At 37.4% G+C, this 136,035-nt stretch overlaps 17 protein-coding genes, 3 long non-coding RNA genes and 1 other non-coding gene across 23 annotated transcripts; 10 read left to right on the top strand and 11 right to left on the bottom strand.

Moving 5' to 3' along the window:
• Positions 1 to 2,616: 2,616 nt before the first annotated feature.
• Positions 2,617 to 3,997, top strand: LOC125473641. Its single transcript, XR_007255469.1, has 4 exons — positions 2,617 to 2,755; positions 3,091 to 3,141; positions 3,578 to 3,644; positions 3,755 to 3,997. It is a non-coding gene; the product is annotated as an uncharacterized LOC125473641 (long non-coding RNA).
• A 258-nt stretch (positions 3,998 to 4,255) lies between these two features.
• Positions 4,256 to 5,811, top strand: LOC125473646. The gene is made up of 3 exons (XR_007255470.1): positions 4,256 to 4,984; positions 5,135 to 5,498; positions 5,583 to 5,811. It is a non-coding gene; the product is annotated as an uncharacterized LOC125473646 (long non-coding RNA).
• Positions 5,812 to 7,066: 1,255 nt separating this feature from the next.
• On the top strand, positions 7,067 to 8,770 carry LOC103965368. The gene is made up of 3 exons (XM_048576751.1): positions 7,067 to 7,230; positions 7,434 to 7,497; positions 8,534 to 8,770. Exons 1-3 carry the CDS (start codon positions 7,168 to 7,170, stop codon positions 8,755 to 8,757), a joined length of 351 nt encoding a protein of 116 aa, XP_048432708.1. The 5' UTR covers positions 7,067 to 7,167; the 3' UTR covers positions 8,758 to 8,770.
• Positions 8,771 to 11,185: 2,415 nt separating this feature from the next.
• LOC103965333 (nuclear transcription factor Y subunit B-4) lies at positions 11,186 to 11,939 on the bottom strand. Its single transcript, XM_009378374.3, has one exon. It carries the CDS (start codon positions 11,890 to 11,892, stop codon positions 11,440 to 11,442), a length of 453 nt encoding a protein of 150 aa, XP_009376649.2. The 5' UTR covers positions 11,893 to 11,939; the 3' UTR covers positions 11,186 to 11,439.
• Positions 11,940 to 21,614: 9,675 nt separating this feature from the next.
• LOC103965332 (probable methyltransferase At1g29790) lies at positions 21,615 to 24,224 on the bottom strand. The gene is made up of 2 exons (XM_009378373.3): positions 23,927 to 24,224; positions 21,615 to 23,210 (listed from the first exon to the last, which is right to left on the bottom strand). The coding sequence occupies exon 2, from the start codon at positions 23,131 to 23,133 to the stop codon at positions 21,724 to 21,726; it is 1,410 nt and encodes a 469-aa protein (XP_009376648.2). The 5' UTR covers positions 23,134 to 23,210; positions 23,927 to 24,224; the 3' UTR covers positions 21,615 to 21,723.
• A 5,420-nt stretch (positions 24,225 to 29,644) lies between these two features.
• LOC125473633 lies at positions 29,645 to 34,590 on the top strand. The gene is made up of 4 exons (XM_048576730.1): positions 29,645 to 29,823; positions 29,980 to 30,026; positions 30,692 to 31,528; positions 32,082 to 34,590. The coding sequence occupies exons 2-4, from the start codon at positions 30,021 to 30,023 to the stop codon at positions 34,026 to 34,028; spliced, it is 2,790 nt and encodes a 929-aa protein (XP_048432687.1). The 5' UTR covers positions 29,645 to 29,823; positions 29,980 to 30,020; the 3' UTR covers positions 34,029 to 34,590.
• Positions 34,591 to 44,677: 10,087 nt separating this feature from the next.
• Positions 44,678 to 48,249, top strand: LOC103965328 (zinc finger protein GAI-ASSOCIATED FACTOR 1). Its single transcript, XM_009378370.3, has 3 exons — positions 44,678 to 45,219; positions 46,187 to 46,583; positions 47,149 to 48,249. The coding sequence occupies exons 1-3, from the start codon at positions 44,988 to 44,990 to the stop codon at positions 48,092 to 48,094; spliced, it is 1,575 nt and encodes a 524-aa protein (XP_009376645.2). The 5' UTR covers positions 44,678 to 44,987; the 3' UTR covers positions 48,095 to 48,249.
• A 6,936-nt stretch (positions 48,250 to 55,185) lies between these two features.
• On the bottom strand, positions 55,186 to 62,095 carry LOC125473631 (lysine-specific demethylase JMJ25-like). Its single transcript, XM_048576724.1, is given in 15 exon segments — positions 55,186 to 55,489; positions 56,084 to 56,154; positions 56,323 to 56,442; positions 56,744 to 56,829; positions 57,407 to 57,479; positions 57,586 to 57,731; positions 57,734 to 58,013; positions 58,622 to 58,951; positions 59,122 to 59,809; positions 60,286 to 60,340; positions 60,439 to 60,571; positions 60,652 to 60,751; positions 60,845 to 60,987; positions 61,359 to 61,555; positions 61,558 to 62,095. Coding segments are annotated over 15 exon segments (2,844 nt in total). The 5' UTR covers positions 61,880 to 62,095; the 3' UTR covers positions 55,186 to 55,389.
• Positions 62,096 to 69,827: 7,732 nt separating this feature from the next.
• Positions 69,828 to 75,665, top strand: LOC103965327 (acyl-CoA-binding domain-containing protein 4). Its single transcript, XM_009378369.3, has 18 exons — positions 69,828 to 70,055; positions 70,584 to 70,654; positions 71,225 to 71,288; positions 71,380 to 71,451; positions 71,681 to 71,875; positions 71,955 to 72,032; positions 72,186 to 72,296; positions 72,408 to 72,474; positions 72,760 to 72,821; positions 72,931 to 73,070; positions 73,333 to 73,459; positions 73,539 to 73,653; positions 73,817 to 73,905; positions 74,100 to 74,183; positions 74,263 to 74,442; positions 74,531 to 74,686; positions 74,895 to 74,954; positions 75,105 to 75,665. Exons 1-18 carry the CDS (start codon positions 69,894 to 69,896, stop codon positions 75,288 to 75,290), a joined length of 2,019 nt encoding a protein of 672 aa, XP_009376644.2. The 5' UTR covers positions 69,828 to 69,893; the 3' UTR covers positions 75,291 to 75,665.
• Positions 75,666 to 76,676: 1,011 nt separating this feature from the next.
• Positions 76,677 to 81,538, top strand: LOC103965325 (PWWP domain-containing protein 1). Of its 2 annotated transcripts, XR_670006.3 has the most exons (3): positions 76,677 to 77,983; positions 78,602 to 81,196; positions 81,305 to 81,538. XR_670006.3 is itself a non-coding variant. In XM_009378367.3 (2 exons), the coding sequence occupies exons 1-2, from the start codon at positions 76,951 to 76,953 to the stop codon at positions 81,019 to 81,021; spliced, it is 3,453 nt and encodes a 1,150-aa protein (XP_009376642.2). In that variant the 5' UTR covers positions 76,677 to 76,950; the 3' UTR covers positions 81,022 to 81,283. The 2 variants fall into 2 exon arrangements, 1 of the variants encoding a protein (XP_009376642.2); XM_009378367.3 differs by lacking the exon at positions 81,305 to 81,538 and having other exon boundaries at positions 78,602 to 81,283.
• A 3,156-nt stretch (positions 81,539 to 84,694) lies between these two features.
• Positions 84,695 to 85,750, top strand: LOC125473613 (protein SRC2-like). Its single transcript, XM_048576712.1, has one exon. The coding sequence runs from the start codon at positions 84,712 to 84,714 to the stop codon at positions 85,579 to 85,581; it is 870 nt and encodes a 289-aa protein (XP_048432669.1). The 5' UTR covers positions 84,695 to 84,711; the 3' UTR covers positions 85,582 to 85,750.
• A 12,590-nt stretch (positions 85,751 to 98,340) lies between these two features.
• LOC103959343 lies at positions 98,341 to 102,530 on the bottom strand. 2 transcript variants are annotated; one of them, XR_007255449.1, is made up of 4 exons: positions 101,689 to 101,838; positions 99,027 to 99,071; positions 98,707 to 98,787; positions 98,341 to 98,498 (listed from the first exon to the last, which is right to left on the bottom strand). It is a non-coding gene; the product is annotated as an uncharacterized LOC103959343 (long non-coding RNA). The 2 variants fall into 2 exon arrangements; XR_007255450.1 differs by lacking the exons at positions 99,027 to 99,071; positions 101,689 to 101,838 and adding an exon at positions 102,031 to 102,530.
• A 241-nt stretch (positions 102,531 to 102,771) lies between these two features.
• On the top strand, positions 102,772 to 104,287 carry LOC125473900 (putative cyclin-dependent serine/threonine-protein kinase DDB_G0272797/DDB_G0274007). Its single transcript, XM_048577320.1, has 3 exons — positions 102,772 to 102,911; positions 103,032 to 103,035; positions 103,421 to 104,287. Exons 1-3 carry the CDS (start codon positions 102,772 to 102,774, stop codon positions 104,123 to 104,125), a joined length of 849 nt encoding a protein of 282 aa, XP_048433277.1. The 3' UTR covers positions 104,126 to 104,287.
• An 817-nt stretch (positions 104,288 to 105,104) lies between these two features.
• Positions 105,105 to 106,199, bottom strand: LOC103965319 (pre-mRNA-splicing factor ISY1 homolog). The gene has a single exon (XM_048576705.1). The coding sequence runs from the start codon at positions 106,197 to 106,199 to the stop codon at positions 105,294 to 105,296; it is 906 nt and encodes a 301-aa protein (XP_048432662.1). The 3' UTR covers positions 105,105 to 105,293.
• Positions 106,200 to 106,459: 260 nt separating this feature from the next.
• On the top strand, positions 106,460 to 108,796 carry LOC103965317 (autophagy-related protein 18a). The gene is made up of 4 exons (XM_009378360.3): positions 106,460 to 107,257; positions 107,678 to 107,891; positions 108,236 to 108,377; positions 108,546 to 108,796. The coding sequence occupies exons 1-4, from the start codon at positions 106,460 to 106,462 to the stop codon at positions 108,634 to 108,636; spliced, it is 1,245 nt and encodes a 414-aa protein (XP_009376635.2). The 3' UTR covers positions 108,637 to 108,796.
• Positions 108,797 to 108,922: 126 nt separating this feature from the next.
• Positions 108,923 to 112,059, bottom strand: LOC103965318 (putative protease Do-like 14). Its single transcript, XM_048576692.1, has 10 exons — positions 111,916 to 112,059; positions 111,752 to 111,830; positions 111,228 to 111,482; positions 110,988 to 111,115; positions 110,651 to 110,862; positions 110,404 to 110,485; positions 110,169 to 110,311; positions 109,936 to 110,056; positions 109,584 to 109,676; positions 108,923 to 109,199 (listed from the first exon to the last, which is right to left on the bottom strand). The coding sequence occupies exons 1-10, from the start codon at positions 111,988 to 111,990 to the stop codon at positions 109,083 to 109,085; spliced, it is 1,305 nt and encodes a 434-aa protein (XP_048432649.1). The 5' UTR covers positions 111,991 to 112,059; the 3' UTR covers positions 108,923 to 109,082.
• A 189-nt stretch (positions 112,060 to 112,248) lies between these two features.
• LOC103965316 (histone H2A.1) lies at positions 112,249 to 113,160 on the bottom strand. The gene is made up of 2 exons (XM_009378359.2): positions 112,854 to 113,160; positions 112,249 to 112,755 (listed from the first exon to the last, which is right to left on the bottom strand). The coding sequence occupies exons 1-2, from the start codon at positions 113,055 to 113,057 to the stop codon at positions 112,510 to 112,512; spliced, it is 450 nt and encodes a 149-aa protein (XP_009376634.1). The 5' UTR covers positions 113,058 to 113,160; the 3' UTR covers positions 112,249 to 112,509.
• A 4,275-nt stretch (positions 113,161 to 117,435) lies between these two features.
• Positions 117,436 to 117,506, bottom strand: TRNAG-CCC. Its single transcript has one exon. It is a non-coding gene; the product is annotated as a tRNA-Gly (tRNA).
• A 492-nt stretch (positions 117,507 to 117,998) lies between these two features.
• On the bottom strand, positions 117,999 to 123,512 carry LOC103965315 (ATP-dependent DNA helicase Q-like SIM). The gene is given in 16 exon segments (XM_009378358.3): positions 117,999 to 118,252; positions 118,255 to 118,449; positions 118,569 to 118,661; positions 118,781 to 118,982; positions 119,137 to 119,220; positions 119,314 to 119,413; positions 119,645 to 119,708; positions 119,878 to 119,958; positions 120,278 to 120,334; positions 120,561 to 120,793; positions 120,939 to 121,275; positions 121,438 to 121,627; positions 121,851 to 121,961; positions 122,045 to 122,264; positions 122,354 to 122,950; positions 123,370 to 123,512. Coding segments are annotated over 15 exon segments (2,574 nt in total). The 5' UTR covers positions 122,934 to 122,950; positions 123,370 to 123,512; the 3' UTR covers positions 117,999 to 118,225.
• A 2,145-nt stretch (positions 123,513 to 125,657) lies between these two features.
• LOC103965366 (heat shock 70 kDa protein BIP2) lies at positions 125,658 to 128,661 on the bottom strand. Its single transcript, XM_048577319.1, is given in 11 exon segments — positions 125,658 to 125,841; positions 125,843 to 126,044; positions 126,047 to 126,273; positions 126,392 to 126,465; positions 126,579 to 126,733; positions 126,821 to 127,540; positions 127,676 to 127,887; positions 128,161 to 128,236; positions 128,239 to 128,384; positions 128,386 to 128,506; positions 128,628 to 128,661. Coding segments are annotated over 11 exon segments (2,025 nt in total). The 3' UTR covers positions 125,658 to 125,783.
• Positions 128,662 to 130,057: 1,396 nt separating this feature from the next.
• Positions 130,058 to 133,616, bottom strand: LOC125473606 (formin-like protein 11). The gene is made up of 4 exons (XM_048576681.1): positions 131,634 to 133,616; positions 131,361 to 131,551; positions 131,010 to 131,245; positions 130,058 to 130,870 (listed from the first exon to the last, which is right to left on the bottom strand). The coding sequence occupies exons 1-4, from the start codon at positions 133,286 to 133,288 to the stop codon at positions 130,142 to 130,144; spliced, it is 2,811 nt and encodes a 936-aa protein (XP_048432638.1). The 5' UTR covers positions 133,289 to 133,616; the 3' UTR covers positions 130,058 to 130,141.
• Positions 133,617 to 136,035: the final 2,419 nt, after the last annotated feature.

The raw sequence follows: 136,035 nt of genomic DNA, 5'->3' as shown, positions 1-136,035 counted from the left end.
AAAAAACTTTATTTCTAATGGTAACGACATCTGCGCCCCATCGTTTTTTTGATAATTTCAATAGACAATTCGCATTTTATAGGCACAATTCGTTTACCAAATAAAAAAGGCCAAAAGCTTTATTTCTAACCGTTAAATGCATTTGTGTCCCATTGTTTTTTATAATGTCAATAGGCAATCCATCATTTCAATACGCAACTCGTTTATCAACTAAAAATTGTCAAGAGATAATCTACAGTTTCAACGTGTTAACACTCAAAATTTGGATATCAACAAAGACAATCATGGTCAACCCTTGATGGGCTTGGGATAAAGGCTTTAAGTAATTGACAGCAAGGTTTAAGTGGTTCCCCCTAGAAAATGGGCTACCTCCACTATAATGCTTTATATAAATTGATATGGATTACAAAAAAGGGCTATGTAATTGTGTAACCTTTCTTTTCTTTTCTGTGTCTAACCCCTTGTACAGTGTACTCGTCCATCTTATATAGATCTACAATGAGCCCCGAATGTCCTGGGCTCTCAAGTACTTAACTGCTCTACCATCAAAAGAACTAATCATGTAGACAAAAATTTCCAGCTACCCTTTTGTCCTTTAGTCGACACGTGGAGATGAAGTGACATTCGCTCAGGTTTAGTTGAAAATTTTTTGATCCAACATCTACTCTGCTCGGCCTTGACGGGTCAAAGAAGCACCATCCCAAGCACTTGGTCTAACAACCTTTATATCTCATTGTAGGCCTCTGTCCTGGTTGATGACCAAGACGTGGCTTGGGTTGGTGTTTGAGTAGGCGTGTCTCTGGGCCTTCATGCTGTAAAGTTGTCAATTTGCCACAAGCAATCGAAAAGTACTTTCTTGATTGGTGCTCGGCTTCTTTGCTGATAGTCAATCCAGACCGGTAAACTGTCGTCCATAGAGATCGTGCCTCCTTCCTTTGGCTCTATTGGGCTGGCTTATAAGCCCAATGCCTTGGTCTTCTTTTTCTTTTTTGGGCCTTCTCCAAGCCTATATTATTTTAGAGTCTAAAAGGACCATGCGTTAACACAACACACAACTCGTTTATCAACTAGAATGTGCCAAATTTTTTATATGAATGACTTATCAGTGAAGTCCAAATGAAAAATATAACAACATCGTGTTCAGACGACCAGATTACACGACCTTCCCGCCTAAGAAACAAAACCACCCCAGCCTCCCTTTTATGCCCTATTAAATGTGTCTTCTACCGGATGACCATGTTGTTTCGTCACCCGAACCGAACAATCTCTCCCCTTTAGAGATGCTTTCAACGAGTATATTCCACTCCCTATACCAAACCAACTTTGAATGGTTGGAACTTGTCAAAGCTGGCTGCTGGACAAAGTCATAAGCGCAGCACGAAGCACGGTGCTTCCCCGTAACTCATAAGCTGAAATTGGATAAGCAAAAACATGGAATCAAGCCAGCACGGCAGCACTTGGAGCTCTGTGCATAGAGAGAAATAAGGAAAAAAGTTAAAAGCTCCCTCTCAACTTTTAACTTTTTAACTTTTACCGAACGCAGTGCAAAGACTTGATTGCGTACTGCCTCAGATTGGTCTTTTTTCTTCCGAGTGATTTGGTCTGGTGGGTAGACGACAAGAGAGACCCCCTCTTTCCATATCAAGAGATTCTTACTCTACAAAGATGCTTTTACTTTCTCAGGTTAATGTCACATCGGAAGTAATTAGTGAAGTTAATGGTCGGTTTTTGTTGCATTTTATCAACGGCGTTTACTTACGGGCATGATTAGGCTTAATTAATTCAACATCATATGGTGAGTGCAAAAGGACTTGTAGCTTGTGTGGTTAAAAGTTTTATACGTACAGTCAAGGGGTTGTGTCTTCGAATCATTCTTTTCCAATACCAGTCGGATCACAAAAGTAGAAAGAAAATTGGAAAGTGTGTTTGGTGTCAAGAAAATTTACATGCAATCGGGATACTCAGATAAGGGTATATTCTAAGCTTATAATACGTGGTCAAGTGTCTTAACTTCTTCACATGACATTCAATTCTAAGTTTGAAATTCCGCTAACTTAACTCCTCGGTTATATAGCCAACTTAACATGGGCTTCCCTATAGATTTTTTTTATGCTTTTACATGCAATTCCTTTGTAATATTACACCTACAGGAAAAAACTTCAAACTCAATATTTTACAAGAAAATCCAACTTATTGTGTAACTCCGAAGAAATTTCACAACTAAGAATCAATCAGAGTATGACAAGTGGATATGTCGGGGAATTTGCCTTAAAGTCATATTGGGCTTTTGTTCTTTTGAATGGGCTTATGCCTTAAAGTCATGTTGAGCCGCGGGCTTCGTTGAAGAGGCCTTTTAAAAGACAAATCCGCTCAAAATATAGGCGGGAAAGAGTGAAGCTCCATTTGTACAAGTCCAAAAGAAACGACATATCGTTCGTATATTCCGAACAAGATAAGGATACTTGCCGGATACTTTTTCTGGGATCTAAAGATCCTATCATCGTAATCTCGTATATTGTGCGATCAATTTTCATTAAATACTATTTATATTTAATTTTAAATTTTAAATAATTTCTGACTTACGAGATCTCCAGATCTCGGGAAAAACTCCTCGCCGGATCATTTTCCGAACAGAACACCCTTTTCTCTGTATCTCTTTCCTCTATGTAACTTTCTGCCATCAACTGAGCCAGGGTTTCCGAGTTGCCGTGGCTCGACTCACCGAGCCAGGTGGATCTTCACTCCCGGAGAACTGGTAATTCATCTCCATATTTTCACTCTTCTTTGCACTTCTGATTTTTGTATTCAGCGAGGGCCTGTTTGGCTGCCGAGAAAATGAAGGAAAATTGAGTTTCTAACTTCTAGGTTAATTATTGCCACCGTTGTTTTTGGTTTCGATTGTTCCTGAAAGTGAACTGTTGCTTTTAGTTTCGTGCTGTTGAATTGGTGCCCAACTTATAAATTGGAGCAACTTGGATGAATTTAAATGGAGAAATTTGTTTGAGTTGGGATTTCAATATTTCCAAGGGTTGAAGTTGAATCGAAATGTCGTATGCTTTTTTTTATTTGATTTGATATTCAATGCTATAGGCTGGTAAATACAAGGCTGCTAATCAAGGAGCAATGCAAACATTGGAGAAGGTACGTATGGAGTCTTGCTTTCGTTGGGAGTGTGTTTATAGACCGGTATAAGTCGTTGCAAGTGAGTTTTCGTTTAATCGAAGCGTGTCATTGATATTCTTCATTCGAATGTCGTTTATAGCTGTTTGTTTCACTTATTTGTTGGTATGAGAGCGTATGTACTAATGCATCGAGTGTACCTTATTAGATAGTTCAAGGAGATGTTTACTAGCTCAGGTGACTGGCAGAGGATGTGTTGATTGAAATTAGGGCAATGTCTCAAATTATTGGTTTAAAGATATCATTTTACCTTTCGACTAATGAATTTGTTTTTGTATGTCATTTGTAGTATTTCTTGTCGAAGATGTTCACATTTTGTCCCATAGGAAAAGAGTTATTTTTCTGCAAATTGGCTTGAATTACTTTCAATTTTTCTAACGAATAATTTCTTGTGAAGTATGGAGCAACACTAATGGAAGTAGACGTTGATGGAACATTGTCATACCCTAAACCCCAAGTTAATGGTAATGTTCTTTCAAGGACCCCCTCCCTCCCTCCCTCCCCTCCCCCCGCCTTTAAACACACACAGAGGTGGTTTTCAATGGCTTTACTTTTTTGATGTCTTTAAATACAGCCGATTCCCATCCAAAACCCATTAGCGTTGAAGAGGAGCAATTTATGCGAGTATTTTATGAGAATAAACTTCAAGAAGTTTGTACCAACTTTCACTTTCAGCATACAGTTCAGGCATGTGGTCTCCCCTGTTGACAGAAGAAAAAATAGTAATACTAATTTAGGAAGCATGAAACTAGAAGAATTTATCAATTTTAGCATTATCCATGTCTAATTGGTTTCATCAGCAGGCAACGGCTCTCATATTTCAAGAGGTTTTATCTACAGTGGTCGGTGATGCAACATCATCCAAAAAATATAATGTAAGGATGCCTTATCTCCATCAATTATCAGCATATGTGATTGTGTGAAATTTTGGTTCTTCTAGGTAGAAGTTCACTAAGATGTTGAGACATGTGCAGAGGTTGACCTGTATATATGCAGCTTGTAAAATAGAGGAAAACCACGTATCAACAGAGGAGCTTGGTAAAGGAATCTCACAGGATCATCAAATGATACTCAATAATGAGATAATAATTTATAAGGCATGTTTGTGCTACACATTTCTTTGTTGTTTTTATTTATTTATTTTTATTTTTTCTGTTTTCTTTGTTAAATATAATATCTTTATTTTGCAGACTTTGGAATTTGATCTTCTTGTTTATGCATCATACCGCTCAATTGAAGGATTTGTCAATGATATGGAAGTAAAGTTTCTTATGGTTTTCTCTAGTGCAACTGTAATATATATTTTTTTTCATAATGCACTTTTAAGTTTTCAAGTTCCTTCCACACGCTTGGTGACAATTAGTGTTGATTTCTAGGAATTCTGCGGATTAGAGGATAACCAGCTCCAATATCTGGAAGGTAATTGTTGGCTTTATTTTAATTGTATATATGGCTAAATAGCGTGTTGAGTAACTGTCTATGCACAGACTGAATCTTTAGAAGTCTTTCGTTGTTGAGATGCTGCTATCATTTATGTTTCTTAACCGGCAACGTATATGCTGATGGATGTTTTGTAGAAATTGCAGGAGCAGCAAAGACGGAAGTTGATAAAATCATGCTCACAGATGTACCACTCCTTTTCCCTCCTGGGCAGGTATGAATATGATTTGTCAGTCAAACTTCTTGCTGTTCAAGCTCAGAATTTTGTCATTAATCGTGAAACATGCCCCCTTAATTTGATGCAGTTGCCATTGGCTGCTTTGCGTAGTGCAAATCAGGTTTGCAGAGTTGCCGACTTTGAGAGGTTATCATTTGAACTTTAGGTTTCCTAACATTTTTGTTAAGTTTTTTTTGTTCCTGTATAGTTCTACTTATGCCTCCCCCACACCTTCTGTATTGGGTTTGTTGTTGTACTAACACTAATAAATCTTCTTTCATGTATGCTCATTTTCAGATACCTGAGTAGCATTCTCTCTCGGCAGAGTTCTGCGCATACTATCTCAGAGCTAGTCGAATTCCTTAATGCAATCGATTCTTGGGTATAAATTCATTGCAATCAGCATATATGTGTGTTGCAAACTCCATAGCCTCTTTGATAGCAGCACAAACGTTTGTACAAATTGTATATCATATAGCTATGTTATTAAGTTCAGATTTTTAAGAATTTAATCTGATATTACATAGGAACGCTTCTTTTTGGTTTCATTTTCCAATCTAAGTTTCTTCATGGCTAATGTATGTAGGCAAAAAAATAACAAGGATCTCAAGCACATCAATCGGAAACTGAAGTCTTGTTGGGGTCTGAGTACGCATGACGAGTATGCTCCACATCTAGAAATAATCACGCTTAATCTGTTGCCCTTTTCCTTTTGTATCAATGCCATACATTGACTGCTTTTCAGGAGCAAGAAGCGGGATAAGAAATCAAAGCACAAGTCGAAGGGGGGTTCAAATGAAGCGCAAACTTAAAAGTATGCCTCTTTTCTTTACTGTTGTTTTAACTTAAGTACTACTGCGGGTTTGGCTACGGTTTGGTGGCTTAGTTTTGTAATACCAGCAGTTATTCCATTTTGCTGCATCATGAAATTTGATCTTATCTCGGTTTTCTGGGTAATTTCATGTTCTTGTCCGCCCCTTTGGGTTTGTCACGCACATGTAGTTTGATACACTGCTGCTGCTGGAGTTTAAACAGTTGGAGATACTCAAATATTCGTTTGGCTGTGCTTTTAAAATGACTGAAAGCGCTTTTAGAGAAATTGTTTTTGAATTCCAAAACCACTTGAAGTGCTTTCTATAAGAAGCACCAGTTATGTGCTTCTTTCAGGAAGCACTTTAATTGCTTTTACAAGATTTACTAGCATTTTTACTAAAGATTGTTTCCAAAAATATTTTCACCAAAAGCGTTTTTAATCATATTAAAAGTACATCCAAATGAGCTACTCATTGTGCTTACCCTTCGTCTGGTTTCAGGTTAATTTACCTCGATCGATCCTTCCAAGCAATCATCGATTTATCGAAGAAGAGACATTTTACCCCTGCTCTAACTACCGTAATCTTTTCATTTCTTTGATATTTTCGTTTCTACTTAATCGTCAAATCAATCCAATTTATGACTTGGAGTTTGAATGGGATGAAGAATTTATCTGAGAGACCCATCTTTATTGTACAGTAGTAAAAACCATCTTCCATTATATGTTTTCAGTAAAGATTGCAATTTTTGGTAACGGCCCTTAGGGACTAATGAATTCACAAACTACTCGAATCGGTGGCTAGACTAACGATCTGTTTGATAATCATTTTGTTTTCCGTTTGTTATTTTCATTTTTTTTGAATCTGCAAACTTGTTTGGTAGTTTCTTTTAGTTTTCAGAAAAATGGAAAGTAAAAATTGAAAAACTAAATTTTTGAAAAATAAAAAACGTAGCTTTAGTTGAAAAGAGGAAAGTAGTTATCCAAGAAGGGTTTTTTTTTTTTTTTTTTTTTAAAGGAAGTTTTAACAAAACACTTTCGATACTGTTCACTTTTAATGAAAAACTATATGTTTACCTTTCATTAGTACTATTCACAACACATTTATTTGTCATTTTTTATTAAAACTAAAGCTTTTTTGGACTCTTCATTGAAACAAAAAATGAAATTGAAAACAAAACTGTTATCAAACCGGTTTAGGGTTGAAAGTACTGGATTTAAGAGTTATAGTATACGTACCACTGAGAGAATGAATACGTACACGTGTTGTATCGAAGTTCGTATTTTGGGCTTACAGTTTAGTATGGGCCTCCAAGCATCACCAACCCAATTGAACCGGGTCCAGCATTGAATTGGGTCGGGTCGGGTTTGGGTATGTGGAAGACATTGTTGCTCCTGAGACAGACAACACGACCCCGACAAATAGAAACGACGCCGTCCAACGTTTCATCTCCTTGTTACTGGCCTCTGCTAAACCCTGAGAAGCAGAAAGAAAGAGATTCAAAAGTCGAAAGCTTCAATGGCGTGCCTTGTCTCGACGACCCTCTCTCTCCCTCTCTCTGCTTCCCATAGCTTTGAAAAGGTAAGTCCTCAATCACCCAGCTCTCCTTCTACATAAAAACCCTAGCTTTTGTTCTTCAATTTTCTCTCAACCACCCAAAAATGTTGTCTTTATTTTCTCGGAAACCAAACAGGAAGTAAGAGCTCTCATGCATATATCATTACTGTAAAATGTTGAATGTGGTATTTATTAATGCTTTTTTATTTGTTATTGCAACCAAACAGGGAACAGCTCCAAGAAGATTATCACTTGTGGTCAGACTTTCAAGCCAACCAATTTCAGAAACAGGTTTTATTCTTCAATCTCCTTTCTCAATTTCCGGTTAAGTTATTATCCTGTTTAATTTTCAGTCATATTCGAAATCCGCTTTGAGTTGGATTTCATTCAGAAGAACTCATGGTTGTCCAAAGAAATTTGCTTAAAATTGCGTTAAAATGTTCAACCTGTGTTTTCGTAACCAATTATGCGTGATCACTGATTCGTGCTAGTAATGTATGAAACTTATACCGTGCTTGATCTTTACCTCGTCCAGAAATTTGGTTTGCTAATAGCTGAAACCAGGGCTACCTTGTAATTGTGGTACTAAACCCAATTCGTATGTTTTGAATGAGTTTTTTCATAGTGGAATGAATCAATCAATTCTAGTGTTGGATTCTGGTCACTCGGCGTGTCCACGGTATTTGTTGTCTTATAAATATCAAAAGAAAAAGCTTATTGTGGCATCTTTAGCGGAAGTAATTGTACAACCTTGAGTTTTTATGTTGCTTCAGAGGGTGGAGAGAAGAAAAAGATCATAGAAAGAGATGGACGGAACAAAAAACGTAAAATATATAATTCACTCGTAGACATTTACAAACCAAGGTTTATGCAAGGCAAGAAACCTGATATTCATCAAACTGTTTCCTACATTCTAGAGAGTCTGAAACTTGATATTCTATTGAATCTATTTCTTCATCGAGGGCTTAATGGTCTGTTTTCTAGAGGACGATGAAATACAATGATCTTCATCAGCATTCATCATTATGTTCAAATTGTACATAAGCATGCTGAGTTTTCAGGAAGTTAGTGTTTCGTTTGATAGTATGTTAACTTAATACAACATACTAGGAAAGAAAAGAAAATTATTTAAAAAGGAGAGAGAATGCGGAAAATAAAAAGAAAAAGAAGAAAAGGTTTCTTCTTCGAAACTTCAATGGCGTTCTATTTTGTTCATGCTAAACTGTCAAGCCTATCAAGATGTTAAGCCTTAGGGCATTTGCATTGAACCCTCATACATTATTGTTCCTCGCTCTGTTTAAGCTAACTGTATGAATTACCTTTGCAGCTGCAAAGCCTTCCGCCTCCAGCAGTACAAATAAAGCCATGTCAACTTCGAATCGGAGTTGTCAAGATCATCTTCGGACACCCTCAAAACTTCTTTTTGAAATTATGTCTTGTTATAGGAATGTACACTCTTGTAGCCACACGATCATATTTGGTTATTGGGTTGGACCTGATATTGATGATGGTTGGGGCTATGTGGAAGCTTTTGTTAATCCAATCACTTGAGTACTTTTCGCTATTCCATGTTTTCTCTCATCGTATTCTGGGATATTTCACAGATTCATTCAAGAAACAGTTCTTATGTGTTAGCAACGGCCAAAATGTTGATGAAAACGCGTAAAAATTGTTCGATTTTTCATATGTGAGGCTCAAAAACCAGGAAGGCACATAAGAGCAAATGTTGGCCGGAATCGTGTGGGAAGCTGGTGTAGGCTGCTGCCTCAGAAACAGTCTGATGTTGTTATGCTGTTTCTCAAAACTTGACATTGTATTTTTGGAGTGAATTAACAATGTTTTATGGATCATTCATTAATAGGCAAGCAATGGACCATTGCGGTTTGATTAATCCTAACAACATAAATGCAGCTTTCGAAATGTCTCTTATTTAGGACAGACTGCACGTTAACTCTAATTTGTTCACCTTTTTCTTGCGTAAAATCGAGCAGCTGCAACTCACATGGATAACCCCTAAACCGTTTTATACACGGCCCTCCTCTCGCTTTGCGCTCCTAAACAATCTCAGAGTTGGTGTACACCAAAGAGGAAAGAAGACAAACTAAGAAATGGCCTCAAAACTCATTCATCAGTTAAATCAAGACAAATGAGCACTGGCCCTTTTTGAGATTGAGCTTCGAACAAGGTTACTTGAGTCCACAAATTCATGCAATTGTGAAATGACAACAAATGCATTGAGGACTGATCCTTTTAGAAGTGATTGGGCATCAAACTTCAATGAGAATTCATTGTCGCCAATATGTCTTCTGATATTGTAATTTATTTAGAAGGTTTACGAGTAAAACAATGGCATAGTATGTTGTTACTGGGATTTTTATTCCTTTAATTTACCAAAAGAGTTCATATATGAACTTCTTTAATGATATGGTGAGACAAATGAGAGAGTCTGTGATGGTTGATGAGTGGTCCCCTAGCCATATGACCTCATAACCAGAAACCCTAGGGAGCATGTTGAGCCCTAACTCTGACAGCTTCTAATCTTTTACTGGAAGTTTACCCTAATACATAATTCCAGAAGCATATATTAAATTATATTAAGCATGCTTGAGATTCTATTGGACTACTTTAATTTCACGGTAACTCATGTTATCTAAAGCCACAAAAGATTAGTGGTCCTAATCTAGGGTTAAGAGCAAACCCTGTACCTACTACTGCATAGCTGCATTGTAAATTCAGTATACTTGTATTGGATTCTTAATGACTAATTTGCTATTGTGTATATATGAAAAAAGCTTCACTTTGATATTATTTAGGTTTTGTACCATTTCGTTTTTTGTTTTTGATTTTTGATTTTTTTTGTTTGAGATATAAAGAAAGTATATGCATACGGTGAAAATGAGATAAGAGTGATGGGAGAGAAGAGAAGAAATAGATAAGAAAGTGAAAACAACATACAATAGTTTTTGGTTTTTGGGGTTTTGTTTTCATTTTGTATCTCATTCCTTATCTATTTCTTCTACATCTCTCTCATATATATCATCCTTCTTCATCGTTTAGTTTTATGTATTTCCAAAAGTGAAAATAAAAAACAAAAAACAAATGATTATCAAACAGGCCTTTAGTTTTGTAGATATGTTCGGTTGTGGACATGCTAGTTATTCAGTTCAAGTTCTTGATATCATCAAAACATGCATAATCAGCCTGTAAATATTTGGCATTGTTTACAGACAAGTAAACTGTAATTGCAAATCTCCAAGAACACCTATATATGGTTTAGGAGGAAATTTATAAGATAGATAAGGGCATGAGATCAGTTCAATTTATAATATTAGTTATGGAGGAAATTTACAAGGCTTCATTTGGATGTATAATTCCAAAGAAAGAATTTGGATGACAAAAGATAATTTGATACAAAAACTAGAGAAAACATTAAATTAAATTTGAAAATATATAACTAGATGTAATAAACATTTGAAAGATTTTAAATCATTTGAAATCTACTTTAATTATTCTTTGTTTTTACCGTTCTTTCTTCTGTCAAAATCTATGAATTGTAAGAGTATAAACAAACAATTTTACCTCATAATGCTGTCTAAATCCTTAGATCTGAAGTCATTTTGTCCAAATTAGCACTAACAAATGAATTAAAAGAAAGAGCAGAAATTCTTAATCCCAATCATATACGTACGTACGTATGGCTCAGGTATTTGTTTTTTCTTTTTCAGATTGATAAACAGGTCAGATTTAATGAAGAGAAAATCGAATAGGATTTTTTTTTCAGTACCCTTATGGTTTGACACAGTTTCATCATCTGATTACTTCTTCTGAAACCCTTAATACATAGTTAAACGCAACTCCGTTATATATTTTTTCTCATTATCCAAAACCCACTCTCTCCTTAACTAAGAAAAAAAGGAAAGAAACTAAAACGGAAAACACATGAAGATTGAAGAGATCGAATAGATGAAAGCATGAATATTTGAGTAGAAAGTTACATGACGTTAACTTAATTTACCTCAGAATAGCAAGTAAATTAAGTCAGTAGATACCTAACCTGATAGTCCACTGACAGCAGAAGTGCAGGCATATCGAATGCCGGCCAAACTCAAACTGTCAAACATAGAGAGAGGTATGATGAAAAATCTGACCTAAAAGATCATCTGAAAACTTTTAAGTTTCAGATGAAAATTTATTTGGTTCCAGATCCCATCGTTAATGCATTCTTGATCAAGATCATGGCTTGGTAATAAGGGAGTTGTCACCTTTCTCAAGCACCCGAAACTCCAGATTTGAAGTCTGAGTTTGCTCCCTTACTTGCAGGCCTCCATGACTGGCAATATTTGCTGTGTTTTGGTTGTTGTTAGCAGCAGCTTTGTCTCTTTCAGCTTCCCTATATTTATGCAAGTACCTCATGGCAGCCTGGGCATAGTTATCAAACCCTAGAGCACTCAGAGCCCAACAGATGTCGTCTCCATTGACGGTCTTGCGATTCTCCTTGTGACACTTGTCAGAAGCCTCGCCAGTCACAAAACTTAGGAACTCAGTTGCACATTCTTGCATTGTTTGTTTCGCCTCCTTGGAAATTTTGGCTCTTGGGGGAAGAATTTGCTTCATGATTCGACCCACGTTTGCAATTGGGAGCATCCCATCTTGTTCCTGATCAACCATGTTGATTGATCGATCCATACAATTAGATTTTGGAGGAGTTAATTGATCTCTTCTGACACAGACACGTTGCTCTGTATCAATACGCACACTTATATTTTTATATATAGATGTTTACATATATATATGTGTATGTATATGTACGTATGTGTCGACATCACAAATCATGCTACTAGTATTAATTAACTCTGTAAATGTTTTAGTATTTGATGATACGTGCCCTAGCTATTCTATAAAATAAAAATATTCATTTGTTTTAACTACTTATCAAAATAAATTTTGAAATTTAAGTGAATTGTTACTAACAAATTCCAACTTGTCCAAATATTATGATGGTCAAACTAAAGCTTAAGATGACCTTTAGAGCAATTCCACCAATTCAAAGGGCAAAAGCAAGGGCTTCCCAATTGCCCTTTACCTCAAAAACCACCTCTAGTGGGCAAAAAGGAGGGAAATTGGTGGGACACGCTAAACCCACCCAATTGCCCATGCAATTTAACGTCAGCCATTTATCTCTTTTTTTAGTGTTTGACGCGTGTATTACACGTAGGCCTGACAAACGGGTCGTGTCTGTCGTGTTCGTGTCGTTTTCGTGTAACACATGTTATTTTAACGGGTCGTGTCGTGTCACACCCGTTATGACCCGTTAAGAAAAATATATATTTTTTTACAATTTGCACATACCACACATTGCGACATAAATATTACTTGAAAACATTAAAACATTTCTCGTTCAAGTACTATATCTACACTCGAAAATGAAAGCCTAATAAAAAAAATAATACATACACTACTAATCTATTACAAATATTAAATGTGCAAGGATAAAGAGTTTTTGTTTTTAAGATTGTAAGTCTTTCTTAAAAGTTTACACCTCCATTTATAAAATCTTCAATTTACATCGAACATCATGAAATTCCACTAGTGTAAATATTTTAAATTGAAGATCAAATTCATTCTTTGTATTCATATAGGGTCAATGAGTGTAGCTGTTAAAATTCATCAAAATCGGAGTTAAAATAACCGTTAAATCTTGATTTTTCGTTTATAACCGTCGAAAAGCTTTGTCCCGTTACTTGATCTCTGAATGTTTTTTTTTTTGTGATTTTTTGCTGATGTGATCTCCAAGCATATACAAACAATTTTGACGGTTTGGATCGTTGAAATTAGTTTTGGAGAATTCGTAAAACGATAGATTGACTAACACTTAGAGTTTATTTATACTTTTATTAAGTATAACATAAGATTTTGTGGTATCCACTTGTGTAAATATTTTAAATTGAAGATCGAATTCATTCATTGTATTCATATAGGGTCAAGGAGTGTAGTTATAAAAAATTATCAAAATCGGAGTTAAAATAACCGTTAAATCTTGATTTTTCGTTTATAACCGTCGAAAAGCTTTGTCCCGTTACTTGATCTCTGAATGTTTTTTTTTTTGTGATTTTTTGCTGATGTGATCTCCAAGCATATACAAACAATTTTGACGGTTTGGATCGTTGAAATTAGTTTTGGAGAATTCGTAAAACGATAGATTGACTAACACTTAGAGTTTATTTATACGTTTATTAAGTATAACATAAGATTTTGTGGTATCCACTTGTGTAAATATTTTAAATTGAAGATCGAATTCATTCATTGTATTCATATAGGGTCAATGAGTGTAGTTATAAAAAATCATCAAAATCGGAGTTAAAATAACCGTTAAATCGTGATTTTTCGTTTATAACCGTTGAAAAGCTTTGTCCCGTTACTTGATCTTTGAATGTTTTTTTTTTGTGATTTTTTGCTGATGTGATCTCCAAGAATATACAAACAATTTTGACGGTTTGGATCGTTGAAATTAGTTTTGGAGAATTCGTAAAACGATAGATTGACTAACACTTAGAGTTTATTTATACTTTTATTAAGTATAACATAAGATTTTGTGGTATCCACTTGTGTAAATATTTTAAATTGAAGATCGAATTCATTCATTGTATTCATATAGGGTCAAGGAGTGTAGTTATAAAAAATCATCAAAATCGGAGTTAAAATAACCGTTAAATCGTGATTTTTCGTTTATAACCGTTGAAAAGCTTTGTCCCGTTACTTGATCTTTGAATGTTTTTTTTTTGTGATTTTTTGCTGATGTGATCTCCAAGCATATACAAACAATTTTGACGGTTTGGATCGTTGAAATTAGTTTTGGAGAATTCGTAAAACGATAGATTGACTAACACTTAGAGTTTATTTATACTTTTATTAAGTATAACATAAGATTTTGTGGTATCCACTTGTGTAAATATTTTAAATTGAAGATCGAATTCATTCATTGTATTCATATAGGGTCAAGGAGTGTAGTTATAAAAAATCATCAAAATCGGAGTTAAAATAACCGTTAAATCTTGATTTTTCGTTTATAACCGTTGAAAAGCTTTGTCCCGTTATTTGATCTTTGAATGTTTTTTTTTTGTGATTTTTTGCTGATGTGATCTCCAAGCATATACAAACAATTTTGACGGTTTGGATCTTTGAAATTAGTTTTGGAGAATTCGTAAAACGATAGATTGACTAACACTTAGAGTTTATTTATACTTTTATTAAGTATAACATAAGATTTTGTGGTATCCACTTGTGTAAATATTTTAAATTGAAGATCGAATTCATTCATTGTATTCATATAGGGTCAAGGAGTGTAGTTATAAAAAATCATCAAAATCGGAGTAAAAATAACCGTTAAATCGTGATTTTTCGTTTATAACCGTTGAAAAACTTTGTTCCGTTACTTGACCTCTGAATGTTTTTTTTTTGTGATTTTTTGCTGATGTGATCTCCAAGCATATACAAACAATTTTGACGGTTTGGATCGTTGAAATTAGTTTTGGAGAATTCGTATGCCATCAATCAAGTTCCGTGTGTGTGTGTGTATATATATATATTTATTAAGTAGATTTAAATCTATTTATTTTGTACGTATAAATTATAATTGACTGGTACATGAAATAGTACATACATCACGTGTCACGTGTTCATTATAAAAATAGTGAGATATGTCATGACAGTCGTGTGTGTGATAAAAAGTTAATAACTTAAAAAAAAAAAAAAAAATTTCTCACCACTTCTATTAATTTTCATTTTTCCCTCTCTTTTTTGTTTCCTTTTCAACTTTTTCTTATCATTTTCACTTTTCCCTCCAACATCTTTCCCTAATTCCCTCACTTTTTTGTTTAATTTTCAACTTTTCTTAACATTTTCATTTTCCCTCCATTTTTTTTTTCAAAAAGGGCGGCAAGTTGGCAAATGCATGATCATGCATATTAAATTATTAATTAATATGCATTATAGTTTTTATAAAATTTAATATATATATATATATATAATTAGTATAGATAGACTTAATATTTTGGGGGTATAATTATTATAGTATATATAATTATTATAATTATTATAAATTTTATAGTTAATTTAATATATATATATATATTTATTATAATTTTTAGGGGTATAAAATTGTAAATTAATGTATATAATTATTACAGTATTTTTTTAGGGTTATAAAATTATAAAAATAATATTCTGCTTATCGTGTATCGTGTTTACCCACGTGTATACCCGACCCAACCCGTTATCTTAACAGGTGCTTATCGGGTTACCCGATAAGACCCGATTCGTTATCGTGTCGACCCAAACACCTGTTAATTTCGTGTCGTGTCGTGTCGGGTTATCGGGTCGTGTCAGAAATTGCCAGGCCTAATTACACGTGTAAGGAAGAAGAGTGGTCGACATTATATGTTGTCGTAGGCCCCATTGCAGCAGCTCCAACAAAAGAGCCAAACGACTTTATGACGTGTCGTGATGAGAGCCTGTGGATTTCAACAACTTGTTGATATGGACCGTTGGAAAAAATTCAAAAAATTTATTGGTGTGCCACATGGCATGTTCTGATGCATCTGATTACGAATGAGTAGAGAAATCAACTGCCAAGATTAATCCAATGGTTATAAAATAGAAAGAAAAAAAATAGGGATTTTTTTTATATTCTATAAATACCCAACTATCTTCTTCATTCCCCACACCACACCATACCACAACTCAATATTTATTTTTACTAAAATCTCCTATATTTGTTTTCCACTTTCTAAATCCTCTTTTTCCCAAAAAAAAAAAAAAAAAAAAAAGAATGAGAAGGCAAATTGGTCGATCAAAGAAGACGTTGCTTTGATTGAGTGTTGGGTGCGTGTTACTCATGACCCTGTCATCGATGACAATGTAACAAATGTGGAAAAAAATGTCAAGCATATTCAAGGTACATCCTAGACCGAGCAATCTTTGTCAAGTAGGTTCAAATATCTACATAAAACATTGAACTCTTGGCAAGAAGTCCTAAAAAAAGCAGAAGCAATTTATCGAAGTGGCATAGTCTAGCCAATGAGGTAATAACATATTATTATTAATAAATTTCGAATATAAGTAATTAGTATTAGGACCTTGGTAATTAAAAGCAATCATTTGATTATGTAATTTGTTATGTTGTTTAAGAATTCTTTATTCAGCAACTACAAGAACACATGTTGTGACATCCCACATCGCCTAGGGGAGTGATCCTTAAATGTATATTCTTATCCCTACCTAGCACGAGGCATTTTGGGAGCTCACTGGCTTCGGGTTCCATGGGAACTCCGAAGTTAAGCGAGTAGCGCGCGAGAGCACTTCCAGGATGGGTGACCCATCGGGAAGTTCTCGTGTGAGTTCCCAAAAACAAAACCGTGAGGGCGTGGTCGGGGCCCAAAACGGACAATATCGTGCTACAGTGGTGGAGCGGGCCCGGGAAGTGGTCCGCCCCGGGCCGGGATGTGACAATTTGGTATCAGAGCCTAACCCTGGCCGCGTGTGTGCCGACGAGGACGTCGGGCCCCTAAGGGGGGTGGATTGTGACATCCCACATCGCCCAGGGGAGTGATCCTTATATGTATATTCTCATCCCTACCTAGCACGAGGCCTTTTGGGAGCTCACTGGCTTCGGGTTCCGTAGGAACTCTGAAGTTAAGCGAGAAGGAGGCTAGAGCAATCCCATGATGGGTGACCCACTGGGAAGTTGCTCGTGAGTTCCCAAAAACAAAACCGTGAGGGAATGGTAAGCCCAAAGCGGACAATATCGTGCTACGGTGGTGGAGCGGGCCCGGGAAGTGATCCGTCCCGGGCCAGGATGTGACACATGTGGTTCAATCTTCGAAACAATAATAAATCATTCACAAAGCACGAATGTTGGAACATCATGAAGCATACTCTGAAAAACAAAATTGTGTCATATGTTGGATGCCCTAGCACCATGCATTGGATGCCATAGGTTGTAGGCTACTGAGAATAATATTGTTTCAGTATCATACTAGGTTGTAATGTTATGCTTTGCTTTGTATTTGAAATTAATTTAATGGAGTTAAACAAGAAGTTTTAATTTCAAACAAACTTACAAAGTTCACACTTAAGCACACTTACAAGGCATAAAAGTAAAAACAAATATATTTGTAAATAGTCATCACCCTTACCCAACAAATGAACTTGTACAAAGACAATTACTTTTCAGAAGAACAGTTACATGCCCTTAACCTTATCCTCCTCCGTGGAATTGCTCTAAAGTAAATCAATTGATCTAATTAGCAAGAAAGAGCAATTAATTCTTTACACTATTTCTACAATATTCTAGTAGCATCTGAACTTTGGAGCCGTATGGATTTTGAAAAGGAAGTGGTTTTAAACAAATGTAAACAGTATGTTTATTAAGCCAATCAAAGATATATAGTACAACTATCTTAAAATGATTTATAGTACAACGGTCCCCACAAAACCTCTAACGCTCTCTTACTAATCTAAGATTAATAAATCCCGAAGTGTTCTTGTAATTCGTACCTATCTCAGATTAGTGGATGACGTTTGTGCACGTTTCATGTATAGGGATGGATCCAACCAAAAACTACCTAAAAAGAACTGATTACTAACCTTAATTAGTGTTTGATTAACTCATCCATTGGGTTTAGTTATGAGTTTGTCACTCTATTTGGTGACAAACAGACAATGCATTTCCTTAATTTCATATGTGAATCATGTAAGTATGTTAGGTTTTGGTCAAGTCGATCCTCCAACTCAATTGCTTATGGATAAGGTAATATCATATAAGACCTAATTAGTAACCTAACAACGCCTTATTTACCAGTCTAATTTGGATTTCTATTAATTAGATACCATACTTTGTGAGATAAAACTTCAACCATACAGACATTAAGGCATCTAAAAACATAATAAAAAGGAACTTTAACAAAAAATTCATTTTAATGAAAAATCATATTTTTATACTAAAAAGTCAATTCTGGTACTAGTCACTTTACCTTTCATGTTGTCCTTATCGTTAAAACTCAAAATTTTCAAACTTTTTCATTAGTTTTCTTTTTAAAAAAAAAAAAAAAAAAAAAAAAAAAAAAAAAAAAAACATTAACAGTAAAAGTAAAAAGTAATAAATCCAAAAGGGATAGATCACCCGCATCATCACATTTAAGGAAAAAGTCAAGACATTGTGCGTAAGATCACAATAACGAAAACCCTAAAGTAACTATAACTCTAAACCTAAATTGTCTGTCATCACGAATTGAGGCTACGCTGCCATAAAACTCATCGCACCTCGCCTTAAATCATTATAAATTCTTACATTCTCCATTTCCATATGTATGTTTTAAGCAGTATATGGTCTTGTTTCAAACACAATATATAATATTGCTACTTTAGGTTGCATGTTGGAAGAACTTTTTGTAAGATATAACTAGCTAGTTAAGCAAAGTGAGGTAAGTATAAATAAACATTTTAATTTGTTAAACCTTCCACAAACGTGCTTAATTACTTTTTACATTGTACGATCATCCAAATTATCACTAATGCATACCCAAATTAGAAGTTAAACCGTTCCATAATTCCATTGTTTATTCAGCAATCGAGATATCCGATCTTCATTAGACTGGTTAATAGAAAACTCAATCTTTCCTTATCAAATGAGATGGGATTATGCGTATGGGTAATGCCAGGATGATTAAATTTGAAAACAAAATTTTGAAAATTAAATGACATAGAAGTTGATGATTTGTTGATTACTTAAACGTTGATAAACGTGCTTATTTCTATTGATGACACATCGTTTAGTTTTCAAATTTAGTCTCCTAACGTTACTCTATGCGTATAAAGCATATATGCTTTGAATTAAATATGAACCAAGTTGCATAAAGGTTCCTTAACTTCCATTAAACATATCTAGGCTTTGAAAAAATAATTACTAGGTTATTAATCCTAGTGCACGAACCATATAGTAATAAACAAATGGGGATGGGTGGGCACAACACATGGCACATAAAATAAAACCCATAAATACTTGGAAGTCTTTTGAGAAAATTTTATTTTCATATTTTATACCAGAGATATTTGAAAAGAAAGATATGAATTTGTATTGGGAATAAATTCCACTTTGATGGGGGGATAAATTTTTGTATGTGAGTAATTGGATTATTTTTCATATTGTTAATTAGTTTTATGGTATAATCTCTAACTTTCTTTATTATATTAGATCAGGTTATCCAACATGTGAAGCCTAACGGGTACACGTGTTCCACGCCATCCTGTTGTGTTATCCATGTATTAGATTTGAAAATCCATCACACGTGATGAGGTGTGTTAAGAATGAAATTCACACTGATGAAATGAAAGACCTTACATGCGTTTATAAGTAATTAAACTATTTCTCATATTACTAATTAGTTGTTATAGTAAAGTAAAACCCTACATATTTTCAATTCAAAACTTCAAATGTTAAAAAAAAATAATGCTCTTAACAAATTGCGCTGAGCGAGTTCGAAGAATAAAACACTTTGTGTACCTTCCTTCTTTTTGTAGGGCATAATCCAACTTTGTTTTTATTCTTTTCATCATATTCTTTTTATAGCTTACTATTGATGGGTGGCATCTGACTAAATAAATATTCTCATAGGCAGGAAATGAAGGAGTATTTGTGCACTTAGCTACGCATAGCAAATTGACATCCTATCTAAATTTCTGAGTTTGAGGTGACTTTATTTTAATTTCTACGTCCTTTTTTTGTCTATCTCATTATCCTACTTCACACAAATCTCTTTTTCTCCTCTATGAACAGCCCAAATGTTTGAGTACGACGACTTCGAACTTAAAAATCCCGAGAGAATCTTGATTCCTACCTAGCTAGCAAAAAATAGACATATATACGTGTACTATATATTCTAGCTAGATCAAATATTCCAGCCGACAAGGGACATTTTTATGACATACTTTTGTGATAATGTTCTACTGTTTTTTAACCAGATAGACATATAGATACACATTTTTTCTAAACTACTATGATTTACGAAAATAATAATTTTCAATTGGAGGTTTTTTCCTTTTTAAGTACATACATATATAGCTCGACAAAGAAATTTCTTGGTACTGAAGGAGACTTAATTTCATGGGTATAACTTTCTACTCAATACTCTTACATGATTCATTTAATTCTCTTGATTGTAATTACACTTTGTTGCATTAAAACTCCAGATAGAAGGTCAGAAGTCCCCTTCTAATAGGTCAAGCACCGATATTGTTTTCAATTCAACCGCTTATTAGACCAACTAGTGTGAAATTAGCACAAAAGACTTGGATAAGATTAGAAATAAAACCACTCAGTATAAATTATACTTTATTGTGTCAAATCTTTATGGCACGAAATGTTGATAAGCGAAAATTATACTCTATGATATGGAATGTTGGATGGTAAAGCATCGACATGTACATAAAATGAATGTAGTGGAGATGAGAATGCTTCGTTGGATGTGTGGGCACACGAGAAAGATAAGATTAGGAATGAGGATATCCAAGGTAAAGTAGGAGTAGCCGAAATTGAAAGAAAAATAAGAGAAAATCAGTTACGATGGTTTGGGCATGTGAAACAAAGGCTTACAGACGCTTCGGTTAGAATATGCAATTACGTGACAGAGGTTCATGGCTGAAGAGATAGAAGACCCAAGAAGACTTTGGAAGAGACTCTGAGAAAAAACTTAGAGTACTTGGATCTAACGGAAGACGTGGCACAAAACTGAGCGCAATGACGTTTTAGGATTCATACAGCCAACCATACTTAGTGAAAAAAATGCTTTGTTGTTGTGTCAAATCTTTGACGTAGGACTTTGTGTACTCTTCAACGAGAAGGCCTTCTGTACGTGTGTCGGATTAGGGGGGTTGTGAGTCTAGTGACATAGGATGGAACCAACAGTAGATCATGGTTAGCACGAAAAGTCATGGGGAGTGGGATAGGGGATGTATTTTGTGTTTAGATCAGCATGGGCACGTAGTTCAGTTGCCGTCGGACTCAAAAATTCTCCTCTTCAACATACTGTGCTCGAATGTGGGATTTGGTTTGTTATCAACAAGCCCAAAACGAAGTTAAACATGGGTTGCAAATTTGTTTAGGGATAAAATGGGTTGCAGCTTGGTTTGCAGCCTGGTTTGTACCATTGTCTTTGGGCCTCATTTAGCTTGGGGTCTTAGGAAAAGCAAGGGATTTAGGCACCATATTTATGTATTTCAAACCGAGTATTTTACAATCTTTTGCGATAACAATGGAGTTTAGGAGACTAAAAGCCTCATGGTTTCATGTAAATTGAACTCGAAATCAAAACCTTTGCTGGAGAGAAACATTCTATGCAGTAGAGCTAGCCCAGTTGTCACAAATGAATTCATAACTCATGTTATTAGCCAAAATGTCGATTACGAAAACAAAGACGATCACATTTTAGGGAAAAGCTATTTTTCTTAGTACAAAACATGTAACTATATTGCTCTTGGAGGTTTCTCCAACAGCGCAGAAAAGTAGACCTCATCCTTTGATTTAGGAGAAATAGCCCACTTGTGTTTCTTGTACCTCAGCTGCAGAAACATGTACATGAAATCATCCAAATCCTTTCTAACACAGAAGAACCGGTCAATCCATAACAATCCGCCTGGCCTCAGAATTCGATCCCAATCAAACAGGATAAAATCCAGCAGTTGCAGGTCAATCCAGCCGTCTAGAAATCCACTGGTGTGAATCATGTCCATTGTGTTGTCGAAGAATGGTAGGCGTTGATTCAATGTTACAAACAATGGAATCAAACCTCTCAGTGCAATCATCTCGTTGAAAGGCGCCTTGAGGTTAAGAGCAGTAGAGACTACTGTAATGTTATGTTCTCTCATCCTTGCAGCGAAACTTCCAGTGCCAATGCCAAAGTCGAGACCAATCCTCATCTCCCCGGGCTTAATAGTCAAAACATCACTGATCAGAAAATCAACGGAAAGTGAGCTATTTGTAACCCATTTAAGCTTTTCCTTCTCCATTTCGAAACACCCGACACACTTGAAATAACCCTTCTTGGTGTTGTTTCCCATCAAGCACTTAAAGTTCCTGCACTGATAATTGCTCCACCGCACATTTCTATCATCCGGTAGTTTCCAAAGAGACTCATTGATAGGGTAAGGCTTCTGGTAGACCATTGAGGCCCTTGTCAAGCACCGCCTCCGAGGCAGAGGATCACAACCGTTAAGCATCAGCTTCTGAGCTAAGTTCCAATCATCATTACAATAAGACCCGATATCATAGCTCATGTACTCTTCCAACCCTTTCTTGTATAACACACAAGCATGTCCAATTGTATTGTATATCCTTTCTGTTCCATATATATTAAGCTTCCCGGTTCTACTCTCCTTTGGGGTTATATACTTCCTTATCTCTTCAATCACAAAAGTGTTAATCAAAGGCTCCTCTTTCATCGTTGAGTTGTGAATACCTTCAGCTTTAGGTAACCGAATCAGCCTCAGAGAAATGTGAGCGGCATAAAGAGGCCTGATTACTTCCTCCTCCAGATACTTCTTGTACTCGAATTTTGTAATGTTAGTTGTACGTAAAGTCTCTTTGTCCTTCTCCATTTGCTGGACAGCTGACTCGAGCTTTTCTTGTAAGCTTTCCAATTTATTTAGAACTTCCCCTACTCGATCAGACAAAGCTTTTATGTCAAACCCTTCATATGCATCTTTGACGCCAGTAAATTGTCGGCATATATCTTCATTGTGGAAGAAAAACCCAGCAGAGTAGAACTTCACGAGACTGCATATGCTCAAAATTATAACAAGGCCTCCTAGTAGAATCTGAAGCCAACCCATTGATTTATTACCTAGTCTACATTTCGGATGACACAACCTCGCCATCCTGAATTAAGCACGAAACTTCAACTTTCTTTCTAACCAACCACTAATTCTGTACTTCCTTGTCTCGGATTTTCAACCTAGTAAAAAAACCAAATCACAATGATTACGAAATGATCTGAATGTAAAATGTTCTGCACAAGCCACCATCGAACTTCCACATCTAAAACAACGTATCATTTTACCAAGAAAATATAGGAACAGAGAATGGATTACTAAGCCTCCATATCAAATTTATCATGCTCACGGAAAAAATCCAAGATTCGGTTGTGCGTATATCTCGCAACATGAATCAGATTTTACAGCAATGGATAATTTTCTCTTGCGATCAACAGAAGCATAAACATATGAAATTTCTCCCAAACTTCACAGAGGAGTCAATTGCCGTTACCACCGTGTGAATTAGTTCTAAATATACCATTTCATTCTCAAAAGCCAAAACATCAAACACAAGTTAAAAGACTCAGAATTCCTTTCATTTCCTCGGATTTTCTCAGCATCCAAACATCATCTTACAAAGGAAAGATATAGTCGAAGCTGAAAACAAGCTACGTAAACCATAACTGAAATATATAACCCAAATTTAAACATATCCAGAACCAGAATCTCCAGAAATATGCATCAAATCTAAAGCCAAAACATCAAACACAAGTTAAAAAGACTTAAAAATGTTCCTTTCTTTTCCCTCAGATTTTCCCAGCATCCAAACAACATCTAACAAGAGAAACATAGAAAATGAAGCTGAAAGCAACCCACTTAACCATTAATTAAACAAACCTTCCAAATTTAAACCTACCCAGATAAAGAATCTCCTCCAAACTGAAGCCAAATCAATCTTCCTCTGCACAAACTTGACATATCTTATAAACCCAAAATCTGAAAGATAAAAAGATTGGATCTTGCAGTAATACTTCAAAATTACTCCAAATAATACATTTCCCAATTGAGCATTAAGAGCTGTAAATTAAATATCTTTCAAGCTTACTAAACTCACGAAATCCACAAAATTCGCCACATTTTATGCTCTTTTGAATTATTTAATTAATTTAGCTGCATTTTTCTTACTCAACAGGCTTTGAAGCACGAATCTCCAGAGGAAAAATGCTGATCATACAACAAATTTATATAATTAAATACTAAATCGTTTGCACACTTGTTGTTTAAACATAGAGTAATGTTAAGAAAACTAAATTTATAGATTAAATTTGTAAACTAAATGATGCGTCACTAATAATTCAATTATTAACTTCTATATTATTTAGTTTACAAATTTAATCTCCTAACATTACTCTTAAATATATTAAAACGGTAACCAATTATTTGGACTAAAGTTGACAAACAATGAAACATGATTATTGATGATTGAATTATTACTTAAACGTTGATAATGTAATTATTATGTAAATTTGGTTTTCGAGTCGAATCGAATGAATAAGTTTAAAAAAAATCAATAGACAAAAATGAATAAAACACTACCATAAAAAATTAATATGGTTAAGATTATCTTAAACTAAAGGAGTTACTCTGTAAATATGCTGATCTGGAGCTCAATGAACAGCGTTGACCAGATGATGGCAGTGGGCCGGGTCAACCCGATTAGGGCCGGTTTAATTTCCATGGAAATGGAGAAGGCAAGAGCCCTAAAAAGGCGCGAGAGGAGGGTAGTGTGACGTCGTTTAGTCACATGCACTGCCGTTTACTGAGGTCGGGATATTACTGTAGCTGTCGTGTGACCTAACGGTAAAACGATTAACGAAGTTATCGTGTTAGGGATGATCTTTTCGAATTTGAATTTATTTCTGTTTTCATTTAGGGTTTGCCATTGTGAAAATTGTGATGCTAAAGACCATCTACTTAGAGAGATTTTCTTAGTACTCAAAACCACTAGCGGAGCCACATTGCGGTCATTGAGCTTACATGACCCCAATAACTCAATGTTTTTTCTTTTTTCTTTTTTTTTTGTCTTGACCCCTATCAATTTGGGAAATAAATGGTTTGTAGGTTAGCTTTTTGTTTCTCAACAGTTTCCTCTTTGCTACTGCTGCTTCAATTTTCTTCTTTCTTTCCTCTATCTTCTTCTTTTGTAGTGTATCTTCTTCTTAATTCAGATTTTCTCTATCTCTTACAATGTGCTTAACTCAAATTCTTATTAATTGACCAAAAAAAACTCGTGTTCTAATTTTCACTTATGTTCTTGATTGCATATTTCCTGGATGTATTGACTTCTTGATTCGTGGCTTATTGCAATGTGTGGTGCTTGATGTTTTCTTTGACTTTTTGTTAGTGCTTTACATATAAACAAAAAATACGATATTACTACGTGGACAAATTATAAACAAAAATATGCTTAATTTTACACTTACTTATCATGACCCCATTGTTATATAATCCTGGCTCCGCCACTGCTCAAAACACATATACATACTTTATATGTTATTATACACGTAGAAGGACACTTGGAAAAAAAATTCACTCCGCTTGTGTAATAACTTATAGCAGATCGTCCCGTATTTCGAGCACATTGAAAAATAAAGAATTCAACCATCAACCATTATATTATGTGGTTTACAAAATATGGTCTAAAAAATAGTCTTGCTAACATTTTCCTTGTGAAAATACAAGATAAATTGTCACATCCCCCCCCCCCCCCGAGGCGGATCATTTCCCGGGCCCGCTCCACCACCATAGCACGATATTATCTGCTTTGGACTTACCATTCCCTCACGGTTTTGTTTTTGGGAACTCACGAGCAACTTCCCAGTGGGTCACCCATCATGGGATTGCTCTAACCCCCTTCTCGCTTAACTTCGAAGTTTCAACGGAACCTGAAGCCAGTGAGCTTCCAAAAGGCCTCGTGTTAGGTAGGGATGAGAATATACATTTAAGGATCACTACCCTGGACGATGTAGGATGCCACATAAATGCATACTATGGGTCACATTATATTTTGCACTATCCTGGTTTAAGGTATGAAATATTTTGGTTTTTGTATTTCAAAAATTGATTTTTAATTTTGGGTAAAGTACAAAAAACTACCTTAACTATTGGTATCACAACACTTTCAACCTTATCTTTTAAAATTGACAATGTCATACCTCATCTTACGAATTTGTGCCAATATTATACCTTCCATTAGCCTGCCGTTAATTTGTCAGTTAAATGCTGACGTGACTTGATTCAGGGCCCACTTTCTATTAAAAAAAATTAATAAAATATTATTAAAAACTTAAAAAAAAAATCATTTAATATTTTTTAAATATTAAAATAATTAAACAAAGTGAAAAAAAAAAAAAAAAAACAAAACAAAACCTTTCGTCCCTTTCCCCCTCCCCCATCTACCTGCTACAACCCAGAAAACAAATGAAGAGGGGAAAAAAAAAAAACAAAAAACCTTTCGTCTCTTATTCTTCTTCTTCTCCTAATTCTTTCTTCTTCTTTAGGGGGTTGGGGGTTTGATGGGTTTTCAAATTTTTTTGGTTGAAGATTATGCAAGGGTTGTCACACAAATCCCTAGATTCATAGCATTATGTTGATTCCTGCACATTCCAGCTCCATGGCTAAAGACTTTTCCAGCAGTAGCAGACCTCCACGCCTACTTCCAAAACCCTAGACTCCGCCGATTGCAAATCCAATGGCCTCATCGTCCACACCAAACGCCCCTGCCTCTCCAACAGGACGACTTCTTTTTCTATCGATGCAATCGACATGTCCCGGCTTACCTTAGTTGACGACGACATGACGATCTCTGGCAGACACCATACTAGGAACGGGAGCTTCCAGTTCCGCGAAGAAGCGGCGGCGTCGTGGGTAAAGGTCGGTTTTTGGGAGGAGTAGTGAGCAGAGTGGGACTCGGAGGTGCTGTTCGATTGGGGCTTCGGCGGCGTATGGGACGTGTTCGGATTTTCCGGTGGTGGTGGGGACGGACTCGAGTAGGGAGCTATTTGGGAATGGGGATGCGAATTGGGCGATGAAAGGTTTTGATTTTTGTTTTTTAATTTTCTTTATTATTTTAATAAAAAAAATATTAAATGATTTTTTTTTAGTTTTTAATAATATTTTATTAATTTTTTTAATAGAAAGTGGGCCCTGAATCAAGCCACGTCAGCATTTAACTGACAAATTAACGGCAGGCTAACAGAAGGTATAACATTGACACAAATTCGTAAGATGAGGTATGACATTGTCAATTTTAAAAGATAAGGTATGAAAATGTCGTGACACCAATAATTGAGGTAATTTTTTGTACTTTACCCTTTAATTTTTTACTACAATGCAGTTACAAAGTATTACATTATTAAACATTTTATCCGTTAAATTATCAATTTAGCTGTTATTCTTTTACTTGAAAGTATTTGAAATCAATAAATTTTGACAAAATGTGAAGACTTTAAAAAGACAAATCTTGAAAGTGACGAGTTATGAGCTTCGCTCTCCCACATAATTTTTTTACAAGATCTTTCCTCGTACAAATAATATATGGGAAATAATTTCATACAAATTATTAGGTTATTGGACATTTCATTCGGCCCAAACTCACTTTTAATACATATCATATAAGAGTAATGTTATGAAGATTAAATTTGTATAAAAAAAATTTGCAAACTAAATGATATGTCACTAGTAAGAAATGAGTACGTTATCAACGTTTATGTAATAATTCAATCATCAACTTTTATGTTATTTAATTTAAAAAATTATTTATAAATTTAATTTCCTTAATATTAATCATGCCGTAAATATTTGACAAAATTTACAGTCTCAATGACCACTCTCCAACTTATTCATATCGATAAGCTTCTCCATGTCGTTTTGAAGTGAAGGAACATGATTGATTTATAAGGTAGGTTTTAGGTTTTGCATAATAGCATACATATGATATAGGTTTGTAGTCATGCTTCATACTTGGCAAACAAACGTGTCAACTTTTCAGCATAAAAAAGTATCATGTAATTACCAACACATCATACACTACCATTTCATGATACACATTTTGCATGTAACAGTTCTCTATTTATACACCAACCTTTAAGCATGTATCTTAAGTGCATGTGGTTCAATATCATAATGAATAAGGTGTTGGGTTTTTACTCATGCATTTCGAGTTCAAAACTCTCTCATTCCTTACTGTTGTAATAGTTTCGAACCCTCCCTCTCCCCTTGATAATAATAATTTTAAAAAATAAAATCTTAAACACTTCCAATGATACAAAAATATAGTGACAAAGATGGCTTCAAGGGTTAGTTTAGTGGTGAGAAGAAGTGTGAGGCAATGAGTGAAGAGTGAACACAGAGTTTGAAACCCTCACGTAATAACAAAATATCGATAAATTCATGGTTATGACAAAATTTTCAACATTAATAAACGACAATATTTTCTATTTCGCCAATATTGTTGATATTTTTCTAGCACCTCTATTACTTTTGGTCTTAGTTTTCTATGAAAAATACGAGGAAGACTAAATTTTTAGACAATTTTTTTTATAAACTACATGATGTGACGATTGATTATTGGACTTCTTATTTAACATCATATGGTTTACATGATATATTTTAAAATTTTACTCTCTTTAACATCACCTAATTTTCACTTGCGCTTGCTAAATGGGTATTTCCATAAGATCGACTTGAGGTCGTTTATAATAATTTATACTATGCTTATACCAAACATGTTCTTATGATAGTCGAATATTTATGATGACATGAATAAGTTCTAGTTTGTTTTATTCCAAAGAAAACGTCATAATTTGAGTATTTCAGTTAATTACAAATAGACAACGATGTAATTTCTCATTTCCCATTTACACAAGTTTGTTCGAAGTTTATTCATGTTTTTTTGTTTGTTTAAACTAAACAAATTTACGAGATTTGAACCTAAATATCATTTTGGTTATAATTTCTCCCTTTCACATGTTAAATGAGCATTTTAGTATTGAGTTAAGGTTGTTCAACTAGTCCTTACTTTAACGACGTCTTTCTTCTTAACTTTGTTAGAGGTCACAAGTTTAAATCTCCACTCCTCACTAATAACAAATAAAACATATCTAACGAGATTTGAATATTTATGAGGACACGAAAAAAGTCCTAATTTCTTTTATCTTATAAGGAAAGCTTCATAATTTGAGTATTTCGGTCAAATCAAGAAGAGACAATGTTGTAATTTCTCGTTTGCACTAGTTTGCTCAAATCTTATCGGTTTTTTCCTTTTTCAGGTTAATATGATAAATATTAAACTCAAATCTCCGATTTTTACGCAATGAAAATATCGACGCCACTAAACGAGACAGTCATTGGCGACAACTTAAAGTTTTCACGAGATTCATACTAAGATCTCCTTTTAACTGATAATAAAAATATCGACGTCACGATGCTGAACATTCATTGGCGACAACTTAAAGTGAAGTGTTTTGATTTGTCAATTGTATTTTTGGAGTCTTTATTTTTTATTTTTCATTTTTTTTTCTCTTGAAAAGTTTCTTATGTGATGCCATTTTTCTCTTGTATGGAACTCCTTGTTGACACGAGACAAACATATTCTCTCTTTCTTCTAGCCTATAAAGCCTTCCTTCCTCTGTATGCAAACACCAAACACCACTTTGATTTTTCTGGTTCTCACTTCTCTCCTCTGTCCTTTCCTTCAGCGCTCGTGAATTCATCCCTCTGAACCCATATGAAAGTTCTTCTCTTTTGAACCAGGTACTCTCTCTCTCTCCTCTTTTTTTTTTTCTCTCTCTTAAGGCTGTGTTTGGTTGTTATTTATTTGCTATACTTTTTTTTCGATGTGTTTGATATTATAGTAAAGGTTGAAAATAGATGTGAACCAAAAGTTAACTCGAAAACCCATTTGCGCAGGTCTTGTTTTTCACGTGGGTTCTTGACATTCAAGCTCTTCCATGGAGGTTAGCCACTACTGAATTCTCTCTCTAAATACTCTTTTGCATACTGTTTTTAACGCTTGTGAGACAACTCTTTGCATTGTTGTTATTGTTTGCATTTTCTGGAGTTTTATATGAGCTAAATTTTATGGGTTAATACGAGAATCCGAATCGGGGTTTGGCTATGGAAGTTTAGTCTGAATGCTTTTACTTTTGGCAGTAAATTTGTAATATTTTGGTTGTAATTGCGTAAGTTTCTGTGTTTTTGTCTCAGAGAGTGCTGTACACGTTTGATTTTAGTTATTTATTTGGCTTTTGTTTTCGTGACTCTGCGTTGTGTCGATTGTTTTGACATGCTTGATAGCATTTTTTTGTTGTGTCTTATATCGATATAGATCTAGGTTGGTTATCAGAATCTGGTTTGGTGATCTTGAAATTATCTGCTTTCATGTGTGCTTTTTTTATTCAGGTCGTTTTCTTCTTTGTTCTAGTTATCTTTATCTGGGTTTCATTTTTCGTTAGCATTTGCACTCCGGAGTTTATAATTGATATACCGTGTTGGATTGAGGAGTGATGATGATATATGACAAATGGTACCCAATGCAGTATACTGAAGGTTTCGTGGTGAATGTTTATTGCCTTTTTCCGTTCCTAAGTGTTTATTGTTATGTTTCTATAAACTTTGGCAGGTGGAATCAGATCAGCCAGATGATGTTGGTAATTGCATCGAAGAGACATCTGTTCAGCATTTATTTGATCCAGGTAGTCCTGATGTAAGCAATATGTTCGGAGAGCAGCAGGTGGCTCCCCGAGTTGGTGATGCATACCAAGTGGTAATCCCTTCCATGACTATGGACGCTGAGCAGTATAAGCGTTTGACTAATCCTGTTCATTCAAAAGTTGTTAGTGGTTCCCATTACTTTCTAGTTGGTTTGCCCGTACCAATTGTATATTCTGACGAAGGGAATAGCATTGAAGATCACAGGCTGGAATCTCCAACTAACCCTGGTAATGTGGTTAATGGAAAGAGTTCTAAGGAAGCTAGAAAGAGAAAAAAGGATCCTACTAGACTGAGGAAGAAAAGTTCAAAACTTAAAGTTGAACCCTTGTTATTTGGGTTAGATGAGGGAGAAGAATCAAAAGCAGAAAATGTTGAGCCGATTTTGGTGGAAGAGAATGCAAATCGATCACTTAGAAGCAAGTCCTGTTATCCAGTTCCCGGTTCATCAAGAAGCACATGGAGTGATGCTGAATTGGATGGTTTTCTTCTGGGCTTATACATTTTTGGGAAGAGCTTTTACCAGGTGAAGAGATTCATGGAGCACAAAACCATGGGAGAAATACTGTCATTTTACTATGGGAAGTTTTATAGGTCTGATGCACACCGCATATGGTCAGAGTACCGGAAAAGTAGAAGAAAGAAATGTATCATTGGGGAGAAAATTTTCACAGGGTGGAGGCAACGGGAGCTGTTATCTCGTATAATTCCTCATGTCTCAGAAGAATCTCAAAAATCTTTATCAGAGGTACTTCATAATTCACTGTTTAAGTATATATGTAAGAAATATTTCTGTCCTTGAATATAAATTAATAGGATCAGATTATACCACCATTTATTTTTCCATCTTGCAATGAAGTCAAAAAGGAAACCTTGTTATGATGCTATAGATTCCAGAATAAGTATATTTTGTTTGACAGCACACTTAATGCATGTCGATACCATTTTGTACTCCCATGGCTTCATCACTCCATTCTCCCTTCTTTGTCATTCATTCAGAATCGAGAGTTTGACGCATGCATTGCTGAATTTTATTGGTGGAAGTTTATTTTCCTCAGTTAATGGTTCTCAATAGTGACAATACTAAAATATAATAATGTTGACGTCTGTTGTTACAAGTCAGATGCATAATATTTCATGATTCAGAATAGGTTGATTCTTGTATAACATATAGCTTAGATTTAGAAATGGAATACAAACGCTTCTATGCATGCTGTTGAAGCTTGAGTTACTTTTATCTATTTGAGAGGTAAATGTTTTGATTCTCACTCCCCGTCTCTCATGTGATCTGTTGTTAGCAGGGTTACAAATTATTTGCAGAGGGGACAACGTCTCTAGAAGAATATGTCTCGTTGTTGAAGTCCATTGTTGGCATTCGTGTCCTTGTGGAAGCTATAGGAATCGGGAAAGGGAAAGAAGATCTCACAGGCTTTGCCCTGGAACCTGGAAAGAACAACCAAGAGCTTCTAGCTTGTCCAAAATTACCAGCTGGCAAAGCTTTTAGTTCTCTTAAATTCAGTGAAATAATTAAATATTTGACTGGAGGGGTTCGGTTGAGCAAAGGGCGGTCTAATGATATCTTTTGGGAGGCTGTTTGGCCGCGTTTGCTGGAAAATGGGTGGCATTCTGAGCAACCTACACATTCTCTGGTTTTTCTTACGCCTGGCATAAAGAAGTTCAAAAGAAGAAAATTGACAAGGGGAGAGCAGTATTTTGATTCTGTTAGTGATGTTCTGAACAAAGTGGCATCTGAACCAGAACTTATTCAGCTTCAAGGTGAAGAAGAACTTGTTCCAGAGGCGACATCAGACCAGGATGATCTATCTAATCATCAACGCCATTGCTACCTCAAACCTAGGGTCGCTACTAGCAAACCAAACCGGATGCAGTTCACTGTTGTTGACACCAGTTTGGTCCATGGGGGAAAATCACAAGGCATAGTGGAACTGAGATACTCACCAGTTGAAATCCAAAGTAATCAAAAAACCAATTGTTCAAGAGAAAATGAAGGGGACTCTTGTGAGAATAAATTAAATGAACATGAGAATGATACTGCTGAAATGCAGTTGAACAGTAAACCCAATATGGCCAAGCACCTGAAGCGTAAGAGGTTCACGATTGTTGACACCAGTCTAGTTCATAGAGGAAAATCATCAACAGTTATAGAACTGAGATGCTCACCAACTGTATTTGAAAGTGTTTCTAAGTCAACTGGTCTTTTACGAGAAATTGAAGAAACTTCTTCTGCTGATTTATTGGGCAAGCATAAGCCTGATGCTGCCGATATTTCATTGGATGGTGATGTGAATAACTTCAGCGACAACTGCCATAGGGATACATCGGATATTGGTGGTACAAACCAAATGGAAGTAACAAATAAGGCAGATTCTGCAGAAAAAATAGAGGGCCACCCAGATAAAAAAACTGGCATGTCTGATAACAAGAAGCTGAAGAGGACTACATTACATAAATTTAGTCGGAAAGAAAAATATAAACATTCAAATTCTGTATGTCCTCTCCCCAAACGGCGAAGATTAGCTGCTTGTGCCAAGGCAGAAACAGGTTGCCTCGTCAACATTTGCTCTCAAGGTTTGGAGTCAGAACAAGTGGGACCTCATGGCACCTTGAGTTCTCTAGATGTAGGCGAGCTTGTTGTTTCTCTAGCGGGTCCTCTTGAAAGGGAGCCATCAATTGCTTCTCTTGCTGAAGGTGGTCCAGTAAAGGAGAATACTTCTGAAACTTGTGGTGGGAATTGTTCAGGTGAGCGCATGTCGCATGAGAAGAATGAGAATCATCAAGACCAGGAATCATCCAGGCTCAACCTACGTGATTCGATGGACGGTGAAAACATTGTTGTGGTCAACCTGGAAATAAATGTAGACAGTCCGTGTCTCCCATCAAGTGAAACGCATGTTGTAGACACCTTGAGTACCTCTAACATGATCTCTAGGAGGCAAAGCACAAGAAACCGACCGCTAACACCTAAAGCATTGGAAGCTCTTGCAGACGGGTTATTAGGCGTTAAAAAGAGAAAAAATAACTCAGAAGATGTCCCTGGGGTAAAGCGAGTCTCAAAACCCTCCAGCAAGGCCCGGAGGAGAGTCAAGGTAACATCAAGTCATGCTGATACTGTTAGTGAAGTTGGGGCTTCAGAAGAAAACAAGGTGAATGAAGCTTTGAATGTTAGCAAAGATACAGATAGCAAACCTCTTGATCAAACTGGAGAAAAGTGGCCAACTGGCTGCTAGGAGTGTTTAAAGACTCGTGTCATCTTGAAGTTGTGATATTTGGAAGAATTAATCCTGGTAAGGTGCTAATCTCTCTTTTGATTTGTAAAGTGGTTTCAAAACTGCGACAAGCTGTAACTGTGAAGTCTTCCAGATGGACAAGAAAATTGTCGAAAATTCAATGATAGGAGATTAAACTAGGGGAATTTGACAGCATTTTTTATGGCTACTCATGGTTTTTGAAACGGGGTAACTAGGAAATTTCTCGCCTGAGCTATGGATGACTGTTTCAAGAGGTCACTTGCCGTTCAAGTTTCTTCCAAAACTGTTTAGTTAGTGGGTTTGCATAGATAATATAGTCTGACATGATGAACAGAATTTTACTTTCTTGTTATCTTTTATGAACTTATCATCTTTGTAAGTTAAACATGTATTCGGATAAAGATCCGAGGCTGGTTTCGATGACTTTTTTGTTGGTATTTTCAGCAGGGTTTTAAAGCTTTGTAGGCTCTTTTTTTTGTTGACAGAAAGTTAGTTCTATATCCTATAAAGAATATCTCATAATCTCATTGTTATTTTGTGCGCTATGGTTTCTATTGCCCAGCACACCTGATTCTATACACGGAAAATGCTAAGATCAATCGTTCACGCACAAAACGGTGGATTCAGCCGTTAATGTGTCGTAGGCCTCGCGTGATCAATTGAAAGTAGGGGTTTACATTTGCTTTCCAAACCTATGACTTGTCAATGGTTTCTTTGGGCCTTAATTGTCTAGGGCTTCAAATAGGCTTTTGTATGTTGGGGCTTCAAATATTAGATGGGCTTCCAAACATGGGCCTACTTAGGTTGAAATGCACTTCTTAGTTGAACCATTTGACCATTACTGTAATTTCATTGACCATCCTAATTACATTAATTTAGGACAGGAGAAAGGTTTAAAACTATTACATTAATTTAAGTGAGTGGAAGTTTCGAATCCGAATGCATGAGTAGATTCCCAACAATCTATCTATTAAGATATTGGACCATATCCTTTTTGGCTAAACACAATTTTGTCACGTTAATCGGCAAAATTTATACCTTTTCCTACTCTTACCAAAGAACAGAAAAATAAATTTGGTTTCTCCATACGTGGGTATAGTTACATAATACATTAGCTAAAGCGAATGTGTTCTTCTTATGCATCTGATCGAGTTCGAAACTCTCTTCTCACAGTTTAGTTCAGTTTAAAGTAGAGTATCGTTCGTAAAAAAAATATTTGGTTCGAACCAACTGCCCAATTCCAATTTGCAATTTTGCAGATTGGTTTGTTTAGTTGGACCATGCCTTTTTTTGCCTGGGAACTTTACTGTAATCATGTTACATGTTTTTCTTCTTTTCTCAAAAGGTTGGATTTTGAAAAGGAAAAATGATGCATCTTTCATCATTGGCCACACCTTTTGGCGCTAATGGACATCTTTGGCGCCAAGAAATCAAGAAAATACAATCAACTTAATTCACAGATAGAGAATTTTTCAAATCAAAATTGATAATTTTGATTCAGTATTTCCCGAAACGTCAAAAATTAAGAAAAATTTAATATTTTCTCTAACTAATTACTAAATATCGACATTTCGTCAAAAATTCAAAGAGGAGACGAAAAGAGAGAATGACTCGATCGAGTCGATCGACTATGTCGTAAGTAACTTGAGTACTTAGGGCCCATGCATGTTCCTTACTACTGCAAAATGATAATAACGCGTATTAATGTTAATATATATGTTTGTTTTTGTCAAATATGTCAAAGTTGGTCATCCAAGTTTTCACATCACTGTCCACCTAATAGACTTGTATCTTGTTTCTTACATATCCCAGCTCACCAAGAAAATTTTATATTTTTTAGTTTATTCAATCATTTTCGTCTATAAATTTGAACTTAGAATATCGTCTAACAAAATAGATTTAATTGTAGCAATGATTCTTGAACTTTACCCTAGTTTAATTTTAGTTCATGAACTCTCGTATTAATTTATTTAGTTTTCGAACTTAACAAAGTGTTTTACCATTGATCTTTTTCACTTAGGCTGTTTATTTTTCTGTTAAATTTAGAGGTATACTAAGAATTTCATCCCACATCACTTACAAATTTAAATTTCAAAAATGAGAAAGGAAAAAAAAACATAAAAAAAGCCAGATTATTTTTTTTTGTGTAAGAAAATTGAATATAGAGGATTTTTTTTCTTCCCATAGTTCAATATGTGCTTGTTAGTTGTTTAAGTCCAACCACAGTTCGATTCCCTACCAAATTTGAAATCGCATTGCTTGACATTGACAAGTTGCTTAAGTCCAACCATTTTCAATTTTTGTATTTTTTATAATTTAAATTTCGTTTTCTTTTAAGTTTTAGATATTAATTTATAAATTTTCATTTGTTTCATATTTTTTTTTTTTTTTTTTGGTTTCTTCTATTGTTTTTGAAGTTTTAAGTTGAAAGTATGATGGGGCAGAGCAGTCTCTAGTTCTACGGTTCTACCTACCATTGTAGATGAAAACCTGTTGGCCTTTTGATTCATAATTTGATGATTTGATGATGACACCCCACCCCACTTTCTAATCCATCGCGTTATGAGACAACAAAATCTTGGGTTCTGTTTTGAAAGTAGCTTTCCAACTATTATCTCGATGATCCCAATAACAAAAAAGCCACAAAGTTACATTAATTGTTTTATTTTATTTTTGCTTTTGAAAGGGTTATTCCAAGACCTCATGGATTTTCAATGGCCAATTTACTTGAAACTATATAAGCAATTTTTATTTTTTTTTTGTCAAATATATAAGCAATTAAGTTATGTAAAAGAGAAATAATTTGCCCAGACAATATTTTTTGCTTTATGCATACTTCTATATACAGAAACAAACAAAAATGTGGAACAATCATTTTTCTGTAAAATAGCAAATGTGCATGGTTCGATCTCTACTTAAACCAGTTCATAATCTTCAACTTTTCCTACTTAGTGTTGGAATTTATTAGTTTATTTAGAAAATTAATTAGAGATTTGATTTTGATTTGTATTGGTATATTTTGGTATTTATGCATTAGGTTTCTTAAGTTTATGTCACTATAATTATAAATTGTACTTTAGCTTGAGTAGTAAGTCAATCAAGATGTCCTCAATTTGTAGTCATCTCGGCATTCTTTGTTATAAATAATATTCATAGTTTCGTAATAATTGTTATGCATACTTTGATTTTCAACTAGCTAATTTGACACATCCCGGCCCGGGGCGGATCACTTCCCCAGCCCACTCCACCACCGTAGCACGATATTGTCCGCTTTGGGCTTACCATTCCCTCACAGTTTTGTTTTTGGGAACTCACGAGCAACTTCCCAGTGGGTCACCCATCATGGGAATGCTCTCGCGAGCTACTCGCTTAACTTCGGAGTTCCCATGGAACCCGAAGCCAGTGAGCTCCCAAAAGGCCTCGTGCTAGGTAGAGATGAGAACATACATATAAGGATCATCCCCTGGGCGATGTGGGATGTCACAATCCACCCCCCTTAGGGGCTCGACGTCCTCGTCGGCACACCACGACCAGGGTTAAGCTCTGATACCAAATTGTCACATCCCACTTCCCGGGGCCGCTCCACCACCGTAGCACGATATTGTCTGCTTTGGGCTTACCATTCCCTCACGGTTTTGTTTTTGGGAACTCACGAGCAACTTCCCAATGGGTCACCCATCATAGGATTGCTCTAGCCCCCTTCTCGCGTAACTTCGGAGTTCCTACAGAACCCGAAGCCAGTGAGCTCCCAAAAAGCCTCGTGCTAAGTAGGGATGAGAATATACATATAAGGATCACCCCCTGGGCGATGTGGGATGTCACATAACTTCATTCACTAGCTAGATTAGAAGCTCCTAATTAAGAAAATCCTATCATGATATCAAAAATGTATTTTTTTTCGTTGATAAAGCTTTTGAAAATAAAAGGATAATGTTAGAGAAATTATTTATTTAAATTATATTTTGTAAAACACATGAATAATTGTTGATGATTAAATTATTATTTAAATATTAATTAACATGCTTAAATTATATTGTTGACAAAGCACACAATTTATAGATATGATATTAATAATAATATAGCTTTTAATACATTGGGCCCTTTTATATTATTTATGGGATCGGGAAATTATTCAAATAAAAATGGCGGTGACAATTTCAAAGAGTGCATTTTTGCTCATCATCATTTAGTGTGATGTATGTTCACCACCTTATTTATCACCGTTAGATGAGTTTGAATTTCAAGATTTGTGTCTACTACACAAATCTCGAAATTCAAACTCATTTAACGGTGATAAATAAGGTGGTGAACATACACCACATTAAATGGTGCACAAATCTCGAAATTCAAACTCATCTAACGGTGATAAATAAGGTGGTGAACATACACCACATTAAATGGTGGTGAGCAAAAATGATTTCCAATTTCAAATGATTTTCTCAAGTGTACAACTAAAATGATTAATTAATCACTTTATCTAAGTGGTACGAATGTTAATCATTGTAAATCTAAGGGCTACAAATCTACTCAATTATTTTTACTTTTACTATCCATAATAACCATGAATTAATCATGATTAACAATTCGATGGATCGATCGACCTTTTGCCGTAATGATTGCGGATCAGTATTGACATGGGCGTTGGAAAGTTTAACGGAGGTGAATGCATATATAGGTTTGTATGACATTTAAAATGACTAAAAAAGTTTTGATGAAAATATTTTTGAAATTAATTTTTAATAAAAATGTAAGTAAATTCTGAAAAAGTATTTGAAGTATTTCTTGCAGAAAGCACATAATTAGTGCTTATTGTCAGAAGCACTCAAGTGCTTTTAGAACTCAAAAATATTTTCTCTAAAAGAGTTTTCAGTCATTTTAAAAACACTTTCAAACGAGCATATATGCCTCCACTTATATGGACCAATATTACAAGTTTATTTAGTTATTTATAGTTTTCAATATAACAACATTTGTAAAGTGGTGAGAGATTTACGATAAACCACACAATGATCTGCATGATAAAATAGTATTGAATTCGTTATTTATGGAGTCGATTGAAGAGATTCTAATTCTAAATGAAGATAAATAGGACTCCGGCCATCATAGTATTAGTGTTTTTAACTTTTTTAGGAGGACCTAAGATTTGGGAAAATAGACCCAAGTCTAGCCGTGACAATTATATGTTGTATGTTACTAGATGAATCCGACAAATATAGGTATATTTTAGCATATATATCTAAAGGTGACCTCAATTCAACACTGCTTTGTAAGAGTCAGGGAAAGGAATATCTATTGTATACAACCTTATTTTTAATTTTTAAATAATTTGTTTCCACAACTTGAATTCTTAATCTTTCAGTAAATAAGGAGCAACATTTCTATTGCACTCGCCCTCATTTTAGTGTGTGTGTATGTAACAGTCTAATTATTTATGTGATTGGTTTACGTCATGAATAATAATTGGCGGTGTCCAATCACTTTTTGAATCCTCAGGAGCAAATAATTTAAGGCAATGTGTAAATATTTAAGAGTAGAGGTTGTTCGGCAATAAGACTACAAAATGCATGACGCACGTATAGTATTTGCAATATCTTAATTCTGGAACAATATTTTATACCTCAGCGATGTCTGTCTGTCGTCGCTTCTGTCGTGTTGTATTGCTATTTCTTATCGGTTAGATCTTTAATTTCTTCGCGTTCATTTGGGTTTTTCTGTATCACCATACAACACTGCCGGCATGTAGTTTTGTCATTCATTCGTGTTGTAACATATTCATTAACTGCATTGTATATTATGTTAATGAAATATCAACCATATTAACTATCCCGTCCCCTTGTATATAACGCACGGATTAAAAATACCAGTTAAAAAATTATGTCCAGTTGGAGGTGGGTTAGTGTGACAGAGATCGTTTGGGCATATCTAGTTACATTGCACTTAAAGATTACAGCCATATAATTAATTAATCCTATTCAGTATATGTTTACAAACATGTAATTTGACTTCAGCGTTGATTGATTGACAAAAGCTCACTAAACATGTATTTTGGCCAAATAGCTGTAATCAAACGCGTGTACTAACTAATACAATATTTGGTTCGGTAGCTACGTCCAACCGATGTCTAATTAATCAGATTATTAGATTTAAGGCAATAATTATTGTTAATTTGGGCCATGCATATCCCCTAAGCAAGTAATATAGAGTTTACACAATTTTTTACCTACATTTTTGTGGAATTCACTTCGTAATGTTTTTAACAATTCAAACTGTTTATCTTTTAAGTCTTCTCTCTAAAATCATGTCTACTAAAAATCATTCAAATCTTAAACCATATGATCTTTGCATTGAAGAGTTCGGGTTTCTTTGTAGAATCGCATTCATATATTTTCTTTACTACAAATAAATGGTCTTAATGGTTTTGAATTTGTCAAATTTTCTTTTGAAAAAAATTATCTATGAATAATATTCTATAAAATAGATGGTATAGATCGTTAAAATACATAACGGATCCGCCCCCATTAGATATAAGGAAATTTTATTTGAACCCATATAACTTCTTTCTTTCTACACCCAACTTATTCTTTACACCCATATAGTTTTTAATGAAATTATCAATATCTCTTTAAACCCAATTTTACTACCTAAACTACCCTCACAAGCCTAATATAATATGCAAATTTATCTTTACACCCATTTTAAAAATAAAAATCCAAAATCAGTGTTCTACAACTTGTTTTCCACAACTCGTTGATTGAGAGTGTAATGTCCATACATATATGGAGTCGTGTTTGATGAATTGATCAAACAAGCAATCTAGAATCGGGAAGTTATGTGAGCAGACAAGATTAGATGAAGTAATTAACTCATGTTACGGTGTTTTTGTACTTATTTGAGATTGAAATGTTAAACCAATATGCTTATTTCTCTTACAATAGAAATCGAGTTGGTTTTAATCCTTGTGTGCTTTATCTGAATTGCATTCCCATTGTTTTTATCCCATTGCCGCTTCATAAACAAATGCAGTAGCGTATTCCAAATGCTTTAATCTCAAGTTTTTACCTCGGTTTTAAGATTAGGTTTATTGGGTGGTGGAATTGTAATATGTAAATCCATATTACATACATATTCTTAGGCATCACTTGGGTTTTAGCCACAGTAATTCAAATCTGCATGAATTATAGGACTCAAAATCATTTTATACATACACATACACTAGTAATGATAATTAACTTAGGGCCTCAGTTGTCATTGGAACCGGCAGTGGGTTCATTGATAAATTTTAGTTTGATTTCTGATTTCATCTTGTATTTGATAGTAATTATACAATAGGGTAAAACTGACAGTTCACATTTTAAATTTAAGTTGGGTGTAAAGTGAGGTTATATGGGTTCAAATAAAATTTTCCTTAGATATATAGTATAATCCTCTTTTATTATTATTTTTTCTGGCTAGTTCTTGCGTAGGACATGGATATTCATATATAATTGGTTTCGTACGCGTCAAATTCTATATATATAACTGTTTAACTGCAACCCACGTCGACATGTAGATAACGGATTTGAACGTAGACAGAAACTCAAAGTTTGGAACGTACAACATATATACATGTATAAATCGAGAACAACTTTTATGGCACAAGAGGTCTATCAATGTGAATAGCAATACCAAAAGGTGGTCTCATGCCAACGAGTCTCTCCATTTTACGAGGATCAAAAAAAGAACGTCCATTGTATGCAGTTTTCTCATTGTACACTAGCACTGAACAGCACGTTGCTTATTCACGCCATGAAAGTCCTTCTGATCGCATGGACAAGCCAAGCCAAATACAGTCCTTTATCATGTGATGGGTTGGCTTTAGCAGATCGTACGCACATTAAAAAAGAGACTCACATGCATACATGGCTGCAGTTTCAAATTTGAAAGTATTAATTATAACTTTATAAAAGGAAAACAAACAAAAAAATGCAGAGAAAATTCAAATAAAGATATAATTAACTAAATACGTACCCATGCAAAAGTCCCATCATCCGCAAGCATAGCTGAAAATTGACCAAAAAGCAAGCTTAGCTAAATAGCACTTGCAGAACGTACGGTTGAGATTCGGCGTTCGTATCTGTTTTGTTACTCTTTTCTCGCTCCTGGGTTACTGTTACTCTATTGAGTAACCTTTAACCTTTTTAAAGAACTTTTATAAAACAAAAACTTTTAAAGATAAAAAGTAAGAGAATATACCTTTTAAATTTTGAATATTTGAAATCTTAAACTCGAGCCACGTATATACATGATTCTTGAATTCGAAATGGACCTCTATCTCCATGCAATCCTATAAATATGAGGGGAGTATTATATTCAGGAGGTTTTGTGCTACGGGCAACTCTTATATCGAATGAAAATTAGGATCGTATGAAATGAAAATATCGAAAGTTTTATCTTTTTATTTTTTGTAAGAGGTTCTTTATTGATGATGTGAAACGCTTAAACACAAGTTTTATTTGATGCATTTATTGAAATTTGTCTAGTATGAACCAGCCCACAACATTCTTTATGATTATAATCATTGAATCTTAAACTAAGAAGATAAATGTTGAAGGGACTCATCATTTAAAGTCGAGATTCTCCATAAATTATTTATCACTTCATATTTTTTGGATAATATTTTATAATATTAATATAAAAAATTAACGATAAATTATAAAATGACAAAACTTCTTGCTTTTACAAGAGTCTCATTTCTCAACTAAAAGTCCATCGAAAAGATTCAACAGTCATACATTCCGATTCATGCTGCGACCGGGTCAATTCTATTGCTTTCGCATCTACTAATCTACTTTGTTTACTACCAATCAGAAATGGTTGGTTGATGACACGTCATAATCCTATCACCTTTAAAGCGGGCCATGTTCAATGACCAAAATGACCATCAATTGCTTTGGAAATATGAAAAATACCCCTCGTCTGTGATCTACACCATGTGCCTGTGAATATAATGATTTGTTTGGATGTGCTTTTAAAATGACTGAAAGCATTTTTTAAGAAAATAATTTTTTATTCCAAAAGCACTTAAAATGATTTCTACAAAAAAAACATCAGTTATGTGCTTCTAATAAGAAGCATTTTAAGTGATTTTCCATAATATATTTTTATTTTTACTAAGAATTAGGTTAAAAAACATTTTCAATAAAAGTGATTTCAATCATTTTAAAAGTACATCCAAACGAGTTCTAAGAATTTTGATTTATGTCGGGTCCTTTTCAAGTAGAACACGGTCCAGTGTGCCCACCCGTGACAGTTAGGGTCGTGTGGTCATTTCGCTCATTAGGGCGGCTAATTGTGTAGTGGCAATCTTGTGGTTTTGGCTCATTGAATGTGACTTTTTGGGAACAAAAATATTCTTTTACTAATAAATCTACTCACAAACAGACAAAAGTCTTGGCGAGAAGCCCTTGTCTGCCACTGCCAGACTAGTATGGAAATAGACCAAATTGTTAAACTATTAGGTTAATTAGACATAAATGGGACCCCTCGATTTCCCAAAAATAACCAAATTGCCTAATTAGGGCTCTTGAACTCTTTTTTATTTTTATTTTTCCTGATAAATGACAACGAGTTACTATTCTGTAATCTAATTTAGTGAATTAGGTAGATATAATGATATGTATTGCTCCTCGGTGTAAAGTATGTTCTTGCACTCAGGTCTCAAATTCGATTCTCTTACAATATTGTTTGTAAAAAAAAAAAAAAAAAAAACTTCTAGTCTTGTAAATTTTATGGGGCTTACCCTTGGAAAGTATCGTTCAACCCTTAGATTTGGGTTCCTAGTGGTGGTGGACTACGACGGCGTCGTCGGTGGCTCTAGCCTGGCAACCTCTTTGCCACACATGTCGTTGCTGTTGTTTGTGTTAAAACTGTAACCCACGCCGGACGATGGAAACTTTGACGGCTCTTGGTGTTAACAAATCTTGTATAGGGTTATGGGTTTGTGGTGGCGCTACGACGATGATAGTAGTTCGGGTTGAGAATCCCCTTAGCCATGCCATCTGTCAACTATATGTACCTGCCTTTCTTACGTGGACACATCATCGGCACTAATTTTACTATTTTTAGGTTAGTTTATGCTTTTGTTTATATCGCATTAAGCGGGTTAAGCAGTAGATGTTGTTTGTGTGACTATGTTGATTTATGTAGCCTCATTATTTGCGATAGTTTTATGTGAGGGTTTCGGTATCAGATTTGTTGCGTCTATCATTCTTGTGATAAATTTGTGTTGAATTTACTAGTACTAGTGGCATGTGTGGGGCTTTATATAAGAGTTTAAAGTCATTTGTGTTTTTGTGCAAATGACCTCTAGGTTTAAAAATTGATCACTAAAGATTTATATCCATCTGACACGTCTTGTAATCGGTTGTCTTAATTGGTCATGAAACGCTCTATTGATTCTGTCAAAATGCCACTTTTGTTTTATTTTCAACATATACTAAAGATATATCTTAAAATAATTAGCTTGAAATATTAAAATAGAAGGGTAACATCAATAAAACCTACAAAGTAAGGGGCAAATCTATAATCTACATCAAGGAAAACAGTGTCATGAACCAAAAATATAATATTATAAATTTACTACAATACAAGGCCAAGGAAGACCTGGTTCTTGTGTTCATATTATGCCAACAAAAACTCTCTCTTCACCACAATTGGAGGAGAATTTTCTGGGTTTTGTCTACCGATAGACTTACAACAGATCCCTTATTTTCTGTTCAATTTCTCATTAATTTAATCAATTTTTGAAGTAGTAGATATAGCCTTGCTTTAGAGAGAGAGAGTGAGAGAGCACCAAGAACAAGATAAGTGGGGAAAGAAACAAATAAGGAGAGTCTGGAAGTAAGACAAACGAGTGAGAAAAAAAAAAATCTGTCTTCCTTTTATCTTTATCTTCCTTCAATGTCAATTATCACAGGTAGTGCTGCTACTGGGAGTTTCTCTTCAGGAAATACAGGTGGAGAAGAAGTTCAACAGCAACAACAAGAGCTATTAAATCACCATGCAAACTTTCATGGCTCCAACTCCTTCCTTCCAACAACACCTAATATCAATAGCAATGGTATTTCCACTACTCAAGTACAAAAGCAAGCTCCACCAGCTAAGAAGAAAAGAAACCTACCAGGAACTCCAGGTAGATCAGTAGTTCAAAAGTTCTTACTTTTCTGTTGAAGTTCACCAATTGAGTCTGCTTGTCAGCCGCAGACCGGACCTGATTGTAGTCTGGCTCGTCTAATAAACTCAAATCAAGTTTTTTCTCTTTCGGTTGTGATTAATCTTTCTTTATCAAGATTTTTCCCTCAAAAAGAGATGGTCATTATTTTGAAGTCATTTTATCTTTGAAAGACATTTAAAAATAAATAAAAATTGATGTTGGAGAGATTTGATTGAAATTTTGTGCACATATATATGCTTAATTGAGCTTGATTGATATTTAAAAACTTTCATTTTAGTTTCTTCGTCAATACATGTATTTCTTATCTTCTAATTATTACTTTGAATTAATCTACGAGTAATTAACTTCTTTCTATGTATCCTCTTGGTCAAAATATGCATGCTTGCATATATTTAATTTTTTCAAATGTTTAGTTCTTAGATAGCTAGCTTCAAACAGATTTGATTCAGTTCTTGAAGGAGAGCCGTGGATTATTTGTTTTCCAGACAAAAAAAATATTGCTGGGGTCAGAAAGCATGAACCATATGTATTATTGATATCTCTAAGTAGTTTAAAAGGGGTTCAATTATTGGCTTGATGTTTTACAATTATTGGAGTAAAGTATACACTATTGGCTTGCCTTGACTATGGTCTCCCTCCTTTGTTTCCTTATTTTGTGTGTTCAACTATTTCAAGTAAAAGATCTTCATATATACATTCCAATTGTTCATGAAACATCTTATTTCCTTTCTCTCACACGAGATAAGAATCTGTCTTGTAATCGAGTGTTTACAGGTCGCCAAATTGTGGATAGTCATTACGTTTCCCCTAATGACTATCCACAATAAAATGTTCCAAATTTCTTAATGCATTTAAACTTCCAAATGCTAATTTAATTAATATTGAAACATATGTACTAGTTGTTGAAAAATCCATGTAAATGCAGACCCAACTGCTGAAGTGATAGCCTTGTCACCAAAGACCCTGATGGCCACAAACCGGTTTGTGTGTGAAATTTGTAAGAAGGGGTTCCAAAGGGACCAAAACCTCCAACTCCACAGAAGAGGTCACAACTTGCCATGGAAGCTTAAGCAAAGAACGAGCACTGAGATCATTAAGCGAGTCTATATCTGCCCCGAATCCTCCTGCGTCCACCACGATCCATTGCGGGCGCTCGGGGATCTTACGGGCATCAAAAAGCACTTTTTCCGGAAGCACGGTGAGAAAACCTGGAAATGTGACAAGTGCTCCAAGAAGTACGCGGTGCAATCGGACTGGAAAGCTCATCAAAAGACCTGTGGTACTAGAGAATACAGGTGTGACTGTGGAACCATCTTCTCCAGGTAATTAAATTAATATTCTAGAAAATATGAGTTTATTATAAAAAAATTATACTACTGTCTATATAATTATACAATTTGAACAACTACTCTGACAAATGTTTTGTATAGATATGTTGTGCTGCTTGTGCATGCATGAACATATAAAATTAATAATATATATATATATATATATGTATGTATGTATGTATGTATGTATATACATATATATTTAATATTGACAACTTGACTGAAACTAATCTTTCCAAAATTTATTATTGAAAGTCCTAATCATTCTTATTCAACAATCATTTGTTATTAAACCTTCTATGCAATAGAATAAATGTATATGGTACTTAATACATTAATCTTATTTAATTTTGTCTGTCTATACACGCCGGCCACTAATCAAGAGACTTATATATTCAGTTTTTTTTTTTTTTTTCCCTTAACCGGTGGGATTCTTTGGCTTATAATAATAATTACTGTGATGGTACTCAGTTTCTACTTTGTTAAATACGTCTAAATTCGAGTCTCATAAACTTTATATAGTTTAGCTTACGATAACTATTGGCTATCCATTGTGCAGAAGAGATAGCTTCATCACCCACAGAGCTTTTTGTGATGCCATAGCTGAAGAGAACAACAGAAACCAAGGAGTAGTACCAATGTCCAACAATATTATGGGAGCACCAAACCAAGGCCAACTTTCCAACAGTGAGCTCGTCATCCCGGCATCACCGCCCATGAACAACAAAATTACCGACAACCCATCGTCAGCAAGATCAGATACCACTACATCTGATCAATTTCATCATAATTTTGATGCCAAAAATGCCCCTTTAACCCTAGAACCCCAACTACCCTTCCCAATGCCCACAAAACCCGTAAACATGTTACCGAGAACCCTAAACAACAACACTTCATCATCAACATCACCATCGTCACTACTGTTCGGATTAAACCACAGCGGGCACGGTCAATCACTCATCCCCAACTCATCAGGCCATTTATCCGCCACGCAACTGCTACAGAAAGCGGCTCAAATGGGTGCAACTATGAGTGGTGGTCCTAACCCTAACCCTAGTGGTACAACCATAACAAGCATGGCACCCTCAACCTATGGTACAGCTACTGGTGGGTACAACATGAACCCCTTCATGCAGCAGAGAGATCCTAATAACATTCTGCAATTAGAGACCTCGCCGCAGTTTTTTGGCGCTAATTATGCGCAACTGGGGATGTTTAGCGGGATGTTATTCGATCATACTCAGAACGATGGTTTGTTGAAGAACATGGAGCATGAAAATAATGGGACTTCAAATAAAATAGGGTTCGGGGGTGCTAGTAATGTGAGTAACGGTGATACGTTGACCGTTGACTTTTTAGGGCTTGGAGGATCGGGTAATAATAATAGAGCAGAAAACTTTCATGATCTGCAGAAACAACAACATGGCCAGCAAGATCAGTTGGGGTTCGGAGGAATTGATGATCATGATGATCACCTAAGAATGCAAAGATTTGGACGATCATGATCAGTTGGTCATGGATGAATGAGAAGCTTGATTAATTAAGTGTAGTTTTTTAGTTTTACTATCTGCATTAGCTAGGTTTTCACATGTTATAATCTCCGGTGACAATTTTTAGTTTCAGCAAACAGAAATGAACTGTTTCGGTCGATCTTCTTTAAGATTTTTTTTTTTTGTTTTTCTCCTGTTAATTTTAGGACTTTATTTCAAGGTTCTTCGACGTTACTATAGATCTTTTATTATTGAATTAGAAATAGGAATAGGGCAATTATTTTGATAATGTTTCCTTCTTCTTTCTTTTTCCCCAGTCTCGTTCTTTTTTTCAAATGCCAAAGTAATTAACTTTTGTAAGGGAGCCAAAATATTTAGTTTCGGAATTCTTTGTATTTAACTTTTTATGTAGCATATGTGTGGAGTGTGGTACGAGAAATTTTCCATGAGAAGACGTTTTAGAAATGACTCATTGAGTACTTAGCTTAATGGCATGTCATTAGCCATGGAGTTAGGTTTTCTAATTTATTCCATTAAAAATAAGTTATATGGAAGTGTGATATTTCATCTAGTAAAAGTTTTATTTTTTTATTTTTTTTAAGAAATGATATTATCTACACTAAGGGGTGGGGGAGTGAGCTAAGTTTCACAATGGGCTAGTAATAATGTGGTTCAAATTCGTCTTGGTGAGAATCAAACCTAAGACATCTCACTTACATATAAAGAGAAATACTTGTAGACCATAATACTAAGTGGCAGTCAAAGTTATACTATGTGTAAATCAAATAGGTAAAAATTAAAGGATAAAAAAACATGACGATGGACAGTTTAACTTAATAACTTTACTTAAACCATGCAACATATCTGCTCGTTCAAAAATCCATACCCCTTCATCAAAATAAGTACAACTTATGGGTAAGTAATTAGGGTTGGCTCAGTGAAGATGTTGAGTTAGATATGAAGGGCGGACGAGTTCTTCCATCGCCACCACTCGTTTGGACAATTGCCGGCATTGCCACACTACTTTCATGCATGCAAACATATATGCTCAACCAGATATATGCATAATCACACTGTCCTCCGGCTGCCGGAAATAGGGTGCGAGAGGTAACAATAATCTGGGCAGAAAGGCCCCCAGCGGACCAATTTGCTTCACTACAATCCGGGTTTAGGCGGCGGCTTCCTGTCGGGTTAGGGAGAGCTTCTGTGGTTATTCTTGGTGCTGATTTTCTTGGAGTCACAAGTTTTCTTCTCGGGTTGTCGCTGGAAAGTAGTAGGAGTCAAGCTGATTTTCTTGGGTTTTCCCATAGGAGGCTACAGTAGGTGCATTGTCAGTTCTCTCTTATCCTACGACGTTTGATATAATTTTGTCAATATTGTGTGTCTGGATGGCATCGCCCTAATTTTGGTTTTAGATAAATTGATGAAATAATTTTATTTGAATGAATTTGGACGTGACAAAATTTATATAACCAGCAAGTTGGGTTGGAGATCAAACACCTTTGTATCGAGCAGCTGAGGATTTTTTATTTTTTTATTTTTATGAATGATCACTTGATCCTCCTCCTCTGAATTTTGATACCAAATCTAGGACTGATGGATGGCCACGAAATGTCAGTGAACCCGTTGTCGCATTCGGCCCGCCCGCCACCACCGGAGAGTTCAATGTTAGCGTCATTGTGTCGCCAGTTGCTCTTTGATTTCAAGTATGTTGAATTATAAGTGTTGAGCTGAAAAGTCTAAATAAGATGTTCTAAATTGGTGTATTCACTTATGCAAAATGTTGCAAAGTGTAGAGGTTAATTTTACTAAAAGGCCATGAGTGCCATGTGTTGATTGATCCATGTAATTAGTGAGATGAGTGTCTAAGATGAATTGTAGAGTGTGTGGTCCCAAGTTTAGGCTAACTGTGATGTAAAAAGCATGTGAGTGCTCACTTTTTGATATATGAAGAAACTCTCCTCTCTGCAAGTTTAAGGCGAGAGTGAAAGAAGAAAACTATTCAGTTTCCTCTCTGTTCATATTTTCTTACTATCTGTTTTGCTCTCTCTCTAAATCGAAACCAGTTTTTTCCATTTACACTAACATGGCCTCAGAGCCTAGTTGGGTCTAACAATCTAGGCGTAAATCTGTGAAGTTATTTTGAGCTCAATCGAAGCTCTCTTGAAGCTCCGTGAAAGTTGTCGATTCAGATCAAAACATGTCTGGATCTGGAGGCTCGGAAGTGAGGACTCCAGTTTTCTCCGGTGAGAACTACGAGTTCTGGAGAATTAAAATGGCAACGATTTTCAAATCCCTTGGGTTATGGAATCTGGTAGAGAAGGGGATTGCAACCTCCAATCCGAAGAAGAAGGAAGCTGGAGAAGCATCGGAGGATGATGAAGAAATGGTAGATGTTCTGATGAAAGACGCAAAGGCTTTGGGAATCATTCAGAATGCAGTCTCGGATCAGATCTTCCCACGAATCACCAATGCCGAGTCAGCTAAGATGGCATGGGATTTGTTGTACGGGGAGTATCACGGTGGTGATCAGGTACGATCTGTGAAATTGCAGAATCTTAGGAGAGAGTTTGAATATGCTAGGATGAGAGATGATGAGTCTTTATCTAGCTATCTTACACGGCTGAATGAGCTAATTAATCAAATGAGAACATTTGGTGAATCTCTGTCGAATGAGAGACTTGTGCAGAAGGTTCTGATTAGTCTTAGTAAACCTTATGACTCTATCTGTTTGGTTATAGAAAACACCAAGTGTCTAGAAACTGTAGAGTTGCAGGAAGTAGTTGCAATCTTAAAGAGTCAAGAACAACGGTTTGATCTGCATAATGTTGATACTACTGGGAAAGCATTCTCATCTTTCTCAGTGAGTTCAAAAGAGCAGAATAGGGGTGAAGGTCAATCTGGTTCATCTCAGTTCCAGAAAAATTGGAATAATAAGGGCAAGAAATGGGGTTCAAAACCTAAGTTTCAGCAGAAATTTCCTGCTAATTCTGCACATAATGCACAGTCAATGGGGCAGATAGGTACAAAACCACAGTGCAGGGTATGTTCTAAGTTTCACTTTGGAGAGTGTAGATATAAAGGGAAACCTAAATGCTATAACTGTGAAAAATTTGGTCACTGGGCTAGAGAGTGCACAGTAGGTAAATTAGTGCAAAAGGCAAATAGTGCTAATCAGGTAGAGGTGACAGGGAATCTGTTTTATGCAAATAGCACAATCACTGAATCAAAAGTGAATGGAGAATGGTATGTAGACAGTGGTTGTAGCAACCATATGACAGGGGATTCTAAGTTGTTGATAGACATGAAGACAAATGTGGTTGGCAAGGTTCAAATGCCCACAGGGGAACTCATGAATGTAGCAGGTTTTGGTACACTTGTGATAGACACTAGCAAAGGCAGAAAATATGTCAAAGAAGTAATGTACCTACCTGGGTTGAAGGAAAATCTGTTAAGTGTGGGGCAGATGGATGAACACGGTTACTACCTGTTATTTGGGGGAAAGATGTGTAGTATCTTTGATGGACCTTCATTGGATTGTCTTGTACTCAAGGTTGAAATGAAAAAGAACAGGTGTTATCCTTTGACACTGATACCAAATGATCAGGTTGTACTGAGAGCAGGAATTTCTAAGTCTACTTGGATATGGCACAAGAGACTAGGCCATCTGCATTTTAGAGGTCTTCAACAGCTTAAGAACAAAGAAATGGTGCATGGTCTCCCTGTTTTAGAAGAAATGGATGAAGTTTGTGAAGGTTGTCAGTTTGGGAAACAGCACAGAGAGTGGTTTCCAAAGAATCAGGCATGGAGAGCAAGTAAACCTCTAGAATTGGTGCATGTAGATCTGTGTGGTCCTATGCAGAATGACTCTCTGGCAGGTAACAAATATTTCATGCTTCTTGTAGATGACTGTACAAGAATGATGTGGGTTTATTTCCTTAAATACAAGTCAGATGCATTGATCTGTTTTAGAAAATTCAAGTCCATGGTGGAATTACAAAGTGGCTTTAAGATAAAATGTTTTAGGAGTGACAGAGGGGGTGAATTCACATCTTGTGAATTCAACAAACTGTGTGAAGATGCAAGGATTCAAAGACAGTTATCTATGGCCTATACTCCACAACAGAATGGAGTAGTAGAGAGGAAGAACAGAGCTGTAGTTGAGATGGCAAAAGCTATGCTCCATGACAAAGGACTACCATACTACTTATGGGCAAAATCTGTACTCACAGCTGTCTACATATTGAATAGGTGTCCTACAAGAGCTCTTGGAGAAGTAACTCCATTTGAAGCATTCAGTGGTCGAAAACCTGGAATTGCACACCTTAGAATCTTTGGGTGTCTGTGTTATGTACACACACCAAATGAGTTGAGACAGAAACTAGATGCAAAGAGTGTCAAGGGCATATTTGTAGGTTATGCAACCTGTGAAAAGGGGTACAGAGTGTATGATCCTCTTAGTAAAAGGCTTATACTCTCAAGGGATGTAGTGTTTGATGAAAATGCAGCCTGGGAATGGAAGACAGCTCCTGAGAACTATGTAACTGTGTTTAATCCTAGTGAGTTATCTGTGCAGCCTAAATGTATCTCATCAGAGACAACTTCAGAGGAAAATGATTATGCTCTGTCACCAAATCTGGTTTTTTCTCATGAATCTGTAAGTGATGTGGACAGCAGCATGAGAAGGACTCAAGCCTTTGATCACACTCCATTGAAATGGAGAAATCTAGATGATGTGTTGGCACAATACAATCTTTGTATTATGGAACCTGAAAAATTTGAAGAGGCAGCCAAAGATGAAGCATGGATGAAGGCTATGCAAGATGAACTGTCAATGATTGAGAAGAATGCAACATGGGATCTGGTGAACAGACCAAGTGATAAACCCATAATTGGGGTTAAGTGGGTGTTCAAGACCAAGCTTAATCTCGATGGGACAGTGCAAAAGCATAAGGCTAGGCTGGTAGCCAAAGGATATGCTCAGAAACCAGGTGTGGATTACAATGAAACGTTTGCACCTGTAGCTAGACTGGATACAATTCGGACTCTAATTGCGTTGGCAGCTCAGAAAAGTTGGAAATTATACCAACTAGATGTGAAATCTGCCTTTCTGAATGGAGTTCTTGAAGCAGAAGTTTATGTAGAACAACCAGATGGTTTTGTGATCAAGGGGAGTGAAGACAAGGTGTACAAGCTTTATAAAGCTTTGTATGGCCTAAAACAGGCGCCAAGAGCCTGGTATAGTGAAATCGATACCTATTTTGCTCACTGTGGGTTTGTGAAAAGTCAGAGTGAAGCTACTCTTTACATCAAAACAAGGGAAGGAGAAATTCTGATTGTTTCAATCTATGTGGATGACATAGTGTATACTGGAAATAGCACTGAGATGTTGAGGGAGTTCAAGGAAGACATGATGACAAAATATGAGATGACAGATTTGGGGCTTCTTCATCATTTCCTTGGTATGGGAGTGATTCAAACTCACACAAGCATATTTATCCATCAAAGGAAGTACGCTGTCTCTTTGTTAGATAAGTTTGGATTGAGTGAGTGTAAATCTGTGTTCACACCTCTTGTTTCATCAGAGAAGTTATGCAAAGATGATGGCAGTGGTTCAGCAAGTGAGGAACAGTATCGAAGAATTGTGGGAAGTCTGTTGTATCTCACAGCAACTCGACCAGATATAATGTATGTTGCAAGCCTTCTAGCTCGATTCATGCACTGCCCTACAAATAAACATCTTGGAACAGCCAAAAGAGTGCTTAGGTACATCAAGGGAACTCTAGACTATGGTTTGGAGTATGTAAAGGGAAAGAATGCAATGCTAATCGGATTCTGTGATAGTGACTGGGGAGGATCTGTTGATGATAGCAAGAGTACTTCTGGTTATGCATTTTCTTTTGGCAGTGGGGTGTTCTCGTGGGCCTCAGTGAAACAGAATTGTGTAGCACTCTCTACAGCAGAAGCAGAGTACATCAATGCCTCTGAAGCAACTGCTCAAGCCATTTGGCTTAGATTTGTTCTTGAAGATTTTGGTGAGATGCAAACTGAAGCAACTCCAGTGCACTGTGATAATACAGCAGCAATTGCAATTACTAAAAATCCTGTTTTCCATCAGAAAACCAAGCATATTGACAGAAGGTATCATTTTATCAAGAATGCACTGCAGGAAGGGATAATCGATTTGGTGTACTGTCCAACAAATGAGCAGGTGGCAGACATATTTACTAAAGCTTTGACAAAGGATCGGTTTAACTATCTCAGGGATATGCTAGGTGTGAAATCAGCTCAAAACTTAAAGGGGAGTGTTGAATTATAAGTGTTGAGCTGAAAAGTCTAAATAAGATGTTCTAAATTGGTGTATTCACTTATGCAAAATGTTGCAAAGTGTAGAGGTTAATTTTACTAAAAGGCCATGAGTGCCATGTGTTGATTGATCCATGTAATTAGTGAGATGAGTGTCTAAGATGAATTGTAGAGTGTGTGGTCCCAAGTTTAGGCTAACTGTGATGTAAAAAGCATGTGAGTGCTCACTTTTTGATATATGAAGAAACTCTCCTCTCTGCAAGTTTAAGGCGAGAGTGAAAGAAGAAAACTATTCAGTTTCCTCTCTGTTCATATTTTCTTACTATCTGTTTTGCTCTCTCTCTAAATCGAAACCAGTTTTTTCCATTTACACTAACAAAGTAAGCAAGTGAAGGAAGGTTATGGCTTCTGCAGTTTCTTGGTATTTCGGTTTGCAGCTGATTGTTGACGTTTGTTTTTGGTAGGAACTGAAACATTTGGAGGACCAAAAGAGGTAGGAGAAGCTGTGGTTACGACCGTCACAGGATCCCGCAAAAGCCCTGATATCAAGGGAACTTTGATCGAATCAAAATCGAGAGAGGATAGCGTGCGTAACGTTGAGTGCTACGAGCTTGAATTCAGAGTTGAGAGCCCCTTGTTTCACCATTAAAACATCGCTGTACGTTGCTTTCGTGGTGGTTGGTTATTTACGCAATGCTCAGGCACCGGAATCAGCCTGGCCAGAGGTGAAGTCAGACCAGCCATTCTCGTTCGGATCCAGCAGTTCTCAGATCGTCAATCACATAGTTACAGAAGAAAAGTTTGAACAAATGGCACGAGTGTTGGCATTTACCATCACTTTTTTCATTAACTAATGGCACAAGTGCTACATCGTTGTTCATCAAAAACTATCAGTGCAGAAAGTTACAATATTGCATATAAGCAAATTTATACACCGAAAACTCATCAAGGCGTCTAGCCATCCCTCTAATGGGATTTTCTTCATCTAAACCATGGAGACGGATTCAAGCGCAAGTTACCTGTCTTCGTGTCGTCATTTTCTCCAAATTCTCAGAAACTGCTGCGGTCAAATTTGGATCTTCAAATCCAAGTTCTGCACCAAGTCTGCAGCAGAAGCATAAAGCAAAATCCTTTCATATTTTGTCTCGAAAAAAGGCCATGTTTACAAAAAGAATTGACAAACAAAGCTTGGAAGGTCGGTTGATAATGCAGTCAATAAATTGAGGGAGTAAGGAAAGGGAGGGAAGTGTCCAGGTAAACATCAGCCTAGCCCATTGTCAACGCTTGGCTCCCCGACTTTATATGTTAGCGTATATGCAAAGGAAGAGAAATCCAATTCCTTTTTCTGGTTCAAATTGGAACCTACAGATGTTATATTATCTCCTGCCCTACACTGCCCTCAATCCATACACATAAGGCAGCTCGATGACAGTGGAACACCATGCAAGTGGCCATCTTTTTATAGGTTTTGTGTTTCCTAATAGATAAGAATGCATGATCGAACAGCAACAAAAGCAATAACTGTGGGTGGTACTATTCACACACCCTTTTTATCTCCCACACACCCGTTTTATCTTAATTTTTGTCCTTTGATCTTCTTCAATTCCTTCAATTCGACGGCCGGAAATTATGATGAGTGTGTGGAAGGTAAAAAGAGGTGTGTGGATAGCACCATCCTATAATGTTTGATTTGCTTACTTTGGATCGAGTACCAACTTCTGAATCTCTTTAATGGCTGAACTCGCCGCATAAAGTGATATCTTTCCTACCTGCATTAGAACCCAATCGCGGAAATTGAGAATACCAACAAAAGAAACAAGTCTGGATTAGCTCACTAGACAAGATAGGGCACAACACTTCCAGAACTGATAAAAAAACGAAAAAGGTAAAAGAAGGAAGGCACGGAATACTTCTAAGGAAAATTTCCCTTGTCCAACCTCCAACACTTGTAGCTTTGCTTCATGGTCATTTGGAAGACACCGAATTTCATCAGCTAGTCTTACAGCCTCGCCGAGGCTTTCAGGAGATAAGAAATCAAGACCCAGCTGAACAGTTGACTGAAAAAATAAAACACATAAAGATTATGACGTATTAGATTATATGCTAGAAATAAATGCACTTAAGATTTAGGATGTCTAATGTCCCAGAGAAGGAAATAATAATCTTAGAAGTGCCAACGGAATCTCAAGAAACAGAGCCGGATTATTTTGCTACGTGACATCCTCGAAAGACCAAGAAATAAAATTAATACAGACGCAATTAGAATTGTATGCTTTACAATCTATACCCTTCATATTTTCATTAAATAACCCGGAATTGGTACTTCAAAAATATTAATTTAGTTACAAAGAAAACCACCTGAAGATTCCTGACTTGAAAAGGGCATCCAGCGGGCATAAAAACAGCTTGCCCCAAATGTTGTTCAAAGGACCATGGCTCAATTCCTGATAAAACAGGAAGAAAAACAAAGAATAAAGTTCAGAATTTTTAAAACCTGAGTGCTGAAAATCTCAAAGAATACCAAAAATCCAAGATCACAGTCACATGCACCACAAAAAGTAAAATGATGTACATTATCACTAAAGTATAGACCAGTAATGATCTTGGAAATGCAGGTCGCGGTTCGTAAACTGTAAGGTAATTTACAGAACACGGGATTTACAAATGTAGTTCAAGCCAGAGTCAATTTGACTACAACTGTAAAACCCAAATTCAAAGAACACAGGTGTCCATTTACGAAATATGTGAATTCTTCAATTTGAACAGAAGTCATGACAAGTGGCCAGGATATCCAGTAACAAACAGCAGCTGAGTAGACAGCTGCAGCTTGCCTGACATTTTCATGATTTCTGCTAATTAAACCAAAAATGGTACACCAGAAATTGATACATAACTATCAACAGATCATTTCCTCTAAATCATCTTAGTGGAAATGTAAAATAAAAAACGAGGGGAGGGAGGGTGGGTGGGTGTTATCTCTACACAAAATAAATAAAAGGAAAAAAGTTAAGTCATCCTTACCAAATTCTTCCTTCAATTTTCTTTTATGATCCCCATTCAGGAACAAGGTCCCATCATAAAAAGGCGACGTTTCCTGATATACAAAATGTACGATCAGTTATTAGCATGGTATGCAAGCCAACTCTGTTGAATCAATTTGGGGAAAAGTAAAGGTACAAAGACTTCACAGATAAACTTACAAAAATATTTGTTTCATTGAGCTTCCCAAATTCTTGCCAATGTATTCTCAAATACTCAGTCAGCTTTGGAACATCCTGCCGACGGAAAACATCCCAAAGAACTCCCAGATGAGTTTTTTCTGAGACATCTACCCCGTCTCTCTCTGATGTTCACAGTTGGCGGTGTCCTCTTCAATCATAGGAGTAGTTTCATGCCCATGATCTGCCGTGCTCTCATCTTCATCTGAGGCCAACCTTGCCCCATACTCATTCTCCACATTCTGACCAAGAAGTGAGAGATCAGGCCTCGTATCCTCTCCCGTAACCATTTGTAGATCCCCACATGATTCTTTAACCTCAGATTCCTCAAAGGATTTTTGTGTGTTCTCAATCTTTGTCTTCTGCAAACCTTTTAGCTTTACCTCACATGCATGCACCAGCAGGTACACCTTGAGCTCAACAGCTTGATGGGTGAAAATATGTTATTTGAAACAGATAAAAATTGAGTTCATGAAACATGCAAATCAAATGTTCATCCATATCAAAACATTCCAACTCCAAAGATTGGAAAAAAAAAAAAAAAAAAAAAAAAAAAAAAAACAAAGTCATAAGTTTAATATCTAAAATATAAAGTTGCACCAAAACTTACGCACAAAATTGCCTACTATTAGCTAAAAGTTCTGACATGGATACATCATCGTACCAAAAATGTTTTTCACTGAATGATCATTGAAAATTTATCCCTGTATTATGTGCGCACGTGTAAATGTACACACACATGTAGAGAACGTTTCACTCGCATTGCACAGCATAAAAGCATTACTCTCCCCCTGACAGAGCTGATCACATTTACTTCACTATGTGGTCAACTCCATCAACAGCCCATGGTGGTACTGTCAGCCCCTTATCTAAATATATATTGTCTTACATCAAACAAATGAATAACAAAATTAATAGCCATGTTTGCAGAGCAAAAACAATAACTAAATTAGAATAAGCGATTCTCAACTATCAACATCAATGGTGATAAGTCAACAAGAACGGAGAAGCAACTAACCATGTCATGCATGTTGAAATGGAGATTGATTACGGAGTTGTGTCTACCAAGCTCCTCATAGGTCCCATAAGAAATAAAAATCTTAGGTCCAACCTCGTTTTGCAAAGAATAGTGTGGCAGTTTTGCAGCAACATTTAAAAGACCAAACTTGGAGTGAATATACTCAAGTAAAGGCAGTTTGCTGATAAATTGAGGTCTCTGATATAATAAGAATTCTTCAGATGCACTAGGGGAAGGCCAGTCTATGAGTTTCAACATTTCTGGCATACCATTTTCATTAATTCTTCCCTCGGAGTAACCTTTCATGAATTGACTAAGTTCAATATCAACCTGCCATCATGTCAAAGCACAGAGGTTTAGTTTAGGTTTATAACACTATATATTACAAATCAACTAATGGATTATTTCATTACAACAAGAGTTGGTTATAAACAGCTGATACATAATATAAGAAAGAAAGGCCATAGAGGTAAATACAAGAAATAGCTGTTAGAGCGAACCTCAGACCAGTCAAAGCAATTTATGGCCTTCACCCTTCTGTTCTCATCCTTTAATTTCTCATCTGCTGTCTCCCGAATCCCTCTCCATATAACCATTGGATCCCAGTTTGAAATTGAAGAGCTATCAAACACCTTCTTAACAATGAAGGGCTCACCCCTAAGCCAATGCCCTTTAAAATTGTCAATCCCATCAGATTTGATATCTTCAGATGAAGAGCAGTACAAGAAATTATCACTATCCTCTCTATGAGCATACCGGCTAAGTCTTGGATCATTGAGCCCAGTTTTCTCTAGACTGACAGCATCATTAACTCTACAGCCACTAACCATTTCCTCTGCATTTTTTACTAGTTTTGCAACCCAGTTCATCTTAAAGATACGGCTTAAGTTCAACGATGAATGGCCACAGCCACCATACTCCTTTGGAGGGCAAGGGATACTTCCATCACTGTTGGCTTTCCAGTTGGAAAATTTGTCTGCTAAATTTAGTCTGACTTTGGACAATTTTGGCTGCTCCAACTTGGTTTCTTCTTCTCGACTATCCTCACCAATCTGATTCTCTACCACCTCTGCTTTAACACCAGGCATGGATGCTTCTCGAAGATCTCGACAACAGTTCAGGCATAGATCATATGCGCAGCGGGAACAGTGCCAATGATAATCAATGATGGGAATCCTACAGAAATTGCTGCATAAAACCCATCAAAAGGAAATGTTCTTCAGAACAGGAAGAAATATTTGTGACAGTACAGCTGCAATAAATAGACCTAGAATTGCAGACACAGCCACAAAAATTAATTAAAACAAAAACTAATTATCTACAGAAACATCACGTTTTCTTCAGTTTGAGGAGAAACTGGTGTTTGGGTTAGTTTATTATCCCCTTACAACAAATATGACAACAACGTCAAGTTCTTTCAGCTTCAGGGGAATCTGGATTTTGGATCGGTTTATTTTTTGAAAAACATGACAGAAACATAGTTCCTTCAAATTCAGGAGAACATGGAGTTTGGGTCAGTTTATTTATGACAAACATGGCTGAACTCTGTAGGACCACATGTGAGTGGGCCCTACCACAATTTAAAATGTTTACTTGTTTATTATACATACTTTGTTGTTAAGAACTTAATTCTACAATATAAAGGGGTACAGGAATTGAATTACCAGCACATTTGCTCATCTGCATTCAATTTTGTCCGGGCAAGATCTATATCTGTTCCTGCAAAATACATATGCAAACAAAATGGTCAAACAATGTACAAAAGACATACAAAGATACTGAATTCAAAATGCCATGAACACAATAGAGCATCTTACCACGAAGCCTTTTTTCCAGTTCAACTTCAAAGCACTGTACTTGATGGATTTGTTTAACTATAGGAAGCACTGAAGACAGCAGACAATGGAGATATTTTAACTTATCTAGCACCGGGATCTCTCTTATCCTTACCTGCAAAACAGAAACATCAGAAATACTCATTCACCTAAGCTGATCATGTAACTAGTTGAAGACTCCTTTATATGAATTACCTTTACCACATTATCTCTACGTAGGCACATTTTGCAATTACAAGTGCCATGACATGCAGGACAGGACCTCTGAATGTCTTCTAATGGGATGTCCGAGTACCTAAAAAGTTAAAGCATGAACACACAATATGGACATGAAACTGAATCACTTAAACATATGTGTATTGTGTCTTTTCAAGACACTCAACCTCACCATGTCGAAATACAGCTGTCACAGTATCCTCTTCTATCACATTTGAGGCACCAAATGACTGTGTCTCTGTCATTCCTCCGACACTGATGGCAAGTTTGGCCACCAGTTTCTTCAGAGGATTCTGAGCTTCCATCAGAGTCTTCCTACAAGAAAAAGGTTTGCCTCAGTATTATAAAAGGTAAAAGCAGCGATTATCCAATTTCAAATCAAAACATACAGCTGCACTAATGATAAACAGACTAGCAAATGGGACGTTTCAGTCTTTGCTCCTGAATGTATATGATGATGAACTATAATCTAACTATCTAATCAACACTGAAATGTACTTATAAAAATGTACCCACAAGTAGAACTGACAATTCAAGCACACTTGTTTTACAAAACATTATTACCCTGTAAGGGAAAAAGCTCTCTTTGTCATGCATCGGAATGGAAACCATACTAGCAACAAAAGATAGCAAGATCAACTTATAAAACTAACTGATGCAGCTAAGACATTGTAAAACGAACATACCGAAACTGTCATAGCATTAACATCAAAACTCTTCTGTGGTCTGTTCCTGGATGAGTCCAAAGCAGAAGCAGGCGGTGACTTATTACTATTTGATCTCCAATTTTCTTCATACTCCTCCAAATCTATCTTGTCCATCAATTTTGAAGGATTACACACGGATGAACCCTTCACGGGCGGTCTCTCAAGTGAATACGAAAATGATTTTTTGATACCTTCTCCATGTACTTTCTCTCTTGTGACTTCACGCTTGCAAGTGGTACATCAAGATCATCACTCTTGCTCTCCAAGAAAATATCACTTTCACCTAACGACCTCCTCTTGGCTTTTTTCAAATTCGCCCGCATTGCAGAATTAGCTGCCCTTTTCTTTGCCTGGATGTAATGTTTTTCACATACCGTTTTATCTGGCATAGACATGGCAGTGCACCTCCACTGTTTCCCATCTGACCTCTTGCATCGCAAATCATCCAGAATTCCGACATTGTCCTTACCATTCCCAAGCGTCAAACGTGATTGATCCATTACATTGAACTCTTCACGGTTCTTTTACACCGCTTATGGTGTTATGCTCGCAAGACCTACCAACAAAAAATCCCTTTAATCAATGTAATTCCATCAAAGAGTGTCTCAAAGAATTAGACATACGCTAGCTTGCAACAATGTTGGTCATCTCACATAGATATCAGCAACGCACGAGTGGAGTCACAGTGCCTATGACAAAATTAAAGTTTCACCTATATAAATTCTAAAGCAACAAGCTACTCTACCAAGCTCCTAAAACCATAACAGGTTGCGTGAATTTTAATACAGTCTTGTCCAATCTGGTACATTGGTTCGGAATTATAAAGCCTGGCAATAAAATTGTCACCATTGATGCCAAGGCATAGAAATTAAGTAAAACAACAGTATCTCGCTTCCCCTCACTAAGTTACCCATATCATGCTTTTTAACATACTAAATTTAAAGTTTACTTTCGATCAGTGTTTTCAAAAACGAGTCTTGAGGCGCACCTAGGCAGCCTTTGAGGCAGGACAGTGAGGAAAACGTCTCTGCCCAGAGGGAGTGGGCTTAAAGTCGCCTAGGCTTGGTCGAGGCGCACCTAGGCACCTGAGGTGTCAGCTGGGGCGGTTTTTTTTTTTTTTTTTTTTTTTTTTTTAAAGGTTAGGGTTTCTCACTTACAGTGAAGAATTTTTTTTAGTTAATTGTTGATTATTCTTCTATAACGCTTGATTTCGACTCTATTGTTGATTAGATTAGATATAAATATATATTAATAATTTTGGCCTCCCACCTCAAGGCTTTTGCCTAGACGGGATTATCCATGTAACGTGTGACATCCCACATCGTTCAGAGAAGCGGATCTTGTAAGCCTTATATGTATATTCTCATCTTTACCTAGCACGAGACCTTTTGGGAGTTCATTGGCTTTGGGTTCTCGTCTGAGTTCCCAGAAACGTGGTCGAGACTCAAAACGGAAAATATTGTGTTACGGTGAAGTCGGACCGGATGTGACACAACGCCTTTACTTCGCTTTCGCCTTTTAAACATAGTTTCGATAAACAGTAAACTTGAAAAATCACAAAAAAAAAAAAAATGTTAAACAATTTAAATTTAATTTTGTGTTTTTTTCTCAACGATGCTAAAACCTACTCTAATTATATCTAATTATACCAAACAAAAAGCTAGAAAATTAAGAGAAAATAATTAAAGTGTAATTAAATAGGACTCTTTGATCAAACAAGGAGCCAGAGAAAATCAATAAAACTACGGCGTTTCGTCTTTCTCAAACAACAGAATTTCCTGAGCTCAAAATTCAAAGCAGAAATTCATATCAAAGGAGGAGAATTTTCAGCATATGTGTGTACTTTTAGCGAGAGAAGGTACCTGACTGCTGAAATTAGGGTTTCGTTGAGACGGCAGTGGAGGAAGGCAGTCAAGCAGAAAAAAACCCAGAATTTATAATTAATTTTAATTCAGTGGGAAGGAGACGGTGACTCTCTCTCTAGGTGTCCTGTTGTTGTTCTAGTGCTGTGTTTGGGTTTAATTTCGATTTTACCTGTGACTTGTGTTTTCTCTTTTTGCTCTTCCGGCTATTTTCCGACATCTGTGAAACTAAACCAGAAACCGCAGACTTTTTTTTTTAACGATATTTATCTACATTGTAAGAGAGGGGATGGACTTAAAGCTCTCTAACCGACTCGATCAAAGGATCATAGGCTTAAAAATAGCTCGGAATGACACGAAAATCTTCTCCAACCAAGGGCTAGGCCAAAGGGTTTGTGGGCCGATCAAAGGATCATAGGTTAAAAATAGTTCGGAATGACACGAAAACCTTCTCCAACCAAGGGCTAAGCCAAAGGGTTTGTGGGCCCCATCGAGCTCAAACCTCCAAATCAAGCCGGCGGGCTGGCCATTTCTAGCCAGCCAACCAGCCCTCCAGCGGCAAAATGTCCAGCTTGATAATTTGCCAGCCCTCAAACTCCTCCAACGCCAGAATGTCAAGCTCGACATTTTGTTAGCCATCCAGCTCAGCCCATTTGAATACCAACGGCTACCTGGTGTCAGTATGACGCAAGCTAGCAACGACTAGCTAAAGTCATATTGCCATCACGTTACCGTTGCAATTTGATTTTTTTTTTTTTTTTGGACGAATTTAAATTTTTTTTTTTTTCTATAAATACCTACACCATTCCTACAACATTGAAAGCTGAAGATAATAAGTGTTACGTAGATAAGAATCTTATTTAAATTTTGCACAACCAATTATATCTCAACATGTGACACTCGAAATCCTATTTGAAAAATTATTAAGATTACATAAAGATAAGAAATCTAGAGAGTTGTTTATTCTAACGACACATGTCACTGGAAATCTTATCCAAAAAATATTAAAATTACATAAATATAATAAATATGGAGATTTACTCACGTTAGTGATATGTGTCACTCGAAATCCTGTCTAAAAAATTATTGAGATTATATAAATATATGAAATCCGAAAGCTTATTCATTTGGCGACAAGTAGCACTCAAAATATGTCCGAAAACCTTATTTTAATGTGATAGTTTAATTTAATTAAAATAATAAATTATGTTTGACTTATGGCCCTATGACCTCCTCAGTTGGAGATGGTTTTTTTGTCAATAGGTTATGTTTGACCTATTGCTCTTTGACCCTCTAGGTTGAGTTGGTATAAAATATAGCCTAACATTGTTCATTAAAATATAATTTCTTGTATGACTATAAGGCTAAAGGGAGCCATTTGCTCTTCATTCGGTTGGAGATAGTCTTAACCTCACAATGGGTTAATAATAATATGGTTTAAATTCACCTTTGGCGAGAACCGAATCTAACACATCTCACTTACAAGTGAAGATGAATACTACATCGTATTACCAAGTGACATTTTATTTTTTAAGTTAGAAGAAGATCCAAAGTTTGTATAAGTGCGTCGAACTGTTTTTTTTTTTTTTTTTTTTTCGTTTAGGGGTCCCTCACTTGTTTTTTTATTTAATTTTTTGTTTTTTGAAGAAGACAAATGGTGGCAAGTCACGGTTGGGACGAGAATTATGAGAAGGATTTGAATGGGCTTATGAGAAAGATCACATCATTTTATACAAATGATATATTTACACATTATCAGACTGAAAGAATAAATGCATATGTGAGTCTTCTCGGCCTCTGGAAAAGGTGGATAACCGTGGTTTGCCACCAATTGTCCTTTTTTTTTTCTTAAAAAAAAAAAAATTAGTTACAAACTTGTCACTTTATCTATTACTTACGTTATTGCTAAGACCTCTTAAAAATACCAGATCCTCTCATATTTTGGGGCATAATACTTGCATTTTTTTATGAGTTTGTTGTTCTACTTATAAGTAATGTATCTTTAAAGTTGAAATTTCGTAATCAGAATTATTGGATTTCTTAATTAAAATAATTATACTTACGGAAAATCATTCGGATTTGAGATCGTTTAGTTATACAAATATGTAAAATAAATCAATGATATAGACACCAAATAACATATTTATGATGAACCGTTGGTTTATTTAATATATATAAATGAATAAATAATCTCTTATTCAAATGTTTTTTGTAGGGTGATTGTTGAAGCGCAAAATTTCGTCTTCTTCAACAACAATATTGTAGCCTTGTTGAAAAGCTACAAACACCATCTTCGATAGTCATCAATAAGAGCGAGAGAACCTGAAATAAAATACTCTCAAGTCAGTCTTTGTCAAAATAATGCAGTACATTATAAAGCGATTTCTTACTTCTATTTCTATTTCTTCATGCATTCTAGTGGAATTATTGGTCTTTTATAGGCATTTAAATCTTGGGCTCCAAGCTCCACTTTCTTCCTATTCCTTCATGTTTCACATTCCATGGAAGTGTTTGATAATTTAGGATGAATGAGAAATGACTAATTGCTTGAGCCTTAATTTTTGCACCACATTTCAAATAAAGATTAAGAAATTGAACGTCTTCGATTATAAATTTCTACTACGAAGATACGTTATTTATAACGGGACAATAATCTTGTCCCCAAAAGAGAAATGCAAGTATTTCATTTTTGTCACATCCCGACCCGGGGCGGACCACTTCCCAGGCCTGCTCCACCACCGTAGCACGATATTATCCGCTTTGGGCTTACCATTCCCTCACGGTTTTGTTTTTGGGAACTCACGAGCAACTTCCCAGTGGGTCACCCATCATGGGATTGCTCTAGCCCCCTTCTCGCTTAACTTCGGAGTTCCTACGGAACCCGAAGCCAGTGAGCTCTCAAAAGGCCTCGTGCTAGTAGAGATGTGAATATACATTTAAGGATCACTCCCCTGGGCGATGTGGGATGTTACAATAAAAGAAATACGAATTAAATATCATGTCATATATGCATCATATTTTAATATGTGCATTACCATAATTATGCATACTGTTGCATGGTGCTGAGGAGGCCCAGGTAAGCTACATTTGAAATACATTTGATATACGTACGAAATACAGTTGATATACGTATGAAATGTGATTGAGACATGTTTGAGATACAATTGTGATACGATTGAGTTATGATTGAGGTATAATTGTGATATGATTGAGATGTTTAGAGAGCTCATAACCTGCACCCCCGGTGTTAGTGCTCCCGCCCTGAGCAGGGCACAGTCCTTCACGTGATGTTCACCTCCCGCACCTTATGCTCAGCTTGGATCCAAGCTAGGTGCACAGGCCTGTCGTACAGACCACATTAGGTGGTTCCGACTCGTAGGTGACCCGCGATTATTCGCCTAGTCTTCACGTGATCGTAGCACTTATTTACACCCAGTCCTGTCGTACAGACCACTTTAGGTGGTTCCGACTCGTGGTCAGGTTCAGATATTGAGATTGAGATTGGAGCTCTATATGCAGCCGTACAGGTCACGTTAGGTGACTCTGGTTGCCAGATTACATGATGTTGATACGATTATACCTGAGCACTTGCATATCATTATGAGATTGCGGCATGGCATATTATTAAGCACATTTGGCATATTCTTGAGCATGTTGGGCATATATTTGAGCATGATTGGCATATATACTATTCGTGTATTTATTTCTGGGAAACTATACTTGTTTTACGGCGAGGGGTTAGTATATTCAAAGAGAAAAGAAGGTTCTGAATAAGTTTGTTTTGCTGACCCACTCAACTTTGTTTTGCGCCCCTCCAGGTTTATGATATCAGAGCTTGGTGGCTACGAGGAATCCAACGGTGTTCTGACAGAATGGACAAAAATTAGGACTCACCTTTGGGTGTTGCATCTTAGAAATTGTATCTTTAAAGCTTCCGTACTGTGTAAATGGTTACGTCACCCTCACGTGACGGCCAGCATGCCCTCCTTCGGGACGGGGTGTGTCAATTTTGGTCTTCTTTGACCTCAAGTAGTTCCATGTAGCATAAGAATTAAGCCTAAGTTGACAGTGAGTAGTGCCTTGTTAATATTTTTGTTATTGTAAATTGAAATATTGGGAGGGTTGATTATTTACTCTTTTTTGGAAAATAAATTTAATTAGAAAAAAAAAAAAATAGGGAAAGCAACCACACCAATACAATAAAAATTTGTGTTTGTTTAGCCTTTATAGGTAGCTATGTATCTCAACATAAAACATTAAAAAGTTAACACTAATAACAAAATAAAGAAATTTGCTTCTTTAAACACATGACACTAAAATATAAAACATAAAAAAGTTGATAGCCAGAATATTCTCAATAACACCCCTCAACCTCCGAGGCGTCTTGTACTTGTAAGGATTATTTGTAATATCAAATGGTACTTGGATTCTAATTTTTTAGAATGAGTATGTGATTCAATTTTTTTTTATACATTCTAAGATAATAAATCTTATCAATAAATGAGATTATAACCCAAATGAATTGATTAAACTTTTAGTTTTCTCAACGCAATCTTTAACACGCCGTGCACAAGCTAAAAGGTAGAAAGTCATTACCAGGCAAGGACCTAAAATTTCAAAGTCGACTGAGATAGATTTACTTTGTATATATTGTTGTGGATTAGGGTTTAGAAGAGCTTAGTGGTTAGGGTTGGACCGATTATTTTCAATTGTTGAAGCTCTTAGAACTTAGAAGGTTCTACTTGCTAATTTTGAACATAAAAAATAAAAAATTCTCATATAGGCTAGCCAATAAGAGCATCTCCAAAGAAGATGTCAAAATGTCCACATAAGCCATAACAGTAAAAAATGACAGCCACTAATTGTTTCCAAGCAAAACAAAATGTCAAATCCTATGTAGCATGACATGAAATGATAGCAAAGGAGGTTGTTGTCAAATTTGACAGCAACTTCAAATATTTTTTAATTAATTATTAATGTCTTTTATTAATTTTTAATAGCTTAGTCATTTATTATAATAAATGTTATTGTTGAACGGTGCAATCTGTTTGTATGATGTGTCTTTCTTTTTTTCAAATACACGATTCCTTTCAATTTAATCAATGCATGCCTCTTTCCGTTTGTATACTGCCTCTCTCTGTTTAATCAACAATATTCCTTTCAATTTAACATACGGTGCTTTCAAAACTTCATACAGTGAACTATTTTGTTGGGTTTTTGTCAAAATGAATTATTAGGAATTTTTATCATGAATTATTTCTATATGTAAAATTTTTGTTGAGTTTCAATGCAATTAATATGATTTTTTTAATCATGAATTATTTATATATGTAAGATTTAAAATATAAAACATAAATTAAGAAAAGAAAATAATGTAATAAAATAATAGTTTAATTTGATATATCAGGTGAAAAGTGAAACATTAAAATATGTCGAAGTGCCACATAGGCTGTCAGATTTAAATTTTATGTTTAAAATTTAACATCTCATTTGAAGATGGTCTAAGCCTCCAGATAAGTCTGTGCTTGTCTCTTATCTCATTTTTATGGACAATAAATAAGATGTAAACAATTCGCACCCTATGTATGAAGAATATGGGATCAACTGCATGACTACCACCACCACTAATATGGGGTCAACTGCATGACCATCCCCATAGCTACCACCACAACCGCATATGTGCTACGAATCCACCACCATATTTCCAAATCTCACTTCCATCATTGTCACCATCACATTGTCACTTACATCATTCAGTAACGAATTCAAAATTCAAATATTGGGGGTCTCAAGTTTAAAAGGTCTAAGCATTTTTAATTAAAAAAAGAGTTTATTTATTGAGATATTTCATCGAACATTGGTGGGTTTGTTGTTGTTTGGCTAATCACGTTGCATATATGTCAATAGAGATCATCTTATGCCAGAGCAATATGATGAGGTTATCAAGAGAATTCATCAAGTTCTCTCAACGCAACTTGTCGAGTGTTGTAGAGATATACTCGAAATACATTCCCGTGTACATTTTTCAAACACCAAATAGTCCTAAGATCACCTTAGTTCCAAAATGTATCCGCCATTGACGACACCACCACCACTATTAGCACATTTGTCACCTACCACCTTTCAATATACATTAAACAGAAAGTCCGAGTTCAAATAGAATTTTCCTAAAAACAAAATTTGAGTAGTGCGATCCCAACCAAATTAGACCCACAAAAGAAAGACTTTGACATCACACGATGAAAGACTTCTGAGGTCCCACGATGCGGATGTCAAAGACTCAAACGCCCACGTCCCATAAAGCAATTGATTTCCTTCACTCCGACTTCTCTAAATTCCCAAAAACGCCCTTCATCTCGAGAAATTTTTTATTACGATAAGAATAAGGATTGTGTTTTTATGTAATTTGAGAAGAATTTTATTTTGTTAAGTTATTAACATTTTAGTATATATATTATATCATTTGTATAATGATACGTAATGTACTACTTTGTGTGTGGGTTACATTAAAAAATTCTTCATTCTCTCTTTTAAATATTTAATTTAATTAAATAAAACTCCTCACAAATCCACAAATAATACGTTGCTCTCTCCCTCTAAGAAAACGCACGAAGCATAGACCCGTACCCGTTTGAGAGAAAACAGAGAAAAAATGGCTATGGCTCGGGCGAGCTCGGGGCTCCAATACCCCCAGAGGTTTTACGCGGCGGCCTCCTACGCCGGCTTCGACGGATCTCCTCGCTCCGCCTCCAAAGCCGTTCGCGCCAAGTTCAGCTCCGAGTCCGCTCTCATACTCTACGCCTTGTATCAGCAGGTACCTCCCTCTACTTCCTCCTCCGATCCCGTTCCTCTCATATTTCTGAAAATTCGATCTCAATCCCTATCTTTCTAATACTCGATCGCATTGCTCGTGCAAATTCCAACTGCGCGGTTAATGTGCTTCTTACTCTGCGGCAACTTTTTGCGTTTTCGATAATTACTGATTTTCAATCTCATTTCTGACAATTTTTGCTCGGGTTTGTTGCCATGGAGTGGTTGATTTGCGTTCTGATGTGGTTTTGATTGGTGATGTGGTTTTGGATTTCGATTGTTCAGTAGAGTGTTTGATTTCTGCGTTGTTTATTTCGCGTTTAGTTTCTGCAATGATGTTGTGTGTGTTAGATCTGGAATATCGAAATCCAGATTTGTATATTTTAGATGTTGATCTAATACTTGGATTACACTCTCCTTATCCATGCAATTGTGTATGTATCTATGTGTGATTATGGATGCATGTATGTGAGTTATGTCAATGTAATGTGTTATTGTATGCATTCAATTGGTTGTACAATTGCAATGGCAGGCTACCGTAGGGCCTTGTAATGCACCGGAACCTAGCGCTTGGAATGCTGTTGAGAAAAGCAAATGGAGCAGGTACGCTTCCAGTTACCACTTTCGTATTCTCATTTTAAGATGATATTCATGTGTCCGGATGTGTGTACGATATATACTGAATCTGGACCGATTAGAATTTTTTCATAGTTTCATTAGTTTGGTTCAGTAGTTGCTGTTTTGATGGTTGAACTTACGTACCAGTGAATAACAAGGTCTGACTATAAGTATGGAGCACTGGGAGGATGTGGATTGGGTGTATCAGTATAAAAGATTAGATGTCGAACCCCGCAAGTTATCTGTGGAATTTTTGGGCCTATGACTGCTAGATTAGAGAGAAATGTAAGCTAATTATGACCGATAGGATTAGGTTCACTGAAATGAAACCATCTTTGAAAATGTTGACGGAAAATCTCTCTATATTGTTGCGTTTCATTTAAATCTATCCTTTATGAACCTCGCCTATGATACAATCCTATACAAAGCTTTGGGTACAGGATTGCAACTGTGTTATACCACAGCTGCACGTTGTGTTTTATATCTGCAATATTATGCATGTAATCGTACTGTATTGAGTTTGTTTTTAATGGTATTTCGCAATACAATTTCCAGCTGGAAGAAGCTTGCAGACATGGCTTCCACTGAAGCAATGCGTCTTTTTGTGAAAATATTAGAGGTATGCGCAATAAGATTTTCAGGTCTATGTTTTCGTCGTGTGGCCGAAAGCTTCACTAATATATCTTGATTTGCATTATTTTTTTGGGTAGGAGGAAGACCCAGGTTGGTATTCAAGAGCATCAAACTTTGTTTCAGAGCCTGTGATAGATGTACAAATGAATGTGAGTATGGAAGTTGTTTCTATGATATTCTATTTTCTTTCTTGTCAATTGCCAATTGATCATAAACTAGAAGAACTTGCTTAATCTGCAAATCTCTTAGAGATTTCAAGGGTTGCTTGTCTTCTTGGCTAATCCATGATTATTTTCCCATATGGTGAACATGCGACTCTTCCTCGGTCTTTTGTACTTAGAGTTTCTCTGTGTTTTTGTTATTTTTGGTTGGTTATAGCAAAATTCAAGTATTCAGCCACTTGTCGAGAATGGTAACTCTTTTCCCGAGACCAAGACAATCTCCACTGAAAATGGGAGCATAGTGGAAGCTCAGGATAAAGATGTTGTCTCTGAAGGCTTTGGATCAGTTGTTGTCTATGATCAATGGACTGCACCTCCAGTATCTGGCCTTCGCCCAAAATCCCGATATGAGGTATTTGGATATCTGTATCTTTATTTTCTTCATCTTCTCTGCCTTCTTCTTTTTGAGCACAGTGTTCTCACATTTTCAGCATGGAGCAGCGGTTATTCAAGACAAGATGTACATCTATGGTGGAAATCACAATGGTCGTTACCTAAATGATCTCTATGTAAGCAACATATTTGCATGTATACACTGTACAAATTCACAAATCATAAGTATTCTACATTGGACGGTTGGCCAAGTCTTACTTGGTGTAACTTTTGTGTTTTTGTTTTATAGATCCTTTTTCTTGTTCTTGCTAATTGGAAGTACAATACAGGTCTTGGACTTGAGGAGTTGGAGTTGGTCAAAGATCGAGGCCAAATCTGTGGCCGAGTCGGTTGAGGCACCCTCACCGGTAACAGTAACCCCATGCGCGGGTCATTCGTTGGTTAGTAGTGCCCCTTAGTTAATACATGAGTATCCATCTCTTTTTGCCAACTTTTGTTGTCACAATTATGAATAGCCACAGTAATGTGCAATCATTTCTCTGTTTCTGTAGATACCTTGGGAGAATAAACTTATTTCAATTGCTGGACATACAAAGGATCCAACTGATTCTATTCAGGGTATGAACTAATAATTATTATTGTTATGTCCTTTCGTTTTCTGATGATATCAGACCTTGGGTGATATCTCAGTCTTTCTGCTTTAACCATTGCTCAAGAGAACCTCCGTCTGCATTCCAGTTAAAGCTTTTCAGGACTGGTCCATTTAAGTATTAAATTTGTGCTTTCAAAGTAGTAAGACAAACTCATTTCACGTTCATGCAGCCTTATTATTTTGCCATATTTTCTTTGCCTTGGTTCAATTACTGCTTTCTTATGCTTTTCCCCCCTGTATTGGCTCGACAGTGAAGGCATTTGATCTACAAACTTGCTCGTGGTCATTGTTAAAGACTTATGGGAAACCGCCGGTATTTATTTATTTGCTCTACTGTTCATATTTGTGAAAATCTGAGTGTAAGCACAAGAGTGGGGTTGGAATTATGGGAATCATGGTCCTTTCCCATTCATGTTTTACAGGCATCGCGTGGAGGTCAATCCGTGTCTCTTGTTGGAGGTAATTTGGTTATTTTCGGGGGACAAGATGCAAAAAGATCTCTCTTGAATGACCTGCATATTCTTGACCTAGAAACAATGACGTGGGATGAGATTGATGCTGTGTAAGATTTATCTTGAAACTTCAAAACCATTAGTAGCATGTTGTTTTTCTCTTTTGATGGTTTGACTCACATATTAGCAAATTTTGTTAAAGGATGTATACTGCTGTATGTGAAAAAGGCATTTTTCTGCATTAATGATAATGATAAATGTTGGCACATATTTCTATAAGGGCTTGGAATGGGATAGACTAGAAAATATATGTTCAAGACATGCTTGTTCTTTGATCAACTTTTGAGGTTAATATATTTCAATCTTTCACAGAGGGGTGCCTCCTTCTCCAAGGTCTGATCATGCTGCTGCGGTCCATGCCGACCGCTATCTTCTTATATTTGGTGGTGGTTCTCATGCCACTTGTTACAATGATCTCCATGTCCTTGATTTGCAAAATGTGAGACAAATAGTCAATTCTGAAATTTCTTTACATGCTTAATAAAACTATCACTCACTCATATATTTGGACTGTATAGATGGAGTGGTCAAGACCCACACAACAAGGTGAAATACCAACTCCACGGGCTGGACATGCAGGTGTAACTGTTGGAGAGAATTGGTTCATAGTTGGTGGTGGTGACAACAAGAGTGGTATGTATGCTATATTTTTTTGGCATCTGGTTGGTTTATGCTATAATATTTGCATCTGGTTGGTTTTGGAATTCATAAAACTTCTGGTTGATCTACTTTTTAACCGGAATCCACTTTACGCTACACAGTTAGTTATTGATCTCTTCATTTTTCATTTTTGCAGGCGTTTCAGAAACTGTTGTCCTAAATATGTCCACGCTTGTTTGGTCTGTTGTAACTACTGTTGAAGGGCGCATTCCTGTTGCTAGTGAGGTATTCGATTCTTGGGAACTCTGTATATTTAACCTAGCTTGAATGGCTTTGAGCTACATTCCTTAGTACCACATTAATTATGAATCATGATAAGATCTTTGCATTCATGATCGATTGGTACCATGTAAAAGTTGAGATTATTCACTGCCAGCAGTAATGTAGTGGAATGACAATCTAATTGTTTCCATTTTCAGGGACTAAGTCTGGTCGTAGGTTCTGACAATGGTGAAGATGTCCTCGTATCATTTGGAGGATACAATGGGCGTTACAACAATGAGGTAAGGATGAGCTTTCATGGTCTTCTAGTGTATGCTGCTCCTGTTCTATTGTCATGTTAAATTTGCTTCTCCTTGTTAGGTTAACGTTCTTAAACCAAGCCACAAGTCAACCTTGCAATCGAAGATGACGGAAACTCCTGTTCCAGACAGTGTTTCTGCTGTGCATAATCAAAGTACTACCAGAGATGTGGAGTCTGAAACAGGGCAAGAAGGAAAAGTCAGGGAAATTGAAATGGACAATGTTGACTCAGATGCCATGGTACGTGATGTTAAAAATTATGTGGAGATTTGGCCACAATGTTGCGTTTTACTTATTATTGTACTCAAACATCTGAACTCTTATGCAGAAATCAAGAGGCAAGGGTACCAATGAACATCTTATAGCGACCCTCAAAGCAGAGAAAGAAGAATTAGAATCATCACTCAGCAAGGAGAAAGCGCAAACTCTCCAATTAAAGCAAGATTTAGCAGAAGCAGAGACTCGCAACACTGACCTGTACAAGGTACTTTATGTTCACAAAGAAATTATGATTGTGCATTTTCAAGGGCACACATAATTCTTGCACAATTCTCTCGACACTGGGGATTGGATGGAGATTTTTTTATTGTCCACTATTGGTTTTGATTATCTGATTTTTCAAGAGCACATGGAATTCTTGTATGTTTTCCATCCTATGAGTTTCCATTGATTTTCTCATACTGATTTTGTAGGAGCTTCAATCGGTACGTGGTCAACTAGGATCTGAGCAGTCAAGATGTTTCAAACTTGAGGTATGTTATCATGTACTGAGTTTACCTTTTGCCTCGCAAATGTGGACAACTATAACTTGATTCTCGGTTCATCAAGATGTTTGCGTCGCCAAACAAGATATGTTGCACTTCCGGTTCAAATTTTCTGCTAATTACTCTTTGAACATGCAGGTTGAACTTGCAGAACTACGACAGAAGCTCCAAACAATGGACACATTGCAGAAAGAACTCGAACTCCTCCAGCGACAAAAGGCTGCATCCGAACAAGCAGCACTAAATGCTAAAAAGCAGAGCTCAGGTGGCGTCTGGGGCTGGCTTGCCGGAACCCCTTCCAATGAAAAAGCTGATGACGCCTAAATAGATTTCGAAACCAATTGGCAGTAGGGATTGTTACTCGTAAGATTCGGTTCTCATTAACTTTTCTTTTAATACCATTCGACATGATTTTGTTTTACTCAACCAAAGTTCTTTCCTGGGATAGAAGAAATAAAGATAATACGAGGTTCTTATCGGCGAGAGAGGGCGGGAATCCCCTTCGGGGTTTTTGCGTGAATACATACATGTACTGCAATTTCAGCTATGTAGTTTCATGTCTGTGAGTGCTCATGTTATTCTTTTGGGTCACAACTTTTTGTTGTAGTTTGTATTTAAAGTGAATATATCAAGTGGAGATGTAGATCTCATTTGTTTATAATTTGTTGTCTAATGGAAGTATATTTGAGTGACCCTTCACATCTTTCTTCCCTTTGAGGCCCGAGTTATTTTGTGTTCAATGTAATTATTAATTTTCATTATATGAGTCATACACTACAAAAAATTTATTAAAGAAAGGGACCAGCTGGTGGCGCAAAGCCATGTCAATCCACTCTTTTGAGGCTGGGCAGACTCACATAGACATTTTAGCCTTCTTGGCCGTCATCGTGTGATTCATCAGCTTCACGAATCAAACTTAAGACTAGCTGTGTGAAATGAAAATGTAGATCTATATTATTTGTCGAAAAATTTACAATACACTACCACTTATAGCCTTTAGATCCAATCCAGTGGATTGAATTTAAGGGCTCTAAGGAGGTTCCGAAGCATTGTTGCCTCACCCTTTCTTCATTTGTTTAAAGCTCACATATTAATGGAGGTCAGAGGGCACACCTAATTTGTTGCCTACACATTACATGGTTTCAAATTTCACTCAACTCATGTTTTTTTCATTCGACTGAGTTTTCAAATTGACAATTACAGATTAATCTAACCTCTCAATATTTTTTATGTGATTTACCAAGAAAGAAAAGTAAAATATTTGCGAGAAACATTAGTAGATGAGTAACACAAAAATGATTATGGACACACTCTAGATTCCATCTGTCACTAAACAAGAGAAATTTGTATTCGTTTATTTTTTACATAAAAAAATATTGGGATGTGACACTAAATTCAAAAAGATTATCATTGCCATTTTGATAAAATAATTTCGAAGTTAAGTCAATAAATTAAGATAATAGTTTTTGTTAATTTGCATGTAAGTTTAAATTCCTTTTTCATTGATCACAATTTGACGTCATATTTATTAGAAAGAATAATTTTGATGGAATTCTAATGGTAATATTTTGATAGAGGAAAAAAGTACGAAAGTTAAAAATGACGGTTAAAAAGTGAAAATTGGTCAAACAAATACAAAAAAGAAACTTTATATATTGACGTGGCAGCATCCTTTTCCTTGTATATTATCTCCACGAGAGTGGAGTGAACCAAACTATTATTATTTCATTTCTCCAAACCCTGATAAAATCACAATTTTCCCCTAAATGTTCTTACCATCCAAACACCCTCTCCCTCTCTCTCTAGGGTTTTATCTGTATCGCTCAAAATCCCCCACTTTCTCGCGTTTTCCCGGAAAATTTCGCACTTTCAAATCCTCATCATGAGGTGTTAGAAAGCTATGCCGCCTCATTGGGACCCGCCTACTGTGTTCGTCTAGAGCTGCTGAAGGATTTGAATTGCAGCCGGTTCGAAGATCTCTGTGATGAACAACGAAATCGGATTGGACGGGAAATCGGATGCCACTGAAGAGGCCGCGGAAGCTAGAGCTAGGGTTTCGCCAATGGAGCTCGATTCGGGGAGTGAGGCTGGCGGAAGATCTGAGGAGGATGGGGCTAGGGTTAGTACGGAGAGTGAAGGTGGAAATGTGGATAAAGTGATGGAATCGAAGGGTTCTGGAATTCAGGCGGATAGAACTAGGGTGGAGATTTCATTCAATGATGATGAAGAAGATGTTTTCGACATTTCGCGGGTCGAAATTGAGGACGATTCTGATAAATCTGAGGCTCACAATGGTGAGCACCCGTCTTTGTTGTCTGAGTTTGATGAGTTTGTAGCTAACGAGAAGAGTGGAATGGCTCTCGGGACGAAGAGGGCGCTGAGCTACGGGTTCGACGTGGGTGACATGGTGTGGGGGAAGGTAAAATCTCATCCGTGGTGGCCGGGACACATATTTAACGAGGCGTTGGCAACGTCTCAGGTGCGGCGGACACGGAGGGAAGGTCATGTCTTGGTTGCTTTCTTTGGTGATAATAGTTACGGATGGTTCGACCCGGCTGAACTCATACCATTTGATCCCCACTACACTGAGAAATCTCGGCAGACGAATCACAGGGGTTTTCTGAAGGCTGTGGAGGAGGCTGTCGATGAGGCGAATCGTAGGTGTGAACTTGGTCTGGTTTGCAAATGTAGGAATGCCTATAATTTTCGGAAGACAAGTGTGCAAGGGTACTTTGTTGTTGATGTGCCGGATTATGAGCCAGGAGCAGTGTATTCGGAGAATCAGATAAGGAAGGCGAGGGATAGTTTTAAGCCGATTGAGATGCTGTCTTTTGTAAAGCAGTTGGCTCTGTCAACACACGGTGATGATCAGAAGAGCCTCAGCTTTAATAAGAGCAAGGCTACTGCCTTTTCTTTTCGCAAGGCTGTTTTTGAAGAGTATGATGAAACGTACGCTCAGGCATTTGGTGCACATCCAGGACGCCCTTCTCGTAGTCTAGTTCCAGCTCCAACTCGAGGTATATTAATAACTCTCCTCACCGTTGGTAATAATGTTATAAATTTTGGACCTTCATGCTGTAACTTGTGTCTGTGCGAGTCCAAGGAATGCCGGAGGAGGGTGCGATTACTTTGCGGCAAAAAATTTCAATAAATAGTTTTAGTAATTTGGATTGTAGATGTTGAACTCAAAATTATCAGTTACCTTAATCTCCATTCGTATTTGTAGCTATAACTTGTAATGCGTATATCAGTTTATGGTGATGTGTTAAGATTTGTTCTTCACAGGAAGTGCCGTTGTAGTGGTATTTAAGTGAAGCATGGGGTCTAAACCCAAATTATTTGTTTTGTTAATTGGTATTTGTGAGATGATTTATCTTAAACCTTAAATTTGGTTTGACCCATAACATTGTGCAAATACGGAAAAAATGTTTACAAAATCCCTCAATGTTTTGCCTGAATTTACATTACCATTTGCGCTAGTGTATCATTGAGTAGTAAAATTTACAAGTTCGTTGAACCTTCTCCCCCTTTTTTTTGGTTTTAGTTTCTACAAAAGCAAAATTAGATGTTTCCCATCTGTATGCAAGTTGAATTCACTGAACATGCTTTTCTAATTGGATTGTTTCCTTAACCAGCTGCTTTGAGTGGTCCTTTGGTGATTGCTGAGGTTCTGGGAGGGCAGAAGAGTGCCACAAAACCGATGAAAGTCAAGGACCATTCAAAGAGAGACAAATACCTATTTAAGCGGAGAGATGAACCTGGGAACTCGAAAACCCATCAAACTAGCCAGGGCCAAGCTAGTTCCTCAGCCCCATCTGCCGTCTTGGAGGGGTCAATAGCAGTAGAAGATGAGAATTATATGTTACAAAAGAGGGCTCCAGATGTATCTGGAAAAGAAGCTGCAATCATTGATCAGGCGACAAATAGCTCTCTCATCCCCCAAGTTGTTACTGTTGATGCAAAGCCATCTCTTGCAAAGGGAAGGGGGGCTCTACAGGAAGTGAAAGAGGGAGATGGAGATGTAGGTCCTACAGCCACAGGATATGTAGATTTATTGGGGGATGGGACCAAGCAACGTACAATAGATGGTACATCACAACCTTTAAAGCAGGAAGGTGAGGGTGTATTAGAGTTTAAATACGAAGAGAGTGAAAAATTGTCTGGATCATATGAAAAATTTCAACAACCTTCGAGTTCTTTGAAAAAAGTGGAAGTAGGCTATGAACGTGGTGTTGGAGATCCTTTGCCAATTGAGGCAAAGAGTTTAGGTGGGAAGAAAGCAGCTGGTGGAGTGAAAAAACCAAAGGTTCTTAAACGGACTGCAGAGGACTTGAACATTAATGACTGTATGATGGGGGATAAAAAGAAAAAGAAAAGGAAGAAACAGTTAGATGCGGAAGCTAGCGTCAGAAATCAACAGAAGCCTTTGACTTCTGGAAAGGTACTGCCCTCAGGGAGTAAAGCAGCAGGAAATGCCAATCATGTAGGTTTGGCTGCAAGAGAGGATACCCAGGTTGAACATAAGAAGGATGTCACTTCCAGTAATAACTTGTCTGAATCTGTTGGAAAATTACCATTTCGTGGCCTGGAAAATGTGCAGCTTGATCTACCACAACTGGTAAGCGATTTGCAAGCCCTTGCCCTTGATCCTTTTCACGGTATTGAGACAAACAGCCCTGCAACTGTTCAGCAGTTCTTTCTGCACTTCAGGTCCCTTGTCTACCAGAAAAGTTTGGTTCTGTCACCACCCTCAGAGACTGAACCTGTTGAAGTTCGCTCCTCTAAATCTTCATCTGGTGTGAAAGCCTCTGATATATCTCCTACTGAGCAAGTTAGAGATTTATCGTCCTCAAAGGCAGCAAAACCCGTGTTCAGATCCGACGATCCTACCATAGCTGGGCGGAAACGTGCTCCATCTGACCGTCAAGGAGATATTGCAGCTAAGAGGTACAAGAAAATTACTGATATAAGAACATTGGCTGCAGAAAAGAAGGCTATTCAGAGACCTCCTATAGACTCCAAGCGTATAGAGGCGAAAGAATCAGCAACACCGGTTCTGCGGAAGTCACTCAAGCCAGGTTTTGCAAAGAAAACGGACCCTGCATCAAAGGCAGTTGAGCCTACAATGCTGGTGTTGAAGTTCCCTCCCAAAATCTCTCTCCCATCACTTGCAGAACTGAAGGCAAAGTTTGCCCGATTTGGGCCTATGGATCAGTCCGGTCTCCGTGTCTTTTGGAAGTCCTCGACATGCCGGGTTGTCTTTCTGTACAAATCTGATGCACAAGCAGCATTTAAGTTTGCTACTGCAAACAGCTCCCTTTTCGGCAACTTTAGTGTGAGGTGTCAAATTCGAGAAGTGGGCGGTCCTGAAGCTCCAGAGTTAGGCAAGGGTGACAATCCCAGGGAGACGCCACGGGCCAAGGATCCATCGGTTATGCAATCACCAGCATTGGCCTCGGCACTCAGACAGCAGCAGCAGCAGCAGGCTCAACAGAGTGGAGTGCAGCTGAAGTCGATTCTGAAGAAGTATTCAGGCGAGGAGTCGGCAGGAGGGCAGGTAACCGGTGGGAATGGAAATAGTAAAGGGACTGCACGTGTAAAATTCATGTTGGGTGGGGAAGAAACTAGTAGGACTACTACTTCTGATCAATTCATGATGCCTGGTAATAGAAATAACAACTTCAACAAGAACAACAGTGCTAGTTTTGTGGACGTCGACGGTGCACCGTCTTCTACTACTTCCACTGCTACGGATTTTAATACAACTAGGAACTTTCAAAAGGTTAATCCTCCTCCAACTTTTTCATCACCATTGCCTCCTCTCCTCCCTAATCCTCCCGGCCCACCTCCACAATATGCCAAACCCCCACCCCATAGCAATTTTCCGCAGCATTCCGAAATGGCACCACCCAGAAATACTAGTCACAATCTTAACGCACCACCCACAAGCACGGTCGATATTTCGCAGCAGATGCTTAGCTTGTTGACTAGGTGCAGCGACGTTGTATCCAACGTGAAGGGCTTGCTCGGCTATGTGCCTTACCATCCTCTCTGATGAAGCCGCCTCGAAAATTTATTACGCCATAAGGCCTCGTCATCAACAAGATTCGAACACAGCATTTCACGGCTCGAAAGCTTTGCTTGCTTCCGAGTTTTAAAGGACATGTGGACGTGGGGCGAAAGTTGTTAAGAGGGAGAGATGCCAAACCAAAGAGAGTTGTAGACTCGGCGTAAACTTTACATGTAGTGGTTTTTACAAGTTGGACACTCTATTGTACTGATGATATTGGTAGTGCCGTCTTGTTTGCATTTTTTAATTTTGTTTGTATTTTTGTTAGGGTGGGTTTGACTTTTGGCCCGTTAGCCAGAATACAGCACAACGGGAGAGCTTTGTGTCCGAATGTCGTATAAGGCATTCGGAGACCTTTCCTTTTGGACATAACTCGTCGTCAACGTTTATAATGGGGCGGACAAAAGTAGGAAATTGAAGAGGACATAGTGGATGGGATGCTATTTATTTTGGAACTCTTCAGATGTTACCCATTGATGGAAACAATGATTGTTAAGGTGGATTTTATGTGCTATGTTGATGGTTATACATTTTTTTATCATAAATTTTCGTACAAGCGATGCAGGAGGATGAAGATTCAAATTTGACACATTTAGAATACAAAAGTGTATACTTGTAATCGATTGAGTTACAAGTTGCTTGTATATTTTTTTATTATTTCTCTTCTCTTACACTCTTTTATTGATTAAATAAATTAAATAAAAGTTAATAGACAAATAGAAACAAGATTGCAAAAAAAGAAAACGAAAGTATCAATTTGGATTTACTTTTTATGCTTGGAATTGAATGGTCCAAGTTGCAAAGTTTTTTTTTTTTTTTTTTTTTTTCCTTCTTCTTCTTCTTAAAAAAGAGGACAATTAGTGGTAAATCACGATTATTTATTCTTTTCGAAGCTAGAGAAGTTATGAGAAATTTTACATCCCTGTGATCACAGTTAAGCAAAGTTATCAACTCAGAACATCAAACTTGAGATCTCTCATATTTTTTTCATTTATTAGAGAATCGCAATACGCTCTCCTACCATTGGCTCACAGTCAAGTTGCAAAGTTGGAGATGAATAATGAGAAATGGACTAACATGACATCGGCGTGAGCGGTGGAGGTGGAACCTTATCCTAAATACCACGTTACGCTGTTTGAGGTCAGAAGGCTTCCATTCAACGGCCATATTTCAATATCCATCGGGTGACATCATCAACGCAATTTATTCCTTCTTTCGTAAGCATCGACCAAAGCCACTCTCACTCTGGCATTCAGTCATTCCCACGTCCCATTTTTTACGTGCTTTTGAGAATACGAAAATCAAACTTAATATCTCTCATTTACAAGTAAAAAAGAATATCACTAGACCGTAATATTAAGTAGCAGATCAAACTGTTGTTTGAAGCTCCAACTTAAACTGTTATTCTGGAAACCGTGGTTATAAATTTGGGTTTAGTGCCTAATAGAAGCCTTGTTCGAAATTAGAGAGTTGGTAAATTGGTAACCACTCTGATTAGTTTGGTCCATGGAATGTTTAATTTAGTTAAACATAACCAAAAAAATCAGAGGCCTAGATAGTTCAGTTTAAGGAAAAATTAAACAGATAATTAACAGATAAAACAAACAAAACACATTTACAAGGACAGAAAACCAGAAAATTAATTAATCAGAGCAAAGCTTAATTATTCATTTGTTTACAAAGCATTAGAAAAAGGATCCAAAGTGGAAGAGTAAAGAGACAGAGAATAATAAAGATGGGAATTTGCTGGGGTTTTCTGGGTGATCATCCAACACCACTAGGCTCTTCTGGATACAGGTATTTTCATTTTTCTTGTTTATTATTCATACATGCAATTCGCAGGCATAATTTCTAAACGTCATTAACTATTTGAGCGACAAACTCTTCATTTTTTCTTGTTCCTTAGTATTAACTCTCAACAAATTGTGAGTTCGCATGAAAAAGTAGAATATATATATATATATATATATATATATATATATATGTGTGTGTGACAAATACTTAGCTTTTTGCATGTTCTTTCAAAGAGATGCTAAATAGTACGTGTAGATGCACTATGCATTTTTTACATAAGAAATTCTTCCAATTGAAGTGTATTTGTTGACTGGATTTGAAACTCATAACGAGTCAAATTTGACATCAACGTCAAATTTATTTTTGATTAGTTTAGCAAATAAAAGTTTTGTTTCAAACAAATTTTCTAATAAATAAGAGCTCTACACAAATGATGAAATAATATTTGATATTTTGGTTATAGAAACATAAAATTTGACATAAGACTTTCGATTGACATATCAACCATCAATTGTAATTTAAATGTTATGATTTAACATTTTCTTAAAAATATAAAATCTATAATTTATATATACGAACACGACTGATATATATCAGTAGTTAAAGAGAAATAACTCTTTAAATGTATTTTATATGTATAGACCCAAAACAACATCTGAATCCATTAGCATATGAGCATATTCTAAAGTTAAAAGAATTTACAATACCAAACGTGTGATTACGTCAGATGGAATTCATTCATTTTTGTCCCTTCTCCCATTAAGAATTTAAGATTAGAGGCATTGTGCTGGACAAGGATCTCTTAGGATTCTCTTTGAGGGAATTCGAATGATCATTTAATTATGTTCGTTTATTGTACATCATGCTGTTAATTTTCGTTAAGTATTATTTATATTTCATTTAAAATTTAAAATTTAAAATAATTTCTAACTGTACGATATACAATGAAAGAACACAAATGATTAATCTCTTAAATCCTTACAAAAAGGGTAGAGGATGCTATTTACATTGCGCCACGCAAAACGGCTGTTGCTTGCGCGGCTTTTACGTGTTTCCTGCCTGTCATTGTGGGACCACGCTGGCCCACTCGCCTTAAATATCTTAATCACTAATCACCAAACATATTGACTAAACTCTCATTAATCAATTCATTGGACAAGAGACAAAACGTAATTAGTCCTCGTCAATTGACTTCACTCCGCTCCACACTCCACACACCATAAACATTATCTTCTCCAATATTCACATGAATTCTTTCACTCAATTTTAATTGTTGATGTGTCTGATCAATTTGATGAGAGAACCTTTTTTGTGAACAATGCTCTATCGCATAATTTGTTGACATACGTTGGGCCAGTTAATCAGAAAATTAATTTTTTCTTACTCAGGTAGCGTTCAAGTGATAAGAAATATTTATTTTTTATATTCATATTTTTCTAGTTGGTCAGAACAATACGTTGGCATTGAATTCGAGCTCAATCTCTACATTATAATCACATTAGCCCCTTATTTAGCCAAATGGCAAAAAATATGAAACAAATAAAATTAAATTATGCGTGAATATTTTATTCATGAAGAAATAAATTTAAAAAAAAAAAACGCGTAAACAAATATTCTAGGAAATACTCGAAATTAGAAAAGAAATTTATAACGTTACCTAATTAACAAAATTGTAAAAAAATTAAATTAAAAATGTGACTCAGTGAAGCTTCACAGAAGCTGCCTTTTCTTTTGTCTTCATCCTCACCTCCCCTGCTTTATAAATTCAAGATTTTTATCCAACGCTCCACAACTCAACAATTTCCCAAATCTTCCAAATTCCAGTCGAACAATCTTCTTCTTCCAACTTCCAATTGTCAACAACTCTCAAGAATCGTCGTCATGGATTGCAGGCCTCTGGAGGTAATCATCGACTCGGCCAACGACCTCAAGGATGTCAACCTCTTCTCCAAGATGGACGTCTACGCCGCCGTTTCTGTCGCCGGCGACCCCCGCAACAAGAAGCAGAAGACCAAAACCCCCGTCGTCAAGGACGGTGGCACCAACCCCAAGTGGACCAGCTACCCCATCAGGTTCACCGTCGACGAAGCCGCCCTCCTCAACAACCGCCTCAGCCTCAACGTCAAGCTCATCTCCGAACGCACTTTGGGAGACACCAAGATCGGCAAGGTCAAGATCCCGCTCAAGGAGCTACTCGACACCATGGGCGGCGGCGATGATCAGAAGAAGCAGATCAAGCACGTCAGCTACGGCCTCCGATCGTCGAGCGGAAAGCCCAAGGGGACCATCAATTTCGGGTACAAATTCGGTGACAAGTTTTCGGTTCCGGTTCCAGAGCCCCAGAAGAAAGTCTACGAGCCCGTGATGGCATACCCGACCGGACAGGCCGGGTCAAGCTCTGGCTACCCGCCCGCGGGTGCCTACCCACCTACCCAAGCTTACCCATACCCGCCACCCGGTGGGTACCCACCACCGCCTCATCAGCAACCTGGTTACGGCTACGCGCCACCGCCACAAGCCGGGTACGGATACCCGCCTCAGCCGGGGTACGGGTACCCGCCGCAGCAAGTTGTGCAGCCGCAGAAGCCTAAGAGGGGCGGAGGAGGGAACATGGCGATGGGTGTGGGAGCTGGGTTGCTGGGTGGATTATTGATCGGGGATATGATTGGAGACGTGGGTGAGATGGCCGCTTATGATGCTGGCTACGATGCTGGGGTCGGTGATGACTTTGGTGGTGGCTTTGATTTCTAGTGATTTTTTTTTTTTTTGTTTTTTTTTTTTTGGGGTGTTTTAATTTCTTGTTTGAGTTTTTGGTTTTGGGACGAAGGAAGACGTAAAAATGTTAGTGGAGGTTTTAGGGTTTAATGTTCAATAATCATCAGTAGATTAGTTGAGAGAAACTAAATTATAACTTTCTCCTTCTTCTATTTTCTTCTATCATATTTGTCTTTTTTTTTCTCATGAGTGACTATTGTGCTCAATGAAATACCTTAGCTGAAAAGCCCTTGGTAGTCTTCACCATTACTCCCCAGTATTCTTCATCTACCCTCGACAAGCTTCTATAAATAATAGTTATCGACATATGTTCGTATAAACTTTCGGCATATGTTGACAGGAATTAGCAGATGCGTACTAATTACACAACGAATAGCTCAATGAAACTTTTGTTTGTGATATTATGACCCATTATTTTATAATCGTGGCTACGCCACTATTCCCGTCTAAATCCCTTCTCCTCGAGTCCCCTCCTCTCTCACTTTTCTCTATTTCTTTCTCTCTATAAAAAAAAAGAAAAAAGAAAAAAAAAGGACAATACCAAATGTTAACGCGCTTTAATTGCAACGGTTCAAATACGGGGGAATTGGAGGGTAGGAGAATTTGAAGTGAATCTGGAGAAGTAGGTAAAGTTCACTTTCCAGTTTGTCAATCATAAGAACTATTCTGGAAGCGTTGAAAATGATTTTAGTGACGCAGCACGGTTATTGGAAGTCAATTAGTTGCCGGCAACCTATGCCAATTGCCAAACCATCCAAATTGCTTCCAGTCCAGTCCATCTGCCTACTATACTTTCCACCAAATAAAGGTCAAGGAATCCTTGTGTCACAGTCATAGCGTCAGCCTCACCCAAGAAAGGCTTTGGTGAGCGGCATTGATCACTTCAATTAGGCAACCGTACAAGGCTATGGATATGGCGGTCTGCATTCGACGCAGTGCAGGCGAAGGCGTAATCTCAAATGCATATTCTTCAACTCGCATAGAAACTGCATCTGCGGTATCATATCATAAACTATACCTTAGCGTGGAGAGACCATCCGAAAGAGGAAACGAAGTTACTCAACCATCAGAAAAACCTATATGATCTAAACATAGACCATGCCTAACATGAGTACAATGCGGTTGCATCTTCAAAGAACTTGCCGTTGGGTACCGGCCACCGCAGCAAGTTGTGCAAGTTGTGCAGCCGCTGCAGCCACGCGCCCGGCCACCGCCTCATCAGCAACCGGGTTACGGGTACCCGCGGCAGCAAGTTGTGCAGCCGCAGAAGCCCAAGAGGGGCGGATGAGGGAACATGGCGCTGGGTGTGGGAGCTGCGTTGCTGGGTGGATTCTTGATCGGGAATATGTTTGGATCGGGGTGATGACTTTGTTTGAGTTTTTTCAATAATCATCAGTGGATTTTGTGCCTTTTTTTTCCCCTATTCATTTTTCCACCAATTTTTTAGTTCTGCTGCTGAATGATTTTCCCATTTAAGTTGACTCTATATTTTTAAGCCATTTCAGTCTATACTAGCAATGGTGTCCGCGCGTTGCTGTGGGATTGAAAATTATATATACAACATATTTACAATCATATTTACAAATAATATCCTAATCATCATTTAATTGAAATGAATAATTAGTGACTTACTCAATAAGGTCCAAGTACTTTTCACTTAGCCAAGAGTAATGACCTGCATGAGGAAAGCTGAAGATGGTGATATCAAATTTCTTCCATTGGAGACAGGATGGATGTCCATCTCATGCACATCAACTTCATGCAACAGCAAGAACTGCATCCTCGTTTGCTCTTCTAAATATGACCATCTGCTCCAATGTTTTGCCTACAAAGAACCTGGAACATCAAATCGATTAATCTTGGACCACATTAAACAAATTCAAACAACCCCAAAATTTAATTTGTAGCCCAAAAAACCGGAGAATCAGTAATCGTGACATTTGTTGAGTACATATATGAAAAATGTACTTGAAGATTGAAACTTTCATCAAATAAATCACTACAAAAAGCAGAAAATTAGAGAAACCCAAATTATAAATTGCATAAACCTGTGCATAACCAAGGTTTGGAATCCTACCGAAATCAAGAATAGGCCGTTGTAAGTTGTAGTTCCTCAAACTCCTGAAAGAAACAACGAAAACACAAAGATATTCAATCTTGACATGATTTGTCGTGTTTAATGTTAAGAGCTACTTCTCGATTGTCATTCCAAACAACCAGCACCATCACCTAATGTGATATAACATCAGATAGAAACGGGAGATGTTCCTTGCAGTGGTTGGAAATATGCATTTCCCAACAAAAACTATGATTCCCTCTATTGTTGCTATGATTAATCACAAATCTTTTGGATTTACACCTCCGTAGTTGGAGCTTTAAATCTGATGTATGAATAAATAGAGATTGTGGTCCTTAGATCACACAATTTTACCTTTGAACTTGCTAAAAGACATAGAATCAGAAGCAGCACTTACAACTTGAACAGTTTAGACATGTTGCTATACGAGTTTGGAATTGTAGTCCCACCAAAGTTGTCAACTTGACTGCAAAACAAATAAGATTATAGGGCTAAGAAACTTGATACGGGATTGCATCCCTCAAATTATGTTGTAGACGGGTTTAGGGTTTAGGGTTTAGGGTTTAGGTGATGGTGCTGGTTGTTTGGAATGACAATCGAGAAGTAGCTCTTAACATTAAACACGACAAATCATGTCAAGATTGAATATACCTAAATAAGCAAAGGAGATATACCTAAACGAAATAAGCAAAGGAGATATACCTAAACGAAAACCAAGATGTCTCTCCACATGAGCTTTGCGATAAGAAGAGGTGCACTGGAGGTAAAAACTGCTCTTGTTAGCATTAACAAATTGACCATAAGATGTGCATACTTATTCAAGAAATTCTGAAGAGAGCGAAGATATTGAGCATTTCCACGACAAAAAATAAAAAGGTCATATGCATAGAACACATGAGTAAGAGGGCAACAACCCTTCAAGCCGTAATTGCAATAATTTGTCCAGTGGAGTAATGGAGAAATAGGATCCTCCTAACAAACACCTTGCAAACAAGAGAAAAATCCATGTGTGGTGCCATTTACTAGAACTAAAAGACGAGCAGATTGTAATAAGATATGAACCCAATCTACAAAAACACGACAAAATCTAAAATTCGAAAGCACCCAAAGAAGAAAATCCCAGTTTCAAGGTATAAAAAGCCTTAGCAATATCCACTTTTATGTGCACGTTACTGTCAAAAACCTTTTTGCCCATAAAATTGAACCCTTAGAAACTAAGGCTATGCAATAAAATATACGTCTATCTTTTAGAAATGCCGCTCGCTGAGAAGAAATAATACGGTTGACAATAAGTCCGACTCGATTAGCAATAATCCTATGAATTATTTTAAACACCATGTGACGATACTGAGTAACAATCGCAGCCCCTTTAACTTTTAGAGTTAAGCACAATAAAGTTTTATTTAGCATTGGGATATAACCCCTAGCTTCCGATGAATTTGATTATACATATGGAAACTGTCTCTCTAGCTATGGACCTTCATTTGTAAAGAGGAATTAGGTTTCTCTATCTTGGAATGCATATATTCCAAAAGATAAGCCCAGGGTCTTCCACTTACAAAGCAGATATATATGTTAGATTGCTTGTGTGTTTTTTGGTATACAACTTCAGTTTTTTCGAGAAAAAAAAAGAAGGAAAATTGTGTAATTAAATGTTCGACATTTTAACATTAATGCTGTCCCCTTTTTAGCCTTTTTACTTACACTAGTGAAGGTCTATTTTTCCTACTCTTTAGAGGAGAACTCTAGCTGCACACAAGCACCCATCGTCTACATGTACAAGGCGGATCCACATAGGGACCTGGAAGGTCCTAGGACCCGTCGGCGATCCGAAATCGCTGCTATAAATTTTCCAGGGACCCCTCATACTCGAGCATGAGGTCTGTGCAGGTTGCAGTGGCTGTCTTCTTCTCGGAGAAGAAGACCGCGCATGGAGAAGAAAGAAAATAGGGATCCTTCCTGCCTCTTTCCTCCTTGCTTCTGCCATGGTCTCATCCGTCGGTGCCATCCACTTCTCCTCCAACCTTTCTCTGTCGTCTGGTGGGGGCAGTACATAAACCCAAATTTCCCCAAATTATTTCAACCATCTTAGTAATTTTTCTTATGGGTGAAATTTCCTTCATAAGGTTAGTAAGATGGATATGATCTGTCATGGGTTGGTGAACTTTGGGGGTGGAGCTGCCATGGCTTCGGGAGAATGGGGAGGGAGGCAGTTGGTGGAGGTATGGCAACTTTGTTCTTAGTGAGATAGAAGGTGGATGTTTGGAAACTAGTAAAAGAGAAAAATAGTGTGTTTGGTTAGAAAGATAGTGGGAGTTTGGGGAGAGTTTTATTTGACCGGTATTTTAAATTTAGTGGTTCATATTAGATAATCAATAACTTAGGTATTCCCTAGTAACTTATGAAACCTCGTAATGGACGCTTGAATTATGATTTTATAATTTGTAATATTGTTTTGCATATGATTTTTGAATGAAAAGTATTATATTTAAATTTTCAATGTTATTTTTGTCTATAAATTTTTTACCTTTATAATTGGGACCCCCCGAGTTTAAAATCCTAGATCCACCACTGTACATGTATATTATGGTGAAGAATAAAAGAATCTCACACAGAGTTCTCCTAATATTAACTTATTCTATTATTGGTATTTCTCTTAACATATAACTGAGAGATCTAAAGTTTGAATTTCAAGAATGATAAGTTTGCAACCAAACTATTCCCCTACCCCTTAATATAATTTGAACAACTTTATTGTCATCTCATTATGAGGCTAAGCCCACTTTCTTTCTTTTAGTGTAGATAATATCGTTTGTTAACAACCAAAAAAAAAATTGCACAAACTACATATTTTCTCTCTTGTCAAAAGAGGATTCAAATTTTTTTTTATTACAAGCAGTATTATTACTTTAATTTATATTAAGTAGACAAACAAAATTTAAGCTCAAAATGCAACTGGTTAAAGAGAAATAGCCTAACCACGAAAATAATTCACTTCTTACATTTTTTTTTTCCCTTCTGTTTATAAACAAACTACCTGGTTGGTAGTCCATCCCAATGCAAAATCCTGCCAAGTACAAATGCGGAACATTGAACCTCTTTCTGGCACTTAAATTTAAAAAAAAATTCTTTTGGTTAACATTCTAGCGCTTATTTTATTTGATTTTTTTTTTAACAAACGAGACTAACTATATTGATAGGTTTAAAGACGTGAGTTAAGCTTTATAATAGATTAACTGTAATAATATGGTTCAAATTCGTCTTTAGCTACAACCGAATTTAAGACCTTTCACTTACAAATAAAAAAATAAAATTACTAAATCGTAGTAATAAGTGATTTCTAAAGATTAATTTGATGATCAAATGCATGAGTGGACAAAATGAATTGATTGAACAAACGACTGCCGACAAAGCGTCCTGTGTTTCATAGCGTCAGACTCTGCTATCATTCCTGAAATAGACTGTTTATCGTCAACGGCGGGCCAAATCCCCAGGCCCACATGCATGGACGGTTAAAGGTTCCCACTGTGATGGGCCCTACATGGCCCATCTCTGGCGCGCTTTTATATAGAAGAACGTGCAAAAAACACCCCGCTGAAAATGCTTACGTATGCCCTTGCGTAGCTTTGTGCACTAATGCTGCTTTTGGTCTGTGCCTTGAGTAACACTCATATCCGTACATCACTTTATTTTGTGAAGAAGGGCCACATGCCATGCTTATTTTTCACCCTTTTACTCATTGCATCTCTTTGATTTGGCAATTACCTTTAATTCATATAATTATTATTTTTTTCTTAGAAGTCTCAATTAAATTTCATACAGAACTCTTGAAATATTAGAGCAAACCTTAATACGAATAATATCGATCATAACCACGAAGTTCTGTAAATATCATAAAGTATCTTGAGGAGGAACTCCTCCTCAATATTAAGGAGTCAAGCCTATCTCTTAACTTCATGGTAGGGTTTATTATTTAAGGTGATTCAGTTGCAACTTACAAGTTACAAGAAGGGTAAGGTTAATTGTACGCAAATGGTATTCGACTATTAGTTAAATTTGTTAAATGTGAGTTATATAATGACTTACAATTAAAAAACACTCAAGCGTATGAACAATTAATCATAGTATTTCTTACACCAAACAATTAATGTATACACAAGAGGCAGTAGGCAGTGTTATAGTGGTAACCACCACAAATCGTTTGCTATGACATAATGATCATGTGTTTCCTAAGATTTTGAAGAAACATTTAATCTTGAATGTTTACAGCCGCTCAAATGAGAGAATCTGCCATGCAGCATGATACTTGTTCTAAGGGACATAATGATCGTAAGTTTCTTTTACATCATGATTTGAAGAATTAGTTAATTTTTTTTGTTTATATATAGCAATTTAGATAAATGAAACTATATAAATACGTCATGTCACGGAATGAGAAAAATACCAATAACAACGCAGTGATCAGATAGAGAATCCCAACTTGGTTACTTTTGCAAGTTGTGAGTGAGTGAGACCCCACTCACGTGTATGTATTTGGCATTCTACAATAATTCTATTGCCGCCGGACCAATAATCTACCTCTGCTCTTTTTCTTTTTTTCTTTTTTTTTATAACTTTAATATATGCTTTTAACCAAAAAACTTTACTATATGTTATTTTCATTGGCGGCTATAAGAGTATAAAACTTCCATTTGACAGAAAAAAATGTATAACTTCCCCTTCTCTTTCTTTCTTCCAATTTTAATGATTCTTTATAATGGTTAAACTTGAATAAAACTCATATAACTAAATGAGACATAACATTATAGCTAAATCCTTGTTTAGTTTACAATTATTATTTTCCTTTTGCAATATATATATATATATATATATATATATGTTGAGTTACAAGTTGCAACAAATTATAAATTAAACCTACTTGACTGCATCCAAACTTTTGTAAAACAAATAAAAAAAAACACTCTTTCTCTCTTTCTAGTAAAACAAAGAAGGAAAAAACACTCCTTAATTTCTTAATGCCTTGCATGAATAAATCCTAACTAATCAATTCACAACTAGCACTTCCTTGGTTTTTCTAAATAATAAACCCTAGCAACATCGCATCCCAAAAACCACGCGTTGGGACTTCAAAGCTTTGTTTGTGGGGACTTCAGTTATGAATTATCAGCTCCGAGTCTTCGACCATTGGTTAATTAAAACCCTAAATATATTAACAATATTGTCCCAGAAAGATGCCTCTGTTTGATCTAAGATAATACATAATTAATTACATAAAATAATTAGAAGTTGTTCTTATTCGACCTCCGCCACCAATCCTTGCTGTTCTGCAAATTCAACCATGTCGGCTATATTTTTAAATCGTCAGGCTAGCTATAGGTTGTGAGAAAAATAAAATTAAAAAAAATAAAAAATAAAAAAAAAGTATCAGTTGTAGGATTTTTTCTTACATTTCGGCTTCAAATTATATGAATATTTTTTTTTCACTCAGAAACGTAGTAACCAACATATTTTTTTTAAGAGTACGATATTCATTCATTAAATAATAAATATTACGTAGACATGTTTAAAAAATCTTAATAAAGCATAATTAATCACAAATTATTGAGCAGTTCTCTTAAGTACTTTGTTGATAGCCAAGCTAACCGAAAACAACATGATTACAAAGATGAATAGAACTAATTAAGTAGATTTTAGTGTAAATCTCACACTAGTAAGACTGTAATTCATTTGTTTGCCGAATTAGTTTACTTCTTTGCTCTTCTTTTGCAATTTTGTATGGGGTCACTTCCAATTAATTAACATAATAACGGTTTTTCATTGTTAATAATAGGTTAGATCAAAACACATGTACGACTTTAATCTGTTCATCATAATTTATCCATCCATGCATGAGAATGCTGCTTTCATTTAACCAAAATAACTCTTGAACTAGTCTACTACCACATTTTATTTGTTTTTAAATGCCATTGTTTTAAGTCATCTATAGGCATCACAATTCATTCTTTAATCTGTTGAAAAATGCCTTATTCATCAGAACCATTCATATTTTCTTAAAGGAAATCATACGTAAGTTTAAGTTAGCATGCTTAAGAAAGTATGAATTAATAATTTTGTGAAGAGAGTAGAATGATGGTTAAGGCACAACGAATTCATGTTTTAGGTCATCTTTGTTGACCAAATGATCTAAAAGACTAAGCACCAATTGTTCCTCTAATTTTATTCCAGAAATAATCATCTTCCATTTTAAGCAGTGTGGCCTTAATTCATTGACATTGTTTTTCCGTGGAAAACACGAAACAAATAATTGTACTTACTATACATATTTCACATAGCTGACTTCAACTAATCTTACTAACTTGACCTTTAGAAATATATGGTCGGTCCAATTATGTGGCAATTGTTTGATCTTCGACGACACGAACTAGCATGATCAGTATTTCATAAACTTCAAAACCCCACTTCAACCAACCAAATTCAGAAGTGCTTTGCCTAAGCTTAAAGAAGTGATTTTCGCATATTATTTTTCTTCCATGCGTACTTCTTTTGATTTCTGGACTTAATTAGATTGACTAAATAAAACATGTGTTGATGCACAAAATCAGTGAGACTTTAGAACAACGTAAAGTGTTAAGTTTGTGACCTTCGCTTGGTTGTTCCGATCACCTAGTGATGATAATATGTAAAGAAATAGAGACAAGGAAGCAAACACAAAATGTATGCGGCTTACCCTAAGTTTAGCTACGTTCACAGGGTAAAACGAGTTCTCATTAATAGTGAAGAGTTTACACAATACATAAGTTCAATCATAATCATCATTAGTCGGTTTTAATGACAAGTTTAAGTACAATAATGACATCCGGATTTAATTGTAGGAGAATGGTCCCCGTTTATAGTTGAGGAGAGTATTCCGCTCCCGGTCGATGTGGGACTCTAGGAGTTTTATTCCGATGTTGACAAGTGTTGTGTTGTGATTGGTCTCTTGATTGGAGAGGAACTCGTGTGCTTCGGCAAGGGTGCATCCACATGAACTCTTCAGTGGGTCCTTGAATGTATGGAGTTGACCCATACTTAGTAGCTAGTTTTGAGAGCGGTGAAGTATGGTACAAACAACCTAAATTAAGGAAAATAAATGAATAAGAGTAAAAAGGTCAATAAATTATATAATTAAATACTAAAGAAGATAAATACAAAGAAAAAAAAAATTAAGAGTTTGCTGACAGATGTTAGATAGCTATGGAGCAATGGTCCGTTAGGTTAAGATTTTCATATTCCTGAAAAAAAAAGGAAGGAAAAACACATTGTCTTAATATTGCACTTGTACACCCGTATTTTCTAACCAAAATTTAAAATAAAATAATCACATAATTAATAGCATATTCGTAATGTAATTAAGTCAACCGGCATGCCAAGGCACTTAAGAACCTCTCAATATTATCGGGTACTGCTATATGTACATCAATTTTTACTTCTCAAACATCTCTTTTAATTTTGACTTTTGGGAGAAGTAAGAATATGAGTGTGTGAATAACACGAACCTATTATTTAAAAGTATGCATAATTGAAGTTGCCCTACTTAATTTGGTTTCATACATAGGTGCTTTCAATCTATCGGTGTGCTTATCTCAGGTAATTAAGGTCAAGATATCAAATAGGTGTATATTTCAATTAAAAGGTATAAACTTTAGAAACCTTGAACTACTTATCGTGTGTGTGCGCACGCGCGCGCTCAAAGTCTGTCAGTATATGTAAGCTTATCAATAAGTATGTTTATGTCAAAGTTTATCATAAAATGCCAAATCTCGTAAATTAATCTAGCTTAACTTACGTGACTTCCACTTGCAAGTTGCTTTAGTTAATTAATAAACTAATAATTGTGGGAGGCGTTGCATATTGTAAATCGCACAAACGTGTCGCCTTGTAGTAGGTTAATGGCTAACTGCGTTTTACCAAGTTTGGAGGCGTCACCATTGCTATTATCCCTCTCATTCTCTTTCCTCCTTTCTCTCCTCCCCATCTAGACCAACCTCAAGGCTAGCCTCAATACCGTTCCACAATTCCAAACCAGGCTCAGATTAACCCATTCCTCCTGTACAGCTATCTCAATCTCAATGTCCTCATCTTCTTCTACAGGCCTGAAGATTTTGAGGATTTCAAAATACCAATCTTGGGTCCATTTGATTCCTAAAAAATATGAATTCATAAGCTAAAAAAATCTCAAAACTTTCCAAAAAATTCTTCAAAAATCATTTTTCGAAAACATAGTACCAACTGACCATCGTCTTCCTCGATGAAACATTAAGAGGGTAAAAGCGACGTAGCTTCAGTTGCTGAAGACTCTGTTCTTCCTCCCCAACTCCTCCATAACTGCTGCTAGAAGATAAATTAAAAAAAAAAATATATATATATATATATATATCAAATTTAAAAACGAAATCCAAAAACAGAGCAAACAGGTTGGTCACTCGCGAGTTTGGGTGCGAGCTCATCCCTAACCTTCTCACCAGAAACGAAGAATATGTAAAAATTAATCAGAGTTTTCATAAAATATACTACCTAATTACCTGCTATTGGAAACAAATAATAAATACACAGGGAATTTTAAAACAATTCAACTGCATGCAATTTAATCGAAATTTGTAAAGAAAAAAAAAGTCAAAATATTAGAAAAATTAAGAAGAAAAATTATTAACCACACAACCAAATTTAATAAAAATAAATTACCGAAATTAAAACCCAAATCCCAGAAATGAAGAAAAATGGAACCTTAACATGGAAATTGAAGCTTTACCTGCGGATCGGCAACATCGGCAGGTACCTCAAGAGTGAAAGACATAGAGTTGAAGATGCGTGAGAGAAGAGAGGGAGGAGTGTCTTGCGATCCATAGCTTCGTGTAAAGCTTGAAGACCTTGTAGAAATACGCGCGGTACTCGTGCCTGAACAAATTAAAAAAAATTGAAATGAAGAAATAGTTGTTTGGAAATTAGGGTTTAGGATGAGAAATGGGGAGAATCTAAAGAACCTCTGTTGCAGTGGTAAAAGGGGAGCTCTCTGATTTTAAAGAATCACAGGGAAGCTCTCCTCAAATATGGTGTAATTTGAGACCAGTAGAATCGCTTTAACTGAGATTTAAAAGCGAAAGAGAGCGAAAGAAGCAGATTTTCCTGACTAAGATCGCAAGTTCGGAGAGGGAGATAAGGCGGCGTTCGAGAGCGAGGGAGACAGAAGCAGAGAATTGTAAGAGAAAGAAATCCGGAAACGGAAGGAAAAAGTCGAGAAGAAAAGTGGAAGAAGTCGACGCACTACGACGATACACGCATGGAAAGCATGTATGAAAAAGCAGAGCAAAACCAAAAAGCAAAAGAAAACTAACGAAAAAGATATGAAAATTTTAAATTTTAACGATAAAAGATAAAATAAAAGATAAAGTGAATAGTATGAGGATTGATTTTTTAGTATAAAAATGTGATTTTTCGTTAAAGTGAACAGTATCATAGATTTTTTGTTAAAACTTCCAAAAACAAAAAACCAGAGACGGAGGAATGAGAGATGAGCATCCAGCAAGGACAAAACAAAGCAAAGTGTGAACAGTACGGGGACCAAAGCAGAAACCAAGGGCAGTTCCGCCCTTTCACTGTTGGTGAACAATGCTTGCTCTCACAGGTTGAAAAGTGGTTTCTGCTAAGCTTTAGTATATAGATAATGTACGGCACGTTTGAAAATCTCAACCAAACGATTGATATATATCATTAGTTAAAAAGGAATAACTCTTTAAATGTATTTTATATGTATAAACCCAAAATAATATCTAAAAGGAAAACTAATAAAAAAAGATTTGAAAACTTTGAGTTATAACGATATGGACAAAATAAAGGGTAAAATGAATAGTACTAGGTTTGATTTTTTAGTATAAAAATATGATTTTTCGTTAACATAAACAGTACCGTAAACTTTTCGTTAAAACCCCTATATCTAAAACCATTAGCATATGAGCATATTCTAAAGTTCATGAATTTATAGATGTGAACGTGTGATTACGTCAGATGGAATTCATTCACTTTTGTTTCTTTTTTCGGAAAGAAATCATCTTCGCATCTTTTCCTTCAAAATCCAGAGATCAAGTGATCCAAAACTTTAAAATTTGATCCAACGATTAAAAACAGAAAAATTAGTAAAACTTTTAAAAATTATAATAATTTTTAACCGTTAAATCAAATTTTAAATGTCCAAATCACTTGATACCTGAATTTGAAAGGAAAGATTCAGAGATGATCTCTTTCTTCTTCTCCCCATTAAGAATTTAAGTTTAGGAAAACTAATGAAAATGATTTGAAAACTTTGAGTTTTAATGATAAGGACAAAATAAATGATAAAGTGAATAGTACCAGAATTAACTTTTTAATGTAAAAATATGGTATTTCCGTTAAAGTGAATAGTATAACGGATTTTTTTCTTTCTAAAACTCCCTTTTAAGTTTTAGAGGGGCATTGCGCCACACAAAACGTCTGTTGCTTTGCGCGGCTTTTACGCGTTTCTGGCATGTCGATGTGGGAATACCGCTGCCCCACTCGCCATATTTAATATCTTGATCACTAATCACTCAATTTTAATTGTTGACTAGAAATATTGCCCGCGCGTTGCTGCGGGATTAGAAATCGTATGAAAAAAATGTTTCAAAGCTATAATATATTGTTACAAAATGTTAATGTTATCTACACCGAAAGATGTTTGAACTTATTGAAAGAATTTTTACATGAAGAGCATAAATTGGATGAACGAGGCTCTTGAAATTCTTTGAACCACTCTGAATAGCATTACCTGTGAATGATTGATTGTGTAACAAAAATTAATAAAAGAGTATAATAGATGAAACTTTCATATGTATAATTCAAACTTCTACACATTTATCCGTACTTTACAAATTGTTAGAAACTGCTAAGATAACAATTGGTATCACATAATTGGTATGCTATTAAACATAATGAATTCCATGAAACAAAAAAAATGATATGCAATTTTAACTTACGATGCTAAAGAAGCTCTATAAGAGTAGCTGGGTCCTCTATGTTTTATCCATCAAAGGCATTGCAACTGTAGATCCTGAAAACTATAAAAATCCATCCAGTCAAGAGAGAAAATTCAATAGTTATGGGTAAGGTGAATATGGAACCACAAATGTAAGATATACTTGACAAATTTGCAAATTCATTACAATTTCAATTGAATTTCTCGCTTAAAATTCTTAATCTTCAAAACCAAATTAGTTTTATCAAACAACATTCAAAAATAAAATCCAATAAAGGAAAATATCAATTGAATAACCTGAATAAGTGGAAGCATTCATACCTCAATTTAATTTCCAGCTTAATTTTGTTGCTTAAAAATTATGGTCTGCAAAACCAAATCAGTTTTATCAACAATAAGGTATCAATTTATGAAAGCAAAGACAACACATAAAAAGAACATTAAAACTGGAAACCAAATCGTGATACTTCACCATTTGACATAGAAATTTTATCTTGCCTACATACATTGAAATCATTTTTTGTATCTATACACTGATAATTTGAGATTCAATATGGAAAAATTAATCATGACCATTCCTTTCTTTTTAAATCTTCAGGGAAAAATTGAACCACAAACAACCAAAAAACCCAAATAAAAAATAAATTTAACAGCAAAGAGATAAAATATATACCTGACCCAAAAATGGCTTGCAAGCTCCAGAATAAAACCCTAAAAGACACCAAAATCTAATATATATATATATAATTCCCACATATTCGACTTTCACACTATAGAAAACACAACTTCATTGTGACAGCCCTTCCCGGACTTTTCGTAACGTAGGGGTGAAATGACGGTTTTGCCCTTAGCATGGTTTTTCATTGTGTGGTCATTTTTGGTTTTTGGTTGGTGGATTTTGGACCACACACACATCCACACACATTCCTCTCTTTCTCTGCCATGTCCCGAGTCTCTCTCACTCTTCCTTTCCTATCCTTTTGTACGGACGACAACCAAAACCATTGAAACCTTCATAGATCGAGGAAACAAATTACATATTCGTGCTCGTGAGGTCCTTATGAGTTCAACCATACCCATTTCAGGTAAGGATACCTTCGTTTTCACGTCGAACTTGGGATCCCCCGATTTGGTCACTGTTCATGCACACGTTAATTCTTGTGTTTTTGGGAATTTCAAGCTTGTAGGAAGCTTGGTGAGGTCCTTAGGAGGCTTGGGGTGGTTCGTTTGAAGGTTTTGGACGTCGGGATCGTGAGTTACAAGTTTGGTCGGAGTTTGTGGTGTTTTCCCAATGAGATTCTGTGGCTTTTAGTGCTTGAAAGTGGTATGGATTTGTTCCTCTTGTTGTAAGCTTCATTTTGGTACCGATTTTGTGAAATTTGGTTGAAAAACGAAGAAGATACATGGTTTTGAAATTTTCCCGGTTTTCCGGCGCCGGAGTTTGGTCGGAGAAAACGACGGAATATTCCTAACGGCGTTAACGGATTCCGTCAGAGTTAACGGAATATTCCTGACGCTGTCAATGTGCCAGGCACGTGTCTGCGCCTGGGTGGCGCATGTGGCCGTGCCTTGGCAGGCACATGGGGGGGTGTGCAGCATCGGAAAATTTTTCTGAAAATATGGGGATGTTCTTAAGGTTGAGTAGATCACGTTGGTGTATTCATACACCCCATTTGAGCTTTGTATGAGAAGTTATTTCATAAGGTTGGTTATATGCTTTAAAATTAACGTTTTTATAGTTGTTTCACATATAGGTGAGATTTATCCCGAGGACGAGCGCGGTCACTCGAGGCAAGGGGGTTACGACCCTTCTACATATTAGTGAGTGGGCTTTTGGTTTTCCGTATATACCTATATACTTATGTTTTTCCCGGAAAGTGAAATGAAATGTTTATACGTTTATATGTCATGCATTATGTTTGCCCATTTAATTATGCATTATTAGTCGCATATGTATATGTTTGGTGTTGCGGACGCACATGTAAGTGCCAAGTGAGTTATAATTTATGTTTATATTCAGTAGTGATTTGAGATGCATAGAGAGCTCATAACCTACACCCCCGGTGTTAGTGCTCCCGCCCAGAGTTGGGCACAGTCCTTCACGTGATGTTCACTTCCCGCACCACACGCTCATCTTGGATCCAAGTTAGGTGCACAGTCCTGTCGTACATACCACTTTAGGTGGTTCCGACTCGTAGGTGACCCGCGATTATTCGCCCAGCCTTCACGTGATCGTAGCACTTGAGCGTACTTATTATACACCTAGTCCTGTCGTACAGACCACTTTAGGTGGTTCCGACTCATGTGCAAGTATAGTTAGTGAGATGGAGATTTGAGCTCTAGATTCAGCCGTACATGTCACGTTAGGTGACTCCGGCTGACAGATTACATGACATTGTTTAGCATTACCTAAGTACTTGCATTCTGTTTTGAGGCATCTGACATGGCATATTTCTGAGCATTACTTATATTTATATGTATATTCTATTTTCTGGGAAGTATACACGTTTTACGGCGAGGGGTTAGAACTTCGTTTATGAAATGGTTTTTGAAAAGCTTTATTTTTGCCCACTCACCCTTTCTGTTTTGCGCCCCTCCAGGTTCTAGTTGGCTAGCACTTTTGGTGGCTCCCCAGAGGATTTTCCCAGCATATCTGACAGATTATCACCAGTGTAAGACCACATTCGGGTGTGTTTATGTAGTGTTGTTTCTCCCGGACTGCATTAGGTCTTCATGCTCTGAACTTTGTTTTCACACTTACGCTTGCACATGTATGTTCTTACTTGTGTATAGCTGATTTTTATTTATTCGTACTTTTATTATTATTTATTAGCTTCCGCACTGTGCACATGGTTACGTCACTTCCATGTGACGACCAACATGCCCCGATCTCGATCGGGGTGTGTCATTCACAATATTAAAAAAAAAAAAAAAAAAAATTTGTTGCAAAAAATGCTAAAAGGAAAAAACTGAAATTATTTACCTTGAGCATAAACGACTTCGAAGTTGCACATAGAAGCCCCAAAAAACGAAGAGCAAAGTGTCCTGAAACAAAAAAAGAGCTGCAAATCATACAACCAAACGACAGTTCCAAGAATATAAACAAAACACCAAAAATTACAAAAACTAAATTCCAAAAAGCATAGAGCATCGTGTTCTGAAACGAAAGACACAAACAAATCATACACCCAGACATCGAATCTAATAATATAAAGAAAACACCCAGAATTAGAAGGAAAAATTCATACAAAAATCCCACTTGAACATGGAAAACTACAAAAATAAAAATTAAAACAGCAATACTTCAAAGGTTAAAAAAACTCACCACAAACAGAGGTGGACCTTGGAGATAACAAATCCACCCTGATGAAATCCAAAAACCAACAAAATGAGTACTGACCCAGGGATTTTAAACGGAAGATGCAGCAACTATTTATTTTTCCAAGGGTTTTAAACGCAAGAAATTTGCACAAATGATTTGGCTAAGCAAAATGAGAAAGATGAGAAGATCGGAAACCAAAGGTTGAGAAAAGGAAAACAACTGGAAACTGAAGGAGATTCGGAGAGATGCAATTGAAGAGAACTTATACACGATGATCGACACGTGGCAAAACAGTGGAGAACGCATGGGAAGGCTGTGCAAAAGAAGAAAAGCAACGGGCAAGCTGGCATCAAACAGGGGCAAACATGTTCCAGATTTTTGTTTTTTTAATTATACTTTGGTGGCAAGGCATGCATCATTGCTGCCAGGTGTGATGAGGTAAGGTTTTTTAATTATTTTTTGGTGGAAATGCATGTACCATTGCTGCTAGTGTGGATTAGGTAAAGTAAAAGAGGGAGTCATAATGGAAAAAGTAAAGTAAAGTAAAAGAGGGAGTCATAATGGAAAAACGCTGAAATCGAAGAGAGAGTCGGATGGCGACACAAAAAGTAAAGTAAAAGAGGGAGTCATAATGGAAAAAAAAGATATCTAGGATGATCAACACGTGGCCAAAGAGTGAAAGAATTCCGAAGAAAAGAAGGATAACAATAAGGGTTTCTCCAACGCACGAAGCAAGCGAGAGAAATGGAAGAAAGCAGAGAAGCCAGGGGCAGATCCGTCCAGACATTATTTCTGAACAGTGCCGGAACCCAACTGGATTTTAGTATATATAATGTGTTTGATCAATTTGATGAGAGAACCCTTTTTGTGAACAATGCTCTATTGTATAATTTGTTGACATACGTCGGGTCAGTTAGTCAGAAAATTAATTTTTTCTTCCTCACATGACGTTCAAGTGATATGAAATATTTATTTTTTATGTTTCGATTTTTCTAATTGGTCAGAATAGTACGTTGGTATTGAATTCGAGCTCAATCTCTACATTACAATTACATTAATCCCTTATTTAGCCAAATGGCACGTCAAAAAACAAAAAATACGAAACAAATAAAATTAAATTACGTGTAAATATTTATTCATGAAAAAATAAATTTAAAAAATATACGCGTAAACAAATATTATAGGAAATACTCGAAATTAGGAAAAGGAATCTATAACGTTGCCTAATTAACAAAATTGTAAAAAAATTAAATTAAAAAATGTAACTCAGTGAAGCTTCACAGAAGCTGCCTTTTCTTTTGTCTTCATCCTCTCACCTCCCCTGCTCAATAAATTCAAGATCTTTATCAACCAATTCACAATTCAACAATTTCACAAATCTTCCAAATTCCAGTCGAACAATCTTCTTCTTCCAAGTTCCAATTTCAACAACTCTCAAGATCCCCTCAAGCACGTCAGCTACGGCCTCCGATCGTCGAGCGGAAACCCCAAGGGGACCATCAATTTCGGTGACAAGTTTTCGGCTCCGGTACCAGAGCCCCAGAAGAAAGTCCAAGAGCCCGTGATGGCAAACCGGCCCGGACATCCCGGTGGTGGGTGCCCGCCACCGCAGCAAGTTTTGCAGCGGCAGCAAGTTGTGAAGCGGCAGCAAGTTGTGCAGAGGCAGCAAGTTGTGCAGAGGCAGCAAGTTGTGCAGCGGCAGCAAGTTGTGAAGCGGCAGGAAGTTGTTGTGCAGAGGCAGCAAGTTGTGCAGCGGCAGCAAGTTGTGAAGCGGCAGGAAGTTGTTGTGCAGAGGCAGCAAGTTGTGCAGCGGCAGCAAGTTGTGAAGCGGCAGCAAGTTGCTGTGCAGAGGCAGCAAGTTGTGCAGCCGCCGCAGCCACGCGCCCGGCCACAGCCACCGCCTCATCAGCACCGGCAGCAAGTTGTGCAGCCGCCGCAGCCACGCGCCCGGCCAGCGCCTCATCAGCACCGGCAGCAAGTTGTGCAAGTTGTGCAAGTTGTGCAGCCACGCGCCCGGCCACAGCCTCATCAGCACCGGCAGCAAGTTGTGCAAGTTGTGCAAGTTGTGCAGCCGCAGAAGCCTAAGAGGGGCGGATGAGGGAACATGGCGCTGGGTGTGGGAGCTGGGTTGCTGGGTGGATTCTTGATCGGGAATATGTTTGGATCGGGGTGATGACTTTGTTGTTTGAGTTTTTTCAATGATCATCAGTGGATTTTGTGCCTTTGTTTCTGTTCAATAATCATCAGTGGATTTTGTGCCTTTTTTTTCCCTATTCATTTTTCCACCAATTTTTTAGTTCGCTGAATGATTCTCACATTTAAGTTGACTCTCTATATTTTTAAGCCATTTTAGTTTGTAGTATATATGATCTATAAATTCAAGAGAATCATGAATTCTGTTTATAAAGAAGTTAGCACCAGATATTAACGTAATTTAATTACTGACGACCGGAGGGTAGGATAATTTGAAGATGAAAGAACCCTACTGACTAATATAAATTATTCTGGAAGCGTCTTCAACGATTTTAGTGGACACAGCACAGTTATTGGAAGTCAATTAGTTGCCGGCAACCCATGCCAATTGCCAAACCATCCAAATTGCTCCTAGTCCAGCGCACTCCATCTGCCTACTAAAGTCTCCACCATAAAAGTCAAGGAATCCTTGTGTCACAGTCGAAGCGTCTGCCTCACCCTTTGGTGAGCGGCATTGATCATTTCAACTAGGCAATCGTACAAGGCTATGGATATGGCGGTCTGCGTTCGACGCAGTGCAGGCCAAGGCTGGGCGAAGGCACACAATAACACATAATACATAAAACCCTCATCCTGGTTCCATAGATATAAACATCAGCTTTCCTTTCCAAGACATTCGTAATCTCAAATGCATATTCTTCAACTCGCATAGAAACTGCAAAGGTGTTCCGACACTACGGTATATGATCAAAACATAGACCATGCCTAACATGAGTACAATGTGGTTGTATCTTCAAAGAAGCTGCACCCAAATCTAAACACTTTTGGACAAACTAACTAAACTTCGATCAATTGATAATAACAATTACTGCAGCTCAAGCTCCTCGAAAAATAATTCCTCGGCGACAAATTTAACTTGTTTCATCATCTAAAAACTTTACAAATACTCAACACAGCCTCTCAAAGAATCAAAGAGAATTCAAGTTAGGCAACAACATTTTGATAAGAGAAAAGGTAACAACTTTCTATCAGTCAATGAGTAACATACTCTGTCATGGCGGGAGGTCTAACGTCTAGCGCTTAATGTTAAGCATCTCCTTCGCCTCGGACTGCTCCTCCATCAATTCATCACTGGTATACTTGCTCAGCAGCTCCCTCTTCTTCTTCTCCAGCACCATCTTCTCAATCTCCTTATCATCTGGCAGCGGCACGTGCACCACGAACTCCCTCTCCTGCTCACTCCTCTCTTTCAATTCCCTCTCTCTCTGCCTCTCCTCCTCCACCACCTCCTCTTCCTCCTCAAACAATACCTCCTTCACCTTTGCCGCTGACACCACCTCCCCGCTCTTCACCGCCCTCCTCGCTTCACGCCTTATCTCCTCCATCCTCTTCCATTCCGCCACCGCCTCTGCCCTCATCTTCTCCTCCGCCTCCACCTCAAGCTTCTCCAAAATCCCATCCTCATCGTCCCTATACCCATAATAACTAGCATCAATCCTCTTGTATATATCATACCTCGTCCTCCGCTTTCTCAGCTCCGGCGGCTTCTCGAAAAGCTCTCTGACTCCCGGCAGCTTCTTCGCCGCTCCAAAGTACCGATACCCAGGGCCGCGGCCGCTAGGGTTCGGAACATCGACAATATTACCGTCGAGGTCGGTCATCTTAGGGGCGTTTTTGGCATAATTTGGGCCTCCGAGCTCCACAATCCGCCGCTCCCAATGTACCTTCTCTCGAATCAGCTTGTTGATCTCGTCGTTGAGGTCGCGGGTCCGGTGCTCCCCGAGGGCTTCGTTCTGGATCTCGGCGACTTTCCGGCCGATCTCCCCCATGATTTGCTGCCGCCATCTGGAGGCCTCGGCGAGGTCGCGGCACTCGGAGGCGAGGTACGGGCGTCGTTCTTTTGGCTTCTTCTTCTCTTCGGCCTTGAGGGCAATGAACCGATTGAGCATCGACTGCGCTTTCTCTTCGTTACGAGCCATTGCGATTGATTTGCAGTAGAGATTGATTCAGGCGAGAAAAGTCGATGAAATTTGATTAAACCCTAAAAAAACCCTAATTTGAGATACAAAGAGTGAGGTTTTGGAGAAAAAATGGGGATTTTTTTTGTTCAACCGCAAGAGCGAAATAAATATAATCTTTTTAAATCCAAAAATCTCAAATTTATAAAATAAATATTTATATTAAAAGGTCGAAAAACCCAAATTCCCAACACTCCACCGCCCTCGTATTTGATTAGGCCATGACCGCCGCCTCCTCCCCGCCTTTTCAATTCGTCGTTCTAGACGGGACTCCTGATTTACTCACCACTCCCCACATGGCGCAGTCAGTGCAGCCTCCCAATTCGGCCTCCGATTCCGAACCCGACGACTCCCGCTCTCTCTCCACCCACACGATCCAGAACCAAAACCCCAAGCTCCTCCACCTGTCCTTCAACCAGGACCACAGCTGCTTCTCCGTCGCCACGGACTCCGGCTTCCGCGTCTACAACTGCGACCCCGTCCGCGAGCTCTTCCGCCGTGATTCCGATCAGCGGGGCGTCGGAATGGTCCAAATGCTCTTCCGCTACCAAATCCTCGCCCTGGTCGGAGGCGGACCCGACCCTCTCTACCCGCCCAGCAAAGTCATGATGTGGGACGACAATGAGTCCCGGTGCATCGGCGAGCTCTCTTTCCGGTCGGAGGTTAGAGGCGTCAGGCTCCGCCGCGACCGAATCGTCGTCGTTTTGGAGCACAAAATCTTCCTCTACAACATCTCCGACTTAACGCTCGATCATCAGATCGTGACCATCTCCAACCCTAAAGGACTGTGTGAGGTCTCGCAGGGTTCGGGTCACCCCTTGCTGGTGTGCCCGGGTATCCAAAAGGGTCAAGTTCGGGTCGACCATTACGGGTCAAAGCGGACCAAGTTTATCGTCGCCCACGATTCGAGGCTCGCTTGCTTGGGGCTCACGCAGGACGGCCGGCTCCTCGCTACCGCCAGCAGTAAAGGGACCTTGGTTCGGATTTTCAATGCTTTGGATGGTTCATTACTACAAGAGGTATTTAAATTTCAAATCTTTTACTCTGAATTTTCAAATTAATGTGTTTTTGGTGTTAGTCAAATCTGAATCGAATTCTCAGTGTGTTATTCTGGTTTGATTTCATGTGAAAATGAGTGTGCTTTTGTCGAAATTAACATTCATGTTTGATTAAGGTTTAGGATTGATTAAGATTTTATGTTTCAATTGACTGGTTTGCGAACTTAGCCATCGTTATCCAAGTTTGAGTGAAACCCGAAACCAAGCATGAGTTTGTCATAAACGTAAGGTGTTAACTCTGGCACTGCAAGCTGCGGAGATGTGTGCTATATTTGTCGTCTGTTAGAATGTTTCGCTTTAGGAATCGTGTTCTTTACTACTCTTGAGGAAAAAATATATGTACGCTTCTGATCACCGGGAACAACTTGGTATCTTGTGCAGGTAAGGCGAGGAGCAGAGAGAGCAGAGATTTACAGTCTTGCTTTCTCTTCTGGTGCACAATGGCTAGCTGTGTCAAGTGACAAGGGCACCGTCCATGTTTTCAGCGTTAAGGTTGATTCGGGATCCTTGGGGTGTGAGAGATCACACAGACGCAGTGCATCAGAATCCAATCTTCCGAGTCCATCGGGCATTTCACCCCTCTCTTTCATGAAAGGTAACGTACTTTGCTTAGCTTATACTCGAGGGCTCTTCGGCGACAAAAAGTAAAATTTGATTTTTTTTTTTTTTTTGTATATCTTCTACTTCAACTAGTAGTTTCTCGTTCTAATTATTGCGAAATACTCAAACTTATCGGTTGGGGGGTTGAATATAGTGAAAATATTGCATCATGTAGCCTATTCTTACTTAACGGCAACAGCTAGTTTGCATTTTAACTTAGGGTTAACTTGCAGACCCGGTTACTCGGAACATCCTATGCCTTTGCATTTTAGATTAACGTCAATTTTGAAATGAATAACGATTGCAGATTCTGATCTTGGTCTTTCGGTTTCATTTTAGGTTTTTCGTTCTCAGGCGTGCTGCCAAAGTATTTCAGCTCAGAATGGTCAGTGGCTAAATATCACTTGCAGGAAGGTTTGCGGTACATTGTTGCCTTTGGCCACCAGAAGAACACAGTAGTGATTCTCGGCATGGACGGAAGGTAAGGGAATTCGTTATTGTTTGTTGTTTTTTGTTTATATGTCTATTGATTCCATGGAACTAGCTTCAACTAGGACGTTCTTGATTTTAATTCGGAATCAACTTCATTCTTTTCTTTGCCGCATGTGAATATTACTCGTCTAATCCAAGTATCGAATTGCCTTTGCAGCTTCTACCGATGCCAGTTTGACCCCGAAAATGGAGGAGAGATGACTCAGATTGAATACTATAATTTTCTAAAGCCAGAAGAAACTTCCTGAACTAGTGCAAAATGCAAATATACAGTTTAAATTATTTAGGGTTGAGATTAGTACGTTATAAATATCTGAGGAGATGACGAATGTGCTAGAGATTGTTCAACATCGGGGTTACATGTATATAACAGTTGGTTAATTTTACTGGTAAACTTTTATCTCCAAAGTTTTGGTTCGCAACACTTGGAAGACTTAATGCAAAAACGAGCGCAGTAACGTTTTGAGATTCATACATCGGACCCACATGGTGAGTTAAGGCTTTGTTATTGTTGTTGTACAGAGGCAATATCAATTTACGAAATGATTCACATCAATATCAAGAGTGTTTTCTTTCGACCTTACACGAACGCGTGCTTACTAGCTGGCAAATGCAGACGCTCTTCTTCCTTTTAAGTCACAGGATTACAGGAACCAAACTAACAACAAACATCCTGAAAACAAAAGGTTTTCGCTTACATATCTGAATTGGACTCCTCTGGGATCACTGTTAAGGTCACTGTATCGTCTCTCGCTCGTATGACGACTACCCCGATGGGCAGCCCGACTCGGTCCCCCATTATTTCAATGATCTGTCACAATTTCACCACTCATATGAACCATCATATTGCATAATCATATGGAAAGAGATCCTCTCCGGATCTCTTCCACCAAAGCCCGCGGATTAAGTGATCCGGACCTTTGAAATTTGATCCAACGGCTAAAAACAGAGGTCCTTTTAAAAGTTATAATAATTTTAGCCGTTGAATCAAATTTCAAAGGCCTGGATCACTTGATCCGTAGGCTTTGGTGTTAGAGATCTTGGATCTCTTTCCTAATCATATAACCAAGTCGTATGCTAAAGTTTGGAGTAAATACTATTCATGTCTGCTAGGACAAATTTCAACAAAAACCAGCCATATGCCTAATTTGGTGATTTCAAAATGTAATAATATTATGATAAGGGTTCTGAGTACCTCCTTGATGCTTGCAACAGCGTTTCCATCAAATTCAATAACGACATCACCAGGACGGAACCCGGCTCGTTCAGCAGGTGACCCAGGAGTTACCTATAATACGATGAACAATGGGAAAATTATTAGATGATTGATCCAGCTATCTTAACGAAAAAAATAAAGCGTCGTTTTCATATTTGTACATCACACACCCATTTAGAAAATACGGATGCATAAAACGGAACTCTTGGCAGATTTGGTACGAAAGTACGAAGTCATTTAAATGTCTTTGTGATTCAGAAGCTGCCAAAGGATGGTATAGATATATTCGATTATTCCCCACCCCTGTGGAAGGAAGCAACTATGTACATACCATAGGCACAAGAATGCCTTTCTTCACGTTTGGAAATGTAGGATCTCTTTCTTTAAGCTGGGTGATGATGACCTCAGTGAGATCAACCATCTTTAGTCCAACCCAAGGCCGAACAACCCTCCTGCCAAACATGACTGGTTAGTTTCACAGATGCTGCCATAAAGGAAACCGATTTGTCATACAGTTATACTTTAGAGTCCTAGATAATGAGTTTCATGCTGAAACAACCGTACCCACTTTTCTTGAAGTGCTCCATGATTTTGGTGACTGAATCAATTGGGAAGGCAAAACTCAATCCATCAGCAGCATAGACTTTCATAATATTAACACCAATCACTTCTCCGTCAATATTGACCAAAGGCCCCCCAGAATTTCCCTGCACCAGGCAAGTAAGATACCAGAAAAAAAAGGAGCCAAGTCTTAGACACATTTTATTAAGGGACGCACAAAATGAAGAGAGAGAGATACCGGGTTGATTGCGCAATCTGTCTGTAAATACTCTCTCCGCACTCCACCAAGACCCAAATCAGTGCTCTTTCGGTCAACACAACTAGATTTTACAGAGAAACAAAATGAGGAAACAGCAAGAACAAGGATGCTTACCATTGTCAATTTAAGAGACAAAGGGTTGAAATTGCTTCGTTGCTAGGAGTTTCATTTCATAACTGGTAAAAGAAAAGAACAACTGCTTATTACTCAAAATTATTATTTTTACCTTACGATACCAGCTGTGACAGTATTCTGAAGTGAAAGTGGACAGCCAACAGCTATCACCCAATCCCCAGGTTGAAGTTTACGCGAACTGCCTAGCTTTGCTGTTGGCAGTGGGGTTTTAGAATTTATCTTTACTATAGCCACATCGGATTGTAAATCTGCATTGACCACGGTACCCTCAAATGTTCTACCATCTTGCAAGGTGACATGAACCTGTACCAAGTTCCACCAAACATCAAACCTACTGCATTTCGTAACTCAGTCTTACAACTCTTACCCCTTCCAATATGTAACAATGTGATATGTTAAATGACGAGAACTGGGATGTAGTTTCTAACCTTCCCTTTTGATGAAGCTCTCAGGCCATAAAAATCAACTACAGTATGAGCGCATGTTAAAACTGTACCGTCCTCATCAATAATCGTCCCGGAGCCTATACTCTTTCCCGGAGTGATCCCATATGCACCTACAAGACTCAGTTGACAAACTAGCATTATTGTCGATTTCTCAATAAAATAAAACTACCTCAAATAAAAATGCAAAACCAGAAAAACAGAAAACCCAAAATCCGTTCTCACCCTCTGGAGCAGAGATGTTGACAACAGCAGGACCGACCTTCGCAGCAGCCTTTGCGAAAGAATCCCTGCCCAAACATCCAGAACATGGCTTAGGGGCCTCTTCAGAAGGGGAAACACCAGAAATATCCTTCCTTATATCTGATGATGGAATTGAACTAGTTCCCACAGAAAACAGTGGACCCAATAGCCCCGTTTGCCATGGAAGCTGCAAGGATTCGCGCAATGGTGCAGTGATTGACACTGATGCCGTATAATCTAAAACCCAATTCAGAAGAAAGATATGATTACCGTAGCTACAAACAAATGGACTAAAATCACGGTTAATCGACTAAAAGCACACCAATGTTTAGTTAAAATTTATAAACATTAAGGCCAAAAACATCTCAAATGATTTCTGAATCTCGATCTCAATTAAATGTTTGATCAATCAAAACCCAACCTTTGACATTTCCTGAATTACCCACCAAGCAAAAAATGTTTGACCGGAGTTTGGAACAATAAAAAACAAAGAACTTGGAGCTCACCGGAGTTTCTGCTGCCGTCGGATAACATATAAGCCGACCCTGCAGCGGCGGCAATCCGGTGCGGAGTAGAAATTTTTCTCTGCCGGAATCAGACAGGAAATTCATAAGTTTCCAGCGAAGTAACAAAATTAAAAAAACTAATTTAAATTAAACTGCGAGAATACCAGAAAATGGTTCATGAGTAAAGAGAAAAAGAATGCTTCTTCAATGCGTCTGGAAATTAGGAACGCAAAGCACATCAAAAACCCACGCTAAACCCGCCCTTTTACTTTTCGCGACGGTGCCTAAGGCTATGTGCTTTTATTAAAATAATTGAAACCGTATTTGATAAAAGTGTTTTTAAAATCAATCTTTAATAAAAATGGGCTTTGGGCCATATCCCAATAGGTAACTAAGCTTCAAGCCCAACAACGTGGTACCCAAAAATTGCAAGGGTTAGGCCTCCCGGATGGTAATACAAGGGTTTTTTGGTAAATAGGAAATTGGTACACGATTAGTTGAAGATAAATCAGGATTAACAACTCCTTTATCATTAATCAATTCTTAAAGGGCACATGTGAAATTTCACATTGCAAGACGGAATTTTAATACACAAAACCAAAAGCTTTTCCGTTGAAATTTTCAGATATACCCCCTACTGCATTTTTGCACTACATACAATACATCCGGTTACCATCGCCTTAGCAAAAAGACCAAAATACCACTGAGCCTTACAGATCCCGGCTGAGATTAATTAGTCCTAAAAAACGACATGCGTTTTACGCCTTCTTTGGGGACTTTGCTGCCTTGGGAGACTTGGGCGCCTTCTCGCCTTCTTGGGAGCCAGCGGTCTTCTTCGGAAGCAAGACTGGATTGATGTTGGGGAGCACGCCGCCGCTTGCGATGGTCACGCCGGCGAGGAGCTTCCCCAGCTCCTCATCGTTTCTCACCGCCAAAAGCAAGTGCCTCGGGTTAATCCGAGTCTTCTTGTTGTCACGCGCCGCGTTTCCAGCCAATTCCAGCACCTGATTTCAATCCGCCACCACGAATATATTAGCAAAAGTTAAAAAAGATATATAAGCAGAAAATGTTTGGATCTGGGAAATGTGGATCGGGAAATCACCTCGGCGGCGAGGTATTCGAGGACGGCGGCGAGGTAAATGGGAGCGCCGGTACCGGTACGCTGGGCATAGCGTCCCTTTTTGAGGAAACGAGCGATACGGCCGACGGGGAATTGGAGGCCGGCCTTAACTGACTTGGACACCGACTTCTTCCTCTCTCCGCCTCTTCTTCCGCCGGCTCCCTTTGTGGCTTTCGTGGCTTCCATTCCCTCTGAGTTTTTGGGGAAATGAAAACGATTCGTTTAGGAGGGAAAACGAATTGTTGAGAACTGAGATGCGCTCGGATTTGAATTTTGGTCTGGAGTGTTTTTTGGTGCGTGGTGTTTTATAGTGGGGTTTGCCACGTTGGCGATCCAAGTGCTTTTGGGTGGCCAATTGGATTGGTTTCAAATAAGGGAACGGTTCTGATTTTTTTATGACGATCAACGGCTGTGAATTAATGACATGCTGGCAATCCAAGTCCTTTTGTGGCCACTCGTTGGAGCACTGGATAATGCTTTTGGTTAAACTAGGGCTGGGCACGGGCCGGGCCGGGCCCAATTTTGAAGGGACCGGACCGGACCTAAGTTCAAAGAGAACGGGCCGGGCCGGGCCGGGGATTACATTTTTTAATATAAGAACCGGACATTACCCGGCCCGGTTGGAACGGGCCGGTTCGGGCCGGGTCCACGGGTCCCTTTTTTTTTCTTTTTTTTTTTTTTTGGTTGTTTGAAAGAAAAAAAAAATTGTACAGAACTAAATACAAAGTCCAACATCCAATCTAAATACAAAGTCCAACATCCAAGTTCATAGATTAACAATACATTCAAAATAATAATATTACATCTTCCAAGTTCAAACAAACCTCATACAGATTGAAATTTTATTACCATCCCACCCTCATTCATTTTTTTTAAAGAACTTTTATTTCCCTCTCTCAAACAATATTTCTGCTGATGGTCTCACCTGTAGCCCTTTGCCTGTATTTTTGGTGTAGGACCACTAAGATTGTTAAACGATAAATCCCTGTGTAATATTGTTGGGAAACAAATATTAGAGTCGCTTTAATCAATACAGAAATAAGAATACACAATTAGAGATGAGAGGAACACATACAAGAATGAAAGACCTGTGAGATCGGCAACAAGTTTTGGAATATGACCACTCATCTTATTTCTATTCAGCCTCCTGAAATGCTTGGCATGGAAAAGGTTTCAGATACAAATACATATCACTAGCAAACATGTAGCTAGAAGAAATCAAAATATTAGTATACCATCAATATTGAACCCTACTCACAAGTAACTTAGATGAGTCAAAAGCCCCAAAGAGCTCGGAATGTTCCCAATACTCGGCGAGAGCATCCCAGATAAATTCGTGCTGACCATTGCACTGGCAAAAGTAATAACATTAAACCCCATTTTCGAGTTTAGCCACAAATGCATGCTACGGCTACTAATAGGATAATTCATAGCTTTCAATGGAAACAGACTGCAGAAAACACTCTCGTTTCAACAGATGCTCACAAAAGAAACGTTCTTTGTTTCTTTCTTGTTTAATTGATTTCCAAATAACACAAACGCAATGTACCATCCAATGCTTTACACCAATATTTTCCCAGAGCATTTTCTCGAGAAACAAACAGAAACCAATACACAACGGAGAATTACAGGGACACTTACAGGGAGATTACAAAGCCCTCAGTGGAGCAACCAACCATGTTCCAAGTGCAAGGATCAACGGAGTTTATATCCCAACCGGCCATCACAAGCAACTCATCCTTCATATCTCTCTTCACCGACATCAATGCCGCCATTAAAACCCCACCAAAAACAAGAACATCACACGCACAATTTCACCTTAATTTAAGAACTCAACAAAACCCCTAAATCTAGAAAACCCTAATTTCATTTTGAACATAAAAATGTAAACCCAGAGAACTCACTCACCGCAAATCCAACTCACCCCCAACACATTTCAACAGAGAAACCAAAATAAATCCCAAAAGAACAAAAACCCAGCTCCAAAAATCAAATAAAAACAGACCCAGATGACCATTTCAATCAAATCACAACCAAAAAACAAGCAAGATCCATGTGAAAATCGCAGCAAATGAAAGGAAGCAGAAGAAAATATTTACCTTGCTGGGTACACGAGTTGTTCGACTTCATTGTTCGTCCCTTTAAGTTTGTCAGAGGGAGAGAAACTGATTTCCAGAGAGTGAGTCAGGAAAATAGATCGAAGCTTGATGATGATGGCAGCGGACGGAGGGAGGAAGATAGAAGCAAATCAGGATGAGAGAGGTCTGAGTGATGATGGTAGCGGTGGTGTATGGAGCCGGGAGAGTTAGGAGGAGAGTTAGGAGGATGATCGGAGAGAGTTAGGAGGAGAGAGGTCTGAGTGAAATGAGAGGAGTCGGGAGGAGAGTTCGAGAAGACTAGGAAGAGGATTATTCATTCTAGAAACGGGCCGGGCCGGGGGCCCGTCCACTTCTATTTCAAGATCCGCCCCGCCCCGTTAATATGGTATACCCGAACCGCCCCGCCCCGTTTTGTGTTTAGAAATTTTGGACCCGACCCTTACCCGCCCCAAACAACGGGTACCCGTCCCTACCCGCGGGTCCAGGACCCGTTTGCCCAGCCCTAGGTTAAACTGCTATTTACTCACATTTTTTTCTCTCACACACTTTTGTGGATTTTTTGTTATTGATTTTTTAATTCTTTCAATTCGATAGCTTAGAATTGAGGAATTTGAAAAGTAAAAATTGGTGGGTGTGGTCCTTGTGGATAGCACCAACCTTTCTCGGAAGGTCAAAAAGGAAATATTTTTGTCTACCACCCTATTTATTCAGTGACGGTGATGTTTAACACCCTACGTATCACCATTAGATGAATTTCAATTTTAAGATCTATGCAGTGGATAAACACCAATATCAAAATCTAAACTCATCCAGTAATGATAAATAGAGTAATAAACATTACCATTACTTAAGGATAATGAGGAAAAATGCACCCATTAAAAAAAAACGTGCGTAAATCATTTCCAAATTTATAACACAGCAAAATGTTAAATTATATCAACCCACTTAATTATTTCTACACATAAATGATTACAACGTCTCTCTTAGGAGAAATTTTTCAGTGTATTAGAAACACGGTACACCAAATTGACATAAAACAAGTGGTTGAATATTTGAAAAAGAAAAAAAAAAAAAAAAATCAACTACTTGTGTTATGATATTTGGTGTACCCCGATGCGTTCCCGACACATTGAAAAATCTCTTGTCTCTTAGTATTCCTCACGAAATAAAAATATCATGGATTGGTCTTTAAACAAACTTCCTTGAATCATTGGCATTTGGAAATGTAAACTGATCATTTACTACGTCATAATTAATGATTAATTCCAACGTAATCCTATAATTATCTCTTAATTAATTAACCTGCATGTGCTGTCATGGCTACAAGCTGATCATCACTTGGGAAAGAGCTAATGATCTTCATCTGCAACTTCCTCAAATTTGCAGCAAACTCCAAAGCTTCATTCATCGCAGCCCGAGCATCGGCCAACGCCCCCTCGAGCTCCTTATTTATCAAGTAGAACGAGGATATCTGACGTAAAATTCGGTCGTGCCTCTCTTGAAACCTCGTCGCCCTTCTTTCCGCTTGCTTCAATGCTTCACCGATGATCCTCAGTTTTTCAGTCGTTACTTGTTGCGTACGCCAACTCTTGACGTTTGGCACGAAGAAGAAGAGCGAGGAGGAGAAGCCGATTAGGGCGAAAATTACGCGGCCGAAATCCATGGAGTTGGTGTTCATTGGTTGAAGACTTGAAGAGGAGAAGTGAAAACAAAATGGAAGAAAGAAGGGAACGTAGTTAAAGATTCTTTACTTTAAGGGATGGCATTTCAAGTAGAGGTACGTACGATATGTGTTTGCCATATAACTCGTTAAGGAATAGTCTTTACTTTTCCTTTTTGCCTGGTATTTTAAGGAAACCTGCCCCATCATCTCTAAGAAAGATAATGCGTGATACTATTTTCGAAATTATGCAAGGCTCCTTATTCTTTGAGATGGGTTAAAAATCTCGAAAAATCTTTTTGCATCAAAATTCATCTCTATTAGTAGTGACGAAGCTTGTTTTATAATATTGAGGTCATAACTTTAGCCAAAAAAAACTTCTTTGGATCATTTCGTCGAGTTTCTGGTGAGTGCATGTCAAGTTATGCTGCATTCTGTCTATTTTTGTCGAGGCTTAACAAGTGAAACATTTTATCGAACACAAGAAATATGAGAAAGAAAAAAAAGACAAATGAAAGAAAGAAAGAAAATTTACAAAATAACTATACATGGGGTTGCAAAACAGAACATCAATTTATAATTCAGTGTTTCTGACTTATCTTTTCAGTTTGCCATAGTTATATATAAGTGTCGTACACAAATATATAGATAAATATACATTGATGTTATAAAGTTATTGACGTCAATAGTAACCAATGGACCCATGTTGGCTCCGTCATTGGTACTTAATATGTACTAATGTTCTTGTCATCTTAATGAGTACCATGCTGATTGTAAAAAGTATAAGATGTTAAAAAAAAACTGGTGCGCATCCAGGGAATCGAACCCTGGTCAGTACCGTGGGAGGGTACTATGATACCACTACACCAGATGCGCCCGTTGTTGAATGGGTTCTCCGTTTGCAATTTGTTTATATTTTTTTTCTCAATAACTTAAAAAAATTTTGAAATTTGTATGCTCCGAGAACCTAGATTGATTTCCTCTATAAAAACTGTGCTTAGATATATAAACACAGTTTATGACACACATATTAATTTTTTTGTCAGTTCACGTGATGTCGATCATAAAGTTGGTTTGGTGACAAAAGAAGCGTCATCAGTTTCACGTGAAATTAATGACAAAAAAAGTAACACATGCATAACAATTGCAAAATTTAAATATCATTTACTTGTTTCACGTGAACTGACATAGAAAGCGCGCAATAGTTACATAAAATAATGATTAACTAAAATAGTTTTTTGACATGCATATTAATTTTCTTGTCAGTTCACGTGATGATAATAAAATTGATTCGGTGACAAAAGAAGCGTCAACAGTTTAACTTGGTTCGATGACAAAAAAAACGTCAATAGTTTAACGTGAAATGACTGAAGAGGTCCCACATGCAAAGCTTCTCATTTCCTTTTTTTTCATATTTAAATCCTTGATCACATCACAATGTCTTGCATGTAAAATCCCAAACTTGTCAACGATTCAAAGACCTTGGCCGGACACTTTTATTGGACAGTTTGGCCTCTATTCTACCTCGAGCAGTTTTTAAACTTGGACCATTTCGTTGCCTTCGTGACTTTCGTCTTCCTCTTTTACCTCCGGAGCTAAATGGTTTTCTGTTGCCTCGAATGCCCTCTAACCGCTGACGCCGAATCTCAGGATCAGCCCAGCCTTTGCCCCAGTCCGAAAAAGTTGAGAAAGATTTAGGTCTGCTTGCAGAGAGTAGCATATCCGCTTCAGGGTGAACGTAGAAAGTTTGCTCCGTTTTGGATTCGAGAAACTCCAACCCAAGTTCTGTTAGCTCGGGGAACTTTAGCTGAACGTGTGTCTGCGTAGAATGTTTAAGTCGAAAATGTGAGATCAGACTGAGCAAGAAACTGACACGACGCATGGTGAATCAAGCATGCAGAGAAAGACTTAGCTGATCAGGATAAAGGAAGTTTATACCTTTTCATCACCCTCTTTGACGTAGCCTTTACCTTCCACGATTCGAACAAGGCCTTGCCACCAAAGAAGTTCGGTTGCCATAAATTCTTGAGACTGCACACGGCGTCCATGGCCATCGTATGAAAATCACCAAACAATGTGTTAGAATTTGAGTTGCATCTTAAGTGCCACTGCAAGAATTTTACACAAGCAGAGAGCGAGAGAGAACCCACCTGCTCCCTTATTTTACTGACAATCATCCTGAGATTTAGCTTTCCCATATACCTCTCATGTCTAATATCAGTACCCATGTCATCATCATATAAACCGATCCTGTATTTACTTGCATGATGAGCAGCAATAACCTGCATTAAGAGATCTGTCTCCTTTCTCAAATTTTGCAGTTCGGGGGGTCCATTTACACACACATCACAGCTGCATTGAAGTAAATTGATTAATATGCATAAAATATGAAAAACCGTCACGCACGAGTAAAGATAAAACACATTAAAAATAAACTGGCCAAAAGCAAACTCTGGTGAAGAAAATATTCAAAACAGAACCTCAAAAGAGGAGAAATGATACATACAAGAGACACTTTTCCTTACTGAAATCCTCCCCGAAGTACTCCACAAGTTTTTTAGCCCGACAGCATGAAGAATTCATTCCATACCTGCAAGTAAACAGAGAAGTATATAATACCTATGTATTTGCCTGCAAGCGTGTGAAACAAACAAGGTTGCAAGGAGATGTATTTAACATAAACCTGAAACAATCTGATAACATCTTATATGCTTGCTTTGTCTGCCCTTCACTTCTTCGACTCGGCAAAAGTGACGGAGCTCTTGTTAAGTTTGCAAATAAAACTGCTCAAGAGAAACAGACGAGGTTTAAGTCCAATCCAGCAATCTGGACTTCAGAACAAAAGTCACATTTAACAATACAAAAATAACGAGAAAAAGCAGATATGTTTCAAGCAGAATATACATGAGCTTGGAATGCATAAAGTTAGCTTACTTGTCACAAAGAGAAATATAAGGTTAAAATTTTCAATTAACTTAACCTAGTTACAGCTCATATTCTGAAAATCAACTTACTGCAGTCGGCTAATTTCCCATCTCTACCTGCTCGACCAGCTTCTTGATAGTATGCTTCCAAACTCTATAATAGAGCAAAACGTTATAAGAAGCTCACACACAGCAGTGTATAATTAAGTAATAAACCAATAGCTGTCGTCGGCATATATACTGCGTTAACAAAGAAGCAAACTACTGAATCTATGTTTAGTTAGAACAAACAAAATGAAGCAAAACTAGAGTAAAAAGATCACCTGTGGCCAGCCATAGTGGATGATTCTTCGGACATTTAGTTTGTCAATTCCCATTCCAAATGCAATTGTTGCAACAACAACCTACAATGGGAGGAAAATAATTTTAATGTCGAGTTTAGACTCCCACCTTTTCTCTTCAATACCTGGTTTTTAAGTTTAAGATAATTATTTTTCAGAACTTAATGGATCATTAATGAGAACAAATGAAACTATAAACCTCAAGTTGCTAAATTGAAATTTATTAACAAATGCCTCAAACAAATTCCAATGCTTAACAGGAGATCCAGCATATGCATAAAAAATTTGTTTAGTTTTAGATGTGATATACATATACATATAGAGCACAGAACAATCAGGAATTCAACATTTTTAGCATCTTCCGTAAGCCTGAAATTCATACCTCTAAAGTATTTTCATGAAACATCTTGTGGACCTGCCTTAGATGCGACTTTGGCAACTGGAGAAAAATTAAACCCACATATATGGTAGCAAACAAGAGATAGACTTTCAGTGGCAGCATGCAGTATCTTCAATTTAGCAATTGGATAATGAGCAGAATTCAATAATGAACTAGCATGATAGGTGAAAGTCAAAAAAATCCATCACCAACATTCATCTAGAAGAGAACACTAGAATAATATGCATTTATAAAAACCTGCAACTGTTATAAATCCATGACGTACCGCTGCATTATAGGCAGCAGCTTTCACCCCGCACCGACAAAGATAATTTGCAATGCTCAACGTTCCCTTCCTAGTAGGAACATATATGATGGTTGACCCTTTCTGTAATGGCTCTTGCACAAGTCTTAGTCTTTCTTCCAGTTTATTTGGAAGATCAGTTATATTAGATCTAGTTTCTTCTCTAGTATTCCAGTCATCACAAACAGTTTGTCTCGAGAATTCACCGCAGCTAACTGTATGAAAAGATAAGTGCATTGAACAATAATCATATCTGACAAGACAACTATCAAGTCTATTACTAATATCACAGGAGTCCTAGATCATATAACAAAGGAAAAGATAAAAGAGAAAAATAACAGAAATTTCAAATAACAATACCGTCCCAATCATTCACGCTCTGGAAGATGTCAAGGTCATTTTCCAAGTAGTCAACTGACAGCTCCCTTCCCTTTGAAGCACTTGAACCATTTTCCTGGGATGAACTTGCTTCATCACCCCTGTCAGAGAAGTCATCCTCAATATTGTCCAAATCATCCTGAGAAATGCTATCTACCTCTGATATGCTACTATTAGCAGAGCAATTCAGGAGGTCGTTTAGTTCTTGTGACATGATCATTTGTTTCTTTTCTCCTGTTTCTCTCTTTCCAGTATACATGTCTATCAATTCACGGAAATCATCCTCATAAGTTGATGCAGATGTTCTACTATGTTGTACCTGTAAGTCATGATAAAAGTAAATGGATGAAGAATATAAGAAATTATCATAACTGGAATCTATGATTTATCCATGCAGAACAAAACCCTCCTGCTGATAATTTTATTAAAAGAACCTAAAGTAAGACTAAAACTTTTTCTAAAACTAATACAATAAACTTACCTTAAATCTTAGATTTGGCCGGAAAAAGGAAGTTAGCACAACCTTCGTTTCCTTTGACATGGACAATGACTTAAGAATGTCTTCCCGGACCTGAATTGTGGCAGTAGCAGTCAATGCCATCAGTGGTATATCAAATTTTAAGAATTTTAACTCGCAAGCACTGAAGTTCTTTCGCAACTCAGACAATTTCCTGAAACATTTGGAAATACGTGTCAAGGAAACATGATAACCTTCGACTCCAAATGAACTAAAACGATGCCATATCGACAGCAGATGTGGAGGCTAGATCCAAATGACTAATAATGCTCATGTCATCTACGCCCATGTTTAGGACATGCATCAGTCATACCTAAATCCAACCATTAATTTGTAGTGGTGTATATGATGCACTTGTAAACAGACATCTGACAAACCTGTAGTCAGGCCGAAAATCATGCCCCCACTTCGAAACACAATGGACTTCATCAATAGCGAAAAGTGCGATTCCACGATTTTCTGCTAATTTTTGAAGTGGCTTTATCAGTCTGTAGCACGATAGATTGCAATTTCTCAGACACTTCAAGACAACTTAGTAAAACAATAGTTATTTAATAAAGAAGTCTCTTACCTCAAGATAGTTTCAGGACAAACATATACTATGTCGTACATTCCTGTCATTGCTTTGTTTTCCACAGTACTATCTGGTTGCCCAGATCCAAGAAAGCAAGCAGATACCCCATGTTTTGCCAGCTTTAAGCATTGATCGTGCATCAAGCTTATCAACGGTGAAATCACAACCACCACCTTCCCTGTCAACAATGCTGGAATCTGGAAGCACAGAGATTTACCTGCATAAAAGGTAATTATGAGTAAATGCAGCCAACCATCTAACAGAAAGATAAGGAAAACAGACACAAAAATAAGCAAAAAATAATACCAGACCCTGTTGCGGCAAGAACAAGAGAATCTCGGTGAGCCATCCAAGCAGCCAAGACCTCCTTCTGGAAACTTTTTAATGATGAATAACCAAAATGCTTTTGCAAGAGACTGTTAGCTGTCTTCTCCCAATCTGATCGAATGTCCAGGCAATCCGATGCAGACAATTCTGTCAAGACTTCAACACTATGATCCACAACAGAAGGAGGTCTCTCACATTGTTCTACAGAAGCGCACACTAGTTTTGATCCAGAAACAGAAACGTCAGGTACAACCTCAGTCTTAATCCGTTTTGGTCTACCGGTGGAATGAAAATGATCCAGTATGCTAGACTGTCGAATTTGACACGGAGCAGTAAAAGCCCTTTTCCCCAAAGCCTTCACATTCCTTGTGGTGCATTTTGAACTACTCAATGCTCTCTGATTGTTTCTACTACAACCATTCAATACATAATCCAATGCATCATCAAATGAAGGGCCTACTTCTTTTACAGCATCTACGACAGCGGAATTCTCAAATCCCATATCAAGCAGTTTCGCAATGACTTCATCTTCATCAGGTGAGACGCTATTGACATTCATGGCACGAAAAATGCTCTCTAGCGAAAATTTATGAAACCAAGAGTCAATCATGCATCAAAATGCAAACCAGAAAAACCGGATTCCCATATGAAAATTCGATTCCAAATCCAATTGAAATTAATTTTCACATCAATTTCTCGTTTTTACTAACATAAAAAGGGATCTTGCTCTTGCCCTTAAACTTAATTACCTCAAAGAACAAATGGAAATTAAAACAAGTTGTAATTTTTAATTTCTTCCTAAGAAAACTGATTCGACTAATCGACAATGGTGTGAGATTCAGTTGAGCAATCAAAGTTGAAACGGTGAAAATTAAAAACCATAAAGAACAATTCCGCGTATTCAATTAATTAATAATTAAGCAAAAATTGAAGAAAGATATGTACATTAATCAAGATTAAAACTCAAAAGACGAAAATCGAAAGCATGAGCTTACGTTAGCCCTGCGCGCAAGCGCTCTCTTTTCTCTGGGAACTTGGGAACTCACCCCGCCAAGCTCCGCAGTTGGGAATTTTGAAGTGGAGGCGTATCGCGTGTATGGTCTTCTCTCATCCTACGTCATGTCGTCCGTCCTATTGCGCCAGTAAAACAGAACATTAATAATTGATAATACAAATATAGGCTCAATTAGCCAACATGATTTTCTCCGGATCCTATTTGTGATGTTCTTATAGATCCGTGAATCGTGTCGGTTCATCATATATTATGCGAACAATTTTTGTCAGGTACTATTTGTATTCAATTTTAAATAAAATAATTTCTAACGGTAAAATGTATGATAAACGAACATAATTCACTGATCTCTTAAATCCTCACAGAGATGATCCGTATTTCTCAATTAGGAATGCTTTCAAAATCATGAAACGTTTTTTGAAAAAATATTTTTTTGAGTTCTAAAAATATTTAAAGTGTTTTCTACATAAAAACACTTATATGTTTTTCTATGATTTATTTATAGTTTTACTAAAGATTAATTTCACAAACATTTTTACAAAACACGCTTTTAACTATTTTAAAAAACACTTACAACCAAGCTCATAGATAATTTAACGCGAACACAACCTATTGCTTCTCATGCATTGTTCCATCAAAATCTACTTGCACTGTAGGGTTAAACGAAAAAAATTCCAATTTTCATTCAATATTAAAAAAGTTGAAATTAAAGTTCAAATATACATCTTACTAGACTTACTTGAAGTAAAACTCAAATTTTAGGTTCTAAATCTATCTCAACTTGTTGCCAACCCTTGTGGGTCAAATATGAGTTTTAACTCAAAACTCATTTTTTGTCACATCCGGGCCCAGGGTGGAACCACTTCCCAGGCCTGACTCCACTACCGTAGCACGATATTGTCCGCTTTGGGCTTACCATTCCCTCACGATTTTGTTTTTGGGAACTCACGAGCAACTTCCCAATGGGTCACCCATCATGGGATTGCTCAAGCCCCATTCTCGCTTAACTTCGAAGTTCCAACGGAACCCGAAACCAGTGAACTCCCAAAATGCCTCGTGCTAGGTAGGGATGAGAATATACATATAAGGCTCACTCCCCTGGGTGATGTGAGATGTCACATTTTTGGGGCAAATTTAGCCCAAAATTCCACTTGGTTAGTGTGTTCGGGGCATCGTATGTGTATTTTTTTTAGTTTTATATTTATAAATTCATTGAATCTAACAACTAAGATTTAGAGTAAATTGTGATTTGACCCCCTGAATTATCATTCTAGTTGAAATTAACCCCATAAACTATTTTTTTAGTAAATTAACCCCTTGAACTATTTAAAATCAATCAATTAACCAGTTGCCGTTAAAATTGCGGAAGTTCAAGGGCAAATTAGTCGTTTCATCATTAATTGTTACTTGCCAGTTATAACCACTAATAAAATTTTGACACATGGACACAAAATAATCAAAAATATATAGCATAATAAGAAAACATAGAAAAACCAAACGTTTACATAACGGACCATCTCACATTGTCATTACACATTATTTTGTTTTCACATGTCATAATTACATTATTGGTTATAGTTGACAAGCAATAATTGATAAAGGAAAGACTAATTTTCCTTTGAATTTGACGAAATAGAGGATGAAATCTACCGACAAGGAGTCAATTGGCTTATTTCAAATAGTTTAGGGGGTTAATTTACTAAAAAAATTGTTTAGATGGTCAATTTCAACTGGAATGATAGTTCAAGAGGTCAAATAACAGTTTAACTTAAGATTTAATATGATTAAATCTAACAGTTCAAATTTAAATATAACGGCTAAAATAATTAAAAATGTATATATATTTGCGTGTTTCATATTCTTTTATAACGTTCCACGAGTTTTATGATGTCGGTTTAGTGATTTTCAATATTTATCGGAATCTAAATATTTTTAAGTTAAAATGTTCGTAAAATTAAATAAGGATAGTATACATTTTTTTTTCTTTTAAAAAAATTACTTTAAGAATCCTAAATTCAGTATTTAATAATCTCGAACTAAAAATTGAAACCAAAAGAGTTTGAGTAGAAAAACATGTTTCTGAGTTAAAACCTAAATTTTATGGGTTAAAAATTTTAGGTTTTAATTCAAGAGATGAAGATGGTCTTATAGATTTCACTTCAGTACTACGTAGCATTAAATGCTACGAACATTGGATGACCTGAATTCACGAGACCACAATAAAAATAATATCCAAACCAATCCAGGTTATCCAATACTAATGCTACTTGACGTGAAAGAATTTTCCTTACCATTACGTAAACACCATCAACCATGATACATTTTGAGCTATAACACCCGTCAAAAGAAAAGAACAAAAACGACAATGAAATCTCAAACATTCTCCCTTCCTAGTTTCTACAACTCATCATTTGCTTCTTCCTCATCCTGCGAATCACTAGAACTTCCACCACTCCTCATAAACTTGCTTTATCACCGGGTTACATACTGCCTCCACCTCCTTCAGCTTCCCATCGAAATCATCCTTCTCGGCGTTTTGGTTGTCATCCAACCACTCGAGCGCTTCCTTCAGTGTGCTTTCGATCTTCTCCTTGTCATCTGAATCAATCTTATCTGCCAGCTTGTCCTTGTCATTGACAGTGCTCTTCAAGCTGTAATGTAGGTCTCAAGTTTGTTCCTGGCATCGACTTTTTCCCTCACTTTGTTATCCTCTTCGGCAAACTCCTCAGCCTCCTTCACCATTCTCTCTATCTCTTCCCGGCTCAGACGCCCCTTGTCGTTGGTGATGGTTATGGATTGAGATTTCTTTGCCGCCTTGTCCTCTACTCTCACGTGTAGGATGCCATTTGCATCAATCTCAAATGTCACCTCGATTTGGGGAACTCCTCTGCAGCAGAAAATTAAAGCAGGCAGCTTTCAGTATATAATTCGTCTTTGCAAATATTAGACAAGACTAAATTTACCCCAACCAATTCAGATTAGTACTTGGGTTAGTTTTCAATTACCTTGGAGCAGGTGGAATGCCGGTGAGACCACGCTCACGACAATCCTTCGCCAAGCTTTTTTCACCTTCGTGCACCTGATTATTTTCAACCGCATACATCAGTCAAAGTAACAAAAAAAAGCACATGCTATGCAAAATGTCGAAATTCCCATCAAACTAATGTGTGCATATATCTGTTATAAACATACCTCGATGGATACTGTGGTCTACTGGTCTTGATAAGCGGTGAAGACTTGAGACTTCTTAGTTGGGATGACGGTGTTTCTTGGAATCAATTTTGTCATGACACCGCCAACTGGTTCGATACCAAGACTAAACGGCACAACATCAAGCAAAAGCAGGTCTGCAAAGAAAACAAAGCAAATCTTAGTCATTTGTAAATTATGTTAACAATCAGGGCACTCACTAACAAATGAAAGCGTACAATTACCCTTGGTTTCTTCCCCGCCTTCGCCACTGAGAACTCCACCTTGAACTGCAGCACCGTATGCAACAGCCTCATCAGGATTGACCCCCTTGCTTGGCTCTTTCCCATCGAAGAAGTCCTTCAACATCTCTTGCACCTTAGGAATTCGGGTGCTCCCTCCAACGAGGACAATCTCGTGAATATCCTTCTTCTTCAAGCCTGCATCTTCTAAAGCCTTCTTTACCGGTCCCATGGTCTTCTTGACCAAGTCCATGTTCAACTCCTCGAATCTAGCCCTTGTCAATGGCTCCGACAAATCTACGTCATCAAAAAGAGATACAATCTCCACTAGAACCTGATGCTGCCTACTCAACGCTCTCTTAGCTCTCTCACATTCCTTTCGAAGTTTCCCAAGAGCCATGTGGTCCTTGCTAATATCCTTGATATATTTCTTCTTGATCAACTTGATGAGGTAGTCCATTACTCTATGGTCGAAGTCCTCTCCTCCCAAGTGAGTGTCTCCGCTTGTAGACCTCACCCCAAACACACCGTTATCAATTGTCAAGATGCTAACATCAAATGTACCACCACCAAGATCGTAAACTAATATGTTCTTCTCTTCTTTCTTCTCTATACCAAGGGCAATGGCTGGGGCCGTACGCTCGTTGATTATCCGAGCCACATTGAGCCCAGCAATGATGCCTGCATCATGTAGCCTGACTCTCTGCGCATCATTGAAATAAGCTACAAGAACCGATCAAAAGCAACTCATCAAACCAACGAACACAATAACATAATTACTATGTTTACTCATTGTATTATCTAATAACCATGCACAGGACTATAGAAGATTTAAGCGAGGAAATTTTCAAGCATTACCTGGAACGGTTACCACGGCGTCTTTGATCTTCCTCCCGAGGTAGGCCTCGGCGGTTTCCTTCATCTTACTCAAAATCATAGCACTGATTTCCTCAGGGCTAAAAACCTTGGTTTCACCTTTAACCTTCACCTGCATATAAGGCTTCCCATCTTTGTTCACAACCTTATAAGGTAAAAACTTAATATCTCTTTGAACCTCTGGATCATCAAACCTACAAATCAAAACACCGAATCGAACAAAACCCAATTAAGTTCATAATCCAAATTAAACACACAGATAATCCACAACATCTTCCAATCCAAGTACCATTCTTCCCATTTAAGTTCATAATCCAAATTAAACACACAGATAAACCACATCCCCTTCCAAATAATCCAATTTAGCAAGTGAAAATTTGCTTACTTTCCCCATTTTGTTAATAATCCAAATTAAACACACACAAAATCAGTCTCTTGCAGCCAAATTACTAAGTAAATTTGCCTACTTTCGCCCAATGAGCCGCTTGACGTCGAAAATGATGCGTTCTGCGTTGAGAGGGGCTTGATTCTTGGCCGCCTCTCGATCAGACGCTCCGTATCAGTGAATGCGACCCAGCAGGGCGTGATTCTGTTGCCTTGATCGTTCGCTATGATTTACACATGACCGTTCTTGTACACTCCCACACAGGAATACGTTGTTCCGAGATCGATTCCGATCAGAGTCCCCAAATGAATCATCGGCCGCTACTGCTATTCCACACAGGAATTCTACCCACAAGCCAAAATTAAAAAGAACAAATTCTTCAGCAAATGTATGAAAAAAAATAAATCGGAATTCGGATGTGCCATAGACTAATCACAAGTTCAAAGTCAAGGATGAAAATTATTGATTTAATAAAATAAACTAGAAATTTTCTGTGACGTTTGTTCTTAAAATCGAGCACATATTAGTTAGAGACTTAAAATCAGTCACATGTTGATACATTTTGCAAAGACATGTGATACATTATCGGTGACAAATTAGCGTTCGTTCTTAGTAATTGTCACTCAATAAAGAAGTAGAAATGAATGTTCATTTCAGAACCGAACTAGTTAAGAAATTAACATAAAGATTTGATTATATTGTAGAGAAGTAGAAATGTGAACAACAATGCTTGGATCCTCTTCGCCTCCATTGATTTTCTTTTTCTTTTAGAAAAACTAATAAAAATGACTTGAAAACTTTACGTTTTAATCAAAATGACAAAAAGGTGTTGTAAGTAAATAATACTAAGAATGACTTTTTATAGTAAAATGTCATTTTTCGTTAAAATTAACAATACCGGAAATGTTTAGTTAAAACTTCATTTTTTTTTTTTTTTTTTTTTTTTTAAGTTGAGATTTTTGTGTTTGGGAATTTGAATTCTGAGTGTGAGAGAAGAAGGTTGAGGCCTGAGGGGGTTCTTATATACTGTGTGGCCTGTGCGGCAATGTTTATGTCGTGCGTATTATTGGCCAATGGCGGTGCGCCACGTTGGCAGTTTTTATCAGCGCACGTTGTTGCCTTGTTACCGGGACATGTCAAATGGCGTATGGTAGGTTGACGCGTGGAGTCTGTTGGGATCCGAACTGTTCTTGAATTGTGAATAAGGGGAAAAGGGCGCGCGGAGAGCTGGAGGGTAAAATGGGTATCGGACGAAAGAACGAGGGTGTTATAGTAATTTGGACTCTTTGTTTCAGATGTCTAATTGGGTCTTTGAGTCTGGGCTGGGCTGGACCACAATTGATTTGTTTTTATTTGGCCCATTATCACTTCGACCTCACGGAAGCCCAAATCATTCCAACATGACAAGACAACCTTAGTGGTGGAGAAATTCTTGAGTTCCGGCGGTCGTCCACGTCATCCGTCATCACAAAAAACACGTGGGACCCCGACATTCAGGTATACCAAAATGGGACCATGTGTGGGAGCCGGTTGAAGGAGAAATTTTCTCAGCTAAGTTTAAATTTTAGTGGCGTTATTGTCCAATAAATGTTTGTCATGTGTTTAAAAAGTGCACTATCTATCTAATTGATGATTGACTCGTGAAGAATTGGTGACAAAAGATAATCTCTCCAAATGAAGGAGTTCTCCTTGCATGTTTCTTAGGCGAACTAGTTGATGTGCATAATTACTCGCACCACGACTATCTTTTGAGTTTCTATTTCATATTAAGTTCTCCTAATATTTTAAAGTGTGTCCATTTGGCACGAAATGAAAAATGTATCACCTATTCCGTTACTTTTTCATCACCCGAATGAACAAAATAACCCTCAATTTGACAGAAAAATCGACATATTTGACGATATGAAACGACACATTTTAGATGAGGTAATGAAATTCATATCCAACGCAGCCTTAAGGCCAAAACCCTACATACAAAATTCAAAACCACGTTAACGTTCTTGCTTAGTGAATGAAAATCCATCATATGAACACACCAAAAACAATCTCACAAAATCTACAACCTATTTGAATGGAGCCAGAGGATTTGGAGTGCGTGGTGCTTTTGAGCTTCTAAGCTCTTTACAAACATGATCCAACATTCCCAGAAAGTCCCTAACAATCACGAAAATCCGAAGCGGATTCGCTTCTTCCTTGCTCACGTTCCCATGGAAATACTCTGTTATCTCCTTCACCTGTGACAGAACCCTACTCTCATCACCCTGCAACTCTCTCAAACGTTCCTCCGCGTAACATATGAACGATTTCATCGAATTGACCAAATTACGACTGTTCTCATCCATGCACAACTCTTTGTGTATAAGATGTTTGATCTTTTCCATTCCATCGGAGAGATTTGATACACTGCTTGCAAGAACATCCAAGTCCAATGTGGCTGTTTTCTTCGCGTTGTAGAGCTCGGTGCTGAGGCCGGAAACTAGGTCAAGCCCCATTCTTCTGTAGTCTTCTTCTTTCTCTTCTAGGGTTTTGGTTTTGTTCTTCTGGCTGATCTTCCCCATGATGCTGTCCGAAACTCGAATCCCTTCTACCCGTATTATTTCTTGCACAACAAAATGTAGCAATGTGGTTTTTCCATCGGTTCCTTTTACATCGGAGAGCTTGAGGAGAGTGTCTAGCTTGAATGCTCTGGCACCTCCTCGGATCGTTCCAACATTCATCCGGTTTCCTGTTTTCAACACCGCTTCGAGTAGCTTCAAGAAGAGCCTGCTTGACCTCAGTTCCTTACAGGCCTCCTATAAACCGTAATTTAGACAAAAGAAAAAGATTATTTTGTGCTCAAATATGTTTCTTGTTGTATAATAAAAGCGGATCTAGCAGAAGCACTTATGAACAGAAGGCTTCTTACATAAGCATATTCCCGAACAGGCCTACCTCTAGCACTGAAAAGGAGTTCCTAAGGTGAACCACCTCATCTTCAAACGTTTCTCTGTAAAGCATTGCTTGAACTCGTTGGAAAGCGAAAGGTACTCTAAGCACCGCCTTCACAAACTTCTCCGCTGACCCGAGTTCATTGATGTCTCCCTTGTAGCCAGTGAGCTTACCCTCTTCCTCCTTGGTGAGTTCCATCCTCACGAGCGCTTCCAGTTGTTGTAAGCACAAGCCATTTCCTGTTAATGTCGTAATCTTGTTAGGTTTTGGTTGTTTATGGTACCAGTCCAGCTCTGCGAAAGACGTCCTGATTTGGTAAAGTATATTTGTAAGTTTTAAGAGTTGCATATATACCTTGAACTAGTGCTTCGCATACTTGATCAGCAGTAGAATTCAGGGCTTTTGAGAGTATGGTTATGTTCTGTAGTCTTTTCGGCTCAAGAACATTCTTGCTTGGAGAAGGGCTCTTGCTCTTTGCTTCATCATTCTTCATTGAGCCTTGTAGATTGTATCCGAAAAGCGATTCAATCATTTCCTCATCCAGCCTGTTTCAAGACTCATAATCAGGTCAAGGTTTTAAGCAGAAAAGTAGATACCAAGACAAATCTGAAACGCAATGTAACTTACTCGAACGAGCTTGATCTCAGTTTGTCCCACACCATAGAATGATCCGGTGCAGCTCTGACTTTGTCCCAATGCAACGGCTTCAGTTTAGGCAGCGGAGTTCCATCTTTCCCCAATGGTGTAGCCTGAGGGAGGGGCGGAGGAGGAGGACCTTTCAAAAAGCTATTATTCGCTTTCGAAAAGGGAGGCGGGCAGGGTGGTGGAGGAATAGGAGGTGGAGTTTCTGAAGGTCTAGAAGAGTTTTGAGGCGAAACAGAAAATCCCCCTTCGGGGGTTTGATTTGATCCGCAAGAAGAACCTGATTTTCTTGGCGGTGATAGATTTCGCAATGTAGAAGACGAGCACGAAGCTTTCGATGCAATTCTAGTTGAACTGGGAGAAGAATGGAAATGAAGAAAATGTTTGATTGGTGGTGGGGGTGGAGGAGGTGGTGCTGGAGGAGCGTTGACATTCTTTTCGCAATTGGAAGAGCACGGTGCAGTCAGAAGTTCGGATTCTTTATTTCGGATTATGGTTTCTGGTTGATCTGGTAAGTTTATACAACGTGCTTCTAAACAAGGTTCTATGTTCGACACATTTGTGGAGAGAACATCCGATGAGTCACCTAGGCTACCAGCCGAGGCATTTGAAAGGTGGATGTTGGATGAATTCGAATCTCCGAAAGAATGGAAAGATTCATCATCGGAAGAATACGAATCAACAGGAATAATTTTGTCACCGGTTGCGGAATTAGCACAATCAGACTCATATTTCACTGCCTCTGCAATTATATCCTCGTGAGCAGACATAATTTCCCTATTGGAAGAACTACTACTAGCATCATCGAATTCCGATTTCATCACTTGTTGATTTGTTTCTTCCCTCTCAAGCAATGTATGATTTCGTGACGTAATTACAGTTTCGCAAGTTTCTTTGGAACAAGAAATATGCTGCTGTTGCTGCTCTAAATCCAACCCTAACGAATCAATATAAATGAGATCAGAAGTAGTAGTGGTGGTGGCAGGATTTAGCCTCACCTTGCTTGGTGATTTAGCTCCTCCGTTTTGGCCGAAAACCGAAATCACGCTCGTGGGTTTCTTCTTATGTTTCCTGTGCTTCCTGCAACCCCAAACGATGCCGAGCACACAAATCACAACCGCAGCTCCTGCAGAAACAAGAACCGGTACAAGTATCCTCGCCGTTCCGCTTCTATCTTCTCTGTGAATGCCTTGAGGCTTTGAGATTGAGCGCAAGCGGTGCGGATGATGCGAATGCGCGTGGATGTGAGGCGCCGGAGCAGGAGCGGGAGCTGGACTCGGAGCTTCCGCTTCACTGTAGGGCGACGGAGAAGGAGAAGGAGAAGGAGAAACATTTCCACTGTCGGCAGCTGACGGCGTTCGCTTGTGGAAGCTGTTCAGTCCAAGTAAAGCTCTGAACTTTTCGACAACCGGAACTGCATTCTCTTCATCTTCCCCGGAAACTCTGTGAATCTGTAAGTTTTGGGGAGCCTCGGCATTGTCCTCCATGAAATGCAGGTGGTGTTGCAGGCCATGAACATTGAAGCATTCCTCTGCTGCATTGTGCAATGACAGGAGAAAAGATACGATGAAAAAGATCATGAGGAGGAGAATCTGAGAGAAAATGTACACCATTTTTCTCTCTCTCAACCCAAAAATCATCAAAGCAGCAATCTAACTTTCTGTTTATAAATCATCTTCTTTTTGTTCATTTATTTGGAAAAGAAAGGAAAAACAGAAAGTTCTTTGGGTGGGTGTAGCAGAATAGGTGGTGTGCAATGAAGGTATTGCACAGAGAGAGAGAGAGAGAGAGGAGAGAGAGAGGGACGGAGGGTGAGAGAGGGAGGGAGGGAGAGAGAGACTTTAATGCTACTCCAAGGAACCCCTGAGCATGGCAGTTGAAGGTGTACTGACCATTCTTTTACTTCTGTGTTCATGCAAATCTTATCTCTTCTCACCTCCATTAATGCCTCTGCAAAAACACCTTTAATTTAACAAAGAGCTGGTGTTTCAGTGGTCAATGATAGATTACGAGGATTTCTTAAAATTAAAAACTAGAGGTCTCAGTTAGAAAATCGATGCTGGTGTGGAAACCAGACTTATGGTCAGATTAAAATGCCTCTGTAAGTCTTCCCGACCTCTAGAAGGAGTGGATAACCGTGGTTTGCCACCAGTTGTCCCACTTTTTTAAAAAAAAAAAAAAAGAAACACCTTTAATTTGCTTCCTATATGTCTCTCAAACAATGTTCTATCTAAACCCTAATTTTAACACAATTTTTAGCCTATTTTTTTCTCTTTAAATATTTTTTGATGTTTTCTGCTATATATTCATCAATTGCCAATCATGAACTTGATCATTTTATTTTTCATAAAGTTTTAGTGATGATTTATGAGTTCAAGAAGGCCGCTTTACATGTTAAATGAGTCATGGGATTTGCAGTTGAACGTGGCTTTTTTAGCAGATACAACTCATCAAAACAAAACAAGTCTTCGTGGGTCCCATTTTGTTTTTTCCCTACCTAAGTCTATACATCGAATATTTTACTATGCAATTTTTTTGGAATCAACGGTTTCGTGGTTATGGTTTACTCTTTCGGAGTCTGAATAGATTCACAGATATATTTCACTTTCTTATAATTATTATGGTGTAATTCAGCAACACCAAGAATGTCGAATAGGTGATTAAATTTTTACTATGCATTGATGTATTGCAGAAATGTTCAATAAGTCATCAGCTGATTGAAAAATGATTGGTAATTTATTTTTAGATTATATTATGATCAATAATAAATGACCCTTTTAAGTGTTTAAGTGTCAATTCTAACTATCAAATTCAAGGGGGGGATGATCTCAATTTTTAGTCGCCAAGTTCCATGATGTATTGCTACATTCTCTTGTAGGATCTTGCATGAAAGAAGCCATTACAAGACTAGTTTGGGACATCGTCTTCTTGGCGTCTTCGTTCATACGAGGCTTTCTTCCTATGTAGAGCATGATGGCACTAGTTCTCTCCAACCCTTATAATCGCAGAGAGGAATATACAAAGAGAGGGGACCATCACTTTCCCATGTGGTCTTCGGAAGCCAAAAGGAAAACATCAAGTGTAAAATTATAAGATCTTGATAGGTGCCAAATTATGGGATGCTTAAAAGTTTATTAGCAACTGCTTGTCCCTTTCTCTATTTCTAATGTATTGCTCACATATTCTTCCTTTTGAACTTGCATCCAAATTTCGGTGCGATTAATGTTGGTTTTTCACGACCTAATTCACAGTGTCATTAGCTTCTGCGTTGTCCCCTTCACCTAACCAGAGAGAGAGAGAGAGAGAGAGAGAGAGAGAGAGAGAGGAGACTCAAAGCTACAAGACAGAGACTACCTGCATGTCGTTAGTAATTGGCTAACCATAGTGGTTGCTTAGAATTCAACACTGTGCAGTGGGGGACCTTACCTTACCATGTTACTTCATGCACCACTTTTTTTTGGGAACAATTAGCCTGCAAGGCTGCAACCAATTTGTTACCTAAGTTAATGAAAAAGCAGAGAATATTGAGCTTAAGAAGTTAGTACCATTTGTAGAAACATCATAGTTTAATATGCATAAACTGTTCTTTCTGTAATTTTAATGAATTGCTTTCGTATATGTTCACACTTTAGTTTGTAGTTAAGTAAGAATGTCTCGTTTATAAGGAGTCAAGCAATCTTTTTGAAATGCGAGGTTGAGTTGAAATTTCAAGTTGTGTTTTATCTATCATCTTCAACTCGATGCGATTTGATCAACTTACATATTTTTTTTCTTTCTATAGAGTAATTTAGACTGGTGGTTAGTTTCACATATATTTTTCTAGAAGTAGAGCCCGCCTTGATTTGCTCGCGCATAGTGCACTTCATTTTGTGAGCCGCATTTTTTGTGCGCCGAGACCGCCTTGTTTAGTGTGATAGAAGCCCGTCTCATTTTCCGTGATGGAGCCTGCCTCATTTTTCTGTGTGCTTGGGTTCACCTCGATTAGCGTGCGCGAAGTGCATCTCATTTAGTGAGCCACGTTTTTTGTGTGCCAAGCCTGCCGCATTTTACATGCATTGAGCCCTTGTTTTTCATGCATAGAGCCTGACGAAGTACGCCTCATTTTGCGTGCACAGAGCCTGCATCGTTTTTTTTTAAAACATGGGTTTGCCTCGTTCTGGGTGTGCAGAGTCTGCCTCGTTTTACATGTCGTATTTTTTTCGTGCACCAAGCTCGACTCATTTTGCGCGCTAGAAGTCCATCTCATTTTCTGTGAGCGGAGCCCGCTTCGTTTTTTGTGCGCCCTAGTTCGGCTCGTTCTGCGTCCCCAGAGTCCACCTCGTTTTGCAGGGACGGAGATCGCATTTTTTTTGCACCCACAGAGTAGGACTTCAGGGAAATGTTTTGC

This window comes from the organism of the source record quoted next, unplaced genomic scaffold (assembly GCF_019419815.1).
Source record: "Pyrus x bretschneideri cultivar Hongxiangsu unplaced genomic scaffold, Pyrus_bretschneideri_v1 Contig11, whole genome shotgun sequence".
Lineage (NCBI taxonomy): Eukaryota > Viridiplantae > Streptophyta > Magnoliopsida > Rosales > Rosaceae > Pyrus > Pyrus x bretschneideri.
The sequence above is the reverse complement of the archived record's forward strand: the minus strand, read 5'-3'. Positions and strand labels throughout refer to the sequence as shown.

What these genes read in the sequence shown, in the direction of transcription:
- LOC103965319 (XM_048576705.1), bottom strand. Translation starts at nt 106,199, where the DNA reads ATGGCTCGTAACGAAGAGAAAGCGCAGTCGATGCTCAATCGGTTCATT.
- LOC103965316 (XM_009378359.2), bottom strand. Translation starts at nt 113,057, where the DNA reads ATGGAAGCCACGAAAGCCACAAAGGGAGCCGGCGGAAGAAGAGGCGGA. An exon ending in TCGAATACCTCGCCGCCGAG is followed by an intron (nt 112,756 to 112,853) that starts GTGATTTCCCGA and finishes GATTGAAATCAG; the next exon opens with GTGCTGGAATTGGCTGGAAA.
- LOC103965328 (XM_009378370.3), top strand. Translation starts at nt 44,988, where the DNA reads ATGTCAATTATCACAGGTAGTGCTGCTACTGGGAGTTTCTCTTCAGGA. An exon ending in AAACCTACCAGGAACTCCAG is followed by an intron (nt 45,220 to 46,186) that starts GTAGATCAGTAG and finishes ATGTAAATGCAG; the next exon opens with ACCCAACTGCTGAAGTGATA. An exon ending in TGTGGAACCATCTTCTCCAG is followed by an intron (nt 46,584 to 47,148) that starts GTAATTAAATTA and finishes TCCATTGTGCAG; the next exon opens with AAGAGATAGCTTCATCACCC.
- LOC125473633 (XM_048576730.1), top strand. An exon ending in CTCAAAAATCTTTATCAGAG is followed by an intron (nt 31,529 to 32,081) that starts GTACTTCATAAT and finishes TGTTGTTAGCAG; the next exon opens with GGTTACAAATTATTTGCAGA.
- LOC125473613 (XM_048576712.1), top strand. Translation starts at nt 84,712, where the DNA reads ATGGATTGCAGGCCTCTGGAGGTAATCATCGACTCGGCCAACGACCTC.
- LOC103965325 (XM_009378367.3), top strand. Translation starts at nt 76,951, where the DNA reads ATGAACAACGAAATCGGATTGGACGGGAAATCGGATGCCACTGAAGAG. An exon ending in AGTTCCAGCTCCAACTCGAG is followed by an intron (nt 77,984 to 78,601) that starts GTATATTAATAA and finishes TTCCTTAACCAG; the next exon opens with CTGCTTTGAGTGGTCCTTTG.
- LOC103965317 (XM_009378360.3), top strand. Translation starts at nt 106,460, where the DNA reads ATGACCGCCGCCTCCTCCCCGCCTTTTCAATTCGTCGTTCTAGACGGG. An exon ending in ACCCCTCTCTTTCATGAAAG is followed by an intron (nt 107,892 to 108,235) that starts GTAACGTACTTT and finishes GTTTCATTTTAG; the next exon opens with GTTTTTCGTTCTCAGGCGTG. An exon ending in ATTCTCGGCATGGACGGAAG is followed by an intron (nt 108,378 to 108,545) that starts GTAAGGGAATTC and finishes TTGCCTTTGCAG; the next exon opens with CTTCTACCGATGCCAGTTTG.
- LOC103965368 (XM_048576751.1), top strand. Translation starts at nt 7,168, where the DNA reads ATGGCGTGCCTTGTCTCGACGACCCTCTCTCTCCCTCTCTCTGCTTCC. An exon ending in CTTCCCATAGCTTTGAAAAG is followed by an intron (nt 7,231 to 7,433) that starts GTAAGTCCTCAA and finishes GCAACCAAACAG; the next exon opens with GGAACAGCTCCAAGAAGATT. An exon ending in CCAACCAATTTCAGAAACAG is followed by an intron (nt 7,498 to 8,533) that starts GTTTTATTCTTC and finishes TTACCTTTGCAG; the next exon opens with CTGCAAAGCCTTCCGCCTCC.
- LOC125473606 (XM_048576681.1), bottom strand. Translation starts at nt 133,288, where the DNA reads ATGATTTTTGGGTTGAGAGAGAGAAAAATGGTGTACATTTTCTCTCAG. An exon ending in CTGAGATCAAGCTCGTTCGA is followed by an intron (nt 131,552 to 131,633) that starts GTAAGTTACATT and finishes GTCTTGAAACAG; the next exon opens with GCTGGATGAGGAAATGATTG. An exon ending in ACTCCTTTTCAGTGCTAGAG is followed by an intron (nt 130,871 to 131,009) that starts GTAGGCCTGTTC and finishes TACGGTTTATAG; the next exon opens with GAGGCCTGTAAGGAACTGAG.
- LOC103965333 (XM_009378374.3), bottom strand. Translation starts at nt 11,892, where the DNA reads ATGGATCGATCAATCAACATGGTTGATCAGGAACAAGATGGGATGCTC.
- LOC103965318 (XM_048576692.1), bottom strand. Translation starts at nt 111,990, where the DNA reads ATGTGCTTTGCGTTCCTAATTTCCAGACGCATTGAAGAAGCATTCTTT. An exon ending in CGACGGCAGCAGAAACTCCG is followed by an intron (nt 111,483 to 111,751) that starts GTGAGCTCCAAG and finishes ATTGGGTTTTAG; the next exon opens with ATTATACGGCATCAGTGTCA. An exon ending in GAGCTTCATCAAAAGGGAAG is followed by an intron (nt 110,863 to 110,987) that starts GTTAGAAACTAC and finishes AACTTGGTACAG; the next exon opens with GTTCATGTCACCTTGCAAGA.
- LOC103965332 (XM_009378373.3), bottom strand. Translation starts at nt 23,133, where the DNA reads ATGGCGAGGTTGTGTCATCCGAAATGTAGACTAGGTAATAAATCAATG.
- LOC103965327 (XM_009378369.3), top strand. Translation starts at nt 69,894, where the DNA reads ATGGCTATGGCTCGGGCGAGCTCGGGGCTCCAATACCCCCAGAGGTTT. An exon ending in GCCCAAAATCCCGATATGAG is followed by an intron (nt 71,876 to 71,954) that starts GTATTTGGATAT and finishes TCACATTTTCAG; the next exon opens with CATGGAGCAGCGGTTATTCA. An exon ending in ATGTTGACTCAGATGCCATG is followed by an intron (nt 74,443 to 74,530) that starts GTACGTGATGTT and finishes ACTCTTATGCAG; the next exon opens with AAATCAAGAGGCAAGGGTAC.
- LOC125473900 (XM_048577320.1), top strand. Translation starts at nt 102,772, where the DNA reads ATGGAAGAAAGCAGAGAAGCCAGGGGCAGATCCGTCCAGACATTATTT.